Source organism: Eutrigla gurnardus, assembly GCF_963514095.1.
Source record: "Eutrigla gurnardus genome assembly, chromosome: 14".
In the NCBI taxonomy this organism is placed as follows: Eukaryota; Metazoa; Chordata; class Actinopteri; order Perciformes; family Triglidae; genus Eutrigla; species Eutrigla gurnardus.
In genome coordinates, this window is record NC_139937.1 from 25,612,806 (window position 1) to 25,755,267 (window position 142,462).

Here is a 142,462-nt window from a genome sequence, read left to right on the forward strand (position 1 = left end):
GACGCAAAACCAAGACACTTCATGGTGTCGCTGCTGACAGTAAAGAGAAAGACAGCGGGAGTGATAGAAAGGTGGAGGATAAGGGGAGGAAAACGGAGACAGGACAGGGGTTGAGAGTTACAAATTCCAAGCTGATGGCTATTTACAGGCTATTCCCCCTCACTGCAGAAACCTAAGGTCTCATTTTCTCCTCTTTATTTATCGGTCCTTTCCTCTGTGGTAAATTCGTCACCTTTGCATGATGATGCTGTACACTGGTGTGGAGTGGTGAGAGATGGCAAGATGAGCAGCCCAAGGTGTGATGGAGAAAGTAGGGACGGTAATGGAAGAGGGAACAGAGAGGACTTGATAGCAGCAATTCTCTCCCCAATCTCTGAGGGGAGAAAAAAAAAATCTCTGACCATCTTCCTAAACTCTACCCCGCCTCTTGTTCTGTCCCCCTTTGCCCCTGTCACCCTCCATCCCTCCCTCTTGTACACCCCTCCTCTCTTTCACTCTCTCCTTTCTCCCCTCTGCCTCTGCCCACCCCCCCCCCCCCCCCCTCCCCCGTCTCTCCAGGAGGCAGTTGTCAATCAAGTGCGTCTCCCACAATCCCTCTGGAGCTCATTGTGCCCGCGGTCGCTGGCGGAGGCAGGCGTTGTGAGGCGGCAGTGAGCCGCAGATGGAGGGAGCGCTGTCAATCATTGTCACTAATTATTAATTTCTGTCACTCAGGCCCCCGTGGCAGCCACGTAGCGGGGCCTCTCACTCTCTCCGTCGCCCCCTCCTCTTCGTCTCCATCTCCATCCTCCTCCTCCTCTCCACTCATTCAGCGAGTCGCTCTGCATCCCTCTGTCCCTCCCATGTTCAGTCCCCCTCTACCTCCCTTGTCCCTCGTTAAAGTCTCTGCCTCACCTTCGCCTTTGCCTCTTTCGTTCGGGTCGCCTGTTGTTTCCATTTCTCCTTCCTCCCTCTCTCACCCGGCCATCCGCTCTCTTTACCCTCCCTCTCCCCTCTCCTCTCTCTCAATACTCCCAGGGTAAGTTGATTTGGTATGCCACCCCGGCCACAAAAAGTTCAACCTTTCATTATGTGGTGCACGTGCACTAAGAACTGCCCCCTCTCCCCTCCTCTCCTCTCCCATCACCAGGTCAGTCCCCTTGACTCTGCTCCTTTTTAATTGTATTCTGCCCTCAACCCCTCTCTGCCTCTCATTTTTCCTCCTCTGACCCCCCCCCCGCCAATACACCACAGCTGATTCCTCTAATTCCACAAGAATCCCAAAAAGACATTAAAAATAGATTTTGTTTTTTTTTTAAAAGGGGTCTCTGCCGAGGTTCTGATTTGATTCGGTGAACTTGATGTTTTCAATTTGCACACCGGCACTTTCGCCTGTGATGTCACTGTGATGGCGGCTAATGAGGGAGGCCTGACCCGCGTGTAGGTGCAACTGAGAACGGGGCCGGTCCACTCTGCTAAGGGTTCTGATCCACCCTCACCTCATTACCAAAGGTGGTGGGCTGGGAGGGGAAGAGGAGGGTGAGAGACAGCGAGAGGCGCTGATTAGGAGTAGGCACATTCACATATATTCATGAAAACACACTGCGTACACAGGCCCACATCTAAATACTGCCATGTATGCTCACATAAATGCATGCACCGACTCTCACACACCCTCATCACATCATTATACACACTCACACGCACACACAGACACACACAGACACACACACTAAGGGTCATTCCTAGTAAACACACACCTTTCACCATTCTGTATAGCACAGATACATTAATCTTGGAATATGCCCACACAAGCATTTTCAGTCATACACATGCATAAACAAACACACACATAAAGTATCCCTTAATCGCTTATCATATACCTACTGACTTATATTCAAGAGGAAACATGCATTAAATAACCTTTGCAGCCACATAAACACACATACAAGTGCATTCACTCACACACACATATGCATGATATCATGCACACAATCAGTAGCACCCACCCTTTAAAAAACACACACCCACTATATACACATCTTGTCCGCCGTCTCCAACAGGATTACTATTCGTGACAGACCTGTGCTGCCCTAATGAGGGGCCGAGGAAGATGCCAGCTGGACACCACTGATCCCTCACCTCCCTCCTCCCTCCCATCACTCCATCTATACCTCCATCCACCCACACACACACCCACCCACCCACACATTCCCACTGCCTCTACATGCCCCACAGTCCTGCTCTGCATAGAGCCATTAGCACCCCTCTACCCCTAACCTTCTGTCTCTCTGCCCCCACCTCCTTCTCCCACCTCCCTGACTGCCTCTTTTCTCCCGTCTACTCTCTTTCCTGTCGCTCTTTTCCTCTGCACCTGTCACTTTTCCTTTCACTTTTCCATGTCTTCCCATCTCTGTGTTTTTTCTGCACCCCCCTCCTCTTCCTCCATCTCCTCTTTCTCATCTCCTCTTACCTGTCACTGTCTTTCTCATCCCATCTGATTGTCTCTTTACTCCCTTCATCTATCCATTCCTCTCTCTCCTTCTCTGTCACCAGCCTCCTTTCTCTCCCTTCTTAAATGTGTGTGTGTGTGTGTGTGTGTGTGTGTGTGTGTGTGTGTGTGTGTGTGTGTGTGTAGGTGTGTGTCAGCATTCAGCACCTCAGTGGAGACAGGGTTTATTGGGGTAATGCATTTATCACTGCTGCGAGTCAGGGCCTCACCTCCTTCTTTGAGCCGGTGAGTAATGAAAATGGGATCAGTTCTGACAACACTGCAACAAACGCACACAATGACTCACAAAAACGCACTCCTACGTATGCATACAAAACACAAAAATGCAACAAAAACAAAAATAAATAAATAAATAACCAGACCCAAGTGATTCTTATGAGCGCAAAGTATCCATTTCACATGCTTTGGGCATTTCTAATGAGGTCTTTTGCTGTTTTCTATTATACATGGGATTCTTTGATACATTGAAATGAAAGCAGTTGCTTTGTGTTTATCTGATTACTTTGAGCAGCTAATTAACACTGTTGCTTTAATTACACAGAGATGACAGGCACATATGCTGCAGACTAGCCATGTAAAACTGCAAGGAAGAGAAATAGCTATGATATAGCATTAATCTCAGTAAAGAGGAATATTTCTAAAATGTCCCTGAGTTGCATTATCTAAGAAGTGTTATTGTTTACTTCACTATCTCTTTGGAGCGAAGAATAAAACATTCTAATATGGAAGCTATGAAGGCTATATTTTTAAGTTGGGGTTAAAAAGATGTTTAACATTTAAACACATTTAAAGTGATGGTTTCATCCAGTAAGGAATAAACAAAGTGGAAAAAACAGACTTTCCTCGAAAAAAATGGACACAGATACGCTTCATCTTTTTAGAAACTACACCACAATCAGCAGGCGTTTCCACCTATACAGGGCTTTGATCAGTTCAGAGTGATCCAGGGATATTATGTCATGATTTCACATTTATTGTTTACCTTTTGGGGAGAAATTTTATTGTGAAATTGTGTGTAAATAAAATAACTAGACAGGCACGTCTGTCTTTGGTAAGCCCCAGAGCAAATCCAGCTCATCAGATTCCTGCAGACTTTCTTTAAATCCAGACAAAATCAAAGATATTGATATAGATACTTAAGGTAAACATAAATAGTAAAGTCCGTTAAAGCCATCTCAGCAAAACAGATAAAATTACTTTAAAGTATTCTATCTACGGAAAACTTTATATTAGTTTTAAGGGGAAAATCCAAAGACTTGGAAGTAAAAAGTTTTTATTTGAGGTTGTGACAACAAGCCATCTGCAGAATCAGCTTCATTGGTCAATAACTAAAACGTGTTTACAACTCTTTTGTTTTTGTTAAGTCTCTAGAGATTAAATATTCAGACATAATTATAGATTCACAACTTACATTCAAAACCGTTTAAAAAAAGAGGTTGTGAACAGAATCAAATTCAACAAATTTTAGACATATTAAGAACAATTTAACTACCGAGGCCTCACAGTTGTAGGTTAATGCTTTATCTCTTCCACAGATGAACCAATGTCAAAATACTAGATTGTGCAGATCTTCTTGGGAACAGTCCAAACGATGCTCAGTTGAATACTAATATGAATATTTTAAGTACAGACAGTACTCGACTAAGCATCAAATGTGTAATTCTGCACCAAAATCCCTTTAATCGTGTCCGAGCAACAATTTCAAACACATTTTTTAAGTCCATGAATGACGTCTGTGTGAATTAAAAACAATAAAATTCAAGTGGGATTGAAAGGCAACATGTCAGTCTATTTTAGCCCTGGTTTTCTAGTGAGAAAGAAGGCAGGTAAGGATCAAGTGTTAATGGCCACGGGTGCCTGTCTAATCCCATTTGGTCTGGCAGTGTCGGCAGGGTGGGGGAGGTCTTCACCAGTTTAAAACGAGACCATCACCACAGGTATTCCAGCAAGCCTCTGATTGGCCTTGACAGAACAAAACATCGCCGCAGCAAACGACTCCAGCACCTCCCACTACATCAAACTCAAAGAGGACGAGGTCACATCAGCAGCAACATAAAGTTTAATCTTAGAAAACAAACTTGTCTTCAAACTGCACCCTTAAACGCAGTGTATCGCAGCCGGGGAAAGCGTTGCTAATACACCAAGTGGTGCGTGGAGAGCCTAAGTCAGGACTGCTGACTAATGTGCCGAAATGGCTGGAAATACTCTGCGGTATTGCAGATGGCAGAGGTATTTGTTATTCATATGGCCCTCAAGGTGCATCCACAAGGCTTGCGTGAGAGTGTGTGTGTGTGCACTTGCATGTGTGGATGTCTATGCGTGTGTGCTTTTTTTTGTGTGTAGTTGTGTGTGTCTTGTGCTTCATCCACGGTGCTGAGGATGCCATTAATGCTTGCTGCTGATCGCCCTCCCACATTTAAATAACAATAGTGCAGTCAGAGAAAGCATCGGTGTGAATCCAACCCGCAAAACACCCAGGAGCTGCAGGCCCCACTCCTGCTGTGTGTGTGTGTGTGTGTGTGTGTGTGTGTGTGTGTGTGTGTGCGTGCGTGCGTGCACTTTAGGTGCACTTGTGCTCAAACATCCACATACACAAGAGCTTGAGAAATGATAGTAGGAGAGACAGGAAGGACAGCAAGAAAGAGCGGCGGCAGCAGTGTCTAAAATACACAGTCACTCTGTTGTGCAGATAGGTTGTATGATGAGAAACCAGGTCTGCCCCATTAGCATGCACTGATGGCCCTGGGTCCCTCAGTTGATGAGCTACCTGTCTTTTAAATTAAATATAGTGCCGGGCCAGAGATGGTCAGAGTACTGAGTGTGGGGTTTGAGTCGTATTTTTCACCTCAGAAATAAGACATTTCAAACCTTCCTCTTGCTGTGACTTCATTCAAGTCATTTCAGTGGCACAGCAGGTCACGGCAGAACTTCACTTAGCATTTTTGGCATTGTATAAAATAATTTGGACAGCACATTATGGACATCACCAAGCACACCAACTCACACAAATGCAATATCAAAAGACATTTCTTTCAATCCAGACTCATAGGTTATTTAAGACCAAGCTTAACACTTCAACACACAAGCAGCGCTACCATTTACCAGTTTATGATTTAACAACCATAAAGAAATCCATCCATTTATCCATCATCCGTACCCACGCATCCTGTTCAGGGTAGCAGAGGCTCAACACTTTTCCAGCTCTCATACAGATCTCATTTCCATAATTTCATTCACACCTACTGGAAACCTAGAGCCGCCACTTAACCCAGTCATGCTTGGGACTGTGGGAAGAAGCCAGACCCCCCATGCAGACACACAACTCCATACAGGAAGTCCTCAGCAAGGCCCCAGTCAGCTGCTGAAACATCCACTATAACTACATCTATACATTTCAGCATACCTATAAAAACACAGATTTATGATAATATGGAAGATGCTGGTGCACATTCATAAACACTGATTTGGCATTTATCCACAGCAGAAACCCACAGGACACTAGGACCCTGACCGCAGCAACGTCATAACTGTCAAAAACAACCTATTTGAGGGTACTTACCAATAAAGTTTCTATGAAAAAAAAAAAAAGAGGGTACTTACCAAAATAAATGCATCATGTCGCCCCTTTAAAGATGACTTTGGCCCCATCTCCTCTTCAAGTGACAGTACCTTTCCACCTGAGCGATGGAAAATGTCAGCGTGAGACAAGAACGTCGACTTTGACCGTGAACGCAACTGGCTCTGAACGCAACTGCAACGTTTAGCTAGCTAGCTAGCTAGTTGTAACGTTAACTCTTGAGCTCATCGACTCCCTAAAAAAGTGTATTTCTCATCTAATTAACGTTAGCCCAAAGGTTAACTAGCCCAGAGGTTAGCTAGCCCAGAGGTTAACTAGCCCAAAGGTTAACTAGCCCAGAGGTTAGCTAGCCCAGAGTTTAGCTAGGTCACCCACCCCCCTCCCCCTTAGCTAGCCGCCCAAAACAAACATTAAATGAGGTTTTAAAACACTCACCGGAGCGTGATGTAACGTTAAGTTAGCTAGCTTCACGGTATCCGCTTGATGACGTCCATTTCAGCCGTAAATAATATTTAAAAATAATAAGAACATATTTGACGTAGAACGGTTGTGGTGTAAATCCGTTTACAGCCGACCCAATTACGTGAAGGTCTAAAACGCCGATTCCAAGATGGCGTGGGATTTCCGTCTTGTGCTCAAGTGCGACACCTGGTGGTCGGAAGATAGATGTGCTTTTTCCCGTTCTCCTCCAGGTATACTGTCCCCGTCCACTTTCCAAGGCAAATGCGTTTCTACTAGGCATAGGACGATATGTAAACGTCATTTTCACGATTATCATTGACGACGATTCATGAAATAACCCAGATAATCATCAGAATATGCTTTAAATGCTTTCAAATGGCACTTAAACACACTGGAATTACTTTGTTCAGAAATCAATATTTTTTCTACACATACCAGATAGAACAAACCTCTATTTTTGGTGAACATCCTTTTTAGTAAAAAAAATAAATAAGGTAATCACAAAGTATAATATCTCGCTGCATAAATAAATATATTTTTATTAGAGATTAGATTAGATTCTAGCATTTCATTTTTTTCTAATACAAAAGGCCTATATAGACCATTTCAATTGTTAATTTGCATTGCTAGGCAATCACTTGGGTCCATGTTTACTTCCTGTCAGGTGATGTCATCACATACAAGCAACCTATACATACTGTGCAACTGGAAATGTTAATGTTTAGAACTGTGCAACTGTTTTATACAGTATATCTGGGTTTTGTTTACAGTATCCACCACAGTGGTGAAGAACTAAGGATGTGCACACCCTCATCTCTTTTTTAATACAGCCTTACTTTATCATTTTATTTACACAACATCTAAATTAGGAACCTTGTTCTTTCTGACCTTTAGATCATGAACAGCAACTGCACCTCAGCCCCATATGCATCATGCTTTATATAAAGCTGAGGCATTGTTTGTCATTTTTTGTGGTCCAGAGGGAAGGTGCGTCCGAGAGATGTAAACTTTTTATTATTATTATTTTTATTTTTTTTGTCTCTGTGCATCCTGTATTCAATGCAATGCATATCCTACAATCTAAAATGCTCTTGACGCTCAGCTCCCCTCGCATTCTGTTTCAACCTCCATCTCTCTTTATAACCAGAGGAACATCTGCATCTCTCAGTCCACTTTTCATGTTGTTCCATCCACCTTGCACATTCCCGGCCTGCAAGCGTACATACACCCAGGTGTGCAGGATGCAGTGTCGCTTCTCACCTCTCTGCTGCACTTTCTGAAAATCTTGGCTGTCACACAACACCTACTCACTGGCATGAACACACACACATGCACACAACACAAGCTAACTGTATTGTGTATTTATGAGCATGTGCACACAGTCTGTCTGATCCCCTTCTGATGCTTTCAAGGAGAACTCGCTGTGCAGTAAAAGCACTAAAAATTCTCAGATGTCCCTTTGAAGGCCGTCAGCAAATAAATTAAGAATACTTATAAACTTTTCGCCACATGCGTCTTCTTTTATTCCTCTTGTGATGTGCCACAAATTGATGCCTAACAGTCACAAGAGCATAGCACGCAAGACAAGCAGAGGAGGGAAGTAAAGAAGGGAGGGAAGCAAAGTATAAGTGGGATGCCGCGGGTGCAGAGAGTTGTGAGAGGCTTTTGGGGAAAGAAAAAAAAAAGAAAAAAGATGGAGACAAAAAGAGTGAGAGGCTGAGACTAATAAGAACCAAGAGACGGCGTGCTGATGTCTTGTGGTGCCATTTGAATACAGGGCAGCAGCAGCTGGAGTCTGTGTCGAACAGCTCTGCACTTCACACGGCATCACCATCAGGAGAGCATAGCGCTGGTAGTACTCTGCTGGAGTCGTACGCTGCTTCACACACTCCCACAGACCATCCTGTGTGTGTGTGTGTGTGTGTGTGTGGGAATGACTTGGAGCTCCATGCTTCTCATTACTCAGCCACTGTAATGTGCTCGCCTTTCTAGCTTTCCATATTGGGGCTGGTGTTCCCACTGTTGGCTTACAGAAAAGGAAACGGGCCGGCCTCACCTCTGTTCTGAATGCATTAGCACACATCACATTTTCAATCTGGACCCCAGCACCAGGTTCCCAGCAAGTCTACTGAATAGTAACAGGGTGTATGCATGCAAGTGTGTATGTGTGTATGCAAGAGGGGGGCGTATGTGTAGCAGAGTATAAAATGCCCCATACTCCTGTTCGGTGCTGATAAGTTGTGTTATGAGAAACCTCCGGGGCAGACAGCAGGGTCATTAGCATGCCTGCTAGATTGAGAGGTAGAGACGAAGGAAGCAGGGAAGGAGAGAAGGGAAGGAGGGAAGGACATTACACCCAAGTTTACCTAAAGTTTTCTAGAGAAACAAGCACATGTCCGGGGCGTGAGTGCACATATCATTCCAAGGTCAAGCACCAACCTTTCACCTCCTCTCCACATCCACATGACGGGGACCTCTTCAGTCTACCTGTCTGGTGTTCATCACCTGTCGCCCCTCCAGAGTCCACTGATTCCCTGATGCACATGAAGCCTTCATTTTAGTATCAAATAGCAGCAGCTGTGAAGAAAGGGGGAAACGATATTTGAGAGGCAGATTTATCTTGTGTGATTTATCTTGAAGGAACCCCTTGTTTGGGAACCACTTCATCTAATTACCATACACTTGTAACAGTATGTGAGGGAGTTAAACTCTACTAAAACAAATCTGAGCACTTGTTCAACCACAGCTGTCCAGGAGTCCTACACCCCCAAACATACATGTTTTATTGAGTACTACATTCGGTGACACAAATCTTTTCTTTTGTGTTTAGGCGACCTGGGAATCATTGTCTCTAATGTTCTGTTGCAATACAACCGCCCTCAGTCTCGACACACCAAGTCCACTCCATCATCTTTAAATCCACTCGTGCCCAAAACATTCTCAGAGGCCTTTTTGGCAGCTATTACAACGCTGTGCTGCTGCCTGGCTCCGTTCAACACCAAGGAGCCCGATTATTGTTTTAATAGCAGCTGCTTCGGTATTCTTCGTGCCGTTGTTGCTCCCTTTAGGAACAACAAATCAAGGAAAATAAAACTCGGATGGCTAAAGGACATGCCTGGGCTGTAAAGAGGAAACATAAAAAAGTCCAACATTAATGGAGAGGCTAATAAAGTCTCCGTGTCCTGCAGTGTTGTAAAAGGACTCATTGCTGAAAATCACGTTTTTTCCCCCTCAAATTTGATTTTGAAAAAACTGTCTCCTTCTCAGTGTTATTGTCTCACTTGTTGACCCCTTCTTCTAGTTATGGAGTTAAAGCTTCCCCTGAGAAGAATATGAATATTTTTTTAATGTTAGTTGACCCAAAAAAGTACAGTTTGGAGGAAATAAAGGGAAGAAAACTTGAATAAACGAGAAACAACACATGCAAATGCTTCCAATCACAGTGCAAGAGGTCACTGAATGCTACGCTGCGGCCTTTGAAGCCAGATCTCAAGTAAAATAGCTCTATTTGTCTGAATGGAGACGGGGCTCCTGTCCTCCACTTCCAAGCTCTGGTTTTAGTCCAGTTTCAGAGAAGAAATCTGTGATGCGATGTCCAGCAGATCCAACGGCCTCGAGGCAGCGGTCACCCTTCCTCTTCATCATTCACTCTTTATTGGAATTAATTTAATTAATTTCTGTCTCACTTCATCTTTTGTCACTGTAATTCAGCAATCTGTCAATAGGTTTTCTTCCAGTTTTAAAAATGTTCTTCCTCATTGTTTTCCTCTCCGTGGTGTTGACCGTTGACAGCAAACTGCACGCTGCCTTCCAGTAATTAACCAAAGTTTTAATTACAATTTACAGTCCAATTAGCACCATTGGTCTGTGACAGCCAAACCTTTGTGAAAGTGGGGATTTTTATTAGCCTACATTTTTATCTTTAAAATCCTTATTGAAGCACTTTGTGTGTGTGTGTGTGTGTGTGTGTGTGTGTGTGTGTGTGTGTGTGTGTGTGTGTGTGTGTGTGTTGGTAAAAGTTAGCTCATTAGTCTTCATCTACGAAAGGAAGCAGAATTTATACGACCACGACGAAAAGAGATAAAAAAGAAGAGATATTGCTGTTTGTAAAATGTGGGGAACCATTAGAAGTAGGACGCTGACCTGTTTCGAGAGCCACGAAAACAACTTAGGACTAAACTCCAGAGTCGAGCTTCTCGCAGGAACACGACGAACACAACAGCAAAACACAGCGTCATTACAACGTCACCGCTGTCTGGATTGTTCTCTAACACTAATGAGCAAGAGAGAGAGAGAGAGAGAGAGAGTACCCTGATTAGTCTGGCAGCATCAGTGTCAGACACTCAGCGGGGCGTCCACAGCTCAGTGTGTGTGTCTGTATGTGTGTTGTGTGTATTCTCAAGCATTTGTATGACTGCCAGTCTTTGCTTTCCCCTTCTTTCGCTTCCTCACTTTTCTTCCTCTTCCCTCTCTAAGCTCCAAAAACTCTGATCCCTGCATTCGCTCAGTCTGGCAAATGACTGCAGGGCCTGACAATCCACTGTCAGCATGCGCCGCCACAGTCAATAACGCTGTCCCATGTCACCGCACTACGCTGGCTAAAGCTCACATTTCTTATCCCTCCCCCCCCCCAAAAAAACGGCTGCTTAACAGCCCTTCTCTGCCTTTGCCAATCCTGCTAAACGCATCACCATATCCAACCCCCCTCCCCCCCTCTCCACCCTCGCATCCCCACCCTGACACGTTTATGGTTCTCCAAATGACCAGAGCATCCTTGGGTGAAGTGAATGCTGCATATTTTAAGGTCAAAAAGTGAAATTTGGGACCAAATGTGATGCACTTTTTTACCCCTGAATTTCTAAGCAAGCGACGGGTGACTGATCCAGCTGTCTGACTGTAACAAGACGAGAGGGTCATGTAGGCTACACTCAAATACACACCCCAATTGCATAAAGCGCAATGTGCACGTGCATGCAATGCATGCATGGGGGGCGGGGGCTCAGACAAGTGTTGCCAAGAAATTGTAGTCTCCAGGATAATCCACTTCTCCTCTATCGTGTTCCATTAACCTCACAGTCTACACACACACACACACACACACACACACTTGTGCACGTCAGTATCAGGGCCTGTGTTGTCCACCTCCATTGTATCTGCATGAGGCTGAGATAATGGCATCTGTCGCTGCTCCTTTTGTCAGGCCTGGCCCCGGCCCCTGCTCACTGCTGGTCCCCATTAGCTGGCTGCTGGCCCGCCGGCCCCGCCGCTCCACGCTCTGCTGCCTGACCGGCAAAATACAGGAGACGCCTGTCCCTTCCTCTAACTCCCACTTCCCTGTATCCTTCCCCTCTCTCTCCCCGGCTCCTCCCTCTGCTGCAGATTAAGGTGGAGTCTGGAGTAGTTTGGTCAACTTGGTTACTAGAAGGCTGGGTTTTCTTTGGAAAATGGGATATTCTACACTAAACTATGTTTCTGATACTTCAATATACCCTAAAATATACGAGCTTCAAGCTCTGGCGTTCAACACATGTATTTAAATGCTGCAAATGAATAATCCATATAGGCTGCAACACGTATCAAATAATCTGACAATTCATCTCTCAATTAATTGATTAATCATTGGGACTTCATCCTGGAAATATGACTTTAATGATTAATCGAGAGTTGACGGATGCTTTTCTGTCCATCAAACGTCAATTAACCCTTTCATGCATGAATTATGATAACCTCAGCTAGGTTCTTATTTATTTTATTTATTATGAAAAACAAGGTTTCAACCCATATTTAATAAAGATATATTTACATGTCTACTCAGGTGGACAGCATGCATTTAGACGTAGACGTGTATTTAACAAACCAACTAAAACGTTTTTAAAAAGGCACGTTTTAAGAATAGATGGGTAATAACAAGAAATGTGTCACGTAAATTCCCCTTAACCTCAACCCTAAACCTAACTCCAACCCTAACCCTAACAAACACCCTGAACCTAACCTTAACCCCAACCTTGACCCTAACCCTAACAACAACCCTAAACCTAACTCTAACCCCTAACCCCAACAACAACCCTAACCCTACAATGTCTGAACTGTAATATCCACTATTATGTGTTGCAGTATTTAACCCTTGTGATATTGTGAATTTGTGCTTTTAAAAGCTTCCTAGTAAATATCACAGCAACTCGTCATCTATAGTTTCCGACAGTAACGCTAACTTGCTTGTGAGATCTCTCTAAACTGTCCATCTCAGCACCAACTTCCACATAATTACACTCACTGTGGCAGCGTCGTCTCTCACAATGTAACAAATGAAGCCTGTATTACATCCGTCACCTCTCTGAGACGTCTCACTTAGTCTCATCATATTCCCCTGGTCTCTCATAAGCGTGGCTAATAAAATGTAAAGATGGGAGATAATACACCACTGACTGAGTTTTTATTAACAACGTAATGGCAATATCATTGTTGTAATGATACTAAGACATCTAAGATGAAGGGCGGACCGGGGCGAGCGGAAGTGAGCGTGACATCACAGGCAAAAGTATGTTCTGCTGGCTTTATTTCATTATTGGTTAAGCTTCCTTATTAGGGACAGGGGGCGAAGCGGCGTTGCCTTTGATAAAGCAAGGCAATTTCAGCAGCTGCTACGGTGCCAAATTACAGTTGTACATCATGCAGCTCTCTCTCTCTCTCTCTCTCTCTCTGTCTCTCTCTCTCTCTCTGCTTCCTCATCTTCTCCTCGGTCTTCCTGTTCTCCAGCCCTCTCTATCTGTGTGTGTGATGTTGATCTCCATGTTGCCTGCACTGTGAAGCAGAAAGGCTGAGAGAAAAGAGCGAGGGGCGACAGCTGAAGCTGCAGACAACAGCCCCATCTAGAGGTCGCATGGAGTCACTGCATTACTGAGCGGCTATGAGATGACCCAGGTGCTCTAAAAGTCCATATTCAGTTATGACTTTTTTTCATGATTTTGACTCATGGTGGACATTTGGATTCGTCTAACGAGTTTGTTAATTAAACCACTTTCCGCTCTGGTGTTGTTTTATAACAGCCTCATTCAAACACACTTATATGGGACGATTGTAAATGATGCTCAGGATGAAGGCGTCCAACAAACGGTATATTTAATCTAGATTATAAAGAGACCGCCATCTGTAATCTTAGTATTACTATCTTGTATTATCAGACACAGTTTTTTCATAACTGCACACCCTCAATTTCTATTTCTGATTTACTTTTGATTGCAATATTTTTTTGGTCACAGTTACTGTTTATGTTGGTGTATATATTTGGTACCGTTAATTATTTCATGCCTCACTTGCCTTATGTACAATCTCCTGCTACAAACAGAACATCTGCTATTCTTTTTAAAAATACATTTAAAACTAAATGTATGCATCTGTTCTTTTACTTCTGCTGCTGCAGCGCTCGAGTTTCACTGATTGGAAACAATAACATTTGTCTTGTTTATTTAACGGACATTAAAAGGACAATAAAGATTCTTTAAAGGCTATCTGCCTCGCTGCAGCGAGTCCAGATGACCTTCAGAACATCATAACCACGACCTCGCCCCTTCCATCCCAACACGAGGCGACACGCAGATCAACAAACCGTCAGGCTGACAGGTCTAACCTATCTGCCATTAGACCGTCAAGATATCACACTTTGCTTTAATTCACCATCTTTCAGAGTGTCACACTTTATATTCCCTGGCATGGGTAGTCTACATGCGGATGCATAATTTATCTCAAATTAGCGCCTATTTGAGTAAGCATCAAAGCAAGGCGGCTAAGGTTGGAGGAGAGCTTAAGGAACCGCAGGGAAACCATGGCCAGGATTAATGCGGGAGATTTTTATAAGAAATTACTGGCTTAATGAAGTGGATAAAAAAGCTGTCAGTGTTTTATTGCATCTAAATTGTGTGGAAGTGGTGTTTAGCTGTCTCGCCTACTCCTCACATAATGGCTCGTGACAGTAGCTGTGAGGCTTATTTAACTTAACTGGTGAATAACTTGCATGCTGGAGCTATTCAGCAAGTTGTTGTTAAATGCACTAAACCAGTGAGGGTTTCTTTGGTTCTTCTTCTCACTGAAAATACCACAAAAACAAACGGCTCAACTCAAGAAAACGGACCATTAACTATTGTATCGACTGCAACGTATAAGATAACCATAAACTTCACTTCTTCACAAATCGTATGTGAACCGAAGGCCACGTTACAGCAATACTGAATAATCCAATTTACTACTATTGCTCTGGTCATACTGCAGGTCCAATAAATGGAATGGTTCCCTCTGCTGCTCGCCGCGGTGAGAAGCTGCTGACGTTTATAGCCGGACTTTAACAGGCTGTATGATTCACCGTTACAGTACATTTAACAAGTATGAAAACAGTTATTGGGGCTTGCAGAAGAGGCACAAATGAAAAACAATTACATTATGTGTAAACAATGTAGTCCTACAGCGCCATCTTGTGTTTGCTTGTAGGTTTGCATTTCATTAAGGGCACCAATCGATTTTGCCTCTTAACTTATAATACAATATAAAAGATTGCTTTTGATTTGAGATGGGTTTTTTTTTTTTAAAAACACCCAGATAGATTCAAAACCATGTGTTGTTTTTTATTATTATTTATTTTAAATAATTATAACATTGACGATATCAGAATTTAAATTTTCATTTATTTCACATAGTATAGCGTCACAATACATGAAATCAATCATCCATCACAGTCCTGATGTGCAAGTGATTATTTTTTAGGTGACCGATAAAGACTGAGAAGATCTGGGTCCTGTTTCAAGAAGCGAGGCCGCCATGGTACCAGAACAACTTTGCAGAGCAAAATCCAGAAAACGCCTTCAAATCTGGAACGTGAATGTTTGACAGGCGTTTTTTTCCCCTCTCTGCAAAGGCATCAAGATAACCATGTTGAGCCTGCTTCGTGAGTCAGGTTCCTGGTCTTCAGATGCAGCCAGAGTTCCCACATCTCACTCCTGATACAAACAGGCATATCGTGGGTCATCATATTGGCAAAAGTAATGGAATTTGGTCTTTTTTTCCCCCTTGTTTATCTGTTGAAGTGTCTTAATGAGCAGTGCTGTGGTTGAGGACACTAACACACCCATGTATGCATGCTTGGAATGAGAACATTGTGTTCTTGTGGATCCTGCTGAACAGAGCCAAACTAAATAAAAACATGGACAAGGAGTTTTGAGCAGGACTGAAACTGTGGGTGGAAAAAAAAAACATCCATGTTTCAACCGGTTTGTATCATCATCATCATCATCATCATCATCATCATCATCATCATCATCCCAAAACGTCTCAGACAGCCAGTGTGGAGTTTGAACCACCAGTCCTGCATTTCAACCCAAATTCATTTATTTGTGAAATGGCAACAAATTAGGTTTTAATCATGACATATATATATATATATATATATATTTTTAAGAATTTTACCATTTCCGAGTCATTTAATTGTTTTGGCAGTGACTTATAAAGACCATATCCAAATTTCCAACAAATTTTACCTTTTTTTTTTTTTTTTAAAACCAATCACAAAGTCAATCAAAAGGTTGATCCTCAGTGGAGCACACACGGAAACGTTACTTTCACTGATTGAAAAGAGTTAAATTATGCTAAGCTGCGTGTTATTGAGAAGGACAAAGTCTTTCCTGTAAAGGTCCCCCGTCTGGGAACTAATTAAAACACACACACACACACACACCCCCACACACACACACATACATGTATACCTGCACACTCACACACAAGAACACGTTAGATGGACAGCACAATCCCTTTTCAGTCTGCTCACAAACCTTGTTTTCCCTTCACGAGCGGAACAAAAAGTGAGTTCTGGGCAGCATTCAGGTTGCGTGAGGTGAGTGGTGGTGAGAGAAAGCTTGCACTGCAGACAAGCTTCATCTTCATAAGGCCATCTCTGAACATGTGTGGGTTAGACAAGCAGGTCACAGCCACCATCTTTGTTTTTTTCTAAATCAGCACAGAAGTGGTCAGGGTGGGTTCATCACAGACAGATTCCTGCACACTGACATCACCTTTTGTCCAAGAGGTTACATCGAAGGTTTAGTTTTTTCCCTCCTCATCACATTGTCCGTTAAGGAGGGACCAGCAGCTAATTATCACAGCCTCCGGCCGCTTTAGGAAAGCCAAAGACAGATCCTGAGCCTGTTTCCTGTCCAGGTGCAGTTTCCCTCGCATTCACATGAAAACGAACGCTTGAATTTCCCTTCAATCTTGAGAGGCCCGACCCCGCTGTGCTCCGGTGCTGCATCACACACACTCTCAGGGGTCAAGCCGTCTCGCAGTACTTTGGGGGGGTGCTGGGAGCAAGGGGGGTTGTGATTGGCTCTCCAGGTGAGCCCCAGCTTAGTAGTCTGTCCTCTCCAGGCTCTCTGGCCCTTCTCCATCCTTCCTTCCTTCTCCCCCTCCTTTTTATTTTGCATCAGAGTCTAGACAGTGTTGCGCGGCGTGCCGTTCAGGGCGACGGCCTTGGTGCAGGGCGAGCCCACCGCCAGGGAGCCCGCTGGACGCTGGGTGGAAACGCCCACCTCAAATACTTCATGGATGGCCTTCCGGAAACAGTGGAAGTTGTAGTCTATTAATCCTAAAAGAGACACACAGATTTTGTTGTGACATACGACTTCTTGCGTCGTGAAGACTGGATGTTGTTATGTTTTGCATTCTTTGCTTGGGTTGGAAATAAAGTAACGTTGGTTCAGCATGCAGAACAAAGCTCCATCAGCATAAATATGTTCAGACTATTACAAAAACATGGGACTATTTGTGTAAGTTGTGTTCGGCTTCATCCAAACATGTTTAAATGTGAAGAATGACTGGTGTTGATTTAACTCTGTGATGACTTTTGAGACGTTGAGCTGTAGTTTGAGGTCCAGACTTGCCTTGCATTGTAACAGGAACCCCTTATAATATAATCATTTGGATATAAAAGTAACAGCGGCAGCATTTATTGCAATGAAGAGATGCAGATCAGTTTACGAGTTTCTTTTGGAGGAGCTCTCTTCAGTCTGAGAAAATAACCCTGCCAATGTAATCAGGGACTCACAGCAGGATTGTCCCACAAAATATGTTACTGAGGTTCATTAAAAGAAGAGGAGGATACAGAGTAAAAGTCAGGATATAATCAGCCTCTTATTTAAACATACGTCTCTTCTATGTCCCCGAACTTCATTGCAAAACTAAAATTGCTGGATTTAATGTACTTGCAACACATTTAAAATGAAAAAGATAATAAAAAGATGCCCTCATTTTAACTTCATACAATCTCTATACACGTAGATACACAGTCGCTGCAACTCCAGAATAACCTGGAGGAAAATATGAAAACACTTGACACACAGCCACAGCGCCATCAGCTTAATTAAGCCCAACGAGCTCCAGGAGATCGTGGGTTTGACGGTTTACCTTTGCGCTCAAAGCTCTCTTCTCGCAGGATGCAGACAAGGGCCAGGAACTTGGTGACCTCTTTCAGGTACAGCACGGTGGTGTTGTTGAGCTTGATGATGGCCATGGACTCCTTGTCGTAGGCGCTGCCGCTGCCGTCCTCCCTCAGACTGACGCGCCGCAACACCACAGCGTTCAGGGGAAAGCGTGTTATAAGTTCGGGGATGAGAATAAATTAAACAAATACATGCATAAATTAAGTTTCAACGAAAGCGTCCTCAGGCAAAAACAGGGGTGAACTCTACAGCTTTAAACATGAAGAAATGTACATTATTTCCTGAATTTAATATATATATTTATACAGAAAGTTACTGTATAGATACTCTTTGTGTTTTCAATTCACATATACAGTTAAGAAAAAAGGCAAAGTGGATCTGAAAACAGCTCCGCCCTGCGTTACTCATTTATGAATAGATAAACAAGCCACTCACCCGTAGATGCAGGAGACGTCAATGACCACGTCGATCATATCACAGCACAGTTCATAGGACTGCATGTCCACAGGAGAGCTGTCTGTGGCGATGTAGATCTTACTGACCACGTCAAACAGGAAGGCCTTCTCTATCCCTGAATTCTGTGGGAGACATGTAGAGACAGACAGGTAACCAGTCTATCACAGGGAGACATGTAGAGACAGACAGGTAACCAGTCTATCACAGGGAGACATGTAGAGACAGACAGGTAACCAGTCTATCACAGGGAGACATGTAGAGACAGACAGGTAACCAGTCTATCACAGGGCTGACATGTAGAGACAGACAGGTAACCAGTCTATCACAGGGAGACATGTAGAGACAGACAGGTAACCAGTCTATCACAGGGCTGACATGTAGAGACAGACAGGTAACCAGTCTATCACAGGGAGACATGTAGAGACAGACAGGTAACCAGTCTATCACAGGGAGACATGTAGAGACAGACAGGTAACCAGTCTATCACAGGGCCGACATGTAGAGACAGACAGGTAACCAGTCTATCACAGGGCTGACATGTAGAGACAGACAGGTAACCAGTCTATCACAGGGAGACATGTAGAGACAGACAGGTAACCAGTCTATCACATGTAGAGACAGACAGGTAACCAGTCTATCACAGGGCCAACATGTAGAGACAGACAGGTAACCAGTCTATCACAGGGAGACATGTAGAGACAGACAGGTAACCAGTCTATCACAGGGAGACATGTAGAGACAGACAGGTAACCAGTCTATCACAGGGAGACATGTAGAGACAGACAGGTAACCAGTCTATCACAGGGAGACATGTAGAGACAGACAGGTAACCAGTCTATCACAGGGCTGACATGTAGAGACAGACAGGTAACCAGTCTATCACAGGGAGACATGTAGAGACAGACAGGTAACCAGTCTATCACAGGGAGACATGTAGAGACAGACAGGTAACCAGTCTATCACAGGGCTGACATGTAGAGACAGACAGGTAACCAGTCTATCACAGGGAGACATGTAGAGACAGACAGGTAACCAGTCTATCACAGGGAGACATGTAGAGACAGACAGGTAACCAGTCTATCACAGGGAGACATGTAGAGACAGACAGGTAACCAGTCTATCACAGGGAGACATGTAGAGACAGACAGGTAACCAGTCTATCACAGGGAGACATGTAGAGACAGACAGGTAACCAGTCTATCACATGTAGAGACAGACAGGTAACCAGTCTATCACAGGGCCAACATGTAGAGACAGACAGGTAACCAGTCTATCACAGGGAGACATGTAGAGACAGACAGGTAACCAGTCTATCACAGGGAGACATGTAGAGACAGACAGGTAACCAGTCTATCACAGGGAGACATGTAGAGACAGACAGGTAACCAGTCTATCACAGGGCTGACATGTAGAGACAGACAGGTAACCAGTCTATCACAGGGAGACATGTAGAGACAGACAGGTAACCAGTCTATCACAGGGAGACATGTAGAGACAGACAGGTAACCAGTCTATCACAGGGCTGACATGTAGAGACAGACAGGTAACCAGTCTATCACAGGGAGACATGTAGAGACAGACAGGTAACCAGTCTATCACAGGGAGACATGTAGAGACAGACAGGTAACCAGTCTATCACAGGGAGACATGTAGAGACAGACAGGTAACCAGTCTATCACAGGGAGACATGTAGAGACAGACAGGTAACCAGTCTATCACAGGGAGACATGTAGAGACAGACAGGTAACCAGTCTATCACATGTAGAGACAGACAGGTAACCAGTCTATCACAGGGCTGACATGTAGAGACAGACAGGTAACCAGTCTATCACAGGGAGACATGTAGAGACAGACAGGTAACCAGTCTATCACAGGGAGACATGTAGAGACAGACAGGTAACCAGTCTATCACAGGGAGACATGTAGAGACAGACAGGTAACCAGTCTATCACAGGGAGACATGTAGAGACAGACAGGTAACCAGTCTATCACAGGGAGACATGTAGAGACAGACAGGTAACCAGTCTATCACAGGGAGACATGTAGAGACAGACAGGTAACCAGTCTATCACAGGGCTGACATGTAGAGACAGACAGGTAACCAGTCTATCACAGGGAGACATGTAGAGACAGACAGGTAACCAGTCTATCACAGGGCTGACATGTAGAGACAGACAGGTAACCAGTCTATCACAGGGCCGACATGTAGAGACAGACAGGTAACCAGTCTATCACAGGGCTGACATGTAGAGACAGACAGGTAACCAGTCTATCACAGGGAGACATGTAGAGACAGACAGGTAACCAGTCTATCACATGTAGAGACAGACAGGTAACCAGTCTATCACAGGGCCAACATGTAGAGACAGACAGGTAACCAGTCTATCACAGGGAGACATGTAGAGACAGACAGGTAACCAGTCTATCACAGGGAGACATGTAGAGACAGACAGGTAACCAGTCTATCACAGGGAGACATGTAGAGACAGACAGGTAACCAGTCTATCACATGTAGAGACAGACAGGTAACCAGTCTATCACAGGGCCAACATGTAGAGACAGACAGGTAACCAGTCTATCACAGGGAGACATGTAGAGACAGACAGGTAACCAGTCTATCACAGGGAGACATGTAGAGACAGACAGGTAACCAGTCTATCACAGGGAGACATGTAGAGACAGACAGGTAACCAGTCTATCAGAGGGAGACATGTAGAGACAGACAGGTAACCAGTCTATCACAGGGAGACATGTAGAGACAGACAGGTAACCAGTCTATCACAGGGCTGACATGTAGAGACAGACAGGTAACCAGTCTATCACAGGGAGACATGTAGAGACAGACAGGTAACCAGTCTATCACAGGGAGACATGTAGAGACAGACAGGTAACCAGTCTATCACAGGGAGACATGTAGAGACAGACAGGTAACCAGTCTATCACAGGGAGACATGTAGAGACAGACAGGTAACCAGTCTATCACATGTAGAGACAGACAGGTAACCAGTCTATCACAGGGCTGACATGTAGAGACAGACAGGTAACCAGTCTATCACAGGGAGACATGTAGAGACAGACAGGTAACCAGTCTATCACAGGGAGACATGTAGAGACAGACAGGTAACCAGTCTATCACAGGGAGACATGTAGAGACAGACAGGTAACCAGTCTATCACAGGGCTGACATGTAGAGACAGACAGGTAACCAGTCTATCACAGGGAGACATGTAGAGACAGACAGGTAACCAGTCTATCACAGGGAGACATGTAGAGACAGACAGGTAACCAGTCTATCACAGGGAGACATGTAGAGACAGACAGGTAACCAGTCTATCACAGGGCTGACATGTAGAGACAGACAGGTAACCAGTCTATCACAGGGAGACATGTAGAGACAGACAGGTAACCAGTCTATCACAGGGAGACATGTAGAGACAGACAGGTAACCAGTCTATCACAGGGAGACATGTAGAGACAGACAGGTAACCAGTCTATCACAGGGAGACATGTAGAGACAGACAGGTAACCAGTCTATCACAGGGAGACGTGTAGAGACAGACAGGTAACCAGTCTATCACAGGGAGACATGTAGAGACAGACAGTTAACCAGTCTATCACAGGGAGACATGTAGAGACAGACAGGTAACCAGTCCATCACATGTAGAGACAGACAGGTAACCAGTCTATCACAGGGAGACATGTAGAGACAGACAGTTAACCAGTCTATCACAGGGAGACATGTAGAGACAGACAGGTAACCAGTCCATCACATGTAGAGACAGACAGGTAACCAGTCTATCACAGGGAGACATGTAGAGACAGACAGGTAACCAGTCTATCACATGTAGAGACAGACAGGTAACCATGTCATATAAAACATATAAGATCCTGTTGAGAGTACTTATTTATGATATATAACAGCTGCTGCTTTACATTCATCCCTCTCCAAGGAGACTGATGTGAGATGACATGAGGGTACCCACAAGACTTATTTTTAAACATCATGTGAGGACTGCTCACCAGCGCTATAATTCAAAGCGTCTCATTGAGAATGTGTGAGTTGTTCAGACCTACTTTACAGTCAAGGACTATTAGGGCTTTGGAGGAACTGCTCACCGTGAAGTGAGCATCAGAGCTGGAAAGTGACTCACATGAACGCATAAATCTCGCCGCCCGATGACAGACTCACAAGAAGCTTAATTCACAAAGTGTTACGTTTTACTACTTACAGAAATGAAGATGTTGAGGAGGTTTTCCAGAGTGGGAAGCTGAGGGATGAGCTTCTGCACCACTTTGCTGAAGGCCTCAAAGATGGAGTGGTCGTAAATGCTCGTCAAGTAAAAGCTGAATGAGAAAAAAAAAAACAGAGGAGGAAGTGAACAAGCAGTTACTAGTAGGAACCACTTCCTGAAAAAACACATGTGAAAGCAGGTAAAATACAGACGCTCAGAAGATCACATGATGGAGAAACTAGATAGAAAAGAGCTGATTCACACAGAAAAACACGTGAATGAAAACCTAATGTTGGCAAAAAAAAAACTTCATATGGCAAAACACATGACTGGCTGGTTTCTGACATGTATAAATAAAAAGTAGAGCCCCTGAGGAAGCCATGACCTCAGCCAAAATGGGCCGGCCTGTATGCATTTAGCAGAAGCTTAACTTTAAATCACAGAGAGCAACAAGGCAGCGCTCCACTATATATCCAGGACCGATCCGATCCACTATATGTCCAGGACCGATCCACTATATATCCAGGACTGATCCACTATATATCCAGGACCGATCCACTATATGTCCAGGACCGATCCACTATATATCCAGGACTGATCCACTATATATCCAGGACCGATCCACTATATATCCAGGACTGATCCACTATATATCCAGGACCGATCCACTATATGTCCAGGACCGATCCACTATATATCCAGGACTGATCCACTATATATCCAGGACTGATCCACTATATATCCAGGACCGATCCACTATATGTCCAGGACCGATCCACTATATGTCCAGGACCGATCCACTATATATCCAGGATCGATCCACTATATATCCAGGACCGATCCACTATATATCCAGGACCGATCCACTATATATCCAGGACCGATCCACTATATGTCCAGGATCGATCCACTATATATCCAGGACCGATCCACTATATATCCAGGACCGATCCACTATATATCCAGGACCGATCCACTATATGTCCAGGACCGATCCACTATATATCCAGGATCGATCCACTATATATCCAGGACCGATCCACTATATATCCAGGACCGATCCACTATATATCCAGGACCGATCCACTATATGTCCAGGCCCCAGCTGTCTGACCGGTATAAACAACAACCTCACCCAAGATCAGCCGTAAAGCTGCTGCAGACCGGGATCAGCCAGGAATATACACAATTATGTCAGTAATGATCATTTTTATTTTCTTTATTCAGGGCTTTTATTATCATCTATTGATTTATCAATAATTCTTTTAATCAATCGGCAAAATGCTTTAAACAGTGAAAACAACAAATCATCTTGCAGTATCGTTGATTTCATCCGACCATTAATTCAAAACCCCCAAAATACTGAAGAGACGAGACGACAATTCTCACATTTGAGATGCTGAAAGCTGAACTTTCATCAACTAATCCATACTTCTTTCAGCTCCATTATGGATGAATTTATTGATTGATGAGTCATGTGATGACTGGCTATCAAAATAATCAGAAAAAGATATTTCCAGAGCAAAATAGATAGATAGATAGATAGATAGATAGATAGATAGATAGATAGATAGATAGATAGACAGACAGAAAAAGCAAACAAATCCTCACGATTTAACATAACATGTTGATTTCATTTATTTAAGGGTGCCTTTATAAAGGCATGAATGGCTATGTGAGAGTACTGATTGAGTATTTCAGCTCTACATGGACCAAACGATGTGTCCATTACAGCCTTCTTTCTAAAACTTAAATATGTTTCTTCATTAGGAGTTCCAAGAGGAATCTCACAGCAACACTAAGAGAACGCTGCACCACCAGACCAGGAGCCGTTTGTTTCCTCGGGCAGTCAGACTCCCAGAATAATAGTGCTGCATAATATCATTTGTGTGAATTACATAGCAAATAAGACGACAGATGGGACGATATAAGATTTTATAGCGGATCAGGATAATAATAATAAAAAAAACACAATAAAAGGTGATCGTGGTGAAATTACATGATCAGGATAATCATGAATATCTACTCTTTGTTGCAGTGCATCTGTGCATGTTTTTAAAGGCACCAGTTTAAAATGAATAGTATCAGATCGGACACCCTGTTGTCAAATGTGCCAATATGCTGTATTTATTTTCACACTGGATTATCAAGGTTTCATGGTTAAATTACAACATGTTTAATAAAATGGAACAACAGGTTTACATGGGGACTCTGGTGAAACCAGGAGAAGGAGAAGAACCGATTTGCATGACTTTCATAATCATGCAGAAATAAGAAATCATAGCGAAACTAAAACAAACAGGTGTGTGTCTGTATGTATTGGTGTGTTTGAGATTCAAATTACTCTTTACTCCAACATGTGATGAAGCAGGGATGAAATCCTGTCTTCTTCAGCCTTGTACTGATGTAGATGTAAAGTGATAAACTGTCAAATGTTGGGTACCTGAGATGCAGCTTTTCTAAGCTGGCGTCGGCCAGATCATCGTTGGCTCTCTGGTGGATGTCTCTCTGGGTTTCGATCTTGTGATCGTCTGAGAGGCCGTCCACTTTGTGGATAAACACCTCGAAATTGATCTCTGGATTGACTCGGTAGGCCCGAGACACGGTGAGGTGCAGCCTGCCCAAGGCCTCCACATAATCATCCTGAGAGGAAGAAAGTACAACATGAAGACACATTATTGCATCACTTCAAGTAACCTGCAATACATATTTTATATAAAAATTATCGTCTATGCCCGTATAACTATTCACCTTTATTCCTGCAGCACTGTCAGCTGAGTTAAAGCATGTGAGAACACAGCTAAGCTTCTTTATTGGTTACGTCAACATTTACAATGAAATCCCTAAAAAATAAGTGTGTGACTATCTTCTGCTTGGAATGAAACCCCATTTTAAATATTTCAGAGTAGTGAGAGATTATACTGAACAGATAATATCACCCAGTTTATTGCCGTCAGTAAAATGAGCAGCAACACGGGTTGTCTGTCTGAAGTGCTGCAGGAGCAACACATGCACTACTCGTCTGTTGCAGGTGTTTCATAAGCTTTAAACCCAGGAATGAGGAAGAGGCATCGCTGCATTGTCTTCCAAAACAGCAAGACAAAAACAAGTCTCCTCCAATATCGCTGTGTGACCGACTGCTGAAACTAATTGAATCTGATGCACCTCCTCGAGTACAAATAAAGCCTGCAATCAGATCAGCTGTGGCTAACATTGTAGCTGAAATTACCTCTTGAAACCACTTAGAGCACTGGCATAAAAGCCACGGCACATAATTGTCTTTTATCCCGGCTCCTCCGGCTGTCCATCACTGAGTGTATACTCATGGGGCTTCAACTGGACCTGACATCATCAACGAGCACTTACAAAAATGGAGTTTTCTTTAAGCGTGCAGCTCGACAACAATGGGAAATACATGTGAAAGTGCATCTTAATAGTGTGATTTTGTATTTGTGAGCTGAAACATACAGTCAGAACCAAGATGAATATTTTAGTCTGCTTATTTGAAACCAGTGTTTAGAACCACGCAACGTTTCCTGATCTTCACCTGAGCATCGATGACGAATATCAAAGCCCCGGTTCCTCTGAAGATCATCTCGTAGTCGAAGGTGGGGTCGAAGAAGTCCACTTGACCCGGGAAGTCCCAGATCTGGAAGTTGACAAAGGAGCTGCTGGAGATGTCGTCCTTGTAGATCTTGTTGGTGCTCTCCAGGAACAAGGTCTCATTGGGCGACATTTTGTGGAACACCACCTGAAATCAGAAATGTGATCATTTATATGTACCGTAGATGACCATTTAGTAGCCCGGGCGTTTAATATGCTAAATCGACTTGGAGCCCAGGCGTTTATAAGAACCAGGCGCGTATTTGCAACAGGCTACAATTTATTTTTGCAATGAGCAGCACCAGACCATCATGCAAAGAACAAGGAGCTCACCATAGCACCACTGGAACAAAACTACTTTTTCCCCCCGACGCATCTTTATTGACATCAGACAATAAATACAAAGACGGTTTGTCTGTGTTACCGCGACACAGGGAGCTGATCAGAGCAGTGTTATGAATGATAACGGAAGGGGGGGTCGATCGCGGTAATTTCAACACTGTACATTAGCGCATTTATCTATATCCCTATATCCCTCAGTCTAGCGCGCCTGTGTTTGTGTGTGTCTGTGTGTGTGTGTGTGTGTGCGCGCCTGCATGCGAGAGAGAGAGAGAGCGCGAGAGGAGGGGCTGACTGACAGAAGAGGTGAGAGCCGGTGAAGTGCTGTTAAAAAAAAAATTTTGTTTTCTGTGCAAGACTATGGTAAACACTTAATCGCCCGGGCGTTTAATTGAACCGGCGTTTATTATGCCAAATGAGGTCGGACCCCCGGCGGCTATTAGAGCACAGGCGCGTATTTGCACGCGGGCGATTATTTGGTCATCTACGGTAGTTATAAAAAGGCAGATGACTCGTCGTGGTGATGTGGTGTGAGGGTAATCTCACATGGAGTCTTTAAATAGAATAATTTATAGAATATAAATTAGAATTTACATTTTACTTGATATTATGATTTCACAATAAATGAACGTAGCCGAGACATTCTTTCATCTCATTTGCCTAAAAGAAATCAGGCAAACGTTAATCTTACATCAAATATAACAGCACAGACTTCTTAAAGATGTGTTTTATAGGGTGAGTATTGGCAAGAACATCACGATACGATACGTATCACGATACTTTGGTCACAATACGATACATATCACGATATAAATAAAGATGGAAACACAATTACCTGTATATGTACATCAGATGATATTGATCTGAGGACAAATTGAGTCAAAACTGTTTCATTCAAAACAGCCTCTCCATTTTATGAATTCCCATGAAATTCACTGGAATAAATATTGAAAATAAAATGAAAAAGGATAAAGTACTGCATTCACAACGCGTAACGCGAAAAATCGATATTGTATTGGGCAGAAAGTATCGCGATATATTGCCGTATGGATATTTTTACCCACCCCTAGTGTTTTAGGGTTTAGTGACATATTGTGATATCTTGCCAAATGGCCTGTACTTAAACACAATTGTTTCATGGGAGAGATTATACTGGCAGCGTTGTTCTTTGGCTTTTGCTACAAATCAAGCATTGACACATCATTCGGAGATCACATGAAGATCAAGAGGGAACAGGGCAAACAACACTGCAGACTCACTCTGATGCAACATTTTGATGCCAAGCACATTTCAGCTGCATGCCTTCAAACAGCGCTTGCTCTACTGAATACAGTTACAGGGCAAAAATAAGTTGCAGTGGGTGAGGATGGAGGACCCGGGAGTGATCGCTCAGTGTGTGGGCCACTGAGGTCACAGGCCAATGAACCAGCAAAAAGCCAAATCACATGCTTCTTCCAGCCCCAACTGGAGGTTTACAGGAGAACGTTAATCCAAGACCTGACGGTGTGGATTACAGCAAAACAGTACAAGTGAAAACTTCACTTTTGTTTCCTTCGGGGCAGTGTCTGTAGGAATCCGTCCAGCTATATCCAGCCTGATTCTACGTCACCCTCGGATTTTACATTAATAATAAAAGTGTGCATCTCATCTATTATTCAACCACAGTGCCCATGTGAAAGTGGCAGTTATGAGGAATAGAACGGAGACCTTGCTGTTAGAGTTTGCTGGATCAGAAAAGAAGAAGGCATTCAAATCAAGGAGGGATTAGCAACTAGGCAAAGTGGGCCAATACTCCAAAGGGGTCCCAAAAACTCCAGGTTCTAGACATATCTATTGGTTATGCTAATTTGATTAATTGCTAATATGTTAGAGAATTTATACACCCCAAAAATACATTATCATCATATGATTTTGTGCCATGTCTTGCAGAGGGACTCTGTGTCAACATCCAACTTCACACGCTTACTTTAGAGAGCGCTCACATGATTCCTAATGAAGATGTAGCAAATTAACACAAATTAACACAGTTTAAAACATTATCCCAGTAAAGAAACCAGGTTTTCCTGCAGTTTAAAAAAATGTTTTATGTTTTATAGCAGAGGTGGACCATCTCACTTTAAACAAAGACCACTACAGCTAATATATTTTAAATCAGCCTACAGTTTAAGAAATAGGCCAATACATCAAGCAATAGGGGGAACAGCGATGCTGAAAAGCCATATATGTCATAGTTTAAGCCTTCGTCTAATAAGTGAACCGATCACTACAGTCATAACATTTTCTCGGAGGGACTTGGGGGGGAACTTGAAGGCCACATGGTACACAATGCACATGAGGGGGTGGTTGGTGGATTAACTCATTAATCCAGCAACGATTTAGACGTCTATGCAAGAAATGCGCTGATAATTGTAGTTTTCTGGTGCAGTTATAAACACACATACTATGTCCACATCCACGTGACAGTGTGTGACAGAGACGCTCATACTTTACTTCCAAAGAAAATAAAAAATGCAAGTCACCAGCAGAATAAATCTCGTCATACGGGCCTTTTTATTGGAATAACATAACATTTTCACACTGTGATCAGACACAGTTATTTATGTCAATATGTAACAGTCATAACATTCTACTCTGATTTTTTGAGGAAACAAACCAGGGCATGATGATATATATTAAATATATTTGGGGGACCAGGGCACATCCGTTTGTTTTGACCACTTTTAATCAGATTTAATCATTTTTAAATGATCAAGCGTATTGATGAGGTAACAGTAGAAGCTCCCTCATCAGTAACTCATTAAACCAGCCATGATTCGTTTTAAAGATAATGAGCCGGACTGTTTTTTTGTTTGTTTGTGTGTGTTTTTACACAAAGTGTTGTGACTTGCAGAATGGAAGGTGTGGTCGAGTCGCAGTCACGTGACAGCTACGCAACAGACCTGTCCAATGGCCTCCCACAGATAGGTGGGACTAATAAAAAAATAAAACAAAAAAAAGATATATTTGGCATGCTGGTCCCAACGGGTCACGTGCTTTCATATCAGTTAAAGAAGATGCATCACCTGGTTAATAATTCACTGCTAACGGCTACACTAGCGTTAGCTAGCACTGAATGCTAACTGGTTAGCTACGTGCTATCTGCTGGTCCACAGCTCCACGACATGCTAAACTAACTCGCTAATTTTGGGGGGGGGCTAACGTCCCGTTTACTCGCGTGAATCCGAAAGGGAAGCTAAAAGACCCCCCACCAACACAACCTACGGTTACCTTCTGTATGGACGACTTGCCGCTTCTTCTCAAGCCCATGAGCAGGATCCTCGGCTTGCTGTCGGACGGCGACGGGCTGTCCTCGATGTCGGCCTCCTCTTCTCCGTAACCGAAATCTTTGGGGAAGGAGTCCGCCACCCCGTAGCTGTCAGGCAGCTGTTCCACCTCGTATTGAATCGACATTTTGACCTAACCGACGGTCGCTTCTCCCCCTCTGTTTCTTCCTTTTTCCCCACCCACCCCCCTGCACTTACTCGTCGGCTACCACACCCGTGGTTTTGTGTCGGACGGTCGTCGTGGCCCACAAACTACCGTCTGAATGACAATAGTTTGTCAATAATGCCCCAGTGCTACTCGGAACCACCGAGCGTGATCCCACACATTTCCTGAGGATTTCCTCTCCCTTGAAAAAAAAATCCACCCTTTGTTCCCACCCCCTTAATTCTGATTGGCCGTTCGAATTACAGCGCGGTGGCGATTGGTCGGACGCGCCTGTCACTCCGCTGAGGTTTGTCGCTGTCACCTGACTAGTACGCGGACCTGTTTTGTGACCTATCACCCGAATACGACGTAAATACACATTCATATCACAGCCGTTTAAGTTTATAACAATAACACATACATTATACATTTTTATTCACTCGAACAAATACGTGAATATTTAATGAATGTAGTTTAAAAACGAACGAAATTAGAAAGCAGGCTGGCGTTCTGCGACGTCACCAGCAGATGGCGGCAGACATCAACTAACGGGAGGACTTTCACGGTCTTTAGAAAATGGTGGAATTAATCGTGTCATTAAGTACGTGAGCATTAATGAGAGAAACATATATTTAAGAGTACAGCCATTACTTTGCGATTTGTTGAGTTACACCGAGGCAATGAGTTCAGCGCTCTCAGCAAAACTAAACTACATCAACCCTTGTGTTTACATGCTGTAAAACACGTATTTACGAGCGGCACCTGAAGGCAGCATCCAGCGCAGCAGAAACCGTTAATAAACGAAACTTAACTTTCCGGCTCCTCCGAGTGTTCCTGCTCTTCAAAACAATTCGGTTCGCGATATAAAAAGCGGGATAGACCACATAACAAAAGAAGGACGTCAACTTTACAGCCTGCGGCATAATGGCACATTATAGAGTAAGTGTGTTTGCTGCGGTTTCGACACTCCTGCTCCGTATAAACGGGTTTCTTATCTAACTGAAGGCTAGCTCAGCTAATATTAGCTGGCTAGGTAAATCAGTGAAATGACGGACCACCTGTGGAAATTAGATTAAGACGATGTCTGTAAAATAACCACACACTGCTTTTTTTCTGTGTGACGTTTTTGTGCTGTAAGTCATTCTAATAAATTACAGTATTGTTGGTGATAAATAAATTATTCCTTTTTTCCTCCTGCAGGCTTCAGACCCCAAAAGGGAGCAGTTTCGGAGATACCTGGAGAAAGCAGGTGTTGTTGACAGTCTCACCAGCGGTAAGGTCTTCTTTCTTTGGGCTTGGACACCTGTCATTTACATTTAAAGCACATTTGGAAACCAAGAGGATGCTTTTTCTACAAATAGTCAACACCTGGACTGGCTGACACCTGGTCTCAGTAAATAGAGCAATTATTATTTAAATATTTTAAATGTCAGTTAATAAAATATCAATTTATAAACAGCAGTTGTTTTTTCTGCCTCGCTTGAAGTATTGAAAAAATGTTTTTACAAAACAGATAACCAACAAAGTGACGGATTTACCCCCAAAACAGTGTAAATCAGTAGTGGCCTCAATTCTTGTGCAATTTTATTTAACTCCTTTTTTCTTTTCAGTTCTAGTGTCTTTGTATGAACAACCCGAAAAGCCCAACAACGCTCTGGAGTATCCTTCTACACACACATGAAGCATTGAGTCGTTGCAGAAACTGTCTCTTGGTTGAGTTGAACTAAGTAGAATAATAATAATGAATAGAAATGTTAATAAAGAGAAATGGATTCTTCAACAACTAACCTTCCCAGATTTGTGAAGCAGCATCTTAATGCTGCCGGTCAGACTCCAACGGACACGGAGGCTCTCCAGCAGGAGGTGAATGACTTGAGGCAGAGGTGTGCACGTCTGGCAGAGGAGAACAAAGACCTCAACACCAGGGTGAGCTTTGGTTTGTCCTCAACCCAACGTATGAGCCTCGTTTTCAGGCATTTTCACCTTGCACTTTGTCCTCCTTCTCCAGCTGCAGCGCTACGAACCTGAAGATGGAGCCGCAGCCGACTAGACCACAACAACGCTTCGGCCTGATTCAAGTAGTTGATTTATTTTATTTTTGAGAATTTTTAGGTATCTCCATTTTGTAAATCTTTCTTTCTACTGTTTCTTAGAATTTAACTTATTCTGTACATGTTTGTATATAAGTTTGTTCCTTGTTTGTTCAGTTCTTAAGCGTTACTGAGAAGTTGTCCTTCTATATAAGTCTACTACAGCCCTGATATGACAATTTGTATATTAATTACTCGCCTTGAATTCTTATTGCTTTTTTCTCAAATTAGAGAATTCAAAAATGGAGTAAATCCTTGATGAAGTGAATCTCGTTTTGCTCAGCACTTTTCAAACACATTCATTTTCATTCAAGGTAACATACGGGGAGTAATTGAATCACAAATGTTCATTTTGTGGGTGAATTATTCCTTTAAGACGTAGGACATGTCATTTTTTTTGAAGGGTCTATGAAAGAAAATCACCAATGTGCTAACAATTGAATTTTTCTCTCAGTTATAAACGCACATACCCTGTCCAGATGCACGTGGCAGTGTGTGACAAAGACTCTCATACTTTATATTATTAAAGAGCTGGTGCAAGTAAACCTGTCGTATCACTCATTTCTAAAGAGCAGTGTGTCATTCAGCCTATTTTGGTGTCATTACTTTCTACTGAGATGCATCAGGAAACAAACGGTACAATAACAACATAGACATACATTAAGACTAGGGACCCGACTGTTGTTTTTTATCCAATCACATTAACTCATTTTCGGGTCAAAACGTTCAAGCGGGAGGCCAATAATCCAACAGTGTTCTTGCTATTGAGGTCAGTCCTGCCAGCGTATTGATATGCTAACTGATCCAGATTATCAGAAGTGAAAATGGAATAGTGGGCAGCATAAATAACACGTGCAGGAGCCAGAATTTACTGTACTTGCAAGAGAAATGATATTTTTCTTTACTATGTTTATATGTCACACATCAATGAGAAACGCCTCTTGCATCTCATCTATATTTGGCCCAGTTTTTTCATGCTAATTGAGTATCAATACATGCAGAAAGTCACAATAGAAAACAGGATCCTTACTGTCATATGTTGCCAAAAGTCAATATATACATAGTTTCTAAAGCGTGCCAAATTATTTAGACTGAACTAATATTTAGAAGAAAACCGTGAGCAAACTCTCACCAGGCTGGAGGCGGCTTAGCGTTTAATCCTGACTAGAGATATGACTGCTGAATCAATGCTTGAACACGCATCGCTCTGAAGAAACAGTTTGCACTTGAAGCTTAGATTTGCAGGTCGGCCGCTCGCCTGCTGCTCGCATTGCTCGCCACGGATGTTTTGCAGTTGGAGGAAGGGGGTCTGGGGTTGTGCCTGGATCCTGAGCTGCAGTCATCCAGGGACTCTGGGCTGGAGGGCCGGCTTCGATGCTTGGCATCCGATTTGGACTGCGTTCGAGTCTGGGGATGTCCACTGCTGGCTTTTGCACCGTCGTATGAATCCGTGTCGGAGCTTTTGCCCTCCAACACCGTGGAGCATTTGAAAGAGTCGTGAGGCCTCCACGGCCTCTTCGCTGCACTCACCGGCAGCGTGGGGAAGGAGGAAGGGTCAGATGCCTTCTGTGGGCATTTTGGAGAGTCTGGGCCTCCTCTTTCACTGCTGTCGTCCTCTTTGCTGTGTGGGGGAAGATGCAGAAAGTCCTCAGCTTCTTGCTTTGGATCGATGAGGGAGTCGCAGCACGGAGAGCAGGGCTCATCGGGAGTCAAGGTGCAGTTGCATTGTTGAGCTGAACACCTGGAATCATCCAAATCATGCTGGTTGACCAGCCCGCCCTGAAGAGGTAGAAACGTTGAAGGGTGATGAAGGTTCGGGTACATAACTGCTCCCTGCACCCTCTCCATCAAAAGGTTGTAGTCGCCGGGCGCCGAGGCAATCGTTGCCTTCCGGGGTGCACCCGTGCATATTTGCACAACAGATTCCTTCTTGCACTTGTTGGCATAGAAGTCATCGAGTTCATCTCTGTCGTCTCTCAAGTGAGGGTAGAAGTCCAAGATGCCCCTCTTAATCTTCTTGTAACTCAGGTGCATGATCTCCAGGATGTTCAGGAAGAGGGAAATCGCAGCAATGCACTGCATGAACACCATGAAGACGCTTTTCTCTGTCGGCCTGGACACGTAGCAGTCCACGGCATTGGGACAAGGATCCTGCTCACACTTGAAGAGCGGGTGGAGGCGAAAGCCATAGAGGAGGTACTGGCCCGTCATGAAGGCTACTTCGACAACGGAGCGGGTGAAAACGTGAGCCACGTAGGTCTGCAGCAGAGAGCCCATCAGAGGAGCCTTGTTGAGCTTCCCCTGATCCAGCAGCTTCATCTCCCGTTCAATCCTCTTCCTGGCTTCTGCCAGCTCCACGTCCACCAACTCCAGCTCCCTCCGCAGCAGAGCCTTCTTCTTCTGCCGGGCCTTTTCCAGCGCCCGCAGCCTGTAGAGAGCGTGGCCCATGTAAACCAGAGAGGGAGAGGACACGAAGATGACCTGCAGCACCCAGTAGCGGATGAGGGAGATGGGGAAGGCGTGGTCGTAGCACACGTTCCTGCAGCCGGGCTGCTCGGTGTTGCACGTGAAGTCAGCCTGCTCGTCGTTCCACACGTCCTCGGCTGCCACGCCGAGGACCAGCATGCGGAAGATGAACAGGATGGTGAGCCAGATCTTTCCCACCATGGTGGAGTGGATATGGACCTCCTCCAAAATCCCCCCGAGGAAGTTCCAGTCCCCCATCTTCACTCGGCCATTATGACTGGAAGAAGAGACAGAGGAAATAATTACTACTACTGATAAGTGAACATTGTGATATGAAGTACAGGGAATATGAAGCTTTGAGGATAAAAGATCCAAATATAAATCAACAATATTTGTAGAAAATCACAAAAAAGGGAAAATATTGTCAATTCTATTATATAAAAAATAATAGAATATAAAAATGACAGTACCTTTCTATTAGAAAAAAATAACATTAGCTTGTAGAAAGCATGCAATGTAAAAATACACAATGTCTACATATTTGCAACAAATGATATATTAAGACTTGAGCATCCGGTGATATGATCCCTCGGCTGCTCGGCTCTGCAGCTTCGTCTCAATAAAAGCGTTCCCCTCAGCGGTGGCATCATATAAACCAGGGCAGAGTTTCCGTTTTACCTCGCGGCAGCGTGGACAGACTGCCGGTGGTGACTTAAATCTCCTCGGGTCATGCAGCCCCGACGCTGGCACCAAAAAAGTTTTTAAAAAATCGTTAGCACCCTCCACATGAGTCCCTGTGCATCACCTAAACCCCAGTGACCCTCTGCTGTAGTGTTGCCAGAAACCAAATGGGTCCAACTGAGCTGTTGAAGGGAAGGTCGTCAACACGACTCTGACCAGAGAAAGTCAATAGCAGCAGCTTCAGCGGTGCATTTAGATCAGGACCTCACGGTGATGGCTGTAACCGGTTGTAACACTGATAGTGACCTCAATGTTTGCAGGTCAAAGCTCTTCTTCTTCTTCTTCGTTTTTTTCCTTTTTAAGTCTTCCAAGCAGAAATCCTGCATGCAGAGGTGAGAACTCACTGATCTCTGGTTCATTTAGGTGTGGACATTAGTTGTGGGTGTAAATAATAAATCTGTTCCCAAACAGATGCTTTGCAAGTCTAAGTTGTTAGAATTTGTTTCACGTCCAATAGTTGGAGACTCTTTGCTCTGCAAGTACAAACAAAGAGAAGGAAACTGTGGTTGGAATCTCCACATCATCAATACGGGTTATCCACCCAGGCCTTGTAGCAATCAATAGTTTCTCTCTACTATAGCAAAGTAATCGATGATCCATCATGTCCGATTTCATACCCTGCTGCTCCTCTCGGGATGTAATTAAGTTCTCATGCACTTGAAACATTATTTTGCTCCATTTAAAAGAAATCTATGAGGATGGATTAGTGTGCTTACCAGCTGCACACAGTCCAAATACCTCTAAATGCCTCTGTGGATGAATATGCTGATCTGTGGTCAGTGAAATGACAGATTCACACCCATCTATGGTATGTCCGTTACTTGTTCTTTACAGAGGAAGAGAAACTATGAAGCAGAGTGGGAATATGTGATTGACGAGCCGCCAGCTCAGCCAGGCTTCTGCCCTAAAACCTCCCATTCTACCCAGCAGAGCCGGATTGATTCAAACCAGTCTGGTACAAACACATTACGGGCACAGAAGGTCACACTGGGACAACATATTGGGAAAATCCCAATGTTATTTCCCATTTTTCAAATCGATTTCACTTGTACTTCAACCCCAGGAGCGTCCGTCCCCTGGCTCACCGTCTGGCAACGCTGATTTAAATGTCTGCATCCTGAATTATCCTTATGTTGCTTGTTGTTACTTCACTGTGCACAATTATGCATCTTCATACTAGATTATACTACAATGTGCAACTCAGTGAAGCGTGATATGGAGACATGAAGCTCCGGCACACTCAGAAGACATCATGCATTCAGTTAAATGTCTGAGACATGAGGAAACTAAATGAAATACAAATAAATAAGTTAAACTCTAGATTGATATCCCTGAATATTTATATATATTTTTTAACAGAAACATTAACAGTACGTATTGAATTCATGACACAACAGTTGCAAATACGTTTCGGCAGTCCTCTCCAGAGTCATCAGATTCTTCGATTGCTGAACTCCATAGGACGCCGTTTCTCACCATGTCGGGTCACGGCAAACAAGCTCATGATAATTGAATATTGATGCACTATTTATAGTATATAATAGTCATATTGATGAGCTGCGTTTGGAAGCTATAGAACTTTCCACATACTGTAGACTGTCCCATGCAGGTGCAATCAAAACATGCAATGCAATGTATACCGTGTTATCTGATCATTTACTTTACTGTTAATTCTGTATAAAAATCAATACTCTTCTATTGATCAGATTCAGTTTGACAAAAAAAAAAAAACAAGCCATAAAATACATCTTAATTTATTAAAAAACACTTATTTTCTTCGGTCATAGTTCATGTGATTTTAGATCATTGAAATACGTTTAGCTGTTTCTGAAAAATGCACCATCACTAAACTAAAACTTAAACTAAACTAAACTTGCATTAGACCATCGAGAGGTTTAATCTGTTCCCCCCCCCCCATGCTAATTATAGCAATACATGCAGGTAGTCACAATAGAAACAGGTTCCTTACTGTAAAAAGTCAGTGTATACATAAATACTAACATCAGTTCAGTAGACTTTAGTTCACGTTTAAGTTTAAAGGCAAAGTTTTGTATTTATGCGGTTAAGAAACAATAAGACAAAAAAATTAATCAACAGTTCGACAGCCAGCAATTAGCCACGTCCGGTCAACAGGATGCGACTGAAACAATAAGGTGGCATGAAGCCTGGTCGGATGGTGAACCGGCTCTTTGCTTACAGAAGGAACCAACGTTATAAACACGCATCCCTGTTTTCCCTCCCATGTAAACTCATTTATCTTTTTTTTTTATAAGGTGAATATTTCACCATGTTTAAGGCACATTACATGAATACTGAAAGTCCAAAAAAGTCCTTAAAGATTCAACAGAAAACTAGCATAAAATGATGCAATCAAACAGTTTGAGAAAATGATATGAAATCAAACGAGTGTGTTCATTAATTTCTTAATAATCAGGAAGAAAAACACATATATAAAACACTAAAACATAAATAAAAATATCAAATAAAACACATTTAAAGAAACGGTTAACATTTAATTGAGTTCTAAATAACTCCCTTTCTAAAGGGTACGTTTTGCTCCATGTCTAAAATATGGATGAATGTTAACAATAAACAGCAGGAGGCGCCCTTCCCTTTGAACTCACACACAAGATAATTAAAAAGATAATCTTTAAAAACTGTGTGTTGCATTAACAAAAGTCCCTGAAACGCAACCTTTCCCTGAAACACACCAGTCCTGAGTGTGGATTTAAGGTGTATAAAGAGGTTATGAGTGCAGCTTTAAGGTGGTGCTGGAGACAGGAAGATGTTAAAGATCACAGCAAAGACCACACAGACTACATAGGCCACTATACACAGCCAGAACCGCGGGTCTTTGAGCAGCTTCTTGTTGTAAGCGCTGAAGAAGACGTAGCCGATGGTCATCCCGGCCAGGATTCCTCCAAAATGAGCCACGAAGGACACCTGGGAGGAGAGAGGTCAGCTTTCAGTCAGCCTGTGGGCCTGATTCCCCAAATTACAGCCAACACAGACCCTCGACGGCTGTCACACGAGCTCACACCCAAAAAAACATGCAGAACCAGTTTAACAGCCAAACAAAGAGTCGGGAGGAGGGAAAGGAGGGAGATAACAAGGTGGGGGAGGGAGGAAGGAAGCAGCTTTTTAAGAGGTAATCAGTTAAAAAGACAAACAAGCTTCTGCAAACAGGAAGAAGACACCAGAAGCTTTCAGTTCAAACCTGAAACTATGGATTTGAAAAGTGTTTTGTCCTTTAGTGAGCGCCATAAGAGAGAGGTATTTCTCTTTAAGTTCAATCAAGTCCCAGCAGGAGTTCTGATCATACGTGTAGCTACAAGCAGATCAAATCCATCACCCAACATGAGCTGGAAACAGCCGTGAGCTCGCTCTCTACTGTACACCCCTACCTTCAAACCAGCCTCGTCTGACGCAAATCTTCTGTAGAAGGCAAATCCAAAATCTGTGCCGACTGAAGAAGGAAAGAATTAAATGTCACATGTTAAAAAAGGTGATCACAGCAGTCGGAAACTGAAAAAACGGGTTGAAAACACGCAGGAGAACGTACCGAATATCACTATAGCCAGGATACGGAATATTCCAAGGAGAGGAATCATCTCTCGGAAGTTCTGTGGAGTGAATTTTTAAAATGTGAGTGAGCCGCTACTGTACACACATTATCAATGATAACGTATAAAATAATGTAATTCTGAACCCAAAGTAAACACTGGAGACTGAGATGCAGACTGGATGTAAACTCACCACCACTGCATTCATGAAATAGCCTCCTATTAAGGCATAAACACCGCCGGAGGCTCCCACCAAAGCACTGTGAGGATCAAAGATGGAGCTGCACAGCGAGCCTGAGGGGAAACACAAAGTACCCGCTTTGAAAATCAGTGGCATTTAACAGGAAAAAGCTCCGATCAAGATGAGTTAGTGTTCGACGCCGGGGTGCGTTCACAAACACCTGACGGCTCTGATACGGGAAACGCCTTATCAACCTTTTTAGATCACATATTGTGCACCAAAATACCGCATTTTATTCTTTCTGGAAAACAAAATATGATGTCAGCTCCCAGTAAACCTGCGAGAGATGGTCGTGAGTTAATCTTCTGAACGCTCTAATGAAATTCCTGCAGGGGCTTTACTGGAGGAAACCATGCTCACCGGCCAGGACGCCCGCCATGTAAACCATCCCCACTTCGAAGCCTTTGTGCACCAGCTCCAGCGGGATGCCCAGCAGCAGCTGCATCACCAGGTTGCCCACGATGTGCTCCACACTGGACGGGCAGAGAAGAAGACGTGAGAGGCTGATGGGTACTTTAGAAACAATGTTGAGGATTTAAAGGGTAAAACTGGTGGTTTTCTATCGTTCTATTGTTATTGAACCACAAAAAGATTTTCTTTTTCTAAAGGTCTGTCATGTTGTACTGGATGCTTGGCCACGGGATGAAGAAAGGAAGGAAGACAGAAAGAAAGAAAGACAGACAGAAATATAGACAGAAAGAAAGACAGAAAGGAAGAAAGAAATAATCTATATCTTTATCTATCTGTCTGTTTTTCTATCTATCTATAAATCGTGAACAGATACTGCAGCCCCGAGCCTCTTGTCTTCCTGAAAATGTAAATCTGTAAAACCAGATCCCAAATATATACCATATATCAGTAAAGAACTAACAAATATAAACGTGTATCAGTAAAGAAGTAAATAAAACAGCGGGGTTCTTTAGATTTAAACAGATGTTTAAACATATTCAGGTTTTTAAACGCATCATAGCGGACGCTGCATGTGGGACTGACTCACTTCCACGTTGTTGTGGAAAAGGACAGACTATCACGATCCGTATCCTCTAAGCAAATATCCTGTTTCTCAGCGAGCGTTGTTCCTCTTCTGGTTTTCCTGTGTTTTCCTTCGGCGTAGTCAGGATTTGGGGGTTTTCCTCCCGCCGTGTCGGCTTATACATACTTTAAGGTTTGTTTTTCTGTTTGCCACATCACACCACTTGGTCGTGTTTTGACAGATGTGCCGGCTGAAAGCTGTGTTCCTCTATAAAAAGCACTCACGGGACTCGCCTTGGTAGCTGAATATGAAGTAATGCAGGACTCACATGTGACATCACGCCTGACAGCGTTACAAATAAAAGCCTGCAGGGATTATGAGCTTCACGGCTAAGATCCCGGACCATAGAGTGTCTGATGGTGTAATTATTTACCCGGCGTGGACGAACATGTAGGAGATGAAGCGCCACGCTTCCTCCCTCTGCTCGGGCTTGTAGGTGAGGGGGCTGTTCCAGATGCCTTCATCCAGGGTCACCCACTGCTTCTGAGGCTTCCACACGGCGTAGTAGATGAACACCGCCAGCTGTGTGAAGGGACGGAAACACACAAGTTCATCTCTAAGAATGGACATCGGGAAGAGTAGCAGCAGAAAACAGCTGTGAAAATAAAGATGTGCAGGACGGATCAGAAATACAGATGTTGGAGTGTTTCACCGAGCCGCAGCTCGTACGTCTGAAAGCATCTGTGGGAATATAAAGCGACGGCACGCTGAGAGAGAACACTGCATCTCAGTCCATCTTCCTCCTCCTCCACCTCCTCCTCCTCCTCCTCCTCCTCTCCAAACATAACAGATAGTATTCACTGACATTCAAATGCAGTGACACTGGACATCTGTGAGCTACTAAAGAGTGAGCTGTTAAACACCAAACTGACTTCAACGGCAACTTTGTAGCGAGATTTTACACGTTTTAAGTGTGTGGATTCATCCCCAAGTAACAATAATGTGATGGAAATATGCAAATTAACTACATTTAGGATATTTGATAAGAAGCAGCAGATTAGAAAAACACAACGGATTCAATCATGTGCACAGAAATGATTTAAAACTACAAATATATATATGGATATGGATATTGAAATATTGATATTGATATTAAAAACTCCTATATCCGATATTTAAAAACTCCTATATCCGATATTTAAAAACTCCTATATCCGATATTTAAAAACTCCTATATCCGATGTTTAAAAACTCCTATATCCGATATTTAAAAACTCCTATATCCGATGTTTAAAAACTCCTATATCCGATGTTTAAAAACTCCTATATCCGATATTTAAAAACTCCTATATCCGATGTTTAAAAACTCCTATATCCGATGTTTAAAAACTCCTATATCCGATGTTTAAAAACTCCTATATCCGATGTTTAAAAACTCCTATATCCGATGTTTAAAAACTCCTATATCCGATATTTAAAAACTCCTATATCCGATGTTTAAAAACTCCTATATCCGATGTCTAAAAACTCCTATATCCGATATTAAAAACTCCTATATCCAACATTTAAAAACTCCTATACCCTCCCATCCCTACGCTCATATTTGCGGTTTACCCACTTAGTCATTACATCCATATTACCGATGACTCATCCACAATCACGTGCAAATATTCTGTGAGCAGCACCAACGGTCCACCCTCCAGTGATATCATACAATGTATTTGCTGAATAAATATGGAGGTTTAAAACGATCCAGGCTTCTATGACATCACACCTCTGCTCCACTAAAGCCAGTCCCAGTGAATCTATAGCCTCATTAACACCCTGGCAGCATATAGCCCAATGTAGGCTGCATGTAAATCAGATCCATACCGACCCGGTCCTCATGTGTGTCATTCAGACGGGACGAGACAAGCTACCTCTGCAACACTGATGAGGATGATGAAGATGGGGGGCGGGCAGCAGTTGGCCCGTTCCAGGTATTTGCTGCGGGAGTCTTCCGGAAGCATCCACTTGGAGACGGAGTGCTGGAACTTCTCACAACAGCCCATCTTCCTGAGGCCATCGGGCTGGTCTTCGGCGGTCCTGAACCGCTTCCCATCCCGGTCCACGGGGAACGGCTCCTGCTGCTCCAGGTCGATGTCGTCCATCACGGCTCCGGTCCTACGCAGCAGAGCAGAGTTAACACTGAATTAAATTATTCTCCAGAAATTAACCATAAATATGAAACAATACCTAAACCGGCAAGTGTTCACATAGAAATGGATTTTAAATACAGCTCCTCTACAAAACAATTCCACCATTTAAAGTTAATCCCCATAAATAAACACAAATGCTATCACAGGCTAAAGAGAATGTCATGTTGTGATAAATGCGATAATCATCAAAATGTGCTTAAAACTCAATAATTGCATGGAAACATACTGGTATTTTATATTTTGGGAAGAAAAAGCTCAGTTTTCCCTTTTACACACAAACGCAGCGTTTTACAGTAGAGTACAGTTTTCAGTGAAAAACAAATCATCTTAAATAAGATAATGAATCATAAGGATTTGCAGCCTAAATATAGGATGAATACATTTTTTTTAAATGTTCTTTTGTATCCTGTATTTGTTTTTACATCAGGCTCTATTTTTAACTTCTCTACCATGAAAGTGAGCTCTATCAAGTCACTATATCTCATCTCTACTACATAAATGTATCATTTCTGTGACTGAACGCTCATTAACAAATTACTCCTTTAAAGCATGAAACTAGTGAATAACAAACCCTCCTTTAGTAACTGAGCTCACGTCCAGCTGGCAGGAAATCAAATCAAAAGAGAGCAGAGTTTAACACAAAGACACTAAAGCTGTTCCCCTTTATGTGACTTTTGTATTAAAAGTTATATTTCTGTTAAGTTGCAGAGATCTGATGAGAAACAGACTAGAGTCCCAGTTTAACTGCCATGAGATGCAGCAGCTTGTTAATTAACGCGTTTCCTGTTTACGTGGGCGTCGCTGGGATTCTGTTGGGTTTAAATGTAAGGTCAGACATTCTTACGTTTTGGGTTTTTTGTCATTGTTGAATGAATCCGACTTAATAAATGTTCACTCACCTAAACCTTCGACAGGAAGAGTGCAGATTGTTCCGGGCGGCCTCAAACGCATCAATATGGGTGATCGACTAATCTTAATTCAAGCGAGCAACACACACACTGACACACACACACACACACTGACACACACACACACACACACACACAGTACTGGAGTTCAACACAAAGGTAGTGGACAGCGGGACGGTAGAAAGGTGGACAGCGGGACGTCTCCGACACCGTTCCTCCGTGTTTCAGTCCCTTCTTCCAGCCGGCCGTCGCTGCGGGATCCGGGGAACGAGGAGGAGAAAAAAGGAACAGCCTCGGAGATAATTATAGACCTTGCATTGCTTTTCCTGCTCGAAGCTTCCTTCCTCGGTCTCTGAAGGTCTCAGCTCGACCTCTCGGCTGCAAGACACTGGTTTCTTCACAGGAACGCAGCGAACACCAGAAGTCTGCAGGTAGTCAGGCCGTCTACCTGTTTCCCTGTGCCACACCTGGGATCAGTGACGTCACAGTCCCGCCTCCAGATCAGCCCCTCTCTTCTCTACCCCCCCCCCCCCCCCCCCCAACACACACAGGGAGGAAAACAAAGCCACCATCTTTGATCCGCCGTTTAATTAATATCTATAAATATTACACTTCTATAAAATAATGCAGTGAAGCGCACTTTGATATCGGTGTTGCAGTACCTCACAGCAACCACAAGGTGGAAGCAGAGTCCACTTTACATTAGAGGTCTCTAGTAAAGATGAAGTGCTTTTTATATGCCAATTACTCATAAGTATATAATGTATGCATGCATGTATGTATGTATGTATGTATGCATGTATGCATGTATGTATCTACAAACACACACGGAAATTATAGTTAGAGCAGCCAGTTATGAAAACAACATGTACAGGGAATTTACATTTACACAAAATATATTAGTATACCCTGTAAGTATACCAGACTACAAGTCCAGTATACAACTGAGAACTAGCATAGACATACTATATACACAAGGCAGAGTGCAATTTACTGTTTTTTCAAATGACGGAAGGCATAAGAAGAACTCTACAGAGTTCTCTGTAAGACAGACGTGAGGTTTTACATCGACTCATTGTTGTGGGCATGAACAACGTCCTGTTACCATTCGGTGTATAAAATGTGATTTTATGCGACAGAACCAGAAGCCACATTACAAATCAACACATGCACGCTTCAAGAAAACCTCCCAGACAAAAGACTTTAAATCACAGAACTTTTATTTTTTTCAAAAGGGAGAAAAATCCACATTCTCGGGTAGAGTTGTGAGGAGGGGGAGATGGGGGAGGCAGGGAGGGAGGGAGGGGACAATGTGAGAAGCAGAAGCCATTAAATACAGCTGCTGGAAGGTTATACAGAATGATCACGTGAGCCAATAAGCGTTTTCTACAGCGCCGGCAAGTAGATTTGACACAGATCTGCTTTAGTCAGGATTTCCAGAAAGAGCGTAGAACGAGAAAGACGAAAAAAAAAAAAAAAAAAAGGGCTCAAAATTAATTTCTCTTTCAGATTCTTCTAACTTTTGGCCAGCAGCGATAGTTTTGAAGTAAGATATCAATGTTTGGATTAAAAAGAGGATAAACCATGGTACCCAAACAGTTTAAGATCGGGGAGGGGGGAGAAGGGGGTGGGGGGGGGGGGGGGGGAATAAAATGAAAATCAACCGGATGGGAGGGGGGGGGGGGGCAGTAGAAGAGCAGCCGTCTTGTGAGAGGAAGCCGAGATCTCATCACGGCGAGTTCAAGAGACATCTGAAACACATGAAATGATCGGTACCGTCGTCAGCTGAGATAACAAGCAGGTCATCCTTCATTCCCAGAACACGGATCAAACAGAGTGATCAGATACTTACAACTAGCAGGCCGGGCTCCGTATCTTCGCATGATCTGGTCTTGTGTGAATTTCACAAAAGATTCGTATTGTTCTGGAAAGAGAAGACGACGAAGGTGAGGATGTGGAGTCAAAGATCTCCTTCTAAACTGTTAAATCTCTTCTTCTTTGTCTTCAGGTGGAAACAACGAAACTTTACACCACAGCAGCGATCTAGTAAGCCTGCAGAGCGTCAGTTAAACCCATAATACGGTCTCATTTAGAGGTTATATGATCAACATGACCTGACAGAAAACAGCTCGACGGCGTGATTGGCCGATACTGACATTTACAATAAGTCAGCATAAGTCAGTTTGGCTGAAGCTCACTTTACCCTGCAGACACACACCAAGCCAGCATTTTAAAGTTCATACACTCTGGGAAAGCTGTGTTTGGATATTTAAAACAGCAGCTCGGTGGGTATGGAGGGCCAAAACAAACAAACTGGTGTTTTTTTGTTTTTAAATGCGGACATACTAATGGAGTCTTTGTACTTGCTGCCGGCCCCGTTTACAGCCGTGGCATCCGGAGGCTTATATAAAGTCTGTTTGAGGGAACGAGGATGCCAGCGCTGCAGACCTAACAGATATGATATGTCAACATACACATAAGGGAGGAGGCCGGACGTTTCCCATTACACAGCGACACTTTCACTGTGCTTCACGTGCAGACGAATTGTGAGTGTTTGAATGTTTCCTACTTTTTTAGTCTTACCTGCGAGTTTTGTGTTAAGAATCTGTTCGTACTCCTCCCGGATCTTCTCCTCGTGGTCTTTAAGCAGCCGCTCACACAGGTAGCTCACCTGCTTCAGTGTAAACGAGGGCTGGTCCTTCCTTGAGGCACCTGGAAACGCAGAAACACAGCTCCGTTATGACAAATGAACTGCTCACGTCTCCGGCACGGCGATAAGTCACAGAGACAGAAACGTCCCCTCTTCAGAAATAGGTGCTGGGCCAGCTGCGTATTTACAGCTTTGCTTTCCGTCGTCCCTCACCTCTGCCAGTCGGCAGGGTCATGCAGCACTAATGTGGGCCCTCCCTCCCCCCCAAAGGTGCAACTGGAGCCAGCTTTAGCTCGATGATCCTTCACCCAGCGGTCTTTGAGGTCTGCTGGGAGCCATTTGGACTAAAACGTTTGTAAATCACAGGAGAGGATGGCAGAGCGAGGACGACGGTGTAATGGCCGCCTCAGACACAGAAAGATGGCGGTTCGTAGCGGTGCAGTCTAGTGTGATCCGTGAGGCCGTACGGCAAGAGTGATTAGGAAAAAACACCGGCGCCTCGAGGCCCGGGACTTGGATTACATCACACGCCCAAACTGTGAGGAAACAAAAACGCACTGCGAATGCTGCAGCATGATCAGTTTCCCAGAGAGGAGCAAAAGTCAAACGTGCCATGTTTGTCCATATGAATGACACATGTAGACAAAAGACGGGCTGAAACAACCTAAACGGAGAAGGTCACCAGGGCATCAAGTGATTTATCCATCCTTGTTGTGTTCAGAGCGCGATTGTAAAAAAATATTAAAGTTATGTCTGTATGGACAGCCATTTAAAAAAGAAAAATCATTCAACGTAAACGTTCTTCTTGGGTTTAGACGTGTACGTTTACGACCTCTGGATTCATCAACGCCTTCACAAAGAAACGGTTGTATCCTCTCCGAGCTCTTCACATTATCACAGTAAATGGGATTTATTCCATGACACTTCATACGCGTTTGATTTGTTATCCTCAGATATGATGAGGCATGAAAGTGCTTTTTATTTTCCAACGGTTCATTACATGTCAGCACCCTGAGAAAACGAGAATGGAGCGGACGCTTCTACAGGATATGACTGAACTCAGATGGGAGAGACGTCTCCATTTCAGGAGCGGGCTTTTGGATTTGGCACAAACATCTATAAATCTTTCACAAACTCACATCTGGAATCACAATCCCTCTGCCCTTGTGATTGTTTGGATGAGCAGCAGTAGCCTGCCTCTTGAGACTAGAGTTGGTCATGCAGGTCCAGCAAAGGGGTTTTTGTTTTTGGCAGGCCTTGAAGACTGAATGACCTTATCATTCATGATTGTTACAAAACACAGGCTTAAAAAAAAAAAAAAAAAAGCTGTCAGTCTGTTTTTGATGTCTGAGTTGGCCGTCACTTCAAGGACTTGCTAACCAGAACAAAAGAAAGCAGAAACATTAATCAAATAATCCCTCAAATTAATCCCTCATGAAGCAAAAGTTAAAACCTGCAGAAGTACAAAACCGCCCAACAGCTCTCGACGAACCCAAACGGATCCAACAGCAACTAAAATGTTACGACACTCAACAGAAAGACGGACTTCTATAACGGGAAAGTCTGAGAACTGTAAAAAAAAAAGTAAATAAATAAACGCTGCTTTTACAAAAATGCACTCATGCTTAGAGTGTGTGTGTGTGTGTGTGTGTGTGTGTGTGTGTGTGTGTGTGTGTGTGTGTGTGTGTGTGTGTGTGTGTGTGTGTGTGTGTGTGTGTGTGTGTGTGTTCCTACCTGGTGGGGAGCTGGGAGCGTTGAGGGAGGAACTGGGGCTGGGGGAGTCACTGGAGCTGCAGGCCTCAGTCTGGTTGAAGGCCCCTTCCAGCTGCCGCCGCCTCTGGATCCGGCTGTACTCCTGGCGGAGGTTCTGGAAGATCTGCTCTGTAGGGAGCAAACACAAACGAGCACAGATTTAAACCAGGACAGAAGAGACGCACACAAAAAACAAACGTTTCAGCTCCTCGGGCGTCATGAGGGATGTTGCCAACCGCTGCCACAACAAATGTGTATTGAAACTTTTGCTTATTTAAATGAAACCCACAAAAAGTGCAAAATTACAGGTTTTCAAATGAATAATGTGCCATTTAAGTCTCCATTTTGAATGCCAACATATATCTCCAGAAGTAGCAGTTGTCCCAGCTGCTTCTTCATATTCAGCGAGTTCATTAGTTTAGTCTATAATGTGTGTTCTTTTCAATACCACGCCCACTGCAACCACAATCACAATGTTGAATGCACTCACCAGCATGAATACGGACTATTACGGGAAGGCGTCATCAGCCATGGCGCTCTGAAGATCAACTAAAGCTATGCACATCTCTAAACTGACATGGGTCCAAAAAACAACACAGGAAGCAGCAGAACGGCACACTGACATACCTGCTACAGCTGATACACACACACACGCACACACGCACACACACACACAGACACACGCACGACTTGAAGAGCTTCCTGATCTTGTGACTATCACTTTCACTTCTCTGCCAAACGTCTTTCATGACGTCGGCATCGCTACAGCTGGTGAAGAGGCTTTCGTTAAGGCTGCACCATAAATCAGCATTCTTCAAAGTAACTTTGTAACAAAGTAAAAGCCTCTCATTCTTCAGAGGCATATTTAGTGGTTGAACAGATGCTTGAGGTTTTCTGTGGCGTACAAAATAAACTGATTTGCGTGGAAAGATCTGTGCAATACAAGGTCGAAATACAGATAATGTGGAACAGGACGGTTCTGGTCTCTACTTCAAGGCACTGATAAATCATGCAAATTCAGGCTGATAATCACCCATTACAGTTTCCCCAAAATGTGAAGTGGAACAGTTACATGCAACATGTACAGTGTGTCTATTTTTCTACGATACTTCCTGAATGTTTTATTTAAATCAGGCTCTATTTACTTCTCTACCATGATAGTGAAATAGACGGCTTTTTAAATCATTCCTGACGATATTCATGATTATCCAGATAATGAAAATGTAAAAAAAGGGTTTTTATAAATCTAGATGTGATCAAATCATACATCGTCCCTCACCTAGTGCAGAAAACTTGATATACTACTCTATATATACACACTTTATATTTTGTGGATTGGGACTAAAACTGGAATTTTACCACGTTTAAAGCAAACAAGAGTTTTGGAAGATCGTTGCACATTAAAGGACGTTATTGTGGATGGGTTTCTTTCCAAACGGCCTGCATTGTCACAATCATTAATTAATTAATCCACACAAGGATAGAATACCAACTGCAGAATGGCAACCGAGCACACATGTAAACGTACAACTGCTAATCAATATCAGGTACGATGTAGGCCGTGAAAGAGACCGATAATGGTGTTTGCACACTTCAACAAGCGCTTGTTTTGGGTCGTAAATGTGCCATATTGCCTGAGATAACTCACTAATTTCAATTTCACTTCAAGTGTACAGCTGCAGCTGTATGCATGGCATGTACACTTTACTGGTTTCTCACATTACAAAAATAGCTACTTGCAATTATCTCCAAAGTCAATGAAGAAGTCACGGGGAGAGATACTGTTCGACTGGGTTCGTTACTGCAATACATGCAAGTAGTTGATCAAAAGAAAAATAAGTATATGGATAATCAATTATTTATTTATTGTTCAAGCAAAAACACCAAAACATCAGCTGCTTCTAGGTTTTCAGTTGTGCCTATTTGCGGATTTTCTTACAGTTAACAATTTTTGGGTTTTTTATTCTTATTTGGACAAAATAGTACATATAATAACGAGGATATTTACAAACTGATTAATTGATCAAATGTATAGATAAAATAATGCATAGGTCATCAAAACGAATCATAAGTTGCAGCCTTACAGTTTATACTCAAGTTAAACATGCATCAGGTATAGACTTAAATAAAAAAGGTAATAAAAAGGTCCTGTAGACATGCAGAGAGCTATGATGGGGTCAGAGATTGGTTTGCCGTGTATCATCTCGATGATGTCCTGAAGGATGGCCCACGCTGCAGCTGCTTAAACATGGGTCACAGCCAGCACACACATCTAATTATAAGCTTACGGTTAAAAAAAGTCCTGGAAAAAACGAGAAAAACAACATGTCTCAAATAAAGATAACCAAATGCAGCGGAAGGACTTTATCTTTCTGGGTTCATACGGGGGGGGGGACGTCTATATGTTGCGTCTCTATCTGGGGAACCTCATTGCCTGGTTTATCTTGGGTGGAGAAGGCCAGAAGCCACGTTCAGCCTGCTCATCAGAAAGCTTGTTTGGAGGGTGAGGAACGCCATGTTATATGTGGTCATGCACTTTTGGACTGGTGCCTTCAGAGACCCCCCCGCCCCTCCTCTGGCTGTATGTGGCCCCTGAAACCTTCCAGCATCAACAATACAGGACCCTAATCCGACAGGCTGTTTATTTAGCCACGGAGGGGCTTTTCACTGGTAATAAAGCCATGTTCCCAACCCACAAAGGGGCTGTAACCGGGACTGAGACAATTAGTAGACAGAAGGGCTGTCCTCCACCAAAGTCATTCTTAGTCAACCAACACCCATACTGTTGTGTTAACTCATCAATAAGTTGATTTAAATGGGCAGATCTGTAATACTGAGTTTCTCCATAAGAATCACACAAAAGCACAGCTTTATACCTTCAGCTCTGGGAAATTGTGATTCTGACATTATAGAGACTAAATTAATTGGAAATAAATGATAAGTAGATCACTCAAAAATTACAAACAAAATTACCTCAGGTGAAACACATTTCTTTTAATTCGACCCCATAATGTAGTCCCCCACCGATAAACGCCAAACAGACTTCTGAATATTAAGAGGCATTTATTGCACACAACACACAGGCACGGTTTGGTCTCGTTTTGGTATTTTTGCAGGGCGTTGCAGGGTTGCAGATCTCACTGCCTCTCGCTTACCAGTTTCCTGGGGGAAACCCTGGGTGAGAAACAAGGACTGTATGAACAGGTGAGCAAGAGTCTGCAACAAATCCAGACTGAAGAGAACTTTGAGACGGTTCTTCTGTATATTTCTACCATGATGCATTCATGCGTATGGAGCTACAGTTGGAGACGTGAGTTTAACCTGCGACAGCGATCTTTAATGAACGGGTCCGCCCGGATCTCACTTATCTAGGTACATCTGAGTGACGAGTGAAGCCCCCCTCTCCTGCTGCCCGTCACTTCCAGCTCTGCCAACTACTAGTAGCTCAACTTTGGGCGTTGCTTGGCAACAATGACCCTGCCACAACCAGGCCAAGCAATCAATCACAGAGACTTCCGGGAGACGGGGCAACTCGGTGGAGAAAGCCTCGGCTAAAGGCTTACGCACAGGCCAAACAGTGAATGCGACAAGAGATCGGCCAGATAGATTGGAAAACAAAGCTGACTCATTTAATTTCACCCTCCACTGCTAAAGAATTGTGATGGGGGGGTTGCAGGTCCCAAATGCCAGGAAGTAGTTTGTGATGTATTACGGGTCAGTTGAAGTTGCCCTTCTGCCGGAGAGAATTTAGGCGACCAATAGTTTGAAAAAGGCAGACGGTCAACACGTTGCCATTGGGCAGATTTCCGTGTAGAGGCTACATGCAAACCCTCTGAAATCCCTCAATGCATTTTAAACAGAGCTAAACACAACATTGTGACTAACTCTTCTGGACAAAGAGCTTCCTGAACATACACAAGAGATCTCATCTAGGACCTGCCCAACTCAACAAGTCAGCCAGTCCATCCTTTTAGATAACATGCCAGGAAAACACCCGCCTCATCCGTCACTAGCCTAAACTGGCACACCACAACAATGAGGTAGAGAACAGAGTATGCAATCCTATTTTACATAATGAAAAAAATACCTGAAGACACCTTGGCAGAGTGAGATCCACGCACACACAAAGCCTCGCTCGCCACAAGCAAACCTGACTAGCTGGAAAGCATGTGTGGGAAGAGACGGGTGGGAGGGATGACAGCTGACCTTTCGCTAAATACAAAACTGCTTTCACTTGGCAAACTACAGCAGAAGGGCAGGCTTGCGGCACCGGTCCCATAAGGGGCCCCTTTCTGGGTGAAGGTGAGTATTATACCTGGTATCTGGACCTCATGTCTGCAGCAGACAAATCTACATTACTGCGGTGTAATTCAGCTCAACAGGCAAACTGAAAGAAGTGGAACACACAAGATGTCTGTTGAACACTAAACATAAACTTCAGGCTAAAGAAGCAATGTCAGAACGGAAAAATGATAGGATTCCTATTTTGCACTCCACATACCACTCTGTAAGGGAGCCACAATGAGCAAATCAGATTGCATAAATGGGAGTGAGCAATAACCGCAGCATGAAAATGCATCTTCTTCACCTCGAGGCGTCTACAACTACCTTCTCAGAAATGCAGCACGTCTCAATCACTATTAATCTTTTGCTTAGCAGAATGAGAAAAACACCGCTCAACCAAAAGCAGAAATGCATGCATCTCACAGGAAGACGCCGTGACGCCACCGACATCCTCACCTTTATCTGTGTGTGTGTGTGTGTGTGTGTGATAATGCTCTGAACAAACCCTCCCTGGCTTGTCCTAGGAGCGATGTGTGCATCGCCCCCCAGTGTCTTCTTACAATGATGCACACCAAGAGGCACGTTTTTTTGTGAAATTCACCATGATTTTGACCTTTGACTTAATAAATGACATGACAGGCATATTGGAACTGTGTGTGCCCTTGTTAGTTTATCGTTTTAATGAACGTCGTCATCACGAATAGCTCACATTTGCAGGTAAATCATGAAGAACAGCAACTGAAACCAAGTCAAGATGCTAACATGCTATTCGCCCGGCATTTAAGTTCTGGAAAGAAGTTGACATTCGAAAAGAAACTGAAATAAGAAAGTTGAAACCATCTTTAATTGGTTTAACAGATGTTAAGTAGCTCAACACAAAGCCACCGAGATAATATGATGGATGACCGTTCTCCTCCAAGCAGTCCCTTGCCATCAAACACTGAAGAATTCATCTGTGCACGTCCGATTTCCTCACGGTCAATACTTTGTGGCAAGATGGACGTCAGCACACCTCACAGCAACCCTGCTCTTTATCATATGCTGCGCTGTAGGCGATGCTTTCTTATCACTGGGGAGCACGTGAAGACAATCTAGGAGTTAACGGCATGGCTTAGCACAGGTAGTACAGCTGTCTCCATCTTGTAATCCTCTCACATTTCACAGTAATGAAGTGATCAAATACATTCAAGGGTGTCCAGCAACATTTTTAATTAAAATGTTTAAATAGAGGGTAACGACTGGGCCTCAGTGCTATCGTGCTGCCCGATCTGAGTGACTGGCACATGCAATAAGCCTCAGTGGATCGCAGTGCAGACATCTAGGTAATTATCTGGGTCTACTGGTGAGCCCCACACCCGTCCAGCACTCACAGCGGAGCTTTCCAAGTCAAAGGGAGAGTGGATGACAGACATTAAAAGGAAATGAACAATGCCTTGCAGGCCTGAAGAGGAATAGACATGGCTGTGCTGCATAATGGTAACCCCCCCCCCCCCCCCCCCCACCACCTCAATGCAAGACGATTGTGGCACTAATCAAGGAACATTAGCCAGGCAGCTCCTAATTAACAGCCTGCCACGATGTGGCTGCTGCTGTGATGCCATTTGTCTTCTCAGTAGAGACAACAGGCCAGATTGTCACCTATGTATTAAAGCACAGGCAGGATCTTTTGTTTAAAGCCTCCCAGCTTTCAGATAAATGTTTAATTGAATATGTTAAATGGCCACGATAGGACACACTACGGCTGCAGATTGGATAGGAAAAGCTTAAGAAAAGGGGTAGCCATGAAGCTATAGTCAATCCCCCGGATGATAGATGTTTCATTTAGCTATGCAAGGAACTTTGAAGCTAATATTTTCATGTGCAGCTCATTATTAGCCTATGCTAGCTAATTTAGCAAACTATGGGAGAATAAAATGAGCTCAACGAAGCTGTACAAAGCCACCTCTACTGCTGTGCATACGATGGTTTATTATGGATTGGTGAAATGATCCTTATCGGCAACTTGGCGACGACGTTCCCTTTCCTGGCGTTAGCTTCGCTAAGCTAGCGTTTAGCCTCCAACCCCCATTCTGATTCTTTCAACAAGCTAGCTATCCATTCCACTCCACCCAAACCTCCCCCCCTCCCCCATGACACCCACCCTGAAACGCAGGGGGAAAAAACGTACAATCCGGTGTAATTTCATACCTGGGGTGAGCCTGTGTTCGCCTCCTATGGCCTGGGGAGACATCGAGTGCGTCGGGCTGTCGACGGGGGGACGGAGGTTGCATCTTTGCGGGGACGGAGTGCCAGGAGTCCCCGGTAGTGGATTGCACCTTCGCCGCTTGGGAGACTGGGGACTGAGGAGGGCCTCAAACTCCATCGACCGCTTTAACGTCGCTCCACACGCCATGTTAGCTAAAGAAAAGTGGGGGGATAAGCTGGAGGAAAAACGAGCCGCGAAATCAGGGCTTTGACGTTAAACGCTGCTCGAATTTCTTTCTTCCTCTCCACAACAACGGATTTTCTTCTCTGAGTAGTAAGCCAACTGCCGAGCCTGCCTGCTGAATTTTTAAAACGTCACAATGGCGGACCGTACCACTAGTGGGGAGAGGGGAGTTCCGTTTATCCACAACCTATTATATTACATATTTAACTGATTTTAACAGTAATTCGTATTAAACATACTGTTTTAAGTGTTATACAAGGTAAATACTAAACATCGATTGTGATTTTATTCCCTACTTTGCCGTCTTTACGCTACGGTTGGTTGCTGCTATCCCTACCGGTGGTCCTGATTGCTTTAGTTTCCGTTGAACTCAAATTGAAGGTTCACGAGACGTCTGGTGGTGGTGGTCAGGTAAATCAGGTAGGATTAAAACTCCAGGGTGATGTTAGACAGGAATCTTCATTAGAATATTTATATATTATTTTTTTATTCATTAATTAATTTATTTATATATTTATTTATTCATACATTTTTTTTTATTCTTCCGTCTGTCAACAAATAACAGGCTTCATAATATATTTCCACATTTCTTTCTGCAAACTGAACAGAAAATATCGAGTCTGAGCAGCAAAGTGCTCGATCACATTATGTCTGAAACTTGTGTGTTATTGTTGTATTATAAGTAGACTAGAACTCACTCCCTGAGCTTATCTCGCTTTGTTTTATCAGATACAGACGACATACCACTTCTATATCCCATGTATCATCAACCAGTCATGCACGCTCTGCAGTCTGTTGTTTTGAGTTGTTATGAGAATGTAATGGATCACCCATAAGTGTATTTGAGCTGCAGTATCCACTACATGTTTAATATTTCTAATAATAGAACACATCCTATCACACCTGGACATTATATAACATCAAGAGTTTATTGCAGGGCTGCTTTATTAGACCCAATAATGCACTGAATGTTTATAACCTGTGGCCATCCTTTATACTTTTTTATTTTTTATTTTTTTGGTGACATGTATATGTATATATGTTGTATATAAAAATGCTGTATACTCATTTCTCCCATCACTTGCTGCTAAAAAAACCTATGATTTTCTGGCATGGCAGACTCCCAGTATCCAGCATGTCACCTCTGGCAGCAAAGAGACAGAGACACACAAGATGGCTAACTTTGTTGTCACTTGACAATGATTCAGGATGACAGATGAATAAGAGTTACTTATGAAATCCACTTGAAAGGAAAAGATATGAAGAAACCAGAGTTTGGTGAAATCTTTTCTTTAATCAGTCATCACTGTGGTTGAGACACATGTTCTATGTGCACCCGTGAGTTTAATTGCACGTCATACAGCTAGTGTGTAGCTGCCGGTCTTCACTATTGCAAAAGAGTGTCCTAACGACTGTGTTCCTTCCTCGCATGTGCTCCAGTTACGTCGGCACACTGCTTGATTTCACGTGTGTGAACGTTGCGTGAAATTCTCCCGTGCAATGGGGCTTTTGTGGAGTCGTGGCATTCATGTGCACATGGGACAGGTGAACCCAGAGGGTCCCCACATACTCGGGGACAAATGCTCAAAAATAAACATACCAACAACAAACCTTTCTACCATGTGATGCAGCCAAAAGATAAGTCAGCACTTCAGTTCACAGGACACAGTAGCCAGAGCATTAAAGCACTGACATGGGAGGTGGACGGGTCAAAGGTTATAGGTTAAACGGCCACATGACATCATCTCACTTGCAATCCAACATACACTGAACCTTTTGTCTGGCTCGGGACAATGCAGAGAGATGATAAGCCTTATTTCCTCTGTAATCTGTTATTTGTTCATTGTCCAAACTATTTTTTTAAATGTTAAAGTTTTCTCTTTACAAGCTGTCTTTCCAGCACGTCTCGTAACTTTCCCACATTTGCTGGGCTTTGGGATCTTTCGAATGATCTAATAGGCCTACTCAAAGAATTCTAGAGTTATAATAGTCTTTAACCCACTAGTATTTAAGTATTTTCCAGCACTAATAATTTGATGGGAATGAATCCTGCTCATGTGTATTGAGATTTGATTCTTAATCTACAGTGAATTCTATCACAATCTATCTGTACAAGTGATCCCTGATTGCCATTCATTTGCTTTTGTCCACCAGTCCTGAGACCGACTGAAGCTGGGTGGTCATGGTCCCGGGCAGCTCTACCTCGGAGACCCAAGTACAGTCGTGCTCTTCAGCGGAGGGTACTCTTTGGGTTGAATCCTCTGTAGATTTTTTACATCTTCCGAGCTCACGCAGCCGTTGTAGGAACTGCAGTAGGGCGACTCTTAGCTCTCGACAACGCAGCGCATAGAGCAGCGGGTTGATTGCAGAATTGACCAGGCAGAGGGTGCTGCAAAAGGCGAAGGCCCTCTTCCCGGGTTTGAGCAGGTCCATTGAGACATCAGCCAACATGAAGGAGAGCGCAGGAAGCCAGCAGCCCACCATTATGAGTAGGATCAGGCCCAAGGTACGTGCTAGCCGGATATCCATCCTCATGCGGGCGTGACCGGACCCTGCTGCTTCCTTGAGGCTGTTCATGGAGGACTCGTGGCGGTGGGCCTTCCACAGGATGAGAGCATAAGCCCACAAAATGAGAGCCAGAATCACCAGTATGAAGCTGGTCCAGCAGGTCAGATATCCACGGTTGGTGTAGGGAAACAGATTTGAGCAGTTTGTAGTCTGCCCCGTTGGACACCTCCAGCCCATCAGAGGCAGGAAAGAGATGACGATGGTGGTGCTCCAGAGCACCAGCAGGCTCACCACGGCTCGCTGGCGGGTCAGCAGCACCTTGTAGGTGGAGGCCTGGTGGATGCAGAGGTAGCGGTCCAGAGCTGTCAGCAGTAAACTCCCCACTGAGCCAGTGAAGGCCATGGTGACTCCGCCTAATTTGAAGAGGTAGACATCGGGGGAATCGCAGTTATGAAAGAGGTGGAAATGCAGAAAGGTGGTGGTGAAGAAGCAGCTGGCGAAGACATCAGCCAAAGCAAGGCTGCCGATGAACAGATATGAAGGCCGATGCCGCAGGGAGGCCGTGGCGACGATCACCCCCAACACGAGAGCGTTTTCCAGCAGTGTGATGGGACCTGCCAGGAAACAGATGGCGCCGATGGCTTTCACCTCGGCCTCGTCGAGGACCATGAAGGCTTCCTGATCCATACAAGAACCGTTAGCTGTGTGAAGATCACAGGTTTATATGAGGACAGATTTATTACATCTACTGAAAACTCACATTTCTGATCCCAAAGAAGCAAGGGAATATATTTGCTGGAGGCTGCTTACCTTGTGTGTGCTCCGCCATTTCAACTGCTACTGTATGGACCAGTGCTAGATTGTATTTAGGAAACAAAGTAAGTCATTTAAATCGGTTCTTCTTAATCGAGTACTTACTCACAGGGAATCATTTCAAAGTAAAAATTCCTTATTTTCAGTATAAACTTAATTTCTAAAGCACATAAAAACAATTGTTTTCATCATAAAACTGGCATTTTCATTTTGGAAAATTAGAATTAAAGTAAATGTGTAAGACAAGACGGAACAAATACAGCATCTTCAAGAAAAATAATCCAAGATTTTATCCACGTGGTTATCGTGTCCTTGTTTGATTGATAACTTAACATTTCATACATTAAGTGATGGAGTTCGTTAACTTCCCACCAGGAAACCAATAAAGTAGGAAATGTGATGTCTGTTTCTCTTTTTGTCAATATTGAACTCGATGCTGAAAAGGAACATTAACATCTGTGAGTCACGACAGAAATTCATTTAGTGGTCGGGGCAAACAGATAATGACCCTTATCTGCTGATGCTGATATTTGGTATAGTTGTGAGGACCCATGGTTTTAAAAAGCAAGCCATAAACTACTGCTTACTCAAGGAATAGTTACCAAATGTAGTTGTTTGTGTCCATCGACATTCTCTGTAATTGAAGTGCTCTTATATTAAATCCACATTTCCACGATTGCTTTGGCAGGGATTTTACTGTAAGTGCATTCAGTTATCTGCAGAGATGAACATAACAGCAAACACATGTCGTTGGCCTCTAATCATATTTAACAGGATGAAGACTGCCCCCTTTTGGAATTATATGGGATTGTGTCGTAACAAAACAGTAAATGAAGTGAAGGTCACCAAGGAGATGGACAATCATCTGTTGAGTGCATCACCTGTATGCAATCAATAGATTAAGCTCCAGTCGATGTGAGAGGATTTGATTAAATTAAATAATGCTGTGATAGACGGAGAGTGGCCACCTATAATTGCGTATGCAGAAAAATGCTTCAACAGAAAGAATATATTTTATAGCCATGAAATAAAAACCTTTAAATCACAGTGATCTTGAAGAAAAAGGAGGGAAACTGTGTAAATTGCATAAAGAAAAATATAATTTTATAGATCATAGTAGGCTTACACGATGCAGCATAAGTGATTATAGACTAAAGTGAACACTTTCACCCAATCAGGTCACTGTGCCCTTCAGTCCATTGTTTTCCCTTTATTCTATTTCTAGAAACAGCCATTTGTTTCCCACCCACACTCCATTATGAAAGCAATATATATATATATATATATATATATATATATATATATATATATATATATATATATATATATATATATATATATGAGCAGGAGGTATATTACTTTCCAAATAGGCCCTTATGGACTTCAGGGACAGTTTTTCACAATTTCTCTTTGGGACATATGGGTGGAAGCAGTTGTGGATATTACACCACCTCAGGCTCATGAGATAAAAAAAATAATAAAATCTTGATAGTTCTGTGTTTTGACTGTTAAGAAGCAGTCATTCTTATAAAACAATTTCCTCTACAAGAAAGCAGCAGCAACATGAAAGGGAAACAGGAACAGGAAATAAAATATCAATATCAGTCTCATCATTGGCTGGCTTTGCAAAGAAATAGTTTGGCAATAACCCCTTGTGTCACTTTGTTTCAAAATATCAGAAGCCCTTACGGCACGAAACACTACTTGAAATCTCTTTGCAGTAGCAACGGAATAAACGAGCACAATAAAACAGGTCAAAAGTAGCACATTTTTTTCACAAATACACATAATGAACACAGGACAAGAACAACAGATGATATATTTAAAAACAATAAATCTGGCTTCACAGAGATATCAACACCCCAGTTTAAATATAAATAAGGCAAAGGTGACTTGCTTACCTTTCGTGTGTGGTTTTCTGGGGGTTCTTCTGGGTTTTGAGGAGATCTGGATTCAGTCTCTCTGCAGCAGAACAGCCGATCTGACTGATGCCAAAGTGCACGAGCAAGGGGAGAAGATAAGGAGGGTGGCTGTGATGACACGGAGGGGAGAGGGAGGGCGAGAGCGAGAGTGAGAAACAGAGAGAGAGAGCCAGATGGAAAGAGCTCAGATGATGCATTAGAAGTACGACGGAGAGGCTGTGACGAAACTGAGAAAAAAAGCATAGTAAAGGCCAAATGTTATATATTTGATTATCTGTAATAGAGGTGAAAGGGACATTTAAGACAATAATAAGAGACTGTGGCGATCACACACACTTCTGTCTCTGCAGGGTCAGATGGACTCCGGGGAGGAGAGCACTTAAACAGCTGTGAAAGATATGTCGATAAAAAAGCGTAAAAACACATCTTTTATTTAGAAAAGAAAATATATATAGATGAAAGTGACGTTAAAAGTGGCTCTGATAACTGGACCTTGAATTAAGGTTATTGTTACCAAACCAAGGTCAACTTGATGACATGTTTTAGTCAAGGTGGCAGTGGAAGACGTCTTTACATTTAAATTTACATTTAGGTCATTTAGCAGACGCTTTTGTCCAAAGAGACTTACTGTTGAATTATTCCTATTTGTGCAGCACTAGCTTGTAAATCCACCTCTTTTTGCAAATTACTCTCCACGTATCTTCATTTCATTCATTCACACTCTTTCATCACATTAATGTGATTAAAACTCATTTGAAATGATGTCTGCTTGGTCAATTTAAATAATATAAATGTGTTCATTAAAAAAAAGACAGATTCTTGTTTGCATCCAATCAGCAGTAAGCACTGAGGTGTGAAAACCGGCCTTCAATGCAAATCCACAGGGGTTTAGGTTATTCTTTTACATAGAATGACTGACTGCTTAGTGGCTGGATCAGAGTGTAATACTGCGCACCGTACAACAGGGGGCAGTGCAACTCAGTAACCTGGCAATGAAAGGTCACAGTCTTTTAGTCTTTATCATTCTACAAAGTTTTAACTCAACAAGCAATTCCCTCAGCAATTAAGCCTCTTTCATTTGACTCCCTCTGGTGACAATAAAGAACATTAATAGTTCCATAACAATTCAATCAGGTCACAACATCCCAATACCTGAGGCATTCTGACATGAATTATTATCCTATTTTAGAGGGAAGTATGCTTAATGAAACGGAACCGGCACTAACAAATATATCAAATGACAAGACAAGAAAATGGGTCAGATAGAGATGTTTTTGTGATGTCTTGTTTGTGTTTAGACAGCATTCCAGTAAATTATGATTCATAATAATAAGATATAGTGATATCTGATGCACGTGTCCCCTCTCTCTCTCTCTCTCTATGACCTGATAGATCCAGCTGGCCAGAAGGCAGGAAATGTGATTAGGAGCAGACAGCACAGCTTCAATAAGATTTCTTCTCAGTCACTGTCCGGCAGCTGCAGCACAAAGCACCGGCCAGAAGAAAACCTGTACCATTACTGGTTGGATCCCATCATCCTGTTACACAATCACACGTTTTTTTTTGTTTTTTTTTAGAAGACACAAACATCAGGTTTCAGATTGAATCCATTAGGTAAATTTCCTCTCCTCATTTCCAGAGTGCCAGACCCTCAGACAGCAGGATCAGATCACTGATGTGAAAAACACCAGGAAGAAAATGACCAGAGCAAACAAAAATCCAATTACATCACGGTAAATGACTTAATAATACTTAATTATTTGATTTGGTTCTGGGAATGATATAATGCAATTGTAACATGCTTGAATTTGGAAAATAAAATGGGGGATTGAAAACTAATCAACATAGTTCATTTGAAAACTATTTTTTTAAACAATTACTTTGACATTTACAATATTCATGTAAACTGTAAACTATAAGACGTGTTGACTTGTTACTCATAGGTTGTATTTAAAAAAAATAAATAGAGAATTTGAGGATCATGATTCCAAGTTCCCAGAAATTGTTTGGATTAAAAAATATATATATTGTAATGCTTGAGTTTCCTGTTCATTTGTGTTTTTTGCAAGATTTTAATATAAATGGAAAATAATCATGTTTATAAAGTCAGCCTCATTAAATAACTGTCTTAAGGCAGGATTGGTAAATATGAGGCAATTGCAGACCCACATTATAAAAGGTTACCTTCTTTATACTCAACCCAAACATCTAAAAAGCAATATTTAATGTTGTCGACCATATTCAAGAAATACTGGAATAAAGTAACACCATTTAAGACTTCAACTGTGGAACATGACCCCCCCCCCCCCCCCCCCCTGCTTATCCTGACGTCCAATAAGAAACAACAACCCAGTCGTGTTCTTCTGTATTTTACTGTCTTCCATCACTGAAAAGAGGAGTGTATTGTGGTTGTTGGTTTTTAGACTGAAATCTGCAGACTTTACAGCACACGACGATATATAATATATACTGTATAAATATGCTTGAGTCTCATATCTGGATGGACAGCTTGAATACTGTCTATTGTATTGTTTAACTCTTTATTCTCAGCAGCCATGCTAAAGGGTATAGGGTATAGGTTATTGTAATTTGTGATGCTTTTATGATGTAAAGACAGATGTGGGCACATGTGTTGAGTTATTTTGACTCATGTGTGCATGTTAAATAATGGTTGCTTGTATGTCTTCATTCAGACTCCTTCGCTTCCACCAAACCCGATTTGTATTTATTTTTTAAACAGTAACAAAGAGGTTGTTAGATTTCCTCTGAATGTGTTTTTCTGGTATTACAAAAGATGTCTGATGCGGGCCAAAGTTGGTGCTGATTGGTGTGAAACTGTTTCTGCTTCTGTACTTTCCCACGTCGTGTGTGTGGGTTGGTTTCGCAACACGTTTCAGACGTGTTCAAATTCATGCGAGGAGCCCGTTCACACCCAACGACTGACACAGAGATAAGAGTTTGTCCACATACGACCCATCTAAGCCGGTGTTGTTTTGAATATACGTTCCGTTCCACACGACTGCACATTCACTATGTCTACTCTATGTGTTTCTTGATCAATGAAGATCTTACAGCCTGTCAAATATGGAGATATGTCGACCTCCAGTGTTCTGTGCAACCTACAGAAGCCTCTCGGGTGACCTACTTTCCATACATAGTCGACTACAGACGGGAACAGCCCCCTTTTCAAAGGTTGCTTTGCTTTCTGGGGAGTGTCCTTCCATGGCCTGCAGCTGTGAGCGCTGGCTGACGCAGAGTGTGTTGCCCAACAGTTTTAACGCTTTAGATCGGGGTGGGAGGCAAAGTCACTTTGACTGGACTCTGTTGTTGTATTCTTCAGCCTTGGACCTGCGGACTCCCATAAAAACAACTGCAAGACAACATTATCGTCCACGACTGACGTCCTTATAAAGACTAGGGAGAAACAAACTGAACAACAACAACCCTGATAATAATGACAAAGTTCAGTTACATCAGAACTCAAGATGGTCTTCACATTTAAAAGGCTTTGTACGTCTTGTCATTTTCTTTCCTGCTAAAAGTTGCACTCGTCTTTTTTTTAGCACCCCCCCCCCCACACACACACACACCCACACACACACATCTGCAGAGCCATTTGAGGTGTTGTGACTGTGGTCGAAGTACAGCTTGTGTTGAAAAACTCTACAATCAATACAGAAACATTTCTACTGGCTGTTTTCATAGTAGAAAGTACAGATATTTGTTTAAAACGTAGGGAGTAAAAGTACTGATTCAACTGAAATGTACTCATGGTGTAAAGTAAAAAGTATGCCTATGAAGGACATTTCTACTGGTTGTTTTTTTCTAGTATAAAGTACAGTTATTTGTTTCAACAAATAGGGAGTAAAACCTTTTTTTTTTACTTAAATACTCAAGTAGAAGTACAGATACTTGTTTTAAAAGACTGAATTAAAAGTAGAAGTAACAATTCAACTGAAATGTACTCAAGGTGTAAAGTAAAATAGTATGCCTATGAAGGACATTTCTACTGGTTGTTTTTTTCTAGTATAAAGTACAATTATTTGTTTCAACAAATAGGGAGTTTTACTTAAATACTCAAGTAGAAGTACAGATACTTGTTTTAAAAGACTGAATTAAAAGTAGAAGTAACAATTCAACTGAAATGTACTCACGGTGTAAAGTAAAAAGTATGCCTATGAAGGACATTTCTACTGGTTGTTTTTGCTCGTAGAAAGTACAGATATTTGTTTTAAAATGTAGAGAAAAGTACAAAAAAAAAGTTGTCATAAAACTAAATACTCAAGAAAAGTACAGATACCTGACAATCCCACTAAGTACAGGACCAGTGTTCCATTTAATGAGCTAAACAACAGATGTATGGCGTTTGGGCCTTTTTTATGGCACAAAGGACAGTAACATCACACAGCCCTGTGTATTCAACAAGAAGCCCGTGATACCGGCATTTAAACACGGATGTGGATCTAAACAGGGAACCTTTTCCCCATGTTGCCACTCTTGCACGAGTTGTTAAACGATGAGAGTTGACCGATTTGTCTGCATAAAAATGGCCAAGGTGTTGTTTCTGGCGAGAGGCTGAGACGGAGGGGGGATGGGCAGACTCACAGACAACAGCCGCTGTAGGCATTCATTACAGCCTGTTGCAGCTGTTTCTCTGCATCCAACCCTCGAAAACAGGAACCGGGGAGCAAAAACCTGCTTTCATGTGGCAAAGGGGGGGAAAACGTCCTCAATAAATCACGAACACGGGACGTGTCACCTTGTTATTTGAACGAGGGGTTGACATTACATGATACAACACGATATACACGGTAGTTTAAACGTTCACACGACGTCGCATGTTTCTTACGTAATTCAGAGTTAAAGTGAAACGCGTTTGTTGTTTTCTCACTTCTCAGGAAATACCCGAGGAGGTCCAACAAAGGAGAGAGAGGGGGGAGGAGGACGGTCAGCGATTGACGTCACCGCTCTGGCAACAGGCGTGAATGCGTCTGGTTGCCTCGTCGGCGATTGGTCGTGCGGTTGGAGCTCGGCGCGTGATTGGTCGGACCCGGGCTAGCCCAAGCTACATAGCCCCGCTGTAGATTCCATTTTGTTGCAATTCAGACGGAGTCGGGGAGAGAGAGAGGGAGAGAAGCGGCGTCCTTTGGCGGAACTGTTTACACCACATACGCGTCGACGACGACGGATTTGTAGGAAACACAGCTTGCTGTTTTCCCTCAGAGTCCACCGAGGGCATCTCAAAAGGCCAATCGCATATTTTCCCGGGAGCAAAAAGGCTTTTTCAACAACAAAGCCTTGAGGAAGTCGGTAAGAGAAGCTGTTTTTTTTGTGCCTCGACGCCATATTGATTTAGCCATTTCTTTGTTTTGGTTTGGTTCCAAAACAGTGTGACCGAGACGACAAAATACACATTTAATGGACCAACTTCGTGTGTTTATTTAATAAGAATCACGTCGGTCGAGATAATTATCGCCAACTACCGTCTTTAAGCTACGACACGAAGCCAGTTGGCAGGACAAAGCGACTGCACGTAACCCCCCGAAGCACGGACAAGTGTTACAAACGCGTCGCAGTTTGGTCATTAACATTCCCAGTTCTTGTAAAGAGTATGTTATAACGACAAGATAAACACCTACCATTTTTGTCGTTTATTGATTTGTTGGTGTTCGGCGTAATGACGCACTCTGAAATACACCCCCTTCTCTCCGGGAGGAAAACAACAGTTTATAGGCATTTATGATATAATAAAACGTTATATTTGCTCGCCCCGAAGGTCTTTCGGCTTCTTGGAGCATCCTGCGCCGAGGTGAATTGATGTTCAGCTCGGCTTCACGGGAAAACAACGCTCTTTGGCACATGAAAACCTCAGACCTTGCTGGACACGGAATAAGTGCAGCGCGAAACAGACAGAGGACTACTTCGAGGACCTGGGCCCCGATTGGAGGTGAACGATTGAAGAGAGATCTCGGCTTCATCAACTTTCTGACAACAAAGAGGTGAGCCTGAGCTTGTTTTGCTCGGTGGGGGGAGGGGCGGCGCAGCGCCGAGGCCGTGTGGCGTTTCTGCACGTAAGCCCCGGCGGTTGTTTTCATTGAGACGGTGTCTACGTGCTGCGTGGACGGATTACATAATGTTAAATAATATATTCTCATCACGCAGGTGACACGTAGTGCAGAAGCATGGGAGGTGGAGAGAGATACAACATTCCAGTTTCCCACCCCGAGCGCCCTTTGCCGAAGAAGAACCACCAGCTTGGCCGAGCGAAGCAGAGAAGCCGTGACCAGAATGGAGCAGCGGCGTCTGCAGGAGGGGCAGGTGGCCTTCATCATCATCACGGCCACCGCCGGAGCGACAAGGGCGCAGCCTACCACAGGTCTCCGGAGGCGCGGCAGGCCGCGTCTGCAGAGAAGAGTGCATCTGTCCGCTTTGCCACCAGCTATGATCAGAACTGGGAGGGTGCAGTGTCTCACCTCAACACGCTCCTGGCCACACAGGGGAGTCCGAGCTACGCGGGGCCCAAGTTCAGCGAGCCGCCCTCGCCCAGCGTGCTGCCCAAACCCCCCAGCCACTGGGTGTCCTTCCCAATGGGCTCCTGTGACAACCGGGAGATGATGGCCTTCCAGCTCAAGAGCCTCCTCAAAGTGCAGGCCTGAGATGGACACCCACACTTGATTGAAAAGCCAATGTATGAACTAGGACTCTCTTGAGGGCGCCCACCCACCAGGAACACCTCAGTGCTGTAATACTTTTAGCTGTTTTTAGATCTGACATCTGTGTTAAGAGGCATTTGCAGTAACTGCAAATGTTTTTTCGACACTACATTTTTAACCTAATGTTTCGAGATATTACAGCCTTGGAGCCTTGCTGGTCGGTAGTGCCTTAAGTGGAGTCAGTTTCTGTGACTAACGACAAACTGGATATCCTTTCTACTTCTGTTTTTGTTTTGTTCTTTTAATGTTGGCTGTTAAAGCAGATTGAGTGTGCCGTTCCCCCCCCACCCCCCCAAAACAACTTTTTATAGCATAGGTAAATTCCCATCACTTTTACGGTCCATTTCTGTGGACAGACATGCTTTTTCATTTACATACGTTTTAATGATGAGCTTTTTAGGGTCACCTCTAAAGCTCCAGGTGCTAAAGCAAACTCGTTTGTAGCATTTTTTCGATTAGGGCCCACTTTCTTTTTATATATTACAATCCTTGTTTGGGATGGAAAAGACACTCAACTGCAATTCTGCAGGGGAAAAAAGCTATCTTTGTGGTGGTACTACGATGTACAATACAGGTCAAAGGTTTAACCTCAAACTGAAGGGTAAAAAGAGACCATGGCACACGGGCTCCAGACCGTCGACTCCTGTACCTTTTTTATTGCGCTGTGCGCACATGCACTATAGGAGTTGAGCTCGTCTGAGGCCCTAACACTCTATCATAGCATTATTTTGTACAAGTCCTTTATTGTTGTGGCTGAAAGACGTATGAATTGCTGTGTGTAACCAAAGCAACGTTTTGCTGTATTTTTTCTTTCTTTTTGGACAACCTCTGTGTGGTCGGCATTGTTGCCGCTGCCACTTGAACCTTGCCAGACCGAGTGATGAATGGGTCAGACCCCCCGCGGCCACTTCTAGCTGTTCATCAGTACTGTTATTGCCCCCTCAGTCTCGACCTTTTTCAGGACGGTGCTGCAGCTTCAACATGCGGAAGAGGGCCGTGCTTTGTTGTGGGACGGTTGTTTCACGGAGTCATAGACATGGTCCTGTTGGCTGCATGCATTCGTAAGCAAGGTAAAGCAGAGCTGAGGAAGGTTTTTGAAGTGAAGTGGCCCCAGGGACTTGACACGAGGCAGGGAGTTGGTGTTTATGTTTACAAAGTAGGTCTCAGCGGTTGACCATCCCATAATCAACAGAAACCCTGCCTCTTGTTTACCCTCTTGCACTGCAATCAGACTATTTTTTTCATGAGTTACAGGCCAGGATGCTATTGAAATAACGGAGGCGTAATTGACTATCCCTATGGATTCTCTATTTTTGATTCAGCTGATATGAGGTTGTTTTTTCGTTTAGTTTTTTGCTTTCTCCTTGCAGAATTGGAGCTGTTTATGGCCAGCGTAAAGATGACAAAACAAAATATGAGAGCTTGTTTATGTGTTGAAGAGCCATGTAAATAATGAAATGTATAAAGTACTTGTAGCATATGTACATTTGCAGGCCAAGTTTGGGGCCTGTCCGACAAAAGTATTTTTAGTAATAACACTGAATGTATAAGACATGCTAAGGACGTGTCTTGACTTCATTGTCTTGACTTCAATACTGAAGAATATTTTTGTTAAAAAAAAAAACTGCATAAAGCATTTCTCAGTACCCCTGCACTGTTATCTTTCCAGAGATCTTGCACATGTTTTTTTATTGTTTTGTATAATGCAGTGTAGGGAGAAATGTGCTAAGTGCGAATTAAGTAAAACTACAAAACGTCAATTTGACCCTGGAGACTTGCCTATGACTTAATTTGAGTTCTGAATGTGCTTACAGTTTGTAAGTGTGATGCTTTTAATCTCAAATTGAAATCCATGCTGAAACTGACTATTTTCATTTGGTGGCGATGCCACAAGTTGACCAAATGTTTTCACCTGAACCATCTTCACTTGTCAGCTGTTCTTCCGCCAGCTGACGACTGATTTTGGCCCCATGCTGTTAAACTTCTGTACTATTAGTTGTTTTCTTTTCCTGATCGAGTCCGGCATGGCAGTCTCCTTTTATTCTAAATTTGAAACATGTAATGAATTGGCTATTAATTTGTCCCCCTGAAGAAATGTCACTGAAGATGAGAAGAAAATGCCCCATTTTTAGATTTGGTATCAATTGGTTTTTATTTAAAAAAAAAAGCAAATGTGAAAGAATGCACTCTGTGAATCAACGACGAAATTTGTACCAAAAAAAATAAAATCCCTTTCCCTCCCCCCTACTTCTGTCTGTGCCTGAGTATCTTCTGACCTTGTTCCCAAAATGGATTGTGCTCATTGTTATTTAATTATGGCATTCCAGTCGGTCGTAGTCAAAGCACCAACTATTTGAAGTATTTCATTTCTCTTTATTGACAAAGCATACCAAGTAAAACTACAACAGTACTAAGGAACACTTGAAATATTCAGCTGACCTGGTTTCACTCACTGAACAAAGTACAGGACAAATGCAGTTTGTCTAAAACGTGTTGTCCTATAAAATACTGGACAAAGTATCAGGTGGCAGCTAACTGCATTCCATTCATTAGCCGTTGCAACGCTAATCACAACTACTACAGTACATGGTTGTGTGCTTGCTGTATAATAGTGTAATTAGTAAATACTGATTAAGTTTGGGCTTAAAGTGTATTTTATTCATGTTTACATAATACACAAACAGAAGAACCAAATTGAGACAGGCATCGTATTAACATGTTATGAAGGTAAATAATGCTAACTCAAAATACAAAATGATTGGCAACGCCAAACTAATATTTACCTTAAGCAACCCAAATTACACAAGCCCCCTCCCCCGCAAAAAACGACCAGGGAGCGACTGTGCTTTCATTAATCAGTCGCACTTTAGAACATAAAACCTCTTTCACTAAAGGGAATCTCATCCCCCTACAGACCTCATAACAGCACGATTAAAAAAATGCAAACAGAGCACAACACTCTAGGTGTGATAGCTGAACATCATCGTCGGAGACAGACCAACACGGCTTTGGGGGGATGACAGTCAGTGGCCTCCAGACTTGCGTCCGGCCCAGGACCTGGAGCGAGAGCGGGACCGAGACATGGATCTAGAGAAGGAGCGGGAGGGAGAACGTCCCACAGGCTGTTTCTGGGAGCTGGAGGTCGGGTGGTAGTCTTCACCCGGGCTGCCGGACCTGGACTGGCTCTTTTTACCTTTGGGCATGGGTCTGGGGGGTGAAGGGGAGCGGGAGGCAGAGTGGCTCCGTGGTTCGCGGTGTGGCCTGTGGTGTTCACGAGGAGGACCTCTGTACCTGGTGGGATGAACACGACTTATTATTATTGATAACGACATTGTAAAGCTTAGAACAGTACAATATCCGTTGCTCGATAAATCGGCTTACTTTTCATTTTCATGGCTTCTGCTCCGCCTGTGTCGGCTGTAGGACCGAGATCTGTGAATGGAATAACCACAAACCAGTTTATCACAGGGTTCATTTGGATGCTGCCAAAGACTATTGTGTCCAGGAAGAGAACAACACGTTCTTGTAATTAGGCCGAGTATGGCTTCCTGCTTTTTCACTGACCAAACTGGTTTATAGCAGCTCCAGAGGCTAAAATAGAATAAATAACTTGCAATCTTCTTAGTGTTGAAAGGTTACACCTCAAATAAACGTCAAATGTTACATTACTTATGGTATTTGTCATTTCATATTTCATGATATCTCAATATTATTAAATTGAAAGACAATGAATTATCGCCAAGCTCCACTTAAAAACACTACAAGGGTTGGGTATTCAAAATATATTTGAATGTAGTTTCAGTACTCTAGAGTACTATTGTACTATTGAAGTGATATGAGTTACTCACTCTCGTGGGCTTTCAGACCGCCGAGGACGGCGCTCGTAGGAGGGGCTCCGGGATCTACGGCGCTCGTGGCTGCGGCTCCGGGAGCGTCTTCGGCGGCCATCCCGGCCACCGTTATCATCATCGTAGCGAGAGAAACTGCGAGGAGAATTGCGTTCCTTGGTCTTCATTTGGTTCGGGGCTTGATGGAAAGAATGAACACCAGAACATTAGGTGCTTATGAACACAATATTCTACCAACTGAATGAAGCTTCACAGTAAATGTATGCTGCTTAGATATGAATGCTAATCGCTCATACTCTTTCTGTCCCCCTGGGCGAACTGGATTTCGATCTGACGCCCACAAACCCATTTGTGGTCCAGGTTGTGAAGAGCATCCTCTGCATCCCGGACATCTTCAAACGTGCTGTATTATTAAGGCCTTTTATGTTGAAAGTTGGGACAGAAACAGCTGCACACATGCACAACAATTTAAAAAAAAGAAAAGAAAAAAAAGAAGACTGCAACACAGGTTGGCAGCTCCAGTCTACAGCTACTAGATCATTAAACAACAATAAAACGGAATCAATGGGCCCATTTGTGATCCCAAATTGTGAAGACAAGACAAGTATTGATGGTGATCAGATTCGGTAGAATACAAAATGTTTGGCTTGTTACCTTTTACACGCTTGACCTTTGACCTTCAGCTTGATCTTTATTGTCTTGGCAGAAGAACTTGAGGTTTCCTGCTTGTCTTTGCCCAATAAACACTTTGCTTTTCCTCGCTTTGGTAGACAAATGGAAGCCTGGGTGCTCTCTTTTCTCCTCTTTGTATCTTCATGCTTTTGCTCTCTCTTTATTTTCCCAATTCCACTACTGCTTGTTGCCTGGGTGTCTTTGGCTTGAATCTACTCTACAACCGCCTTTCAACTTTCTTTGGTGTGGGATCTCCAGAACTGTATCTTTACCATTCTAAGGCAACAACAGAAGAAATATTGGTTAGGAATAACTTTAAATCTGAATACAGGAATTATTAGAAACAAATAATTCTTAGAAAATAAAATCACATAAAAAAAACAACACATCGTCATGTCAGGTGTCACTCAACCAACTGCAACCAAAAGTTCAGATTTAATACTTTTAATACACATGGTGAAAACGCCCTTTCCAAATTAAAATAATAAAGGATATTGAATGTAAGCAAATCCTCTTGCCCGTCGTGTATAGAAGTCAAGGGGAATGTAGACATCTACAATAGGCCCATAACGACCAAACTCACGTCGTAAATCCTCTGGCCTGAAGTGTCATGAAATAAGCACATTTATTCTGCTGGCTGTCATATGGATTTAGCTGGAGCTGGTGCCAGCACAGCATATGACACAACGTATTTACACAAAACAAATAACTCTACCATCTCATTTAAAAAGGTGTAATAGTACAAATAAAACATCAGACAGTGGGTGTGACAGTGTGTTCTGCTTATTAAATTAAATCATTCGGATTTTGAAACGGGTGAATATATTATATTAGTATTTAGGGGAATTACGTGGGGCCTACAAAAACTATACTCATTTATTCTGTGTGATAACTGAAGTGAAACCTGCAGAGAAAGGTCTGTGCAACTTTATTTTTTAACCAAATTGTTTATTTTTTGTAATAAATGTTTGTTTAGACGGCATTCCAGTAAATTTAATTAATAATAAGATACAGTGATATCTGGTGCATGTGTCGTCTCTTTCTCTTTACTACCAAAGAACACTTTAATAGGTTATTAATGTTAAATTGAGAAGATTCGCACACATACAACATATAATCACACAGGCTTAACCTGCTCGTTTTAAAGTGTGTTACAATATTGTGTAGTTTTCAAAGTTGGGAAGATAATTCTGGGAAAACAAAAACCAACATTACATTACAAGATTAGTGAGGACTTCAGCATCCTCTTTATTACGGGGTGTACATTTAAAAGGCGAGGTGACGTGTTATGGTCTATTTTCGGCTACGACATGCTAACGTGACTGAACTGGAGCGGAAGTTAAGAGGTTTACGCTGGTGGCTAAAATATAAATACACTCCCTGTAACGTAATCCACACTCAGACTTGTGTTGTACTAGCAGTAGATTCATATTCCTAATAAAAAAAAACAATTGCTTTTCTTTTTGGGGGCGGGGTGTGACGTAACGTCCGCTTTTGCTCTCGGTTATTTTTGGCTAACCCGTAAGTTAGCATTTTGCTAACCCTTAAGTAAGCGTCAGCTTTTTGAGCCCTAGCAAACTTTGAACGTTGAAATGTGTTTTAATAATATGACGTAAGCCGTTGTGTGAAGCAACATTTGATGAAAACCTTCTCTTTTTTTGTCAATCCCTGATTTTGTGATTGCTCGTAGCCATTTCGGCCATGTTTGCTAACTAACTAGCATCACGTTAGCTCCCCCATGCCAGCGGGGATTAAAAAGGACAACATACCTGGAGTCGTCGGCGATATTTCTAACGAAAAGTGACGTGTTGGGCGGCCTCAGGTACCTCGCCATGTTACCGTTACTTTAATTTGGCAGCCGTTTATTTGTTTACTGCCGCTCAAACCGTGAAGCTTTCACCGCAACGTACGCTATCTACGTGGTCAGCGCGGTCCCCTGGCACTGCGCATGCGCACATATGTACAGCCACAAAGGCACATGCGCGCGCACACAGACCTGGCAATCAATTATTCTACCACTTGATTTCATATTAACTCCATAAATTCTTGCATAACAGGCCTCAATGTTCGCTGCTTGTCTGTCAGACACAATAAAGATGTTTATGGAGAAGAAAGCAAAGTGCAAACCACAGTTATTAAGCAACACTTTTATTTAAATAGACATTGGTTCCTTCTTTTTGCCCAGGTTACATCTTCTTGCTCTTCCTGATGAGAGTTGTTGAGCCCATGGTCAAAGTCTGAAAGGGGAACAAGGGGGAAAAGGAAACACATTTATTGCGTTGCCCGAAGATGCAATACGTTACAGGAGCTTATGAAACATTAAAGTGAAACAGAAAAAAAGAGGTACTGGTAAAGATATACCGCACCTCAACCATCTCTCCGCCCTTGAGCTCCTGGATGTGGCAGAACTTGCCAGTGTTGCAGACCAGTTTGCCACCCTCCAGATTGACAATGCACTGCGGGTCAGAGGAGGAGACCATTCATATCAGAGTATACTTCAACATACACACCGATTATACTGTACTACGAATCGGATAAGAAACCATATATACCTAACCACTGATGTGACATACGAGTACAAGTACAAACCTTGAGTTTTTTGCCATCCATGGTGGTGATATCAGCCTCCTTGCCGACGGTAAAGGAGTTGGTCACAGACTTTCCAGGGGTTTTGGAGGTGACGACGAAGTCATTGCCTTTCTGCTTGATCTCAGTAATGGGCTTGATGTCCTTGGCCATCTTGATGACCTCTTCTGGAAGTTCTGGTAAGCAAAAAGTTATTGGTTAAGTACAACTTAATTGTCTGTGTGGTCATAATAAACATTAGAAGGATGCAACCACATCAAACATATCCATTTTTCTCACCCATGGCCCTGAGGAACTCCTCGTAGTTCTGCTGAGAGTAGACCTGCCATGTTCCGTTGAAGTCCATGTTTTCTAGAAGATCTGGGTTCTCCTTCACCAAGGTGGGCTGGAGGCTGAGACAGTTGTGTGAAGCTACAACACAATGTGAAGGATCTGACTGTTGTGCCGCAGCTATTTATAGAGGGAAAGCAAGTGTCTAATCAGTAACAAGCCTCTGGAGTAATCGCTGCTGTTTGAACAACCCGGAGTTCACTTCGTTAGAACCTCGGGTTCTCCCAAAGATGAATTTAGGTGCTCATTCTTGTCACGTGTGTGCAAGAACCTCGCTGATAAGAAATATGAACATCATGCTTTCAGGATTTAAAAGACAATTATTCACATGAATTTCCTTCACTGTGAAGTTCCCAGAGTCCTGAGAGTGAGGATGTTTATCTGCATTTATTTTTACTTCATACACCATGTTTCCATATTTCAGGCTTCACTGGACGTTTGATGAACTTTACGCCTGTCTGCAACCTTTTTCCTCAGTGTGTCGTTGAACCTCCTAACGAGAGCCTGCTTGACTGAGGCCCAGTCGGGTTAATGACACGACGGACTGTTTGCTTGTACAAGACGTGATCTCTGCTTATGAAATCAGACTGAAAGAAAGCTGCAGGCCACATTCTCTTTTAAAACTTGATCAAAAAGCCGAATAAAAGAACCTTAAGATGAACAATAAATAATACACGAGTCAAAATCGCTCGGAAGTTGCTTTATTCACAACACACAAACATGCTCTACAGCAGCTGAGGGTAACTCAGTTTTAATTATGACAGATTCTTAGCAAACGATTAGAGCGAGACGATTATATAATAAGGGTCAATAATGTAATGTTCGGCTCTCTCAAGTATAACTTGAACAAGCTAATGTGAGTTTATAGTAGCTGACTTCCAGTTGCCTTTGGTAGCAGAAGCTCCTGTAGCAGCAAACCCTCTGACTGTACTTTTTAATTCTATTTAAAAAAATAATAATTTTATGGAATAATGCTGCATTTTACTGCTTACAAATTCAGTTTGTCATTTGCTTAAGGGGAATGGGGCCATTTCTCTTCTTAAAAGTTGCACAGTTTCACTTTTATAAAGAAACAATCTCTTGCAAATCTGCATCTCCATCACAGGAGGAGCCTGGTCATTGTCAGGCCTGGACAGGAGGAGGAGGAAGGTGCAGAGGTCCAACAGTTCAGGCAGATCTTTATTTCACACGTGCCTCAACAGAGGGAGAACAAAACAGGCTATGAAACTCTTGGGCTAAGAACTGAGAACCGTGAAAGCACTAACAGACACGAGAACCCTTACGGGGAAAAGAGAACAAAAAATCACTCCCAAGGGAGGCAAAGAAAAAGGCTGAGACTACTCTATTCTGTGGATTAACTATGGAAATTACAAAAATGAAAATCACTCCAATGGAGGAAAAACACAAGGATATAAACGTAACCTGTGCTACACTAGAGCTAAAAGGTACAAAGCAAAAACACTCCCAACGGGGATCAGCATGAGGCTTTAAACAAAACTAACTGGCTTCTCTAAAGCTGACCAGAAACTACACAGAAAACCACTCTTATCGAGGAAAGTGAGAAATCAAGATAATCCCAACTATAGGATTCTCTGTGGACAACCAAACAGGCTGGAGAAACCTGGACAGACCATATACACAGACGCAGGACAAAGGGAGACAGACTATTTAACACATGAGGGTAATGGGCAACAGGTGGAAACCATCAGGAATCAGGGATGACACATGAGGAAGGGCAAGTGACCTGAAATGAGAGGGGAGTTACTCTTCAAAATAAAACAGGAAATTCACAAAACAAAACCCAAGACGTGACAATCATTTTTTTATGGCATCATATAAATGATATAGACATTTTGACTGTCTGAGATAACGCTGTGGATATTTTTCTAATATTAATAAAGTTCCCTCAGTAAAGTTTCCTGACACATGAACAGCATCATTACATCTCCATCACGTAGAGAAACCCCACCCATTAGAAGCCCATCTCCACGGCGTGTGCTGCAGGCTTCTCCCCGTGCTTGTAGACGCTCACGGTCACGTCCACCGTCTCGGAGCCGTACTTGTTGCGTACGAAGATGCTGTACTTTCCCGAATCCTCCACGGTGACGTTGTTGATGGTGATGGTGCTGCACTTGGGCTCCTTGGTGATGGTGAACTGGGCCTGGTTGGCGATCTCCTTGTCGTTGCGGAGCCAGGCGACCTCTGGAGCCGGCTCGCCGTCGATGAAGCAGGTCAGACACAAAGACTGAGGAGAGGATGGAGGAGCAGAAATAATGGTGGTGATGATGATGTCACAACGTGGTATGAATGCGTCTCTCTTCCTTGACAGTGTCGTACCTTGCCTTCCATGATGGCCACCACATCAGGAAGACCCTTTGTCACTTTGGCCCGATCTGAAAACCAAAAACAAGCAACAATAACTCCCTGCTGACATCCACCGGAGAACCTTCTAATCTCTACAGGATTCACACACAACCTGTGACTCACTTTTCTCAGCAATGGCCGCCTGCCTGAGGGAGGGACACAAAGGTTCAAATCAATACGACATGGCAGCAATAATCTGTGCTGAGGCTCATAGTTTGTTACCTCTGACTGCTCAGTGTTTCTGTTAGTGCCACAGCAAGCCATGCAAAACGAAGAGCATCTAGTGCAGCACTTACTTCAACCTCTGGTACTCCAGCAAGGCATCAGCAAAGACTGTGGGAAATAAGAATAATGAATCAGAATCTCATCACGCGAGCTGTTTTACATCCTTCAGATCCAGCCTCGTCGTTTCCACCCACTTTGTCCAGACAGGTCAAGGCAGCGTTTGTGCGTCTCTTTGCCGTCGAACATCTCCAACGTGTATTTGCCTTTATCGTTCTCTGTCGGGTTGAAGATGTCAATCCAGACTTTCTCTACGTTGCTGGCAGGTTTGGTCCTGGCATCCTGGTCCATCTTCTTCTCCCTACACGGAAGGAAGCAAATGCATTATTTTGCCACCATGAGACTAAAACGCAGATCTAGAAACTTCATCCTTTTTCCTCGTTATCACATCTTTATGAGTCAGAGGAGATCAAGGATGAAGGTTTGCAAATTTAGAAAGAGTGGGAAGAAAAACTGAAAATTCAAGACTGGAATCATACAAAACTAATTTATAGAAGGTTATTGTCGGTCTGCATCCCACTAGTCAGATTCTTCTGCAGTTGTTTACTCTGATGGAAAGGCTATCCCGAAAACCGCCAGCAGGTGGTGCTAGTAGCCTTTACAAAAGAAACCGCTTTCCACTCCTAACCTTGAGATACTTATCCTCCCTTGAAATAATAAAAAAATGATTTCAATCTGATGTTGTATAATCGTGTAATTTGATGAGATGCACATGCTTGACGGACCAGAACACATTTCTGTCCTCATGGAACAGTTTGTTTCTCAGTTATTTGAAGTTTTGATCATCTTTTTATTCACAACTATCCATGTAAAACCGATATATTTGAATACTCCAGGCCCTAAAAGTTCTGTGGGCTTCAACCATGTTAAGCAGCACAGAAATATATGTGTGTTAATCGATCACAACAGATGATAAGTAGGATGAACCCGGTGTTTCCGGTGTCCAGATGTCCCTCCAGCTGCCACACGAGAACATTTGCATACAGACATCAACATCCGGCTCCTATTCCACATTCAGACTCTGAACTCTTTAAGCTGTCAGTCGCTGAACTTTGAGAAGCCGTTTAGAGGCTGAACTTTAGCAAATGAGCCGCAGACGCTGCCACCGTGACGAGAAATGTCGGAATAAATGAATACCCCTCTTAACGTTATCAGGCTTTGAGTGTGTGTGTGTGTGTGTGTGTGTGTGTGTGTGTGTGTGAGAGGCAGCTCTACTACCGTGGTTGTGTTGATTAAAGCTCTGCAGTAAGAACAGCATCTTCCCGACTCATTTATAGCGTTTCTCAAAATAAACTTTACGCTATAATTTCATCCTATTTCAACGTTTCTATTGAAGAGTGCTTCCTCATTGGCAGGCTGGCGGCAGGTGTGAGGTCAGAGCGGTGGTCTGCATGTGGACTCACTTGAAAGACCAGCTGGTCTTCAGGTGGCTTATGTAGTATTTGAGTGAGCAGTAGAGCCTGAAACCTTCAGCGGTGCTCTGAACCTTCAGCGGGCTGGCAGACAATGCTGGAGAGAGAGAAAGAGAGAGAGAGAGAGGGAGAGAGAGAGAGACAGAGAGAGAGAGAGAGAGAGAGAGAGAGAGGGAGAGAGAGAGACAGAGAGAGAGGGAGAGAGAGAGACAGAGAGAGAGAGACAGAGAGAGAGAGACAGAGAGAGAGAGAGAGAGAGGTTATTTAACGCCACAGCTTGCATTCATTTCCTTGAGCAATTTCAAGTTAAATGCATTAATATTCTGAAACAACACAAAACACAATTAATTAACAGCTTTCCGTCGTTATTATCCTCATCCCAACAAAACACACCTGCTGCAAACAGAGAAATCATTGGCACAGTTCACAAAGGTAGAGCTTCCAGTTGTGAATAACTCACCACACTGTTTGCTCAGCTGCTGGAGGAGCCTGTCATACTCTGTCAATAAAAAGAACAATTAGGCTCTCAGATGGTGTTTTACGTTGCTTGTGGAACTCAATAAATACTTAGTGTAGTGGTAGGTGAGGTCACATAATGAGAAGGGGGGGGTCACGTCTCACCGTCGTCCTTTAACTCCAAGCTGCTGTCGTCCTCCCCTCTCCGGTCGGACACCACGGCTCTGTACGAACCGGTGTCTTTCTTGGTAACCTGAGGGAAATATAACCCACCGTATTAAAATGAAACTTATTCATAGCTTCTCAAATCCTTTTTGTTTGTATAACCTGGAGAACCAGCTTTATTTCAGCTGGTATTTAACGTTAAACGACACATATATAATATACCTGTGGGATGGTGAGCGTGCTGACCCCCGATGACGGGTCGTACACGACCTCGCTCACCGCCGCGCCTTCTTTCAACCACTTCAGTGACGTGTCCTTGTTTGTGTTTGTCACCTGTGTAGGAAGAAATATCACGTTCATAATGTTGTTATTGATGCGTCACAGAATTTAAAGGTGCTCAATATGAGACTGATAACAACACACACAGAGGGAGAGCGGAGACATCACTCCACCACATCCTTGCAAAAGAAATAGCTGTTTGCTGCTAAATTAATAATCTGAATCTCATAAAAAGCACCTTTAAAAAGTAAAGAGGAACGACTCCAGGAGTCACAGATGAGTTTGAACCGAAGAGAGAAAAAACGTCTTCAAATACCGAAGCAAGTACGATAAAGCTTTTTAAAGTTGAAAAAGGAAACGGTTTGACATTTAGAGGAATACACTTTCCAGCAACAAAAGTTAATGAAAAGACTGATAGTACTCTGCCGGGGCCAGAAGCCAGTTAGCTTAGCTTAGCATAAAGACTGGAAACAGGGGGAAACAGCTAGCCTGGCACTGTGCAAAGGTAATAAAATCTGCCTACCTGCACCTCTAAAGATCAATAATTAACATGGATTGTTTGTTGAATTTGTGCAATAAAAAAACATGTCAAACTCTTCATTTATTAAGTAATAATTAAAGTAGGACGTTCTTGTCAACACACTAGACAAATATAACAAGCAAAAGAACTGATTTAATAAGTCATACGGAATGAAGATGAATAATTCATGGGTTCTTAATATGATGTTAGGTTAGATCTCTTATTGCCAAATGTGAACAAAAAGTACCTTGGACTTTATAATCAGTTCACAATCCTCATTTACACTCCACGACAAGTTTTCCTGGAAATACGGCCCTTGGGAAAACAGAACACATGATTATTACCCCTCTAGAAGCAGCAGCGACCACTAGACCATAATATATTCAGAGAAACACAAATGCATCATAACAGGGCAATTTGTGGAAATTATGTGGTGACAGCAGCCTGAAACAAAAGTGGTGGAAAATGAACAAACACGTCCCACTTTAATATGTTTTGTGCGTCATGTTATTCTGCATGTAATAGAGTGTTGATGCGTCCTCGGAGTCTCACGTGGACTTTGAGCAGGTAGAGGTTTGCACAACTGGGTCATTGGCCTCCACACACAGAAGAGTTATACAGCGTCTCTTATCTGAGAGCTCAGGTGATGAAAACAGGAAGCTTCCTTTCTTTCTTGCATGCGACTCGAGGAAGACGAGGCTGACTGCTCACAAAGACTATCACAGAGCTGTTGGATGTGTTTGGAGGCTCCTCACCCGACTTTTTCTGATGGTCACGTCGTTTTTTGTTCGCCAGGGCCAGCGTCTGACGAAACTCTGACAGAGACACACACACACACACACACACACACACACACACACACACACACACACACACACACACACACACACACACACACACACACACACACACACACACACACACACAGGTCATAGGAAAGTGATCTTAAACAAACAGATCTAAAAAGCAACACAATGGTTAAATTCAGGACAGTTGATCCATCCTGAAGGAACATTTTCTTCCCTGAAGTCATTTTGGCACAAATCCGCTCCTCTAATTGTTGTTGAAAGTGGGATCCAATTAAAAAGATCGGATCTTTTCCATCCAGAAATAATTGCACCATGAAAGCAGACTTCATCCGCCCGAACAAACTCTATCTTTAATGTGACCTCATTCACCCCGTGTGTGTAAACGACTGCTGCGATCACAAACCATCACACCTCTCAAAACAGACAAAACAGGGTTTTTTCTCCATAACTGAAACCCTGATTTATATTTAAAAATAATCTGGTCTTTGGGGTCCTGGTGGTCAAGAAGCATTACGTGAACAGTAACATTAAGAGTCCTAAATTAGACTCATCGTGTTGTGTTTTCAGTTATTTGTCTTCTGCTGCCAACCACCACAGTTTACAGCAATCAAGGTCTGTTTTAAAGTGTTTACACTGCAGCAACCACCAACATATTCATTTATTTAACAACAAAAACACAGGTAAACACTGACTTTTGTACATTTTCCTCAAATAATGACCCTTACATGTTTGTCCCTGGGCCATAACTTGGATTTTAAAAATAGATACTAAAAAAGCCTTTATTACGGTGTTCTTCATATTTTATTAAATTCAATTTTTTGTCAATTTTATTTATTCAAGACCTAAACGTTGAAAACGCTTCTCCGCTCTGCCTGAAATGGAAATGTGGTGGGGAGATTGTGAATTATTTATTCATATGTTCTAAAGCAGATATGTCTTTTTGCAAAGCCGGAGGAGGGCATCCTCGGGGGGGAACTCCTCAGTGAACGTATTGGATTCCTTATTTAAAAAGAAAGATCACACAGAATAGTCCAAATGGGTGTGATTTGGTTAAAGAGACGGATTAGATCAGAGATACATTCGTTCTGGGGGATTTTACTGCTTTGTAACTAATAAATGCATCAGACAGACCTTTTTTTATGTTTTTGAGGTCTGAAGTCAAACAGAGATGTTAAACATCATCATAATCACGATCCCGTTGGTTAATTGAGAGAAATGCAAGTGAACCAAAGTGGATTTCCAAGCTTTGACACTAAAACACTCACATTTAAAGTTGTGTCATTAGTTAATTATTTGTTTCTCAACATGCTGAACTAAATTCCTCGAGAAAAAAGACACAAGAACATGACGTCACCACTAGTTGCACCTATTATTATTATAAAACGGTGTATAAATGGCTACATATGTATATATATAGTGTCCTCCTTTTCATTTATGGTAATGTTTTTAATGTCATTTATGTTCTTGACTGCAGTGCTTCGTTTATTGTTTCCTGGATGGAAAATGACGTCACTTCCAGGAAGTAAATATCACATGTGCATCACTGTGTCAGAGCGACATTTATGTATGTTGATGAGCTACGACTTACTTTGATCCACAAACACCAGAGTGAACTGGTTCTTGGCGCGGCCGTCCTTCAGCTGAGCCGTGTACGAGCCCTCGTCCTCCACAGAGAGCTGCTCAAACAGGATCTCCACCAGACCTTTGGCCCTGTCGAAGGTGATCTTACGGCGCTGCAGGAGAGAGAGAGAGGGGGAGAGAGAGAGAGAGAGCATCAGCTCGTCTGCAGACTGATGATCCCAGATGGCAGGTTGCAATCTACTGTGTGGATGGGAAGTCATATGGAGGGAAAATATAGTGTGAATCAGTGCATGAAAAGTGTCTTGAAATGACAACATGCACACTGGAGATGAACCACTCTACACACACACACACACACACACACACACACACACACACACACACACACACACACACACACACACAAACACACACACAAACAAACAAACAGGAAGCAGCCTTTGATTCTCTCATTCCCGTCACTCTCATGGAGATAAGTGCAGCCCTGCATGTTGATGGACCTCGGCGGTGGATGTGATTCCTGATGTATGGCGAGCCCGAGGGCCCTAATCAACTAAATGGCTTTTGAATTTGCAAAACTCAGCTGTGATCGTTTAGGAATAACGTGTAATCAGTGGTGTTCAGATGGAGCTCCGATATTGGGAAATAATGGAATAAAGGAAAACGCAATAGAAGCGATGAGTGGAAGGCGGCTGAATACAAAGCAGTCGCCTCACAAAACGCACAATAAACACACTGCGTTGTGTTTGCTCTTCCCCCTCTGTGGACACATCGGCTCGCTGACCTTGATGGCGCTGCTGATTATTTTTAACTCGGGTGTCATAACACATACGAGAGCAGAGGAGGTTTGTTCACATGCAGTTAGTGTTTCTACTCCGGTTTAAGGACAACGTGTGTAAAAACGGCTCTCGCTGGCTGCTGACGTGATCGTGAGGCTGATGCTTTGTGGTCCTGGAAAAGCCTCTTCAGTTAACTGTTGTCTCCCATCACGGCAACATTTCCTAAAGTGCACAATTCCAGGTGACTTTTTGCCCAATAATGCCAGAAATAGCAGCACCTTAAGGAGAAAAATACAGTGATTTATGCAAATGATTACATAGGAAATACATAATTTGTTGAAATATATTTTACATATCATGCCTTACATGTCATTTAAAACGCTGCTGATTATCTACCCTGAAAACATACAGACAACTCTCCAAAACTGTCTCTTCGTTCCACCTTTACTTGTCCTCGGTTTCTAACCAAAACGGACACATGTACCAGATGTCGGCTCCTTCTCCACCTTAAGTCCGGTAACCCGCTCCGTTCCTGGACCTCCCTGCTGCCTTGCACACCTGCTCTTCATCCTTCCTGGCAGCCTCAATCCGCTGCCTTCCAGGACGTTTGTCAAAACACTAATAGCTGTTTTCAGCTGTGACTTGAATCTGATCCAGAGGTCTGGGCTGAGGCTGGGAAAGGTATTAATCACAGGTAATCTTGTAGTGGCCATATGGACAATCCTATAGAGCATACGCTCCATTAAGTCTCACATCACTCCCTATAAATTAACTTAACCTAACATATCATAACCAAAGATAATGTGACAAGTGACGTAGAAATCTTTTGCATAAGAGTCAGGAATTTCTCCCCGTACGATCTTTTCAAATATCCATCACATCCCAACCTGGCAACCATGAAATGTTGATGAGCAGCACCGATGAGTGAGCTCTTCGAAATGAAGACCCGGTGAATCATTTTAAAACCTTACAGCACAGTTTTTCAGATGGATATGAGATCTTCTGGGATGCTTGTTCCTACCGGCGTGCTGGTGATTTCCTGGTCGTTGAAGATGAGACGGAGCTCGGCAGCGTCACTCAGACTCTCCGTCTGAAGCCAAAGACGTACGTCACCGACTTCGGAGACCTCCACGTTCCAGCCCGACTTCAGAGCTATCACTGCCCGAAGACAAGCAAACATCAGGCTGGATTAGATGAGACGTCTTCAATGTAGAATACCCAACGTGTGTTTGTCTGATATCAGAGCATCAATGCTTGTTTAAATGTATGATTTCCAGTCAAACAGCCGATGGCCTTCCTCAGAGCTCGGTACATACGTGGGTTTCTGACTTGCCAGCTGAGTTCTTTGAGTCGTGTCAGGTCTGCAGAGAAGTAAAACAGTCGCTGAAGGTTAATGAAACTTTGAACAGGAGTCACATTTCTTAACACTTACATATTGTGGGAGAACAATGGTGTCGCACGGCTCTGTTTTTTAAGCTGATTGAGAACATACGCGTAGCTGGATGGGTGACCTTGTGGAAGTGGTTGTGAGGAACATAATTATTTGCTTGAGAGAAAAGCTTGATAACCCTTAAAATTGAAAGTTATTCGTGCTAGCGTCAGCTGTATTGTTATTCTGGAGAAGTTGAACTGTTCTCGTCGTCGTGCAGGAAGTCGAGACAGTTTCCTGACCTTCCACTCTCTCTCGGCTCACCTTCAGCGGTGAAGTCGTAGCTGGACGACAGGTTGGGGTTCTCGCTCATCTCCACTGTGTAGAGACCCAGATCCTCCTCGGAGGGGTCCGCGAAGGTGAGGAGCGACCTGAGAGTGAATAAGCAGACGGAGGCATGGAGATGGCTGCTTTGTCTTCCTGTCGTACCCTGCAGCACGGCGCCAAGTAGGTGTTGTTTTTCTGCTGTCAGCTGTCAGACTTCACAGCCCCCCAACAGTGTTATCCCCGTGTCTGTCAGCCGGCTCAAATTATCGTTTCACATGATATCACGGAACAGTGGGCAAGGCTGGCTCGCCTTAAGCTTAGAGAAGAGATAATTAAATGTGACTGGCCCTTTTGTGGGAATCCTACCGAGAAACACTTCAGAAAAATGTTGCTTTACGCAGAAAATTCAATCTGTCCGGACCACCTCTGATGTGAATGTAATCCCTCTCTTGGCATTTCAATCCTTTTATTTAACAATAATGAACTCTACTGGAAGTTGCAGGGTTTACAGCGTTTCTCACCACGTGGATGAGCTCATCTAAATATCACCTCTTACTCCTGCATGCTCCATATGAGCGACCCGTACCCGCCATCCTTGGTTTCTGCCCGAGCCCTCTGGGCGTCGACGGGCTCCGTGTAGTTTTTGTTCCACAGGAAGTTGCTCTCGCCGTCCGCCTCGTCCGCCTCGTAGCCCAGGAATATGAACCCGTCCTCGTCCACTCCGATCTCAATGTCTTTGGCGCCTGGAGATGAAAGAGTCGGTTCGCTTAGGCTTTCTCAGTTTGTGCTGCAGACACCGTCAGCCACTTCATAGCCAGGAGATGGAGAAAAGAAACACTCCCAGAATGCATTATGTTAATCCCCAACACACACTGCACATACCACGTATCATTAAATATGCTCTCACTTCAATATCTAACGGATATTTAGCATGTACCACTGGAATGCACTCCCTGCATATAAGGAAAAGTCATTTTCACGTTCACATATTATGTATATTTTAACCTGTCAATCACAAGGTAGACCCGTCATAAAGCATACTTTATTTATTTGACCCTAAATGGGATTATAATCTACTAAATGAAGATCATGCTGTATTAAAGTACCACAATAAAGTGGTATAAATCTACTCATTTAAGCCTCAAACTGATCCTTTATAGGCACGTGTTGAATTAGATTTGTGTATGCAGGATTCTCCCGAGCCTCCATCCGGCGTAGGAGGGGATTTTTCTCTACTGTAGTGTTGGTGTGTCGGCTGACCTGGTGGGGTCTGAGCGGTGACCGGCTCAGTGGGCAGGGAAGCACAGCCCCGTCCAGCCTGACTGACGGCCACCACACGGAGCCGGTAGGTCTGACCCGCCTGAAGACCGGAAACCTGCACCAGAGAAGAATCATCAAATACTTACAGCTCGTTGGTTTAATACGTCGTGATTATTTAAACATTTGGACCCTCAGAAAGATGGATGAATAAAATACTGGAGCAGGGAGTAGTTATTAGAGTAATAAAAACTTACTGGCACTCAGAGTTATTAAACACCTTCATACTTTATACAACACATAATCAGATAATGGACAAATCGTTAATGTTTTGTTAACTTTAACTGAAGTCGGACACTTTTACAGCTCCACTCGCCTTGTAATGTGTGTCAGAGATCGGCTTTTCATTCAAAGCAACCCAGTCGTCTGATTGGTCGCCCTGGCTTATTTCCAGGAAATAGCCAGTGACGGGGCTCCGGCCTTCGTACAGCGGAGCTGCCCACAGCAGCACCAGGGAGTCGTCTCTCACCTCCCTGACCTCCAGGTCGAAGGGGCAACCTGAGGGAGGAGCAAGGAAACGGAAGTGGAGATGAACTTTTAAAAAAATGTTAAAATAAAGAACAAGGATATACAATCTCTCACTGACCAGAAACAGCAACAAAACAAATGAGAGGAACAGTAAAGTCAGAATACAGAGTACAGTGACTTTTGCTTAATCTACCCCCGCTGACTCCACGCTGGTAGTTAATTTGCTTAATGATTTTCGGTCACTTTTAAATTATTAAACGGCACAGAGGAAAAGCCCATTTGTGGAGATTAATGAGCTACGCTTTAAAAGTGGCACGTGTGAGCGAGCCTCTCTCCACTTTCAATATTAATGTCACAAGAAGGAGCCGCAACCGCTGAACCGCCACAATCTGGAATGACTTCTGGGAGTGTGTGTGTGTGTGTGTGTGTGTGTGTGTGTCCACGGGTGGAACATTGTTTCCTTAATGTCCAGACGCCACAGTTCAACTCAGAGACGGGAGGAGTTGGTAAAAAGGTTCAGATTCCCATTTGAGTCGTTTTGCTTGTTGTCGGGTCAACAAAACAAACTCAAAACAGTAATATATGTTATTAATATTCTCCCGTAAAGACACGTGAATGCAGCATTTATCAAAGATAAGACAGTGAAGGACGGGGTTCCAAATAAAACAATATCACATTTATATCGAGGATGATTTTAAGTATCGTACTGCATCAACAATACATTAGATTGCTATGCTACCATTAATACGGAACACAAACTATTATATATTATTATTATATCATCACTAACTCTAAGAAAACAAACCTTCAGCAGGACAGACAGGACAATATTCAAGGACATGTCAAAGTGGTGGCTATCACTTTTAGCATTCAGCTACTGTAATCGGCACTGCTGACCGCTACATGCAAATACTATATCTATATTAATATCTACTTGGTTTTGAGAGGTCTGTGTGCACTTTTAACGCTGTCATTTTAGATAAAGGAACATGCCAGTGCGTGGTAACGGGTTGATGGATGGTCTTTGCATCAATCTGATCTCTGAAACAGCATATTCTCCTACATATTTAGATCATTTAGAAATGATTAATTTCACCTGTAATTCAAGCATATTTTTGACTAACTGTTGCTTCACGTGGATGTTTGACCTCCACTGTGAAAGACACATGCACGCATGCATCTACAAGCATGCTTGGAGGAGATTTCCTGCTCAAATATGCAACACACAAGCGCGTGATGTGGAAAAGCTGAAGGTTTCAGAGACGACGACGAGGCGTCGTGTGTCACTTCAAAGGTTACAAGGAAAAACATTTGCATGTTCATGGATTCAAGGTTATCATTAACGAGGAAAACCTTAAAAAGACACTTATTATTATTCACAGAAGAGTTTTTCATGATCTTTAAATAACAGTGGGATGTAAGATAGTGCTCATACTGACATATCTTTTCAACATCCTGAGGTTTCTCCTCACCTGGCTCCGGCATCGTCCACTTCTCACAAAGGAAGGCGTCGCTGGCCTCGGACGGCTTCCCGACGCCGGCCATGTTGGCAGCAAACACACGGAACTGGTAGAAGTGTCCACTGGTCAGGTTGCAAACCTGTGGATTTACCACAGGAAATAAACCCAATCAAATGATCAATCAATCAGTCAATTAATCATATTAAAAGAAGAGAAATGGTTTGAAACTTCTATTATATAAGTCCAATGTCAAATTTAATGAAATGCTTTCCTATCACGTTGAGTCCGTTTGAATAAATTAAATTACCTTTTCCACATTTCATTCAATTAAATTGATTAAACTTCGACACGTTTTGTGTTTATTCAAGTGTCGCTTATATAATTAAGGGTATCTTTTACGTAAACATAATACGTGTTTATTCAAGGATTATACATTTGTAATAAATCATAAAGCACACATTTCTCAGAGGTCAGGGTTCATGTCATTGAAGGGACGTCGCCCTCGTGTTGCATCCCAGTCATGTAAACTTGACTTGGTTACATTGAGTATTTCTAATAAATACACTTAGAAATATTGTTTGAAAAGTCTTCAGTTTGACATTTGAGAACTGCTTTCCTTTCTCCGGCCGCTGACGTTGTGTTCAGGAGCAGATCGTGTGATTCGATCGTCAGTTTCCCGTTAAACGGTTTGACAATAACCCTGAAATGTGCTGATGAGCAAACAAGCAGCGGTTATTTAATTTGGATGTGTTCGGAAGAGGGAGGCAATGGAAGTGTACGTTGTAATCATTCTGATTCCTCCGGAACGGCGCATCAGACATTTATGGATTTAGTTAGAGACGATAAATCATCTTACTTACAATTCAAACATTAAAATCAGCATAAGAACGCCGCCCCTCCATACATTACACGTTACAGACTTAAGCAGGCATTTTACAAGGTATTAGCTTCTGCTGCTGACACAGCATTTCTTCACCTTTGGCTCGGGGGGGGGGGGGGGGGGGGGGAGCAGGGATTCAGCTTATTGATCTGTTCATTGATCTTCCTATTCTCAGCCACTTAGACTTTAAGGCCCTTATCGCCTCACTGAACAGTTGTGAAGCTGCTGCTCCGGCTCAACTAATAGACACAACCAGAGGGAGCTTATTTCTCCGTAACGACAATAAACCCCCCCTTTACCGATCACCCCTTCATTATCTACAGGTCCTTCTCTAACCACATGTAGATGAAATCCTTCTCATCAGGTCCATGTACAGTCCACCCTGAGGAATGCTACGGTTCGCTGGCTAAATAAGTTGAGGAAAGTACCGTTTTCATCCAATAGGTGGCAATTAGGCTTCATTTGATTAATCTGACAGTTTTTCAGGGTTTTTTCCTCAAACATCAGCAGGTTTGTCTGCTGGGAGACGGAAACTTCATCAGTCAGGCATCACCAGTACACAAGTACTGTTCTTTTACTTCTACTCGAGTACATTTCTCCACTTTGTACTCCACAACATTTATCTGAAAGGTATTTGTTGCATTGCAGGTTAAGAATTTTCATGAAAACACGTGATAAGCTTATAAAATAAACTTGTTACGTTTCAGATATCAGTTTAAACTTCTCGTCTCAGAGACTTGGATAGCTAAAATGATATTAGAGAAAAGTCCAACAAATATATCCTCATTAAAAACGTATTACCCTTCAGAAGAGGCCAACCATGAGACAAAACTACATATCTACATAGAAAACAGTTAAAACTACATCCACCTCGATCAAAATGCTGTTTATGCATCGATGCATTGCTATTAATAATCTAATAAGGTTATATATAATAATATCTCACTCAAAGTGGCCAGTTCTTCTGCAGAATGAGTGACCTTTGATACTTAAAGTAGATATTGCTGATAATACTTGGATTTTAAATAAAGGATTTTTACTTTTACTATACTGATCTTAGAGGTCAGCAACCTGAATAACAACCTCACATGGGGGGAGTGAAGACGGCACGTTTTGAGGTTGGTGAAATTGCTCATTCATCCCAGAAGGGGGCGCTGCATGTTCTCACAAGAGTGGCTCCTTCTGGGAAAAGGGATCTCCAATCCTCAGGACTCTGTACTTAACAACATGTAGGGAACATCTTCATATCACCATTTATTTGTCTAATTGTCTTTATCTTTGGGTTTTTACTCCCCAGGAGCTAAAATCATCCACTCATAAATATATAAAACATTTGTCCAATTAGGGAGCACCTGTAATCTCCCTGAGACAGGTAAAACATTAAACTCTGCTCCGGGTCTCCATGGACACTGTTGCCTAGTGACACAGCCAACATGGACGAGGGAGCTTTAGCCAATATTTTTCTATCATTTCGAGGCCATTAATGGAGAGGTAACTCGTATTGGGGTAATTATATCAAAAGTAAGTCATGATTGGATGTTTTAGAAATAGAAAGACTAGAAATCGTTTTTGTGGTTGTTGTTGTGCTGAGTTTAAATGATTCTTTTCTCCTTGTTCTCATCAAGAGTTGAACAATAAAGCCTGTTTGCTGTCAGTGAACAGGAAAGACACTGTTGTGAATACTGCAAGTTTGCACGTGCATAATGTAAAACATCTTTCTGCATTTCTTCATGCATATGATGCTTAGCAGCTCCGTGAGGCTGGATTTAACAAGCTTTGACCTAAAATAACCGCGCTAACATGCTGATTTTAAGCAGGTTTAATCTGAGTGGAGCAACAATTTTATTTAATACTAAAACTAAAAATGTCCCCATTACTAATTATTTTAACCAGCATAATGATGGTCATTCATCAAATCCTGTTTTAAAATCTTGCATGCTTAATGAAACAATCTGTAGCTCAAAAATCGGTGCAGATTCGAATGCAGACACAAACATGATGTGTCTGCATTATCTGAGGTTGCAGCTAATAGGTTTTGGCGTCAGTAAAGAACACAGATAAGGAGCCAGTTAGTAATATGTTAGAGGACAGAAATCTAATGCCACGGCTGCATCCAGTGTGGATAAACAAGTAAATCTGTTCCATTCTACGGTTGCAAACAATCACATAGTTGTCCGAATATTTCACAAAAAGCCCAAACTCTGTGGGATCGATCCTCCGGGCTTTGTGAATGTTTCATAGCGATCCATCCAGCGAGATATTTCAGTCTGGAACAAGTGGAGCCGCGAGCACCACATTTCACCATAATTACTGCAGCTTCACCGACCTTCAGCTGCCTCTCTTTGGCAGGCTGGACGTTGACCTCTCTCCACGTATCCAGGCCCTCCTCCCTCTGGTCCAGGTAGTAACCACGCACAGGGTCTCCCCCGGTATGGGCAGGGGCCCTCCAGCCCAGCACCATCTCTGATCCAGTACACAGCAGCAGGGCGATGGCAGAGGGAGCAGAGGGAACAGCTGGAGTTAAAACAAGAAGAGAACCAGCTTAGCAGGCAGCTATTGTTGTTCAATAAACCAAGAAATGTCAAACACTGCCTGGTCGACTCCGGTCTGGAGCTGCAAATTCATAACTCTCCTCCCAATCCCGAGCATTTTCACATGAGAAGGAAAGAAAGTCATTCATCACATATTCCATTTGATAAAAATGTCTCCCTGACAAAGAAATGGACTGCAGCCATTTATCCTCAGGTAAGGGCTGAGCGGCGGAGGAGATAGGGAGAACACTGTGGTGAAGAAAAATGAGTCATCATGGCACTTTGCTGCAGAGAGCACGTTATCAACAACAGGGGAAGTGAGGAGGGTCAGCAGCTCCTCGACAGGTGCGTCTCCTCACAGCGACAGAACGAACCGACCACCACGACAGAAAGCTTCTCTTCTTTGTTCGACTTAGAAAAACGCTCCGACAAAGGAAAACTATCAATACGTCTGTTCAAAGTTCACATGAATCTCATTCAAGATCGAGTAAAAGCTGAGAAAGTGTGTTGGATATATATATATATATATATATATATATATATATATATTCATATTCACTGTGTTAGTGTTGGGGATCTCCAGGAATAAGAATCTTTACAAAACCTTAAAAAAATGGCAATGATTAGATTGATTAAATAGTGCATTTTCAGATTCCCTGCTGTGAAATAAACTAGTAAAAGCATCAGAAAACACTATTTTGGGACCCGGCTCTTGGGTGCACTTACAAATGGCCGCTTTGACGAGGATGGGTTGAGACTCATCCGAGTAGCCGCTGTTTCCCGCTCGGCTCACGGATTTCACCCTGAACACGTACTCCTTTCGGTTCTTGAGGCCATGAACTGTAAATCTGGAGGAGATACATTGAGCTGAAATGACCCGGCTTCATTCATAGAAATATGAAGTACAATGTTGTCATGTGTCCCCATCACCTGGCTTTGGTGATAGGCTTGTTGTTGACAGTCTTCCAGTCTTGTTGGCCACGTTGGCAGCAGTACACGTAGTAACCCAGGACGTCGTCTTTCTCTTTAGGCTCCTCCCACTGGAGCAGCACCGCCGTGTCCGAGTCCCGGACGGCCACGACGGAGTGAGGCGGCGCCGGCAGCGCTGATGGGAACCAGAGGGAAAAGCCATCAGGTACAAAACATTTAAAAAGGTGCACCGTGTAGGATTTGGTGACACCTAGTGGCGAGGTTGCAGATTGCAGCCGAGCCAAGCTTTGCAAAAAACAAAAAAAGAGTCAGCGTTTTGTTTTGTCCCTTCTGGGCTACTGTAGAAAAATAATAATCTCAGTATGTAGATATAAATGGCTCACTTACGTCTACTCGCAAATATATATCGTATTAAAAGATAAAATAAATACACATATATGTAATTTAAATTCCATTTCTACCAATAGGTCTTTAAAAAACGAGTCGACACGCTGTTCCTTTAAAATCATCAAATGGAAATAATCTTCCAAGAGGATCAAATTCAATCAGCTCTTCCTTTGATTTGTGAAATTCACACAGAACGTAAAAATTGCGAGTCTCATCCAGATGTGCACGTGAATTAAACTTCCACTCCATGCTAATACACTAGAGATAAACAGGTCTTTACTAAACACCCAATCAGACAACAAGCGACTTAACGTGCAAAAAATACCATGCATCGTTAGAGATAAATCAGTATACAGATACAACATTAAATAAAAAAAAATAATCACCGATAAAACTTCTGCATGTTACATTTTAAACAGGGTTTCACTCATAGGAGGAATTAGAAAGGATTTTTTTCACACTGCAGTATTGCTTCTTTCACTTCAGGGACATTACATTCTTCCAGCCAGGATTAAATGCCAGAAACATTATTGCAACACAAATCATGATTATTTTTAAAGTTCAGGTGTAAAACACAAGCAGAAGGGTGATATTACAGGATACAAACAAATCCCCAGGAAACCCAGGCAACACTGTTATGGTCATCCAACTCCACAAATTCTACAAAACCCAATCGACCTTTCCAACCGGCAGAGAAATAAATGCTTCCAGTGGAAGTATTCCTCACCTTGCGGCTTTCCCAAGGAGATGGGTGCACTCGGCTCAGAGGGGTCGCTGACCCCGTACTTGTTGATGGAGCGCACTCTGAAGCGGTACTGCTTCCCCTTGGCCAGGTCGAACACCGGGAAGCGGGGAGAGTTTACCTCCATGTCCAGGCTGGCCAGCTCCCAGCTGCTCTGCCCTGCCAGGGACTGATCCAAGAACAGCATTAAAACCCCACAAAGAGCACTTCCTACCTCTCCGTCTCAAGGGCGTGATAATTATCAGTCTCCTTCAAATATGCTGTTGGATTGGAACTGTCAAATACTCTTTAAAAAGTGACATAATTCATTCAGGTTTGTACTGGCGATTGTAAATACTTGGAGCAAACCACTTAACGCGCAGACAAGGGCGAAGAGAAATCAGCAGTTTGGTGCGACAGGCAGGAATATAAAATAAAACATGTATTTACAAAATGGTGACCGCTGGCTTCAACCCCTTTTTCTATTTCCGAGTTGACATTTCTGCTCCATCCACCCTCTGTTCCTCCTCTAACTTCCTGTTTGAGGAAGAAAACCTAACAAAAGGGTAGCTTAAATAGATCAGGGATTAAAAAGCGCTTGCTCAAGGGCGAAAGGGATATTTGAATGTTCACCTCATTATAGAAGCAGAAGTGAAGCGGCAGACTTTCGTAATTCCAGATGCCTTTGATGGATTTGACAGTTTTATTACGGGGTAACTTATAAAAGTCCAATAAAAATCTATTTCCTGTGGCAGTTTTCTGATTATTGGAGGGAGAAGCTGTTGGATGTACGGGTTGATATTGGAGAGCCGAAGCCCTTTTATTGTTGGGATGAAAAGGTCAGCCCCCACATTTTGATGTGTTCGAAGAGAACTTGTTATTTTAGCATCCTTATGAACAATAAATACAACTGGGAAAAAAACCCTCAAATTTAAGCTGTTTCTTTTATAGACATTAGCTTGAATGCATCATTAAAACACACCTGGAGAAGAAGTTCATTCACTTTTCTAAACCTTTAGAGCTTTAGAAAAAACCTTTAGAGCCCAGATCCAGGTAGGTTTAGAATCACCAGCTGGAATAATATGCAAGCAAGAAAAATCCTCCTCTCAAAGCCAGAACGCAGGGCACGGAGGAGCAGCATCAAGGTCTGCTCGCTTTTAATGAGCCCACACATTCACACTTAAACTGACACCACAGGGGTGTGTGTGTGTGTGTGTGTGTGTGTTTCCTCTTCCTGTCTCTTTAATTAGCGCTGCGGTCAGGAGCTTGCTGGTAATTTGGCTCACACTCCAACACCAGACTGCCCAAACCCAGCAAGTGACTGGTGAGAACTGATGATGCAAGGAAACTGATGTTCAGTGGATGTGTAGATATTATAATGATGCATGTTTGAATTCATGTGTGCTGTGTGGCTTTTCTTGTTTTCTAAACCAACGAGACCAAGAAACCTCCAGAGTGAGGACATCAGTCTGCTCATCACTTATTAAAGCTCCTGCGTGGAGGATTTGGCGGCATCTAGTGGCGAGGAGCAACTCCAAGTTGTGTGTTTGTGTGTGTGTGTGTGTGTGTGTGTGTGTGTGTGTGTGTGTGTGATCACCAATGTAAGTCAAATATTGATTCTCCTTTAGGCTCCACTTTACTCTCCGCCAACTTCTGAGGGGAATATCCAGCTTTTTAGCAGCTAAATGCTCCACTATGTTCACTAGCTAGCTAATTACAGAGTAAAAACAGGTTAAGTTGATCAAATTAAATCATGGTCCTGTTATAGTCTAAATGGAAGATAATTAATGTGATTAATCAGTGTTTGCTCTGCGTTGATATGTCAAAATGGTGGCTCTATTGAACAGGTCAAATTAAACAGTTAAAGATGGAAAGAGTGAATGGAAACATAAAAAAATGTCGTAAAACCAAAACAATGAGCCACAAAAAATAAACAAACTCACCTTTGAAGCAGCTTAATGTAAATATTGTATGAAAGTGAACCCACCTCATGCTTATCCTCGGCATGCTTTAGATTTCAAAGATTAATAATTCATAATATAGTCAACTTCCACCACAGAATTACCCATTTTAAGTCAGTCTCTGCAACATTTAGCAGTGAAGAGGTTGTGTTGGGCTGAGAGGTTATTATAGGACTTATTGTAAGATGAACATTAGTGACTGACCCGCTCCACGTAGAAGGCCAGCGGCTCCCGGCCTCGGGGTTCAGGCGGGGTCCAGCTCAGCACCACGTAGGCCACGCCCACCTCGGCGGCGTGGACGTTTGTGGGAGGGAAAGGAGCTTTGACCTCACCTACGGGAGCAAGGAGTGGAGAGGAAAATCTTTTTTATTCTTATTCAAATAATTGCATCAGGTAATGCTGTTTTTCAGGTGCATTTGAGTCACACAGCGGCTCAGCTTCCCCTCACTGCCCTGAATTTCACCTTCATTCCTAATACATATGGTATGTATATTGTATAAGATGCAAGCATAAGGCTTGAGTCAGCGCACTCTCAGGGACTTCTCCGAGTCACTTCAAGGACGATGGAAGTATTCATAAGTATTCATATTCAGTCAGATATTTTTTGTGGCTGTCTGTCTCTCTGCCAGTCTTTGTTTGTATTCCTTGAAGACCTGCAGTGTGGATCAAAGAGCAACTCCGGAGCAAAGAGAGCACGGTGACATGAGAGACGCTGATCTGAAGCAGCAAGCCTGTGTGTGTGTGTGTGTGTGTGTGTGTGTATTTTTCATGGTAGTGACGCTGCACCCGAGCACATTGGATTTGAAATGAAACAAGGACTATGAGGTTAAAGTGCAGATGTTTTCAATTTGAGCGATATTTGGGGTCAAAAGGGAGGATGTGGTTCATGAAAGGTCGAGAGTTCTGACCTCAGGTCAATAGTTCATGTGTTTTACATGAAGACGACCAGGCTGAGGACAAATAAAACAGAGTTACATGAGAAATCAGCACCACTGTTTCCACTGGAAGTTCAGTAGCTCTGCATGAATTAATAGTTCCAGCAAGTGACTTTACATTGCTGTTTATGTGCTGATATAACAGGATAAAGAAGGTTTAACACAGAGGTTTATGTTAACTTTATGGACCACATACACCACCAAATTGGGCCTCAAGTGGGCCGGGCCAGGAAAACTAATGCATAATAATAACCCATAAATAACAACTTTCCTTTTAGTGCAAAGTTCTGAAAATGTTCACAGTTAATGAGCTACAATTTACCAACAGATGATGAACTGCCTGACATCTCGTTGATCCCTTGGCTGCGACTAAAAGCAGGCTGTTTCCTAAAAACCTGCCAAAGATTAATTCATCTTCTCACTCGTCCTTGCAAGTTGTTCCTTGAGCTGAAAAGTGCTGCAAAGACACCAAAGTCATCCAGTGAGCCTTCAGGGCGGTAAACTAAACAACGAGCGTAGCATACGCAAGGAGAGCACTGTTTACACCTCATAGAATTATTGAAATATTCCTAAATCTGTCCTTTTGTTGGTTCTCTAAATGTGTAATCTGCAAATATAGTTTAGGACTAATTACAAAAAGGGATCACAATTCTCCACGGTCACACACCTCAAATTAAAATTGGAAGTTGGAAGCATCATTGCATTGCTCTAATCTTACTTTGTCTCTCTGTTATGTGACAACATAAAAAAGAAACATACATCACAGACATACATGCCTGCTTGCGTTCCCTCTTTTCCATTAAAGAACAGTATAAGAAAAGTCTTTGTTCCGTCTAAACGCCTCCTCCTCCTCCTCCTTTATCTCTGTCTTTGAGTTACATCTCCAAGGTTATCAGCCCTCTTCACAGGCATTCACACTACCTCGGGCCATTATGTGCTTTTACCGGGACTCCACCAGGGACTGCTCATTTCTTTCACTTCTGCAAATGGTGGGGTGGGGGGGATGCTACCTCGCCTCAGCCGCACAATTACTGCGGCTCGTTGTTAAATATAATATCAAGATGCATTAGAAGCCACGAGGCCGAGGAGGCCGAGGAGCCAGTAAAACACAGACGGGTAGAAATGTTCAAATGGCATCTCTTTTTATGATAAAATAAAAATAAAAATACAGCATTCTCACCTTCGAGTTCATCTTTTGTAATGGTGACCGTCTTCCCTCTGTCTACTTTGACCACTGAGAAACAGGAGGGGGGGGGGGGGGCAGAAGAGGGAAGTCATATCAGTGTAATGAAGTCATACGATGATGTTAGAGGAGCAGCCAGCGTTACGAGAGCCACAGACGGATACAAAGAGGTGAGGGAGAGCGACGTGGAAGGACGGACAGCAGCCCGGAGGCGAGTCGACCTTCTGTCTGTCCTTCATCTGTGATTAATGATCCACAGCAACAGACCAGAGCCCATCTGTCCCCCCTCCAACACATAAACTCTCACACCCGGCCGTCTACGCTGCAGCTCATTCCTCCTCATCCCTCCGCTGTGTGAAGTGTTTAACCAAAAAAACGTTGGTTTTCCTCGAGGATGTCAAGAAGAACCTTCCAGATTTATAAAATGAGAGCGTTTCTGCACACATGTGGTTTCTGATGGCGTTGCAGGTGGAAACACAGCAACAACGCGTTGCTGATGCTCTTTATAACAGCAGATCATATGATGAGGTGACACATTAACAGGAAAAAACCCAGAATAAATGAGTATAATAACGTAAAGAATGCAGCTGCTTTAATGCAGGCCAGCAGCGTCACTGTGAGGTTAAATAATGAGATTTTAGATTTTTTTGTTTGTTTCACCACCATCACCATCAAATCACCAAATGAAGGAATAGCCTTGGAACAAACTCCCACCACATATCAGACAAGAACATTCTGTTTATAGTTTTAAGAAACAGCAAAACATTTTATTTATTTATTTTCCTTTCATTGCTTATTGTCACTTTTACTGTTATTCATAATGTCCCATACGTCTTCTTGGCTTTTCAATTTTAACTTTTACTCGTAAAAATGTTACTACTAGTATTATTTTTTATGACTTTATCTGCGTATATATTTATTCCATTTTTTTTATCTTGCTTTCTCGCTCTGTGTTTTCTGTTTTCTCTAAAGCATTTTGAGCTGAATAAAGAGTATTCTTATTCTAACTATCTTATTGTTATTCTTATTATTCATTTCATCTGGTCCAGACTAAGGATGACATGAAGTCATGTGACATGACCCATGTGGCGAATCAAATCTTGGGGATTAACAGCAGGCAACGCTGCACTTTTACTGCGTGTTGATGTATTTTCTAAGATGAACTCACAAACAAATAAGCATTAACAATATAGAGTGCAACTGAACATAGTATATCATAAACGGACAGGGAGACATTTTGCATTACAGTGGAGATATTTGTGTGACCGCCTCTTATCTCCTTCCCTTTTTATTGGTGCACGATGTGGGACACAAGCTCAGCACGCTTCCGTTTTTAATAGCTTTCCTGATTGAAAAGCCTACGTGGTTACTAGATTATGTTGCATAAAAGTCTCAAGAGCTCACGAGCAGCATATTGATTTAATGGCTATTAATCTTTTGAATTCATGCAAAAATCTACACTTAATAATAATAATTATAATAATAATAATAATAGAAGCAAGCGTTAGGTCCTCGTCTGAGTAAAGTAGTAGCTGTTCAGCAAGGATACCTAAAGAACAACAGTGCATATTATATTATATTATATTAATATATATATATATGTATGTGTGTGTGTGTGTGTGTGTGTGTAACTGGCCCGTTGGAGTGTGTGTGTTACCCATGGTCCTGGTGTGTTGGAGGGGGTCTGCAGTGAGGACGGGCTCGGTAGCCTTGGAGGGGCGCCCTGCTCCAGCCTTGTTGACCGCCCGGACTCTGAACTGGTACATCGCTCCTTCCTTGAGCCCAAACACCGGGTAGTGGCACGTTTTCTGAATACGTACGTTGCATCGCACCCACTCGCCCTCACGGAGGTCAAATCTGAGAGAGAGAGAGAGAGAGAGAGAGAGAGAGAGAGAGAGAGAGAATGGGAGTAAGACACTTGAAGAGAGGTAAACAAAAAGCAAAACACATCATATTATGTGCAGTCTGCGGGGTGTAACATTATGAAAACAATTTCAAAGCATTTGAGGCTGCAAAACAACACATCTAACCAGGAAATCGCCTGAAGAGACCCATAATTGTTCCCGGAGAACAACATGTGAATATAATTGCCGGCAAACACAGTAAAACCTGACTTTTAAAGTCAAACGATTGTACAACAGCCATAAAAACACAAAACTGTTGCCACTTGCAATAAACAAAGATGGGGTAGAGTGCAGTTTTACAACCACAGGGAGGCTGCTGAGGAACGAGGTAGTATATATATATATATATATAGAGAGAGAGAGAGGTATGCTTGAGTTCCATATAGCAAAAACACACAAATGAAACACACACACACACACACAGGTCGACCCTGATTGATTGGTGCTGGTGCTAAGTGCAGCACCTGTTCTCCTGCGGGAGTCTTTGACTCTGCTGTTAACGTGGTGTCAGACCTGATAATTACCACGTCCACCATCCATCTCATGTGAACTCTGCCAAACGGATACGACGCCACCACTGCTCTCCGCCACCGCCGCCGCCGCCATTATCTGCCTCAGAACAATGTCCTCCCGGCAGCATGCAGCGCAAGACAGACGGTTCAGTCGTCTATTGTTGCAATACAAGATGTAAATGCGATCTAAAAATACATCTTTTAGTGGAGATTAAATCAATCACTGTGAGAGATATAATCTTCTGAATATTCCTGGCAATGGATTATCAAATGCAGTCAAATTTTACTTATCACCCTCACTGACCTCTATTTTAATCTGATATTCTAAATATGAAAAATATACAAAATGTTATGAACCAACGAGAACTACGATGGAGATGAAAATAAGTCATTTCAATTTTTTTGGGCAAATGACAGAAAATGAATCACCTATTTTGACAATTGATTCATAGTTTTAGGCATTTTTCAAGCAAAGCTCCATCTTCTAACTTTGGAAGATTTGCTGCCGTACTTTATTTAATGTGACAGCAATGTTTATATCTTTGAGGGTTTTGGCCGTCGGATCGGATACAATTTTATATATTTGGACATTTTTCAAAATTATCTGATATTTTATAAACCTAATGTTTAGTTAGTTAACTGATCATGAAGCTATTTTTCCAGATGCTGTCACTGGTTTAAAGGTGTTTTATGTTATGGAAAGTCTGTATTCACACGAGGTCATTTGATAAGGTCACAGCTAACTCGATAATCAGATATAACTACCAGAGAAGAGAAGAGAAGAGAAGAAGTCTTGATTATTCAGAGGCTCTAACTCACCTTTCCACATAATAACCCTCCACAGGTGAGGCCCCGTCGGCGCTGGGCGGCTGCCAGGTGAGGAAGACGTAGTCCCGGTTGACGTCAGACACCTGCAAGGCCAGAGGAGAGGCGGGGCCTCCCAGCACTGCAGCCGCCGCATCTGCAGCATGATGGGAAACGTAAGGGGAGAAGAAAAACCCAGGGAGGAGGAAAATAAGAAATATTAGGAGTCAAACAGTCCGGAGAAGGATATTAGTGTAAAATAATAGCGGTCAGAAGTGAGTGGCAGAGAGAAAAGTAATGTGAAGACGATGAAACCAGAGCAGATGAAATCTCATATTGGAATATTGTAGCTGAAGGCCTCCGCATATTATTTGAAAAGTGATGGCGAAGGCCCGGGGGACATGTTACTCAACATATTCTATAGAATCACAACGGTCGATGCGAGGCGGATAGAGAGAAGGCAGTAAAATGAAATGAGGAAATTATGCTAAGCGGATTGAAGTGGCTGGATGTGGTCCCAAACCTTTTCTTGAGGCTGGGAATTTATGCCTTTGAAGAGACTCAAGCCATCATCAAGCACATCTCTTTGCTTCCTCGGCCTCCCTTTTCCTCCCTCTCTCTCATTTGTTTTTGCTCTCCTGTACTTCCTATTTGTAATGCAAATATCACGGATGAATGAAGGAGAAAACCCACGCGACAGAAGTTCGCTGATTCACTAATTAGCACCTCCGGTTCTGGTAAAGAAGGTCTTTATGAAGAGACAGAGGCCTGAGCCAAGATTTGAAGAGATCTATGGAGGAAGAGTCCTTTCCATTAAAGTATGTATGATTCAGCACACAGCATATAATCCATACATAAGTAAGCGCTGCTATTTTATTGAAAGATCTTTGCAGAGCTCCCCAAATGCATTTCAAATGTTTGACGTGTCAAGTGTTTTTTTTCTTCTCTGATTTATTTGCATGCGGCAAACAATGTACAGAGAGAAAATAGCAGTCTGTGAAGAATGTATAGTTTGGCTGAACAAAGTTAACAAGCCTTCTACAGCAGAGCAGCTTGATTGATGGTGCAATTCCCCCCACGTACGAATCAGGGGTAGTTTGTTGACAGGAAATGAAAGTAGACCCACAATCTGGTGGATGCAAATAGTGTTTTATTTTGTGAGGGTTTCAGTCAAAACACCATTTACCCAGTTTGGGGGGAAGATAAATGATGATTCCAGCCTCTAAAAACACAGGTATGTTTGTCTGCAAGTGTCTCGAGGTGACTCCAAAGCATTTCCACACAGTGAATGGATCATTTGAAACGCAGGTTGGCAGGTTGTTTAGACACCGTTCAGGATTTGAGTGGTTTCTGATGTGATCTGGTGTGACAGCTATTTACATGCCAGACTTCATAAACAACGCCCATAACCCCCATGTAACACCACATCTTGTTTGTTTTTTACACTGCGAATGGGATATAATGTTGTTTATATTCATGATAAACCTTGTGACAGAGCCGGCCTCTTTTATCCCCCGTTTCCATTATTTTGGCCACGCTTACTAGCCAGTTTACAATGTTTAGTTAGATAATAAAGTGAGAAGGGTCATCTTTTTCTTTTTGCAAGAGGAGTCGCCCCCTGGAGAGTGAATGTCAGCTTAAAGCACTTGGCTTCAGTTTTCAGAGCCAGAGCTCGCTGCCCGGAGTGTGTAAATATTGTTTCGTCAAACTATTATTTTGTTTAAAGATTTAACCTTTACCCTCAACCTTGCCAACATTTCATCGTGAAACTCAATGAATATCCATCCATCCATTGTCTACCACTTATCCTGTATTTAGGGTCGCGGGGGGGCTGGAGCCGATCCCAGCTGTCATTGGGCGAAGGCAGGGTACACCCTGGACAGGTAACCAGTCTATCACAGGGCCGACATGTAGAGACAAACAACCATTCACGCTCACATTCACACCTACGGGCAATTTAGAGTCACCAATTTACCTATCCCCATCCTGCGTGTCTTTGGACTGTGGGAGGAAGCCGGAGAACCCGGAGAGAACCCACGCTTACACGGGGAGAACATGCAAACTCCACACAGAAGGAACCCGGGGCCGACCTGGGAATCGAGCCCGGGACCCTCTTGCTGTGAGGCGAGAGTGCTACCCACTACACCACCGTGCAGTCCTCTCAATGAACATAATTTGTTAAATAATAAACAACTGCACCTTTTAAAACATGCTCTGTGATTACTAAGGGACCAAAGAAACAGTAGGAACAGTATTCTGACTTGATTTTTGGTTCCTTACCTTCGACATAGACAAAAGCACTGTGCTCCTTGAATTCATCCCATGTCCTCAGCCGGGCGGTGTAAACGCCTTCGTGTTCCTTGTAAGCGGCCTTCAAAGTGACAGAGGCCACGTTGTCGACCGTCTTTATGTCCACGGTGCTCGACGGAAGCAGCTGGATGCCTGGAGGAGGAGAAAATTCACATCTAAATCTAACACCTGACTAATATACCACTCATCTTTAAACATGTGCTTACCGTCCCTGAACCAGGTGACATCCTGCTGGGACGGCAGCAGAGCTGAGGTGAAGGTGCATTGCAGGGTGAGGCTGTCAGCCTCCTTCACCCATGTTGGGGGGAAGGTGTCACCAAACTGGGCTCCTTGAACTTTGGGGAGGGTGGGTGGACAAAGATGGAAGAGGGGGAGGAGGAGACAAGGGAAGAGGGAGGGAGAGATAAAGGGTAAGGAAGGGAGATGATGTAGAAGCAGAAAGAAAAGGGTTATGAACTTTTCATCATTATTCATACATTCGCCTTCTCACTGATATGATAATACTGAAAGTAGCCTTACAGCACAGAAAACAAACAAAGCAGACAGTAATGGTTTTCTGTTGCCCTATAAAACCCACTATAAAGAAAGGAAGCGTGGCAGGTAAGGGGGGGGGGATCAGGAAGGGGAGGATGTGCAGGAGGTAAAGTGGCAAAACAAGAAGAAGTGCTGATTCCTGATGATAAGAAACGAAGCCTCGCTCCATCATCTCCCCAGCTGTGTCACCAAACCTGGTCAAAAAAAGCTCTCACGTCTCCAGACCATCGTTTGTACTCAGTAATGAGCTCTTTCCTCTCATTTTTTCCTCCCACTAATGACGGGGAGTGAAACTGAATAAAGCATCCTATATGGTCTTCAGAGAAAGAGAGTGACCTATACTGCAACGGTAAAGTCAACCTACACCCATCTAATCAGGGCGAATATAGCCAGATCATCATTCATATGCAGGGATGTCTTTTTTTTACTCTTCTTACTCCTTTTCTTACACCGTTGCCTCTGCAGAAGGTAATATGTAGGTGCGTGCAATACCATGCAACGCAATCCCCACCCACTCACAAATTAAGCGGCAATCACTTTGAATGCAGCTTCATCATCACGGAATAGTCGTGGGCTTTCTTCCTGCTGAGTGAATCGCATGAAGCCGTCTTTATGTGAATCGGTAATCTCATATGCAGCAGATCCTATTTTTTTACCACGTGAATCACTCGATAAACAAAAGCTCAACTCTGATGAATTTATCGTAATCATCATGCACCGAGGAAAGGATTGAATGATGGGAAACGTGTTTTTTTTTCATATTCTTTTTTGATGAAAGCTGTACGCACTCTCCTGCGATAGCCTGGACAAGCAGAACTCGATCATTATAAGAAACGTGTCACAGTCTCCCAGATGCATCTCTGAGAATGGGATTTGACAAGACCTCGTGGTGCACGTTTCTCTCACTTCCAGGATCTATTGCTTCAGTGACTTGACAAGTGAGAAGCTGGCAGCTGAAGGAATGACTTGTCAGGAATTGTTCACTTAAAAGAAACATCTTCAGCTTTTTCTGCTGTCTTAGGTTGTTTCCTCCAGGGGGGACGGCTCTCTCCTCGCTGTCCTTTTGTCTCTCTCCACTCTCGGATGAAGCAGAGGGCTTTGTCTGTTACGGCTCAGCGTGAGATAGTCTTTTCGTTTAATCAAGTCAGTCAATCGTTTTCATTTTTAACGTAGGCTTGAGTGTTAATTAAATATAATAATTCATAGTCTTTCAAAGTCAGATTGTGATGAAATCATACATCAACGTACCATGATATCATTTTTGACAAAGTCTGATCATTTTGTTAAGATCTTAATTAAATGAGAAAATACTGGAGTATATGAAACTGTGGTTATATCATATAGACTATAAGAAAACATCTCTTAACGCCTACTAAAATGGATATAACAGTTAGAAAAATGACTGACATGCCTTGGTTAAGGTTAAGTTAAATGTAGACGCGGAAGTGACTTGGTTATTGGTCAGGTAAAGATAATTCAGGATAAAAACTAAGGAATTATTGTGATCATGGTAAAAAGAATAATTTCATGTTTTTTTGGGGTCACAGTCAAAAGAAATGATTGTTGACTTTTGGAAGGAAATGGTTGACCCAACCATCAACCCCGATCTCCTGCCAGAATCCCTTTCAGGTAAAGAGGTTATTTTAGGCATGTGAATGTGCTGTCTTCTTACTGGTGACGTGCAGAATACCAGCATAGCTCCCACGAACAGCCAGCCTCATCAGAAACTGAGCATATATACTGAGCATATATACTCAGGTACAGGCTGGAGATGTCACCATCCGCACACGTGGTGGAGGCTTATCTAGCCCGAAGAGCTGCACGACCAAATACGAGACACGAAAGGGAATAAATCGCCCGCTGAATGAAATTAAATATACATGACTGTCGTTTTTGCTCAGTCTTTCAAACCCCACAGAAACTATCCTACGAAATCATCTTCCTTACATCCCTCATAGAAACACAAACTCTCACCACAAGCAAACGCCCCCGCGGTTCCCTCCCCTCCAATGCATCCATATATTTTTCTTTACGAGCTACAACATGGGCAGCAGAGCAGAGCGTTGCATTACGGTCTTCAAAGTGAACCCGGCCATCCACCGGCTCGCTGGTGGAGGGAAGGACTTCAAAAGGGTGGCCGGGAAAATGAAAGGGGACACATTTGATTGGGCCCTGGCGTGAAACATACCGTGGGTCCGTGAGCACTCTGAACCGGCCACGGCTCCGTGATACGCTGGATCGCAGGGCGGCAGAGCAGGACAGATTGGAGAGAAGAAGAAGAAAAAAAAGCCAGCGAGGGTCAGAGACAGATGTTGTGAAATTAGACACAACAGACAAATCAAATCTGGCTTCTCACATTCATGCAAGTCACATCCAATATTCCCTTTAACTTATTTTTAACAACCGAAGAAAGGGCGTGAAATATAGATGACAAGGAGAAGCCTGGAAGTGACACGCATTTATCATCATTAAAGCCATGGCCATCTTCATGATCTACAACATGTGGGAACTCTCGTGCCAGGCAGCGAGCAGGTCATTTTAAAGGATGAGAAGAAAAATCAGAATGGTGAATGTTTCTGTCACAATGCTCACTGTAGATGTTTGCCTATTAGTCATGACTATCTACTCTCCTCTGTGTAAGTAATTATGCATGAGCATGAGCAATTATGTTTTTCCTCATATTCTCATCCAAATATCAAATTTATATAGAAACTACAATAATGGGGATGGAAAAATACACTCTACACACAGGGGGAGAGAATATATGTTGGGCTTTCTTTAAAAAATAAATAAATAGAATAAATACATATACACCCAAATATACCCTACAGTTTAAAAGTGTATTCATTAATATGCTGTGAGCAGATGTTTCAGCTTCCAGGAAGGGTGATGATGTTCAAATGGATATGCTAATTTTAAAAAACGTACTTTCTTGTTCCAGTCCAACTGAAATACAGAAAACAAAAGCGCGCGACCACTCTAGACACATCCACGGGCACGCCCGGCGACCTCCTCTGTTGCTATGGCAACAGTTTAAACCACCTGTCAAGCTACGGGGACTGGAGGGGGCGCGCGCACACTAGCTTCACGACTAATGAACGTTTACAGTTAGCTAGCTTAGAAAGTTAGCTAGTTTACGGAGTTAGCCAGCTAGCTAACTTATTTTACAAAAGTTAAAGTTAGTTAAATTTCTAAAACGTAGACGTCTTGTCGTGAGTTTCGGTGTAAGGAGATGTTGAAGCTGCTGTGGGAACGGTTTGGCCCGAGTGGAAACCCACAGAATAAGGCTCGCCCACCGAAGCTAACACGGCTAACTGAGGCTAACAAACGCCGCTCCGTATTTTGTTTTAGAGACATTTTCTGGATGTTTTCATACAAACCAATGACCCGGAGAAGGAGACATGAATTACCTTTTTCCTTCGAGGGTTCACCTCCAACTCTGACTGACTCCGACGAGTGAGTAAGCTCTATTTATTATTTATAACACTGGTACGTGTTGTTTATATCGTTACGTCATCGTTGGTGTTGGATTGTGGATGACGTGTTGCCTCTGGGCTTGTTGTTATTCAGTCAATGTTATCGATCTGTGGTTATTCCTTCATGTTTTGGTGGTCTGTTTGCATCCTTTCACTGAGATTTGACTTCTCATTTATTTTTGTTGTGTTTTTTTTAATAGCAGGCATATAGGCTGATAATACAACCAATGTTGCATGTATTAAACAAAATGTAGCATTACATTATGTAATCATCAGTTAGAACCTTGCAAAAGATGTACCATTTCTATTTCTTATATCTATAAATACATTAATAGATATGTCATAATTCCATATGCTAATACTACTGCTCATACCCTCCCAAAAAATCACTTTACAGTTAACTCCTTGCAGATAAAAGTGTCATGTTTTACACCTACACTGTAAATGCCCTTTGGACGGGTTGTATGACCTTTAATATCACTGACACTGAGTATAGAGCCTGCAACAGTGTAGTTCTGTCATTGTAGTCCATCTTTGTATTATACGTAATGGTTTTCCAGCCGTGTGGAGGTGATATGAAATGGGAAAAACTACTCACAGTTCACCAGAAGTGTTGCAAATGTCATAGCTTCACCCAAGGGACTCTTGGCGATCACTTTATACTCGCCAGCGTCGTCAGGAGAGCACCTAAGGATATAGAAATGGACCCAGAGCTGAAATAAAATGTATCTGTCGTCTTACAAATCTGTTCTTTACTTGCACATGTTTTTAGCAGCAGCAGCAGCAGTAGTAGTAGAAGTAGTAGTAGGAGTATTGCAATGGCTGCTAAATTAATCCCAAATTCAACATGTGGTGCCTTACGATCAGACCACTCAATTTAACTGACTCTCTTCGTCCTTTGAAGTTAATGGAGCAGCATTAATTTCTCGGTTCGACAGCCACATTTTACCTCATAACACCGACATTTCCTATCCGTAGTTACTTAAATCATGAATTTTTATTCTAAATTAATCAATAGCAAGGTTGTGCTGGCCACATATCTTACTCACCGCTGCCTGGTACGCATTCTGCAGAGCTTCCCCGCCTTAATTAGGGATTTCAGCTTGTGACCTACCTTCTGATTTCCAGCGAGTTAAGACCAAATTTCTGTTGAAGACTGTAATTCCACGGTTGGTCAGACATTCTCAGTGGCACACCATCCTTATACCTGAAGTAGGAAGTTAGAAGTAGATCTGAGTGTCTTTTTCTTTTTAAATATCAAAGCAACAGTGAACAATGGACTTCACTTAGGTGGATCAAGATCATGCCTGCTGATTACTTATGCACATCTTTCACTAATGAAATGGTGGTTTGGCTGAATCTATAACAGCCAGAAGAGCCCTTTGATCTCCCATTCTGTCTTGTGCTGGGCACTGTTGAGGGCAGCTCATTGGACTCGATGGGTCCCATATGGGATGGCGCAACCCACAAACTTCAAGTAATCTGGATCTCGGCTTAGGTTCATGAATACTGAGTACTCGCAGTCTATTCATCAGCTAGTCTCACGGCAGCTCAAGCATCAAGGTCGACAGCTTGGCACGTTGCCTGAATTAACACAGGTAATCTCATATTAATAGAGAAGGCAATATTCAAGTCAGGGTTCAGAAGTGTCGTGTCAGGACTTTTGTCGCAAGCATCTTGTGGACTCTAACTTTGTATTCATATGTGCTTGTACACCTAACCTACAATCCTATGTCTCACACTATACTTCTAATTATCACATGACAAATTCAACAGTATTTCACTGTGTCATTTCATGGATGAGCAACGTATTAATGATACAATGCAGGAGTGCAACTAAGACTTTTTAATTTACTATAAAAGATCAGAAAATGGCAAAATTTTGTTTAAGTTACCATTTCCCATTTAAGTTGAAAACCATCTGATGATTACAATTAAGAAATGATAAATGACTTAAATGGTTATTTATCAAATTTGTTGTCAATTAAATTTTTATAAATTGACGATTGATAATTTCAGTTCCAATATCGCGTTAGAGTAAGATATATCATGACTGCGAATGATTATTCACCTCTATGTTATTGTTCCCTGAAAACTATAACTTTTGGCCATGAGAGTTTTTCTGCACTAACTCTTTCCAACTGAGGAGAAACCAAATTAAATGACACCAGTTTGCAGAATGACCTGAGCGAACGACTTTAGTAGAAACAGTTGGGAAAGGGAATTGCCAAAAGGCAGATGGAGGCCAGAAAAATGGAGTGCAGCAGAGACAGAAGTTCTTACCATGTGACCTTTGGGGGTGGTTTGCCCTGGACGGTACAAGACAGTATGACCGTCATGCCCTCCCAGACAGTGTGAGCCCTCAAGGGGATCGGGAAGTCTGGGGCTCTCTGACTCAGACGCTCCAGGTACTTCATGTGGGCAGATGCCTTCGCTTGTGCCTGGAGATAGATAGACGGATAGATCCAGGGAAATTATAAATAAATAGATGTTGCAAATGAGAGGAAATGTACTGATGAATATTTTATGTATCTCATATGTAAACTTTAGTTTTCACAGCAAGTTATTCTAGTGCTTCACATGGAACAGAATAAGAGCAAGAAATGAAACAACCCATAAATAGTCTGGGTAATGTGACGTCGGAGATTTTAGTAAAACAAGAAGAGCAAAAATACATATATTTAGTTACTAACTACAAAAATAGATTGATATTTTCGTCTGATGTATCAGAGTTGATTAAACTAGGTCACTGATGTGACCTTGTTTTTCCACAATCCTGTTTGTTTGTTTTTTCCTCAAAGAAATAGTAGACAGACTCACTTTGTATGCATTTCATTCAGTGACGGCAAATCTCGAAGTACACATTGTTTATTATATCCATCCATCCATCCATCCATTGTCTACCGCTTATCCTGTATTCAGGGTCGCGGGTGTTTATTATATTATATTAGATATTTATTGAAGATAAGAACCAATAAACCTGGCAGATTCTAATTTAAAGGAACAGTATTTCACATTCAGAACAGTTATGTAGCAGCAAACAACTGCTATGTAAAGATGCAGTGGAGTAATGTCGACTTGAGCAGAGCGTGAAGTCGCTCTACCCGATCTTCACCGCTCTCAAACCACGGTTACAGCCGATAAAGCCATCCCAACTGACATCATCGTGGGGAAGCGTAGCACCCGTACTTCAGTTCCCCCTCAGGTGAACACTCGGAGCTCTGCCGCCACTTTTGCAATAGTTTGTGCTGTTAGCTGGGAGCCGTGTTGCCATGTTGAGAGCCGTTAAGAGGCAACAGAAAAGCTCTCCTATTCAGCACCTTTAAGCTATGTCTCATTCAAATGTTTACAAATAGCATTGTTGAAAGTTTAAATCATTGTTAGTGTCAAACAGGAGGAAATTTCCCCATAAAGTGCCAGTTAGCTCACATATGATAAACCAAACATGGACATCCTGAGTCGTTTAGTGGGTTTGAACATGACGCTGTCGGAGTTTGTGCTTTAAATCTGGTTCTCAACTACAACATGACGAATAATATAAGTGTTGCTGCCACAAGGTCATTGCTAGAGGTCATTCCTGAGGACAAAACTTGATGATACCTGCTTGCGAAGGGTCATTTTGTCGACGCGTGTGCGTAACACATGCTGGTTCCGGATCACGTCCATCTCCACCTTCTCAGCCTCGTTCCCAAACATCTTCCACTCGTCTCTGTGATACTCTTCAGCCAGAGTTTCCTTCAGGATCTCCCTGGTGGAGCACAGTGTACATTTTGGATATATTCAGGATTATTTTTCTGCGGTTGCAGTTAGCTAATCGGGGTGGTGAATTACAGAATGCATAGAAACCTCGCAAATGTATACATAACACTGATAAGACAATTGTAGTATTGACATTTGAAGTGGTTATTTTCAGCTGCACAAATATATTTTCAACCAAGACTAGACAGGAAAGTAGTTTGCTTCATCTGAAAATTTTGAATAGGCTGTCAAAACAATTCAGACCTCGATCAGACGAGGTGACAAGAGTAATCAACGGCAATTTTAGACAAAGGGTGGAACGCAGTTTGAAACAACATCGACCTCTGAGAGAATCAAAACAGCAATTTTACATTGATTTCTTTTGGCACATAAACATTTCTTTCTGTCCCAGTCCATTTGCAGACAAACGCTAGTTCTACCATAGATGGTGGACCGTCGTTTAAAAGGCTCTCCGATGAGGTTGTGTGGGTTTGCTGCTCCATTTGAAGCTGCGTGTCATTTCACATGAGCACCGTTCTCACTCACGTTTAAAGGTTTTTGAGAAGCTGGTCTTTTATGAGCTCTGCTGTCACTGCTGATTCTCATCACTGTGAAGAGGTGCGCTCCACCAGGAATACTTTCAGCTCTGGCCAGTTCAAATTTGATCTGCGTCGCTGCCCGTATGACTTTCATCAAGTTGGTTGTCATGGAGATGGCAAGTTTTGATCCATTCACTTTCTTTGTATGGGTGGCATAGTAAATAGGGCAACTGTGGGTAACTGGAGACTGTGGTTCAAGTCTTGCTTTTGATTTACATCTTCATCATATAGGGAGGCGTCATTGCTGTTGAACCTGCTCTTAGTTCATTGTAAAGGCTGTGTCAAACAAAACCAGAATGCCCTCTGGTAGAATATACGTAGGTAGTATATGTGTATGGCATATTGTAGCTGCGGAAACCATATATATATAGACAGAGAGAGAGAGTTCATCAATATGCATGGATGTATATACACATTCTAACATGCACAATCATGCCTCTTGCCAGCCTTTTAAATGCAACGTTTTAGCTCTCAGCTCGCTCAACGCCAGAGGGGGTGGGTGTATCCTGAACTATCTTCTGATTGACAGTCCCCTGGGCTTAATTATTTGAACATGGACTTCACACACACATTGCCACAACAAGCACAGAGACAGAATCTTAAATATTCACAAACACTTCTCCGGGCTTTGATGGCCACTGGAGCATGAATGGCCCTACAAGTGCTTGCAATAATTCAGTGAAATGCACAAACAGCATGAAAAAATATGCAAATATATATGTGCATGCATAGATGCGCAGACAAGTGTGTACACATACATACTCGCACTCTCATGCCCTCAGAAAACACAGATTTTACTCTGTCTGCCACAGGCTCGTTGGTAGAAAGTGTGCCTGACAGTATTTTTGATCTCTGTGGGCTCAGAGATTTTAAGCTTTGAGGGACTTAACCCCTGCAACACACACAATTAGTAGCTATGAGAGGGTTTATGACTTAATTATTCCTCCAAATGGAAATTTTATGATTGCTTATTGGTGCGAACAACAGCAAGCAGCACTCCTGCCAAGACAAACCAGGCATGCATGAGTATTTATTTACATGTTACCCCTTTTCCACGCTGGAGAAGACGGTGGAAAAACCATTATGTGAGTCACATAGTAATGTGCAGTTGGAGCCACACTTGCAAGCCGACACACAGGGATCCGGCGCATTCATTTCCACACAAATCAAAATAAATGTCATGCTCCGCCATCTTGCAACACTCAGACCCTTCCGCAAATAGTGTGCCAATCCATGACAGCTTTCAACTTCATCCTTCCGCCCTTCCTCTCTTATCCTGCGAGGAGTCAATCATCGCCAGCCTTACTAGATTTCCTGCCCCCAGCCTGAAATATCCATCCACACCATGTTCCTCTCATCGCTTTGAGGATTGGTGGAGAAATTGCACTTGCTAAATCCACCTTGCTAGTTCAAGAGGTAAGGTGGCTTTAGCAGGTGGAAAAATCTGAAGGTGAGACAATGTCGATAAATTACAGCTAAGCACTCGATGGCGAGATGGAGGGTTGTCGTGATGGCATCGGAGAGGGCAACTAAGGAGATGTCGAGTTGGCAGGGCCACACTGCTGCAGCTGAGGCTCATCACTGTCAAATGTGTTTTGTCTCTCAAGAGGTTGTGATGAGATTGCACCCTAAACGACTTCCCTCCTTTTCCCCTCTCCCTCCTTGCCAACTCCATCTTCGAGTATTAGCCATCTTCTTCGTCAACACTCAATATAACCTCCGTCTGTCCATGAAGAGGCCTACACGCATTGGAGATGTCAAATCCTTGTGTGGAGAGCAGGAAATGGGCTGCCACTAAGCCTCCAAATGTGAAAGTGATGTTGAGTCCCAACACAGATACGACGTGACCCAGACAGGACAAGGTGCCCTCACAGTAGAAAAGGGATTTTGGTCAAGCAAATCCTGTCACAAGAGGCAACAATCCCCTCGCTTCCTGTTCTCTGTGACCTAAACCTCCCTATTCTGGGACTTATTTTTAGATATCCTCTTCATGACAGCTGAGCAGTAATCCTGTCCTTGCAACATGATTACAAGGCTTTTAAAAAAGTAAAGGCTCATACGTGTCATCAGCAAAATCCTCTCAGATTCTGATTCACTAATAAGTTAAAGACTTTCTGTACTGGCAGGAAATTCCAAGTCCAGCCGTTTTCATAATAAATACAATTTATATATCCTGGATTATCCAATCATTTTGAGAATTGCATCACTAGTGATCAACCTGCCAATCCTCTTGATTAATCCATTTATATTGTGTTATTGTTTAAAGGAAGTCTGTAACATTTAGGAAATATGAAATGGTGGAAAACATATCCATTACATTTAATTCCAGCCCAAAGTGATGTCTTCAAATTACATTTCTTTTATCTGAACAACAGTCCAAAGCCCAAAGAGAGTCAGTTTACTGTAATGAGAAGCAAATTCTCACATTTGAGTAACTAGAACCAGAGAATTTGGGCATTTTTGCAAGAATGAATGACTTAAGCTTATTTATCTAAGCACATGCAGATTGATTTCCTGTCTGTCCATTAGGCTAATGAACATTTTTCCAGTAGGATGTAAAGCTCCTTCCTCTTCCCCATCAAGACAAAAATACAAACACAAAAGTTCCCTGGCTTATTGGCTTCAAGACATCTGTGAGACGGTGAATGATGGGAGAAGTCCCCAGCTGGCCTTTTACAGAGAGATCATTCGAGTGAAGAAAGAGCCCTGATTTCCGGTGTTCATTGAGACCCTCAGTGTGCTGTCAGTGGTTTGCAGGGGCAGAGCACCAGTGAAACGACTGATGGAGGGCAGGGTTTTGTGACATATAGCACATTACATCATCCAGAAAGGAAGTGGAGAAAAATGGAGGCTTGCTTTCTTAAGTTCAACATGAGAGGATGAGGCCCGTTTCGTACCCACAAAAGACTCCAATGTAGACTGAGAAATAAAAATAATGTGGCCAATTTCAGAGCTGCAGATGGAGGCTATTAGAATGTGGCTGCAGCAAACCATTATTTTGTTGTCAACATTGTCTATAGGGTTTAGATTAAAAGAATCTTTCATTACATTAACTCTTTTGCTGCATTACTTCCAGCAGGGTGGTACAACTTATCACTTATATTAATTAGATACAAAAACATTTTAATTATGCAAATGTGTTACCAGCATGAAAAACAGTTATACCACCTCTTAGAAACATCTTTTAGCTGATTGAAAGGATCAAAAGGGCATATTTTAATGGATGGGTATCTGTTAATATTAAGTGGATTAAACACAGAACCTGTATTTATTGTACTCAACTGTGTTTTTAGCCCACTGCATTACTTTACCTGCATGGTATATAAAAGTATTGGATTGACCTAAGTATCGGCCATACTGTGAGACAAAATACATTTGTCAACCCTCAGAGGTTTCTCTACTCTGGTATGTATCCCAGCAACTTCTCATGGTGTATGACTCCATTGTGTGCAGCGTTACAAATCATGAGCAGGATTGCTTTATGGCAACATAAACGCCGTTACGATTTATGCATCCACGACACTCACACCTGATTACTTTACCCACGACCAATTTCTTAATTGATCTACCGTGTTCATACCACACCCCATCCACACCTCACATTTTGTTGATAACCAACGAAAAACATCTGCCGTGTATTTTGCCAGATCTTCACGTCTCACCATGTCCTGTTGCGGGGGAAGCTGTCCATGCCCAGGATCTCCTTGACGGACATCACGTCGCCGGGGATGATGGGATAGCAATCAGAGTAGGAGGCTTCCTCATCGCTGTTAACATTCAGAGAATGTTGGAAAAATAAAAACAAAGCCTGATTAACACAATATAACTTAGAGAATGTTCTCTTGTCATCCTTCACAGTTATTTATTCTGTTGATGGAAGGATTGAGTGTTCACATTAGCAAGCCTATTGGTTTTGTCATGTTTACGGCACATTATTTCAAGTTCATCAGACCATTATTCTTCTCTGCCACTAGAAAGCAGCAGTGGCTCTTCTATTCTCTGAGCAGCAGAGCTGGCCATACATCAGAGAGAGAGAGAGCACCGGTTAATGTAGGAAAACTTAATATACACAAGGTTTCGTTTATCCAAGCACTCCAGGGATTCAGTTTTAAACTGGCATCTCTTATCTTAAGACTGGAAAACAGCTTTGGTGGATTTTTTTTTTTTGACTACCCTCTTTCCCGTTTGAGAAGAAAGGTACACATTGGCACACAAAATTCAAACAGACTGCAAAGACATGTGAATCCATGAAAGACTGATCTCACATTAAAATGTCAATATAGTTTTTCGCACTAATACCCACGTCAGTCTGGGCGGCTCAGGGGTAAGCTCCCGAGTGTGGTGCATTGTGTGGCGGAGCAGATTTGTCGCCGCTCAGTGTAAAGGACGACGGTATTTTTTGGAATGATACAATGGAATTTGGAGATTCGGATGTGAATGATTTGTAATTTCAATTGTCTCCGGACAAACGAGAGGTGAGAGTTAAGATGCTTTGACAGTTTTGTGTTCTACACAGCTGCTGGGCATAAACTGTGTGTGTGTGAGTCTGTTTTCTACAAGGAATGCATGTTGCACTGTTTTTAAGCCGTTAAATATTTTATCTGATTGATCTGCGAGTTCCCTCCCATGGTTGGGATGCAAAGCCTGATCCGGTACTCCGAGCAGGGCAGCGTGTGAACTGTTGAACTATGACCCTCGCCAACTGCTTAAGCTTTGCTTGCTGTTCCCCTTTTACTCACCGGTGCATCAACACAAATGCTATTGTCTGCGGGGAGCTTATATAACCAGGAGGAACAGGGGCGGCTCATGTGCACACACATGCAAATGATGCGCTGTGGTTAGGAGCCAAAAGGGTTTCTGGATGGGAGCCAGTAGGTCGGTCACGGTACAACGGCAATTGGAACTGTCGCTGCATCGTAGCATGCAGTCGTTCAGTTTTCTAAAACCACAATGAGACTGTGTCAACTGGTGGTAACGTCCTGTTCATGTTTGCGTTCCAGTTCACCAACTGGAACGCAAACATGAACACAATGAACCGAACACTGGACACACACGGGGAAGTGATTGCAAGTCAAAAAATGGTGACAGCTGCTGCATCTTTCTGTAGGACCTTCAAATGAGTCTCTTCATCATAGACGTGCAGACACACACACACACACACACACACGTGTAAGCCTACACTGAAGCGTGAGCTCTCCATTTAGAGCCCCAACAATAAACTGAGCTGACCTTATCTATGTGCGCCCCCATACACAGGTGACAAGGTCAGGGAAAGGCATTTTTGTAATAAGCTCGGCATTCGTTTTTGCTCTCCCTTAATCCACAGATGACTGACTGTTGCCCTTTGTGTTTCCATATGTTATTATTAGTTATGTCTACAGCATATTGCAGTACAACACGGCTCCATTGAAAAGGTAGAATTAAAAAATAAAAGGTTGTGTGCCAGAATTACCCAGGTGTGTACTGCACAACCCCTAACTACTGTTGCTGCTAACGTCAAGCCTCCGGCATTACTTTCAACAAGCCGTCTTACAAATGGAAATGCAAATTGGCTCGACTTCTCGTTTTCTTTTTGGTTGCAAGCTGGGAAACGTCCCCGTTTTACAGCATTCGGAGGACAACTTCTGCTTTTTGCCGTCTTATTTTTCTCTTTTCCTTTGTTTAGATTCCCTTTGAGTGTTTCTGAGAGGCTCGAGCCGTTGAATAATGCAGTGCAGAGCTCAAGTACGGCCTACAGACATATACACACAGGGGCGCAAACGCTCACTGCATGGAAACAAACAGGGGAACATGTACACACATGATGTGCACCCACGCAAGAACAATTATAGATGAGCTGATACAGCTGCCGTGTGCAGGAGGATGGAAGTTGTGCGTTTATGTGTTTCATAAACAACAGGCTTCCTCAAAATATTAACTAGGCTATTCAAAAAGAGGAAAAGCTCTGAGAGACAGCGGATGATCTGACCTCATTGCAAGTCAACAACCCAAACAAAAAGAACCAAAATCTGTTGTTTTCTTTAGTAGTCTTGTTTGTTCAAACGGAGGCCACTTTGTTCAATCTAACATAAGATAAAGTGCGTGTCGTCCACTGAGGATATCTTACTATCTCGTTTTCTCTATTGATTCTTTTGTAACAAAGAAAGAACAGCTGAACTAATCCTGTTGATATAATTGCTTAGTTTCACGATTCCCAAGGAGAAAAATGGGTCCAGTGAAAATTGGAGGACCCACGGGTTAGCCAGGTTTGATAACTCACTGCTGCAGTTAGCCATTTCAAAATAAAGGCACATTTAAATTGAGTCTATTAGGGCAGAGATGATTCCTGTTACAGCTCACTGTTATCATCTAGGAGCACTGTTGTATTCGCTGTGTAACGATTTATTCTCTTTTATTTTTTCATGTCTTCTGCCACAGCACAAATGGACAGGTTGTTCCATTGCTATATTAAACTATTCTCACTTTACAGTTGGTTAAAATGAATGGCTTTGAACAGCAGCAAATGGGTCGACTTACACACATTTTAAAACACAGTGGAACAAGAAACAGAATACGTGTTGGGTGAAACTAACTGCAAGCTTCATTTAGTCGCAATCATACTGCATGAGCTTCATCAGCGGCCTGATTCTCATGGAACATGGGAGTTGAAATTTCCTTTGTTATTCTGAACAGCTCAAGGAAGTTCAGGTTCAAATTGAATTCTTGGCCCTGAAATTTTTTTTTTTTTCTGGGGTCAGGAATTAGCTTTTGACCATCGTATCTCATTCGTGCTCCACCTTTTTTAGACATTTTTTTTTTTGCATCCTTGACTTAATTCTCTTTGTGTGTGAATTTGGCCCTGTGAGCTCATGCACTTTAGTGGGGATCGGCAGGGTGTTTAAATAATTACAGGATTGGCCTCAACTGGCACACACCTGTAATTTCTGAGGTAAATGGGAGTTCATCATCATAAGAACACAGGTGCAGACTTTGACATTCAAGAACAAACTTGGGAAGATATTGATGAATGAGCCCATTGTTTTATTATTTATCTTGGGGCACAGTGTGCAGTCCCATCTGCTGATGTCCGTATTTGTCTTCTATGCCACATTGGTTGACTGGAACGGATCCGGATTTCACACATCAGCTAATAGCTTAACGCTAAACCGCAAAGTCAACGAACTGCATCTGCACACAAAGTTATCCGTGTGTTTATCGTTACTCCTGAAACACGCTGAAAAAAACCCCCTGTTACCATGTCAGATCAACGGTTTGCAGGGAAACAATGAAATATAACATTATCGACATATTGAGAGACATTGTGTAGAAATGTGAGCTTCAGGTAGTGAATCAGGACTGGTCCATTCATCCCAGGTGGAGCCACCAGAGAGACTCTGGCACAGGCTATACTTGAGGAGATGCAATGTGTCATTGAGCTCAGAATAGCCAACCTGCCATATGTTTCTCTATAATTAATACTTTGTCATCCTTCAGCTGAAAAACTAATTCAGTGTTCAATCAAGACAGCTTGGAGCAACATAATTGTAATCCAATTTTACCTGCTCTATTTATAAAACGGTGACACCCACAGAAGACTTTATGTTATCATGTTCTCTGCTATTTGTGAAATGTAGTTGAATCATTTCTCATTTCAAGAAAATCATTTCTGAAAAATGCCTGAAACAAATTGCACTGGGAAAAGTGAATTATTTCAACTCATTGCCAGAATATTTCAATTACAATCAGGATGAAGGGCCAGGAGGGTGAGACTTGATGACTTGTCAAGGTGAACATAATGTTTTTCAGTGTTACAGGTGGAACCTCTCATGCTTCTACCAAATAATACTGTTTGCAGGCAGGAAGCACAGGTGAGGGTGTGTGTTTGTGTTCAGGCGACTCGTAGTTCACAAATATGATATAGGTGTTCAAAATAAATGAGTAAATGTCCACACACCTGTTTGCACTTAGTCACTGTAAATCCATCTACAGGAAATCCTCTAAACTCTAGCTGTAACTCGAAGGCCCGAGTTTTGATTTGTATAATACTTGATCAAAGTTATGCATAGTGTTTCTTAAAGTATAAGGCTAGCGACATTCCAAACATCTGTTAAATTATCCAAAAGCCTCTGAAACTGATGCAGTCACCAGAGCACGTTTGCACCTGGAAGTGAAGGTCTTCTTCTTGATCTGGGAGGACAGCTGCATGCTGTGAGACATCTTGGACGACTCCTCCTCCTGCTCTCGCCTCATGACCGTCCTGGTTTCCATGGTAACCCCCCGAGTGGCACCTGTAGAGGGAGGGGTGGGCGGGAAGTGAGGATGCAGTGGTGCTCAGAGTGGAACTGAAAGCTGTATATTTCATATTGAGTGCAGATGAGTTGCCAAATGAATGGTCTACGCCGTACTTCAGTTCTGGCAAGAAGCAACTATTAATATTGTGCTTTGTATACAGATGGGACCTTCCAGTTATATTTCTAGTACTTATCTCAGTCGAGGTGGGAGAGTAATGGCTATTCCACGTTGTGTTGGTGCAGGATTGTGAGTCCGTCTCCAGCCTCATCCCTAGAGAACTATAATTGAGCCCAAAGGGTTTTCTAAGTGTATGCAAAAATGTTCACTGCGATATGATTAGCGCTATTAAAAGCCTTCTGATAGCTTGAATTGTCTTGAGACTTGCAACCCAAAGAGGAGACGGAGCAGGGTGCTTCTTATAGCATCATGTTTCTGAATCAATATCTGCTACAATTACATCATACATCCTTACTTATCGCCTCTGAATGCAATCATACTCTCGGGTTGATATCGGGTTGCATAAAAAGTTCTTAATTAAAATGAGAAAACACTAATTTCATTCGTCAAGAATTTCATTCACTCACTCTCTCATTATATTTAATTATTGATTATTCTGCAGATTATCTTCTTGATTAATTAATTAGTGGTTTGGCCCATAAAATGTCAGGAAATTAGTCCGAAACTTATGAAAGAAATTCAGTTTACTTTCATAGGAGATGATGGAAATCAGCAAATATTCACATTTTAGCATTTGGAATGACTAATGATAATAAACCACTTCTAAAACACAGTTAATTGACTGATGATCTACGTCATAATCACATGTTTTATGCACATTTTCAAATCCTATGAACTGTATAGTCAGGTTTAGTTTTCAGTGGCGTGTGATTTTAGGTGTGTTTGGTCCCTCTTTACATGAATCACACTTTGTTGGCTGCCGAGCCACTAATAATTTATCAGCTGAGGTCCGCCACGCCGCTGCCCTCACCCTGCCCGTCATTAATCACGTCGCTGCTCAGGGAAGTGAACGCAGAACGCGCCCAACAAAGAGAGTCAGGTCGTGCCTGAGTGATAGCTCCATTCACCCACTCCCAATAGCAACCACCTGTGTTAGCGCCATAAACAAGCATGATGTGATATTTCTTCTCATCTCCTTCAATTACATGGCGGGAAGGTGGTGGGGGCGCCGCGAGCTAGCTAACAGGCTAGTGGGCCGGCTGATTCCCCTGTTGCCCTTTTTGTGGTTTTAATGTAGCGAGAGGAGAGAGGTTTGTTTGAACACTGTTAATGGAAGGTCGACCTCTGGCACATTAAAATTGATCAGTCTCCATGGGTCGGCCTGGATCCTGGCCCCGGAGGAAGTAAACCACGGTGCAGTTTTCAGTCGCTGGAGTGAATTCAGAGCTCAGCTTCAAGTTCTCCGATAATAATAATAATAATAAAAAAAAACCTGATATCAACAGCTGAACAATGAGACATGATTTAAGATCCTCCTCGTTGTAATGGAAGGAGCAGGAACTAGGTGTTGAAATCCCCAGAGAGTAATTAACAGCTTCGTCCACTAAGACCATTAAAACACAAAGAAGTTCAACTACAACTGTCTGGAGAAACAACAAGAATTAAAAAGTCATTACACTGGGAGGCGTTGGACTCTGACGTGGTGTTTTATAATTCATCGAGGGTCATCGTGAACTCCAGTGCGTCGTAAACCTTAATTGGTGAAAGGCAAAAATAGCTGTTTGCTATTTGTGGTGGATCGAGATGGAGGCTGAGTAAATGCAAATCCCACTCACGCTTTCTTTAAAGAAACGGGTGAAGTCCTCTGGGTGTAGGGCGGATATGTCCCACTTCCTTTTCTGTCTGCCTGTCTGTCTCTCTCCTTGAAGATGTCTCACGTCTCAGTATTACCTCTCGCTGTCTGTCTGTCCACCTCGCCGTCTCCTGTCGCTGTGACTCTTGATGAAGCGGTGAGGGTGACCCCGAACACAAAGTGTCCTTCGGTGCCAAGAATGTGGACGACACAATGCTCTCCCATTCTTAAGTTGGTAAATATAGACGGATGACACCTCCCCCACACGGTCCCAAATGAACGCAACAAAACCACAACAGGCACGGACGCACAGTCGTTTTACAGGCGGCTCCGAGGACAAGCGGCTAAGAGATGACAATGGCTCTCCGTCCAATAAGAGAGAGGCTGGACTCAATGACAGCTGAAACCAGCAGCTGGAACAGCCTTGGGAGAAACAACTGGCTGCGGTCTGCTCAGTAAATGTCACTAAAAGCAATATATTTATTTATATCAGCTCACTTGATAACAAGGATGCAAAAATAAAGGCTGGGAGAAATGCCAAGGTGGACGAGAGAGGAGACTGAGGGTTGTGGAGAGAGAGAGAAAAGGAAGCTGTTAAGTAGGAAATTAGTCCGAGAGCGAGGCTCGGATCATTGGGTTCCTCCTTATTAAAAATCTGACCCTGGACTATTAAAAAAGCAAGAGGTTAATAACGGTGGAGCCGCCCGATTCTACTGTTATACTCCACCCTTCGGTGTTCTTATCTCTTGTATTCCTTGATAATATGAAAAAAAATATGATTGCCAGGGAAATTGTATACAAATATTTGTGGTTCCCATCATCTGGTGACCAAACTAATGACATTCTCATCAGCCATATATATTATATTAATTGAATTCTGTTTGCTTTACTATACATTTACTGTGTTGGTATCATGAGATGATGTTGTACTTGATTTGACTTGCAGTCATCCTTGCACCATCGCCCTTTACTGTGTTTTCCTTCTTCTCACCTCCTTTTACAGTGATCTTTAGTTAGTTTAACTTCCTGGATCTTCTCCTCTCTCCTGTCTCATTGAACAGGCTCCTCTGTCTGGCAGATTTTTTTAGGGTTCATTAGAACTGTGTGTGTGTGTGTGTGTGTGTGTGTGTGTGTGTGTGTGTGTGTGTGTGTGTGTGTGTGTGTGTGTGTGTGTGTGATCTTCAGAGCGCTTCTGAAAAGTTTTCTTTCATTTGTTCTGCAAACAGAAATGTTATCAAAGCCCAGCTTTTTAAAATTGAAATGATGAGTTTCATTCTGGCTGTGTGGGTGTGTGTGCTCAAAAGTTTTTTTTTTTTTATTCTTTCTTTCTCTACAAATAATTTGAAGGGAGCCACTATTTCCTTTTTGTATTGGGCTTTTCAGAGTCATTACATTTGGACATTACAGTTGTACAATAGGTCATTTAAGTCCTTGTATAAGAAGACAAAAAAACGAATTAAAACCAATCGATGTCTGCAAGCTTTGAGTAAGAAAGAAGGTGAAGAAAATATGAAAGGATCTCAAATACGTCAATAGTGCTTTTGTGAATCACATTTAATCCAGGCTAGTTTGTGGAAAGGATTAGCGTGCTGTTATTAAATTCTTGTAAATGCAGGTAGTGTGTGACATCTCTCATAAAGGCAGAGTCGGTTGGAGCCTGTGCTTGCTTCCAGTCTACTTATATCAGACTGTGTGCTATATTAAAATATAATATCATATAATATTATTGTGTTATATTAAAAGGTGGTTTGCACAACATCAGATCCATCAGTGGATTAGGATTTACAGGTTATTCCATGAGATAGCTATTCAAAAATGCTATTTGTTGTTGTTTTTAGACAGTGCCAGAAAATATCGGCAAATAAGGCTGGTGAGTGCCCAGTGTCGCAAGCAGGGTTTATATTTGGATACATTTTTACATAATCGGTGTAATTTCAGCAGCAGAAACCTACGCCTAGCACAGAAACAGAGGATTATAGGCTGCTACTGTGCCACTGGGCATCCGTCCATAGTTCTTCTGTGATAGCTGGGGATGTCACAGGAAGTGATGCTTCGGCACCAAGTCATTTCAGTCTTTTTCTGTCTGCAGTACCCAGGCGACAACCTTCAGTGAGAAAGCAACCCTACTTCTCACTTGATTTATTATCTCAGTAAACATTGTAAACATGAGTTTATGGTCTGAATGGGTAGTTTCAAGTCTTGTTCAATACAGCATGATGTTCATTTTGTAAATTATGGTCCATTTAGAGACAAATAGACCATAAAGCAGGGGATGTTTAAGGGCGGGACTTGCTAACGTCGCTACCATGCTATGAATGCAATTACTTCTGAGATGACTTTAACACATAGCAGTAAAGTTGACTTTGAATTCTAGAAGTTAACTTTGTTGATAGCTTCTCACCAGACACCAGATGGATCCAGATCCAGTAAGGTTGCTAATCGTGGTACCGCTCTGCAGCTTGTGTTTGTCAGATCCACCCGTCGCTCGTCCGCTGTCCAAATATGGTCATTTCCGTTCACTGGTTGCAGAGATTCTTCAAAACTATAGTCCACAAACCGTCGGTAGGCCACAAACGCTTTCCCTTCGTTCCGGGGGCGATAGAAAATGTTCTTGGGACAAACAGAGATCTTCCCGGAAGCTTTCTGGACCAAAGGGATTTTTGTATACATGTATGTTTAACTATCACTCAGTAAGTGACAAATTGAAAGTTGACGCCCTACGGTCTGAAAGCAGTTTATTACTGTTTACATGGTGCATGTTTGGGTGGCCAGTGGGGCTGGAATGAAAGCATGCAGGGGCTGCGAGGAAAGACGGCATCACTCAAGGCAACAGCATCATGGAAGGGTGGGGGTGGTTATTTATATGCTTTAGTGGCTACACCTGTCCCTGGAATATCAACACACAATACAAGCAGTGTTTGCCAGGCCTTCTCTTCGTATCATACATCAGCAGTGACTGTTTGACTAAGAATAACTACACTAAGGTTGTCACAATACCACAATCTTTAGTATTAAAAATAACATATTTGATACCTATTTCGACACCACAGCAAAAAGACAAAAAAATAAATAACTAAATAAAAAATGTGTCCTAGCCATACAAAGAGAATTTCTTTTCTTCTTTTGTTGAAAAATAACAACCTGCTGGTACCTTCCTCCATAACAGTGAGGAAGAAGTAGAGTTCTCATTAAAACAACATTATGACTGTTCACTGCATGCCAAATTAATCAGAGCACACAAAGCCAAATAGTATCGGTTGCAGACAAGCAATGTGGTTTTTAAAAGACTATTTGTTTTTTTTATTTAACAGAGTCCGGTGCAGCGCTCACCTCATATCAAAGGGTGGGGGGGATCAATGAGGGCAAAACACGGCATCACCGATCTGGTTTAACCAAATATATCTCTCATGTAGCTCAGCTAAAGACACAAAACCACAGAATCTGTTCACTAACGAGCCTGTTACTGATAACGTTGTATTCACTTCACCTGTCTCTGCTGTGTGTGTGTGTGTGTGTGTGTGTGTGTGTGTGTGTGTGTGTGTGTGTGTGAGAGTGTGTGTGTGTGTGTGTGTGTGTGTGTGTGTGTGTGTGTGTGTGTGTGTGTGTGTGTGTGTGTGTGTGTGTGTGTGTGTGTGGCAGCCCCACCAACACTCAGTGAAACAAGAGAAGAGGATATTAATGATGTGTGAAATTTTAGCTCCAGTTAGGTGGTGCGTTCACTGCTGGAAAGAATCCTGGAATACTCACAGGAGTGAATTCAGTACTTTCAGTACCATCAAATGTATAATTAACAGAGGTGGTATTGTGTCTTTTGACAACCTAACTACAAGGACAAACCACCGGAGGGCCACCTTTTTTTTATTAGTTTTTTCCTGTTATAAGACTCTGCAGCTTCCCGGTCCACCAGGAACATCCCATGTCAGTTTTGTCTCCTTCTTGAAAGCGCTGAGTCAGCAGAACATTTTTAACACTTCTTACCAAGAAGTTTTCTGAAGTGCTGCCATGCTTCAAGACTCAACCAGTGCAGCGTCTGTGCCTGATTTACTTAGACCACTTCTGCAAATCAATTTGGTTGCACTTTCCCAGAGCGCCCGGAGCACAAAATATGTAATGTCATTTTGTGCATGTACCAGGTGAAACATGTATGGAAAGCCAACCAGGGAGTGTTTTATCAATGATTAATGCCTATTCACAATTCATGCTTTTACTGGCATAAATTATAAATAAAAGCCAGAGTCGGAGTGAGTGTGTGGCAAACATTTATACCCTGATGGATGTTCTCACAGATGCCAAGGATATCATACCCTTAATGTATGGGGTATGTGTGATATGCCAGCTGTGTTTATGTCAGTTTGCAGGAAGTGAGCGACAGAAGTGGAGGATAATGGAACAGCATGGAAAGGTTGACATGTATAGCTTGTTTGAAAGCCTCCATCTGAAATATTTATTTATAGGCCTTAAAAAAACAATAACCCACAAAAGAACTGTAGCGCTTTGAATAGAGTTGATGGTATTACATGGAACTGCTGTTTAATCTCATTACACTCAGTTCAATGCAGTGTTTGCATACAAACTGTTATGTTCTAAAGTCTGTGCTCTCATAACAGAAAATCCCCACACACCCTATTTGTAATAGCGTGATGGAGGCTCGTGTTAATGTTTTTCTGTTTCCTCACTTTGCAGCTCGTGTTTACAGTAAATGTGGCGTGACATGAGCCAGAGGCCAGGATATGAAGGGATATCAATTTAATATTGTAGTGGCATAACTTATATATAATAATATCCCCATTTCAAAAAGTTTTTCATGCAATGATTCTGTCATTTCTATGAAGCGTATCCTCTTAGTGGCTCTCAATACTTTTTAATATACCACAGATCCAGCCCTCACCCAACACTTCTACTCCTCTTTGTCTATAAATCTAATCTGCTAACATATCCTAACAGATAGCATTTATCTATATTCTTGCATGTTTCATTTTTCTGTTTATATTGTATAGTTTGTATATTCTTCACACCCATGTGCTATTTAGTGCTTCTTCACTGTCTATAGTGTCTTTAACTTTTAGTCCATCCCATGCAGGACTACAATGCCCTTCATGTTTAGCCCCACAGATTCAAGTGTCACCTGTGATGGTTAGAAAGTGAGTTATCCATCTCACAACATTGGCAAGCTGAGAATGGACACGCGGTGTTCAACAGCCGTCTGTTTCAACAGCGAAGAGATCATCGTTCCACAGGGAATCGTCTCGCTGGGAACTAAATATTACAAAACTTTCCTCTCATCTTCTCATCCCCGTGATTGGGCCCAGAATAGATCTTTATGGACACCAAAGTCTCCTGGATGATCCATCATTTCCTGGCCGGCCTTGACAGCTGTTTCCATGCCTTTTTCTAATCAAGGACCCATTAAGAGCCCATTAGAATGCAAGCGAGGAGAGGGAGGGCGCGATGTGATTGCATCCAATTACATGTAGACTTCAATTCATCAAGTGATTTGGGCTGGTGGAGAGGTAGGTGCCAAGTCTAAGTGGACAAGTATATATATATATATACATGCAGAGGGTATATAGACACTGCCACACACTTCTATAGCTCATAAGTAATGATGGAGAAAGATTTCTGTTTTTTTAGCGTCTGTACATTGTTTTCTTTAGGAAAATCCTGCATAATATACCTTTAACTGCATGCTATTTTACTCAGTGCAGATGAAGCTAATTTGTACAGGAAAATTCCTGGGCAGCCATGAGGGCAAAACGGCTTCAGCGATCTGTTTTAACGCAATATTCTCTGGTCTATCTCAGCTAAAATCACAGGAAAACCAAATCCATCAGCATGTCTGTTGTTCACTACCACACTACAACGGTATCTACACCTGTCTCTCCGCTGTACATGTGGGGAACACGAGAGCAGAGGATATTAATGGTAATGTGAGATTTTAGCAGTGAGCTGCTGCAGAATGAATATTGGAGGAACGGCGAGCAACACTGGTACAGACTTTCATCATTCATGCTTTGTCTTTCCATTATCTCATGAGAGTAAATGAGAAACGGCCATCAAATAACGTCATGGTGCCATATCAAACTCGGAGATCCGAGTACAAAATCATTAGCAGTGAGGCATGAATTCATTTCAATGGACCCAGTTAACTCGATGCACCTTATCAGAAAAGATAAATGTAGAAGGAAAGATGGCTACCGCCAAGATAGGGTGAGCGTCGGATGATAGTTTTATGATGAAGACACCCAACGTATCCTTGTTCTGTCCGCATCTTCAAACATTCTCTGAAGGGGTGCCATTTCTTCAAAGGAGGTTTTTTTAATGTGTTATCTCCCAATGCTGGAACTTGCATTAAATATGGATAGTGAATATTATAAATTTGGCAATCAAACCACGTGTTCCCCAAAATAGTCTTGTGACGAGCTGCTTTGGGGTTTAAACCTCAAAGAAGAAGAACATTTAAGGGCATATATCATGTTTCAAGGGCACATTGCAGTGTGTGTTGTTTATTCTGAAGGAAGAAAGAATGAAAGTATGCACACTGAACTCTTCACCCAGCCGTTAATGTAATTTATAAGTGTGAAACCGGTATGCCTCCTATTCAGTGGCCGTCATTATGATGCATGCCAGGCAAACACACCCAGTTGTGATTGAAATGTGTGCTGAAGCACCGGGTTCATCAGATCCACCACTCCCCCATTCAAAGTTCTAAGCCTGCGGGACTCTAGAGGGCCCTGCAATCTCCCCTTCCATCTTCTTGGGAGAGCTGAAAGACGAGAGAGACGCAAAGAAAAGAGCCTGTCAGAGCTGCCGGCCGAGTTAAAAACTGTATTTTAGACAGAAGATGGAGATAGAGGAAAAGAACAGGATGAAAAGCTGGACAACGGGCCCTTTCCATGTATCTCACCCTTTCCCCTGCGGTGTGCTGTCAGCATGGAGGCTACGAGTTAGCATCTTCTTCCCCCGGTATCACTCCTCTTCACCATTTTACATCCCGTTCCTCTTGGAGGTAGTTGTCCCAAATCTAAACCTATGTCTTTGTCTATCTACCTCCCACTTCCTCCCACTCACAGGAGTGATTTCACATTTTCATGTTTTTTTTTTATTTGTTTTTTGCCACATTGAACTTTGCTGGTGTGTTGCCAGTTCCAGCCCTCCACTCGTGTCAAATCATCCTTTACCGCGCCTGCTTTTTTCCCCTATACTTCTGCATCAGCACTATTTTCCACTACAAGCACAGAGCCCACTCACATGTCAAGGGCAGCTTAGCTGACTTGATCTCAAATAGTAGAAGAGAAGCGTCGTGTTCATTGACATGCTTGGGCTTTGATGGAGAGAAGGTCTGAGAATGCCTAAAGGCTGTGAAATACAACAGGTTTTTTTGTTCTGTTTGCACAGAACAAGAAAGAATAATGTATTAGCAGCCCTCAACATCATCCACTTCTACTGTAGCTGTACTTCTACTTCAGCAAAACCTTGTCTGCTGTATACCTGTAGCATCCCTGAATATAACCTCGTAAAAGATGGAGCCGAACGGAACAAAGACGCCCTCGTGAAGTCGCTGTCGAAGCCTCGTCGACCCGGCTTTATCTGTGACAGCAGATTGCGTGGATTGAAAGTTTAATTTGTATTTATCCATGCATAACCTACGAAGGTTTTTAGTGATTTCTAGGCAACCTGCCATCCATCTGAGCTCCTGACGTGCTCCTAATATAACAGTTGATACTGTGCTGCAGGAGTGATGACATTTTTCTGTTGTTAGAATTTAGCTTATGTCCTTGACAGTGTGCAGTATGTGCACTCAGTCACTGCAGTTTCTTGATATATGAAACTGGTCCTTTTGTCACATTGATTCATTCGTCTCTTCTTGTGACTATACTATTTGCCTTGATCAAAATATATTTAATATATAAAAGAGTAATTGTCTTTTTTTTTCAGCCCTGGAATGAGAATTGAGTCTCGGGACATATTTCATAACATAGAAATACGATGATTGGCAGACCTCTTTGTAAAGGTCTTTATTGATAGAGTATGTTTAACTTCCACTCTAGTTTTTATTGAAAATTATAACCTATCAGTTACTTCTTCCCCGTCGTCCCTGTGTGTATGAGGCCAGGCTGTAAAATATGACATTAGGGTATCTGGTAGCAGTTGTAATGAAGGAGCACACACCCGAAGCCTAAATTCTCTCTTTGTGCAGGACAGTTAAAAGGGGAGGATCACTTCCTCTTCTCGCTGCTCACAAAGAAAAGGACCTCACTTTTAAACTGTAGAGGAATCCCCTTCAAGCTTACAGAAGCCGCTCTGTCATCATTTCAAACCAGCTTTAAATCAACTGTGTCTTCTTCGTTGCAAACAACATGTTGGTTCAGTACGTCAGATTTCTACAGCGAGTTCTACTTTTTCCTTGAAAAAATAGCAACAGGCTGTTTAGTTGAACTTTGGATCCTTTACACAACCAACCTCAACAACTACTTCATTGTTTGGGACGGTGAATATGTACGGTATGCAGAGCTGTCAAAAGTACAGACATTGTTTACTCCAGTAGAAGTACAGAAAGTAGAATCAAACTTCTTTACTCAAGTAAAAAAGTACAACAATGTACTGTAAAAAGTATCCCTATGAAAAACATTTCTATTGGCTTTTTTTGAAACTGAATCTTAATAAATAAATAATCCATAATCCCCACAATTACTAAATTAAAATTAAAGTAACAAGGCTGTTTTGAAAATGTGAGGAGTAGAAAGTGAAAAAGTAAAACGCCAGAAGAAAGAAATACTCTAGTAAAGTACAGAAAATTATTCTTAAAGGTTCTTTAATATTTATTTTTCAGAATTTCAATAATACAGTCAGACTTTCCAACACACATTTAGTAAATATACAAAATCTCTAGAGACAAAATAACAATAAAGTTGTAGCTTAATAATACATTCATTCATTTACATTCATTCTGGACACTTTAGAGCACAATGCAGATGACCACAAGTACAATATTGTACAAGTACAATGTGTTTCAAGGCGCTGTTATTTCTTTACAACTGTTTGTAAAAGATTGTGCTCCGGCTATAACAAACCCAGCTGTTATCAGCGTGACTTAGGTTACACCGTGACCCCGCCTTCTAATATATCTTTACACACTGGTTTTACTTCCCCCGAAAGAAGAGCAAACAATGAGGATGACACAATGAGTTCATGAACTTTGTGAGCTAGAAAAAACGGGAAATATACATTTTTTATGTAGGCTTGTAGATGAAAACCTGATAATACTGAAATATGTTGGCGAGTGTAAAACGTACAGTGTGAATACATTCATATACAGTGGATATTCAGTCATTTTTTAAACGGCAAAAAAGGAGGTGATACACGTCGGACTGTGTCTAATGTCACAAAGCAATCAGGCTCGTTTTCATATCTAATCTTTAGGGCTGACCGTCCTTATTGTCATTTAAAATTGAGCAGATTGTGTTTGTGTATTTTAGAGAGTGTAATAAGTTGCAATAATGGGTCGCCCTAGTGACGGCACACATGCACACGCTGACTACGTGCGACCGCAGGGCTACTGAAAAAAAGAACGCTTGAAAAACTGGCCAGAATGCAAGGAAGCCATTTAAACTGCATTTAAACCACTTACAGTAAAATATAACTGCTGTCAAACACATTTAAACACATTTAAGCTTTAGATTTAAGCCACACAGCTTTAGACTTCACCATAACAATGTAAATGTTGACATGAAATATTCTGTAATATTATCACTGGGAGACACTTTATATCATAGAATTGCTGAATTCTCATATACACGATAAAAACATGACAACAGAAGTCCATAATGGATTATATTGGTTATAAAAGAAGTTAACTTAAGTTCAGCTTTCAACAATTTCAACAAAATACACTTCTCTGTCTGTCAAATAATGGTTTCACAAAATAACTGCATCCAAGTAAACAGTCACTTTAACAATCTATATACAAGTATGTCTTCAAATGTAATGTATTTATATTTACAACTGTGGATTAACGAATAAATAAAAACAGATTTACAGCAGAGCATAATGTGACTATATCACATCTGTGATATGAAATGTATTTAAACTCCAGATGTGGTTGTTAAATGTCTTAGTTGAGGATAGATTTGGTCTTTGTTTAAAGAAAGTTTTAACATCTGTCTGCATCATACAGCCGTTTTGTATTCACACTAAAACACCTGTCTCCCGTACTCCCATCAACTTCCTCCTGCCTTTTTTGTTTAAAAAGCGTGCGGCCATAAAACGTCCTCCATGTTATTTCAGGACCCCAAATGAGCAGAAGCAGGGTTTTGGTCTTAAATTATAGAGAGCGGGAGTTATTCCTGAATTTGTACCACCCAGCCTCCCAGAAGAATTTGCCTTGATCTCCCCTCTCCTCTTCTGTCTTCGTCTTCCTCAGCTTCATCCCCCGTCCAGGTCCACGGATAGTCTGTTTTTCTGTAACTGTCTCTGGATGCAGGCATCCAGGTTTGTTTGTAAGCTGATTCAAACACGGCATCACTAGGTGGCGTTTTCTGACATCCCTGGAGGAGATAAGGAGCGACGGGTTGAGAAGGTGAATAATTGGAGTTGCAGTAGGGCTCGGTTGGTGTGGTCACCGTACTGTCGTAACACCCTGAGTCCGACCACTCCGAGCTGTCGGAGCTCTTCATGGACACCAATGACGGCCCCTCCGTCTTGGAGTGTATGAGGTCAGATAAAAGAGGTTTTCTCTCCGGGGGGAGGGGTGGACCTTTGTCATCAGTGCAGTTCTGTAGCTGATAAATTAGTGAAGGCAACACAAGTTGTCCGTTGACATCCCGCACCGTTTCCAACAGCAGTGGCATGGCTGGATTCCTCTCACGGGGGTCCAGGTCAGATAACGGTGGTACTCCATGTGGGGTGGGCTTTGGACTCGCTCCACCTTCTCCACTGAAAGACACTGGTAGGTTACCGGTCAGTGGTTCAGCAGGGACATGGACGGCTACTACGCTGTAGATTTCAGAGGACTGGGCACTTCCGGCCTCGGGCTTTGGGGTTGAACCCGTGCCGACAGAAGAGCCACCGCTGTCTTGCCAGGCTTGGACGGGGATGTCCTGGGGGGAATAACCTCCAGACTTAACCCCGGTTATATTAGGATTCATCCGGATGGTTGCGTAAAATGTTTGGTCACTTTTAACGCAGACCTCGGCTTTGGAGATGCTGATGTTCCTGTCTGGAGGCTGCAGTACTCTGGGTGGGGTGCTGGAAGTGGTTATCTGTTCAGAAGATAAGGAAGACAGACACATCTATGTCAAATAAGGGCTTGGTTTTTGGAGATACCATATAGGTATTAATTTAGGTACGTAGGTGTGTTGGCTATACAAAGCCATGTACATACAAGATACATGGGATGTTTTTAAGAAAAATGCATTCATCACCGCACTACATTTCCTTCATTGAAAGCCTCATGAGTCATTGAAACTAAATCAGCGTTCTCAGTGTTTCAATGTCTTTAATTACTTCTATGTTGCTGCAACATGCAGGTGCTCTGATTGCGTGTACCGTAATTAAGGTGCCAGAGGACTTCATTTTTCCAGTAAGGTAACATTTCCTTGTTGACGCACCAAAGGACGCCGCAGAAAGAGGAGTCTTACCAATAGCTGTGGCACGCTCTTTTCCTTCCCACCCTTCACGTAGTTGCACATGCACACGACCGCCACCGTGATTATGGCGGTCAGAAGAGCAGCACTCACAAGGAGCCACGGCAAAAGCATCAGAGGATCACCTGAGAGGGGAGAGAGTCGGGGTCATGCACCAGTCTGGAAAATCAGATACCCTCAAGCTCTTTAAAATGGCAGGTTTTCAAAATTCCCAGTGTGACAAACACGCTTAGGCATGTTCTCAGAGTATCACTGGAGGATTCCTGTATGACGTAGGGTTGTTGTACCAGTATATATAAGTACTTCCCAGCAGTACTTACATGTTGGGTAACAGGAACTTACTTATTTCCCCTCTGCAAATAAAGGACATAGATTTACAACCCTTGCTATTGGGCTGTGATGTTGGGAAAATGGCTCTCGTCATGCTCGATGTGAAAAGTGTTAAATGAAATTGAATAAAACAGTTTCTTGTTGTATGACAACAATCGAGGAGGAAAAAAGGGATTTGAAAAAAACCCCCCAAAACTTTATACTATTGTTCATGAGTTAACCATTTTTAGATGCATGGATTCACAGTATGAACAATATCACAATTGAAGTCAATATCACAATATACTGGATGAAATGGGCAGATCTGATATCAAATACCATGATTTTAGTGCATAGCAATTTGGTACATCATGTATTTATTTGTTTTTACATTTTGTCCTACAAAATATGGAATGCTATATTTAAGTTACCTCACACATTAAAGAATGCCTCAGTCTCTTCCACACAGCGAGGCATACAGCTTATTAATAATTCTTAATAATAATTTGTTACTGGCCGATACCCAAAGCTCCAGCTACCGCTATTGATACGGAAAAAGTATGAGTGCATCGTTAATCCACACCTAAAATATATTGTATGCAGACAAGTGACCAAAATGAATGAGCTGATATGTTTTTTTGTACTTTTTGAGAGTGTGTGAGAGGAGAGGTTTTTTCCTCACCTGGCAGCGTGATGCAGAACTCGGTACGCTCGCTCTCCGGGCGACCCCATTCAGTCAAAGGCTTGTAGACCACATGGCCGCAGTACTCGGTCTGGTTGTTCTTCAGGTTGATGACGAAGCGGCCGGTTTTGCTTTGATTAGTCTGGAGATACGGGGTCAGACGGATGATTTGGTCCGTTGCAGGTTACACGGGTCAGATAAACAAGAAACAATTCAGCTCGACTCTCAGAGAACATGGGTGGGAATGACTGAAAAATCACATGAATCATTTTATTATGAAGTTAAAGCAGATAAATAATGAAATTCTACATTTTAATTGTTCTCACAGCGATGTATTTGTTTCATATCTATACGGTTTGTATCATGTCTTATGTGACGGCTTGTATGATGGACTGATTATTTGTACGGCATGTTTAGTTTGAAGTGGAGACTCACCTGTGCAGCCCACTTCGGGTGGGTGATTTTTAAGATATAAGAAGTTAAAGTTTTGTAGGGCCCATTTTTGCTGCTGGAGATGATGTCACCCACGGAGACTCCGTTTGGCCCCATCGGTAGTGTGACATTTACATGCAAGGATGACACTGTTGTGTATGTAGCCAAGATGGGTGGACCAAGAGTAGCTGTGGAAAAGAAAGATTCATTAACAAACATCTGGCTTGGAGTAAATACATGAACGGACGTGGAGATTCTTACTTTTTTCTATGGGTTTGAACCTCATGGTGCTGCAGTTAAAGCGGCCGTTAACGTACAGCTGAGCCCGGTAGTGGACGTCATGCACTGATGGCGTTTCTGCTGTCAGGTCACATGACAGAGCGGTAATGTTCTGACACTCCTTCTTTAGCTGGAATGGCTGCTCCTTAGTGTCACTATAAAAAACAGAAGAGGCGTAGTACGGTGTGATCAGACTGTGATACTGGAACCACAAAGACATGGCGGTACATCACAATATTCACTGGTACCAGAATCAAAATGTGTTTAATCGTCCATTGGATACAGTTGTTTATTCACTAGTTGCAGACTTCCAAACAGAGCTACCATTTGTTTTTGCACTGAGGCTGATTTGATGCTAGAATTCACTGCAGCGACTCCAGGTGACCGTGGACGGGAGGAAAGTCAACATGATGGGGTTTGGAACATGACAGTCGTCTGAGTCTCCGTCACGATGAATAATTAACAAGAGAACAAGATGATTTCCACTTTGTTGAGGCGATGTGTGGAGAGACCGAGTGAAACGATGAACAGAAATACATTTCAGCCTGGAAGCTCCATGAGCGTCTTCTTTGGATGAAGCGAGCAGAGTGTGGTGCGCTGCTAATGATGGAGAATGTGCCCTATAGCTACTCTTTAGTGGCGCGTCTGAGCCGGCGGCAGCGAGTGAAGCATGGTGCGATTAACTGTGCGCTACGTTTTTAGCACTGCATTTATAATGCCAAGAGTCATTTCTGGAAGAGAGAGAGGGACGAGAGGCGGCAAATGAAAATGAGAAATGCATTTTCACCCACACAAGATACAAGACGAGATCATAAAGAATAAGGCTGGCTGTGGCTCTATATTTCTTTTGTTATTTTTATTTTTAAATCCCTTGGTCTGTTTGTTGCTAATGAAGACATAAATATAAACAAAAACATTAAAAACAAAAATAATCTGATATATAAATTATATCATCATTTATAAAAAGGTTATTGTTTGAAAAAAAAGAACAATACTCATAGCCTGATTGGTAGACCTACTGATTTCTATACATGACTGCAGCTGATTTCTACTACATGTAAAAGTGTTATCATGCACATGTACGTTCCTTTTTCTTGAAATTACAGTCCCTTGTGAACGACGGGTGCGATCAGTTCATTGTTAACCAACATGTTTTCGGGCATCAAAACAAATCAAATAAATCCTACCAGCTCCCACCAAAGTCTGTTCTCCAATTAAACGCTTTACGTTTTCTTTATAAAGCAGATTTTTATCATCACTCACTTTTATAAATCCATGTGAAGCGCTCTTCACATCAGCATAAATTAGATCCACAACACAACAATTATCTAGAAGAAAATGCATTGCTTGTAAAGCTGGTTGCTGTTTCTAGTGAAAGGATATTTTTCTTTTTTTTAAAGCTGCAAGGGGACATAAATCTACGTTACATCACTGCCAGTAAACGTGTCAGAGAACAATGAGGATCAGTATTTACTGAAGGTTCTCTGGTGGAGCTCATCGAATCTTCCCTACCAAGCCTGTTTAGAAAGCGTTCCAACATATATATATGACACATATCTCCTCGCCTAAGTCAATGGCCCAACAACTGTAATCCTTTTTTTTTTCTGTAAAGGTTTTGGTCCTAATCAGCATGAGATTTGTGTGTATATAATATGTGCTAGTTATGATCCAACGTCTCCGTATCCAGTGTGTTCACACGGTTCCTACTCAGTTACCAGTCCAAGTCAAACTTTCATCCTACACCCCAGTGCCTTGACTCGGACACTATAGGAACTAAAAGAGTGTTTACCCTGCCTCGACCCACCTCTCCATTTGGATCTACATGTAGGCACAAAGGTGCAAGAGGGCAGTGAAGGTAAAGATGTAATGGTAATGACTCGTTCCAGCTCTTACTTCCAGTACCAGACGCTGTAGAGGACCTTTTCCCCCGGGACGGCAGGCTTCACGGGGTCCCACTGGAGTACGTTGTAAAAGTTCTTGGAGACAAAATCCACTTTCCCATCGCCGGTCAAAAGACATGCTGCTGGGAAAAAGGGCACATGCTAATGTTTCATTTTCGTTATATCCATAAAATTCAGGAATCCAAATCCTAAAATAAATGTCAGTTTGATAGAATAAAACATGTGTAGCTATGGAGGTTGGTGCTGAGGAAGTAAGGAGACTATTCTCTATTTTGACAAGAGCCGTAGACAAACTTTTCCCAAATTTTCAATCACATCACATAATGTAAAAACATTGGAAGCCCCGGCATCCCTCAGCCACCCACACATGAAGTCACCTCATTTTCACAGTATAGCTTCCAAAGCCGCCGCATACACCAGATCTCCTGAAGGAGATTGTGTAAGATGGACTTTGTTTCTGCTGGTGGCTGAAACTAAACACTAAACACGCATGCTGACGTACAGGGAAGGGATGCAGAACACCATCCTGTATTTATCGCTGGGCTTAGTCACACATAGACGGCATTTTCATGATGAGGTCATATACACGCAGCGATAAACCAAATCAGACCATGTTGTAGTTTACTGACCATGCAAAAGACTATAAGGTTGAAAATTACACACAGATGGGTTCTTTAAAATTCGCATTTTTACTTATCGATCTCTACCATTTAAAAAGATCCATGTCCTCATTTCATTCTGAGACTTTAGGTCTTGCACTGATTTTATTATTTATTCCTCCTGTCAACATCTGTAAATCAAAACATAGGTACATATTTGCTCCTCTACTCACCGTAGCAGAACAGGAGGAGGATTATGACTTTCATAGACCACATCGTCATTACGTATGTGGGTCACAAAAAAAACAAAGTCCAACTCTGAGTTCTCAACAAAAGCAACATACAACATACACCCCAATAAAAAAAATTAAAAAACCCTCAAAAATTCCTCAAAACAGAGCGGGAGTCAGTGTCCGACGGGCTGAAAGTCTTCAAGCTGTTCAGGGTTTGGGTGCATTTCTCCGGTCTCTGCCCGTCCACCATCGCTGGTCGTCCTGTGAAAGGAGTGGCTTTGCTCAGGTGTGCAGGTGTACTTTGGCACATGTTATCACTTTGTTCCTGTTTTTCTGCTTACTGTATGTTCCACCCACTTACATTCTCTCTCTGCAGACTTCCCTTTTCCTCCTTCCTCCTCCTCCTCCCTTCTTCACCTTGAGTCTCTCTCTCTCTCTGCTCGTCTTTCTGGTTTTTCTGTCCTGGTGTTTACTGGAAATTAAAAAGACTTTCAACTGCAAAAGACAGAAAGTGAAAGAACAGGTGTGTATGTCTGGTTTCAAGACCGCCGTGAACGTAGAGAGATAAACAAGCTGCTGCCGGCTCACAGACAAATTAATACATGTGTGAATCAGGATGTAATTCATTTTCAACGGCTTTAGAGTAGTGACTTATTGAGTTTTCACTACTACGAATCGAGGACCTGCCTAATCTGTTGTGTCTGATAGATACTTCTTCTTTATTGAAGTACAACTTTGATTTTTCTTATTTTGTCATATTGAAATGGTGCTTTGAAATGTTCTTTCCAACGTTATTGTCCATTCAGGAGCCTGCTAATTAAGAATCCTGGAATTAAATGTAGGATGCAAGGTTTTAGTTGCATGGTTAGCTGGTGGAAGAATCCCAGGAAGAGAGTTAGAAACAGTAGAGATGCAGATTTTAAGTGATTTCTTGAATCAATAGTCGTCCGCCTTAATAATACGAGCAGTAAGGATCAAGCAGGATCCACCAGGGATCCAGGGGGAACCTGTGAGACCAGAAAAACACAAATCTACATGGTGGATCAGGACAATAACAAAATAAAAAAGAATAAACGTGCATTGGTCTATTTGTACAAAAGTAAAACTGTCGAGACGTTTTGGTGTCGTGCTGCTTGTTTTGCACTGTTGATGCAGAATAATACACAATCTGTCGCTGTCAAGTAACAACAACAACAACGACAAAGTTTAATGAAATAGTCTGTACGACTGGAAAAGTAGAAGAGTGATGATTGGTGGAAGGGGGGGGATATTGCTGCATTAAAAAAAAGAACAACGAACAAGTGGAATTTCTCAGAGTGTCTTATGAGAAGAGTGGACAGGTACATCCATCAAAGCAGGCGCCAGCCACTTTCCAAGAATGCCTGATAGGGATTCTCATGGAAGACAACCCCGACTCGCAGGAAACACAATGACTCGCTCATTAAATCTTCCACCTGGCAGGGAACTGACCTCTGGAACACCTTCTGTGAATGGAATGCAACTCATGTTATGTAATGTTGTGTAGCGTGGGAACAGTGTATTGTGTGAACAGATTTAACACTATTTAAAGATTTAATTAGTGCATTGGGATGTTTGAGCTCTTGGCAATTACTCAACTTAAATAGCTTTTAGTGTGTGCATGTGAACATTACAGCCACATTATATCGCGTCACCGTATCAACATGCTTCTTTGGCTAATGTTCAGAAAGCCCCGAACACATTTCCTTTATCTGTAGAGCAGATTGTTCGTTGGTTACAGAAATCGTATGTGGAGCATTACCGAGTAAATCACATAATTAAAACGTATTGCTTCACCCCGACTGTGTGCCGCTCCCATCACAGCGGGAGAGCTGCTATCTAGAATGAGACACCTTCCAGCTCACCTGTTGCACTGTTGTTGTGTTTAATTCAATTAAATGTATAATTGGTTTAGCTCAGAAGCCTGTATCGCCCTGGGAGTTATACCGTGTCACTAAATCCTTACTTATGTGGCAAAGAAATCGAAGAATTGAAGAAAACAGCAAGTTGACAATGATTTCATTTAGAAGAACTGCCGTCTGAACTCTGTGGGTGTTTTAAACCGTTTTAAAAACCACTGCTTTCTCTAAAACAGTTGGGGGGTTGTCTTTTTACATCTTCTTGAAAACTTTTTCATAACCTTTAGTAACTTTCTCTGCATAATACAATTAAATAAATTCTATTTTTAATTTGTTAAATCAGCTCTTGAAGAAGCAATTGTGACTTTGGTTACTGACCTGTTCCAGCAGATTTAGTTAAATAACAAACTAGTCCAAAATGTTCTTTTCTCTGTCAATAACCTGGGAAGATGTTCACGGATCACATTACCTGCTGTTCAGAAAGAAAAGCAAGAAAGGCTAAACATATTCACCAAACTGTGTCTGCATTCAAGTTGCTTTGAATGAAAGCATTATTACAGTAAAACTGTGCCTCGAAAGTGTCCTAACAGTACTTTACATTCATGTCTTTACAGCTTTTATGTTTCTAGCAAGGAAATGTATTCTGCATTCTTCAAATGAATGAATTGCAATCATCTCCCACCGGCTCATTTCCCCTTAAAACAAAGCCACTTCTCAGTGTGACTCCTCGTCTCTAAAATGTCTGTGAGCAGTTCAACCAAAGTGTTTTCCCCTTCTTGCATCTTAAATGAGAAGTTACATGTTATTATATCATCAAAGAAATTGGCTCAACTGACTTTTAGTCAATCTGCATACGGCACATTTAAAACCACTTCTACTCCTGATTAGATGACTGCTTCCTCTCGTCCACAGCGAGACCATTCAGTCAGACGCTTACGAACACAAAGGAAGTGATCAATCTAATCTCACGGAGAGTGACAGACTCTAACCGGAGGACGTTCTCCTTAAATACGTGCCATAACGGCAGCCACCATTACTCAAATTGCCTCTGCAAGAATAACATGTAATTAATGGCACCAAAGCAAAGACAATCTCCTTTTCCTAATCTCGTTTTAACTCCTCGTTGGTTTCAGTCTTTTCCTAATACTGCATGTTCTGATCCGTGTACACAGTCGGTCTTATCGTCGGCTGTTTTCCAGGTCAGTATAATCACAGGCGACACAATCCCGGCAGTGATTTGCTCTGATGGTTGACTTTAATTAGGTCGTTGTTTGACCACTCTCCTGTAACCCCCTGTCATCACAATAAGCCACCTGGCTGCAAAATGATAAAGGTTTGTAAACCTTGAAGATCACGTTGGCTTTAAATCACAAGTGGTTTTAGTCGTGGGGGTTGAGTGCGACGCCGAGTCGGCTTAAGTGTCTTTTGAAAGCGAGGGAATGACTTGTTGTGGAGTAAGAAAAGACCAAATGTTTATAAACATCAGATAACATGAACATAACAGAGAACATTTTTTGGTTTATCTAGTTTGAAATTTGAAAGCACCATCGTGATAAAACCAGCACTCATAAGTTAGCTTGGGTTGCAATAATCAGTGAATCTCCCCTTTGCTGCACACTTTGACACCATCTCCAGTGTGCCTTGTTGTTTTCACTCTATTGTGAGTTAGATTATGAGCGAGTCCGTTCTCCTTTTTATCCCTCCGTCACCAAATGAATTCTCGTCGGTGGCGTCCCGGAGAGGAGGAGAGCTTTGATGTGGTTGGGACACTAGCTGAGGAGATGTGATGTTACTTCTGTAGGTTCGTGCACGTTCAAGGACCCTCATCAATGAATAATCCGTTTCGCTGTCGCAGCAAATCAAATGCATCTTGCATCTCTCGCCTCGCAGGCCTGTTTGAGTCAAAAACCTGAGCCGACGACCTTTGATCTCATTGGGTAAACACAGGTTGACTCCTGGCTCTGGATCAGCTCTCGGGTTGTGGGGAAACCAGATTTCTATTTGAAATGCGATGCAGCAGAATCCATCTTACCAATTTTTCTTTTTTTGTGTGTTTTCGAGCAGTCAGAATTTCTGTAGAACACATATTTCTTCCCAATGTTCTCTACTCTAAACTACAGCCAAAGAAAAACTTTTTATCAAATGGGGAAAAGGAGGATTTAGAAAAAAGAAAAGGAAATGATGATGCATGGTGTATCTGTAGTGTTTCTTTGTGTATTGTGTGACAAAACCAATAACACATTTACTGTAGGCATTGAGGACACAAGACAGCAAAGTCCAATTTCGTGCAATTTTCAGATTGGTGCCTGGTCATCTGAGGGTTTTTTGGTTGGAAGGAACGTTGGGAATCATAAAGCCTCCACCGCCTGCCAAGAAGTTCATGAAAACCTGACAGGTTTGTTGTTTTGAGCAACAAATAAAAGGTGCGTTCCACGCAGTGTTCAGGGGAAGTTCTCACTGAGCGGTTGACGGGTCACAAACAGCCGAGCTGAGTTAGATTTCAGACGGGCAGAATGAGAGCAAGATAAAGGCTGTAAAGATGAACTAGCTGCCCTTCGCTACAGGTAAACTGCCTCAAAGAAAAGCCAACGAATCGAAATCAAGGTGATAATCCTTGACAACAAAGGTATACGTTCCTAGGAAGCAGCTTAACCTAAAATGTAATAAAACCACATTATTATTCAATCATACATTGATGCAAATTTAAATACACCAAAAAAATACAGAAAATCATGGCTCGCTGGAGACATAGCACGTAGAATCCCAGCATTTAAATCAACCCACATCAGAGAGGTGAGGAGGTATTTATACGTTTCTGAAGTATAGTGCAGAAAAGATTGATTCCCGGGAAACAACTCGCTCACTAATGGCAACATAATGGTGTTGTGAGATGTGCCCTTTTCATAGAGTAATGAGGATTGATTTATTTTTCCTATGTAAAACTCATCTACAATGTGTCTTGAGGCGGAGACCCTTGGTCTGATCAGTAATGTGATTTGTGTGGAGCATGCCTGGCCTCGTGCCATGGCATTATCCAAACCCATCAATTAACAGGAGATCATTCTAGTTTCAGCAGGAGGTGGAGGTGTTTGTGAGGGGCAACGGCGTTAATACTTGGATTAGGAGGAAATGCATTGAAGCAGCTTGTGCATATATAGCATCAGTATGAATGTGTGTGTGTGTGTGTGTGTGTGTGTGTGTGTGTGTCTGTGTGTGTGTGTGTGTGTGTGTGTGTGTGTGAGAATGCTGACATGTGGTGGAACGTTTTTGAGTTGTCTGAAGACTAAAGAGCTCCGTTCCCTTTAAAACAAAGCTGCATCTATATCTGAGCCCCCCATCACCAAACGCATGTCTACCTGTTGAGACCAGTTCAACCAAAGATCAATTTTTCTTTTTTTTGTTTCACAAAGGAAAAAAGTAAGCATCGGAGGAACGTCACCTTATTTTATTGATCATTTTGCTAACTTCTGGAGACCAAGTTCAATCAGTTGGAAGACCAAAATCACTCCGTGTCAAACCAGGTTTACTTAAAATGTGAATCAGAATGTAGAAACGACACCTTTGTTTTGCCTACAGCTTCATTCACTCTTGTGTAAAATGCTGTTGAACTGGTCTTGCTGATTCTCAGATCTTGGGTTTGACT

General features: G+C 42.6%; 11 protein-coding genes across 13 annotated transcripts; 2 read left to right on the forward strand and 9 right to left on the reverse strand.

The window, feature by feature from the left end:
- Positions 1 to 15,424: 15,424 nt before the first annotated feature.
- rragca (Ras-related GTP binding Ca) lies at positions 15,425 to 30,257 on the reverse strand. The gene is made up of 7 exons (XM_084027057.1): positions 29,905 to 30,257; positions 26,243 to 26,446; positions 25,139 to 25,338; positions 22,693 to 22,807; positions 18,443 to 18,585; positions 17,973 to 18,121; positions 15,425 to 17,154 (listed from the first exon to the last, which is right to left on the reverse strand). The coding sequence occupies exons 1-7, from the start codon at positions 30,085 to 30,087 to the stop codon at positions 17,000 to 17,002; spliced, it is 1,149 nt and encodes a 382-aa protein (XP_083883183.1). The 5' UTR covers positions 30,088 to 30,257; the 3' UTR covers positions 15,425 to 16,999.
- Positions 30,258 to 30,905: 648 nt separating this feature from the next.
- On the forward strand, positions 30,906 to 32,735 carry LOC311024348 (c-Myc-binding protein-like). The gene is made up of 5 exons (XM_084026716.1): positions 30,906 to 31,044; positions 31,306 to 31,378; positions 31,716 to 31,764; positions 31,902 to 32,031; positions 32,114 to 32,735. Exons 1-5 carry the CDS (start codon positions 31,030 to 31,032, stop codon positions 32,153 to 32,155), a joined length of 309 nt encoding a protein of 102 aa, XP_083882842.1. The 5' UTR covers positions 30,906 to 31,029; the 3' UTR covers positions 32,156 to 32,735.
- Positions 32,736 to 32,743: 8 nt separating this feature from the next.
- Positions 32,744 to 35,271, reverse strand: gja9a (gap junction protein alpha 9a). The gene is made up of 2 exons (XM_084026715.1): positions 35,132 to 35,271; positions 32,744 to 34,938 (listed from the first exon to the last, which is right to left on the reverse strand). The coding sequence occupies exon 2, from the start codon at positions 34,917 to 34,919 to the stop codon at positions 33,429 to 33,431; it is 1,491 nt and encodes a 496-aa protein (XP_083882841.1). The 5' UTR covers positions 34,920 to 34,938; positions 35,132 to 35,271; the 3' UTR covers positions 32,744 to 33,428.
- A 2,867-nt stretch (positions 35,272 to 38,138) lies between these two features.
- rhbdl2 (rhomboid, veinlet-like 2) lies at positions 38,139 to 43,760 on the reverse strand. The gene is made up of 8 exons (XM_084026698.1): positions 43,277 to 43,760; positions 42,099 to 42,342; positions 40,613 to 40,761; positions 39,567 to 39,679; positions 39,159 to 39,259; positions 38,965 to 39,025; positions 38,807 to 38,868; positions 38,139 to 38,345 (listed from the first exon to the last, which is right to left on the reverse strand). The coding sequence occupies exons 2-8, from the start codon at positions 42,327 to 42,329 to the stop codon at positions 38,163 to 38,165; spliced, it is 900 nt and encodes a 299-aa protein (XP_083882824.1). The 5' UTR covers positions 42,330 to 42,342; positions 43,277 to 43,760; the 3' UTR covers positions 38,139 to 38,162.
- A 727-nt stretch (positions 43,761 to 44,487) lies between these two features.
- Positions 44,488 to 54,503, reverse strand: akirin1 (akirin 1). The gene is made up of 5 exons (XM_084027361.1): positions 54,159 to 54,503; positions 47,670 to 47,816; positions 45,869 to 45,997; positions 45,138 to 45,209; positions 44,488 to 45,036 (listed from the first exon to the last, which is right to left on the reverse strand). Exons 1-5 carry the CDS (start codon positions 54,361 to 54,363, stop codon positions 45,026 to 45,028), a joined length of 564 nt encoding a protein of 187 aa, XP_083883487.1. The 5' UTR covers positions 54,364 to 54,503; the 3' UTR covers positions 44,488 to 45,025.
- A 1,170-nt stretch (positions 54,504 to 55,673) lies between these two features.
- Positions 55,674 to 58,356, reverse strand: cnr2 (cannabinoid receptor 2). Its single transcript, XM_084026749.1, has 2 exons — positions 57,718 to 58,356; positions 55,674 to 57,608 (listed from the first exon to the last, which is right to left on the reverse strand). The coding sequence occupies exons 1-2, from the start codon at positions 57,734 to 57,736 to the stop codon at positions 56,533 to 56,535; spliced, it is 1,095 nt and encodes a 364-aa protein (XP_083882875.1). The 5' UTR covers positions 57,737 to 58,356; the 3' UTR covers positions 55,674 to 56,532.
- A 6,386-nt stretch (positions 58,357 to 64,742) lies between these two features.
- pnrc2 (proline-rich nuclear receptor coactivator 2) lies at positions 64,743 to 66,409 on the forward strand. Its single transcript, XM_084027848.1, has 3 exons — positions 64,743 to 64,952; positions 65,419 to 65,641; positions 65,805 to 66,409. The coding sequence occupies exon 3, from the start codon at positions 65,825 to 65,827 to the stop codon at positions 66,296 to 66,298; it is 474 nt and encodes a 157-aa protein (XP_083883974.1). The 5' UTR covers positions 64,743 to 64,952; positions 65,419 to 65,641; positions 65,805 to 65,824; the 3' UTR covers positions 66,299 to 66,409.
- A 1,562-nt stretch (positions 66,410 to 67,971) lies between these two features.
- Positions 67,972 to 72,817, reverse strand: srsf10a (serine and arginine rich splicing factor 10a). 2 transcript variants are annotated; one of them, XM_084027847.1, is made up of 6 exons: positions 72,645 to 72,817; positions 71,371 to 71,475; positions 70,500 to 70,603; positions 70,204 to 70,381; positions 69,737 to 69,787; positions 67,972 to 69,646 (listed from the first exon to the last, which is right to left on the reverse strand). In XM_084027847.1, the coding sequence occupies exons 1-6, from the start codon at positions 72,707 to 72,709 to the stop codon at positions 69,379 to 69,381; spliced, it is 771 nt and encodes a 256-aa protein (XP_083883973.1). In that variant the 5' UTR covers positions 72,710 to 72,817; the 3' UTR covers positions 67,972 to 69,378. The 2 variants fall into 2 exon arrangements, with proteins under 2 accessions (XP_083883973.1, XP_083883972.1); XM_084027846.1 differs by having other exon boundaries at positions 67,972 to 69,664.
- A 190-nt stretch (positions 72,818 to 73,007) lies between these two features.
- Positions 73,008 to 73,899, reverse strand: fabp10a (fatty acid binding protein 10a, liver basic). The gene is made up of 4 exons (XM_084026712.1): positions 73,741 to 73,899; positions 73,465 to 73,637; positions 73,242 to 73,331; positions 73,008 to 73,112 (listed from the first exon to the last, which is right to left on the reverse strand). Exons 1-4 carry the CDS (start codon positions 73,805 to 73,807, stop codon positions 73,062 to 73,064), a joined length of 381 nt encoding a protein of 126 aa, XP_083882838.1. The 5' UTR covers positions 73,808 to 73,899; the 3' UTR covers positions 73,008 to 73,061.
- A 587-nt stretch (positions 73,900 to 74,486) lies between these two features.
- On the reverse strand, positions 74,487 to 120,943 carry myom3 (myomesin 3). Its single transcript, XM_084026373.1, has 37 exons — positions 120,849 to 120,943; positions 118,925 to 119,051; positions 114,447 to 114,551; positions 110,048 to 110,195; positions 108,731 to 108,888; positions 107,562 to 107,654; positions 107,046 to 107,134; positions 105,143 to 105,204; positions 102,644 to 102,758; positions 102,408 to 102,569; positions 100,143 to 100,284; positions 98,565 to 98,764; positions 96,905 to 96,958; positions 94,994 to 95,121; positions 92,835 to 93,018; positions 91,721 to 91,895; positions 91,517 to 91,638; positions 90,586 to 90,773; positions 87,392 to 87,518; positions 85,768 to 85,949; positions 85,395 to 85,509; positions 84,721 to 84,877; positions 84,132 to 84,238; positions 83,755 to 83,799; positions 83,460 to 83,596; positions 81,667 to 81,811; positions 80,025 to 80,084; positions 79,517 to 79,584; positions 78,693 to 78,803; positions 78,471 to 78,558; positions 78,310 to 78,348; positions 77,841 to 77,946; positions 76,575 to 76,738; positions 76,452 to 76,488; positions 76,279 to 76,301; positions 76,129 to 76,184; positions 74,487 to 76,036 (listed from the first exon to the last, which is right to left on the reverse strand). The coding sequence occupies exons 2-37, from the start codon at positions 119,029 to 119,031 to the stop codon at positions 75,764 to 75,766; spliced, it is 4,272 nt and encodes a 1,423-aa protein (XP_083882499.1). The 5' UTR covers positions 119,032 to 119,051; positions 120,849 to 120,943; the 3' UTR covers positions 74,487 to 75,763.
- Positions 120,944 to 130,511: 9,568 nt separating this feature from the next.
- ifnlr1 (interferon lambda receptor 1) lies at positions 130,512 to 137,251 on the reverse strand. Of its 2 annotated transcripts, none has more exons than XM_084026706.1 (7): positions 136,943 to 137,251; positions 136,103 to 136,229; positions 134,192 to 134,364; positions 133,934 to 134,118; positions 133,499 to 133,640; positions 132,502 to 132,632; positions 130,512 to 132,123 (listed from the first exon to the last, which is right to left on the reverse strand). In XM_084026706.1, exons 1-7 carry the CDS (start codon positions 136,989 to 136,991, stop codon positions 131,203 to 131,205), a joined length of 1,728 nt encoding a protein of 575 aa, XP_083882832.1. In that variant the 5' UTR covers positions 136,992 to 137,251; the 3' UTR covers positions 130,512 to 131,202. The 2 variants fall into 2 exon arrangements, with proteins under 2 accessions (XP_083882832.1, XP_083882831.1); XM_084026705.1 differs by having other exon boundaries at positions 136,103 to 136,232.
- Positions 137,252 to 142,462: the final 5,211 nt, after the last annotated feature.

Bases quoted from the DNA above. Each gene is read 5' to 3' on its own strand.
- myom3 (XM_084026373.1), bottom strand. From the start codon at position 119,031: ATGGAAACCAGGACGGTCATGAGGCGAGAGCAGGAGGAGGAGTCGTCC. The intron at 79,585-80,024 runs GTGAGGAGCCTC...TGTTTTCCCAAG, and splicing joins TGACCATCAGAAAAAGTCGG to GGCCGTATTTCCAGGAAAAC. The intron at 76,489-76,574 runs GTGGGTGGAAAC...TATTTCCCACAG, and splicing joins CCTTGACCTGTCTGGACAAA to TCTTTGCTGATGCCTTGCTG.
- pnrc2 (XM_084027848.1), top strand. From the start codon at position 65,825: ATGGGAGGTGGAGAGAGATACAACATTCCAGTTTCCCACCCCGAGCGC.
- srsf10a (XM_084027846.1), bottom strand. From the start codon at position 72,709: ATGGCGAGGTACCTGAGGCCGCCCAACACGTCACTTTTCGTTAGAAAT. The intron at 69,788-70,203 runs GTGAGTAACTCA...TTCCATTCACAG, and splicing joins CGGTCTGAAAGCCCACGAGA to ATCTCGGTCCTACAGCCGAC. The intron at 69,665-69,736 runs GTAAGCCGATTT...AATAATAATAAG, and splicing joins AGAAGCCATGAAAATGAAAA to TCGTGTTCATCCCACCAGGT.
- rragca (XM_084027057.1), bottom strand. From the start codon at position 30,087: ATGTCGATTCAATACGAGGTGGAACAGCTGCCTGACAGCTACGGGGTG. The intron at 22,808-25,138 runs GTACCCAACATT...TTTCTCATTCAG, and splicing joins TTAGAAAAGCTGCATCTCAG to CTTTTACTTGACGAGCATTT. The intron at 17,155-17,972 runs GTAAACCGTCAA...TGTCTCTTTTAG, and splicing joins AGAGAGCTTTGAGCGCAAAG to GATTAATAGACTACAACTTC.
- gja9a (XM_084026715.1), bottom strand. From the start codon at position 34,919: ATGGGGGACTGGAACTTCCTCGGGGGGATTTTGGAGGAGGTCCATATC.
- akirin1 (XM_084027361.1), bottom strand. From the start codon at position 54,363: ATGGCGTGTGGAGCGACGTTAAAGCGGTCGATGGAGTTTGAGGCCCTC. The intron at 47,817-54,158 runs GTATGAAATTAC...TGCTCCCTACAG, and splicing joins CGAACACAGGCTCACCCCAG to AGCAGATCTTCCAGAACCTC. The intron at 45,210-45,868 runs GTAAGACTAAAA...TTCTCTTTCCAG, and splicing joins TCTTAACACAAAACTCGCAG to AACAATACGAATCTTTTGTG.
- LOC311024348 (XM_084026716.1), top strand. The intron at 31,379-31,715 runs GTAAGGTCTTCT...TTTTCTTTTCAG, and splicing joins TGTTGACAGTCTCACCAGCG to TTCTAGTGTCTTTGTATGAA. The intron at 31,765-31,901 runs GTATCCTTCTAC...TAACCTTCCCAG, and splicing joins AAGCCCAACAACGCTCTGGA to ATTTGTGAAGCAGCATCTTA.
- ifnlr1 (XM_084026705.1), bottom strand. From the start codon at position 136,991: ATGACGATGTGGTCTATGAAAGTCATAATCCTCCTCCTGTTCTGCTAC. The intron at 136,233-136,942 runs GTGAGTAGAGGA...CCTTTTTCCCAG, and splicing joins CCTCCTCCTGTTCTGCTACG to CAGCATGTCTTTTGACCGGC. The intron at 132,633-133,498 runs GTGAGGAAAAAA...CTCCCCTCTCAG, and splicing joins GTTCTGCATCACGCTGCCAG to GTGATCCTCTGATGCTTTTG.
- rhbdl2 (XM_084026698.1), bottom strand. From the start codon at position 42,329: ATGGACGACATCGACCTGGAGCAGCAGGAGCCGTTCCCCGTGGACCGG. The intron at 40,762-42,098 runs GTAGCTTGTCTC...CCCTTCACACAG, and splicing joins TCCTCATCAGTGTTGCAGAG to CTGGCGGTGTTCATCTACTA. The intron at 38,869-38,964 runs GTACGTTCTCCT...TTCCTTCTTCAG, and splicing joins CCTGGCTATAGTGATATTCG to TCGGCACAGATTTTGGATTT.
- fabp10a (XM_084026712.1), bottom strand. From the start codon at position 73,807: ATGGACTTCAACGGAACATGGCAGGTCTACTCTCAGCAGAACTACGAG. The intron at 73,638-73,740 runs GTGAGAAAAATG...TTTGCTTACCAG, and splicing joins GGAGTTCCTCAGGGCCATGG to AACTTCCAGAAGAGGTCATC. The intron at 73,113-73,241 runs GTGCGGTATATC...TTCCCCTTTCAG, and splicing joins AGGGCGGAGAGATGGTTGAG to ACTTTGACCATGGGCTCAAC.